Source organism: Somniosus microcephalus, unplaced genomic scaffold (genome assembly GCF_052327205.1).
Source record: "Somniosus microcephalus isolate GS21.2 unplaced genomic scaffold, FLI_Smic_1.0 unresolved_chr7, whole genome shotgun sequence".
Classification (NCBI taxonomy): Eukaryota; Metazoa; Chordata; class Chondrichthyes; order Squaliformes; family Somniosidae; genus Somniosus; species Somniosus microcephalus.
Genome location: NW_028225185.1, coordinates 3,327,039 through 3,453,421, shown reverse-complemented (window position 1 = coordinate 3,453,421; position 126,383 = coordinate 3,327,039). Strand labels below are relative to the sequence as shown.

Here is a 126,383-nt window from a genome sequence, read left to right as displayed (position 1 = left end):
GGAGGATACAGAGATAGGGACAGGGGTGTAGGGGCTGGAGGAGGTTACAGAGATAGGGAGGGGCTGGAGGGGGTTTCAGAGATGGGGAGGGGTGTAGCGCTGGCGGAGGTTACAGAGATGGGGAGGGGTGTAGGGCTGGAGGGGGTTACAGAGATATGTAGGGGCTGGAGGGGGTTACAGAGATGGGGAGAGGTGTCGGGGCTGGAGGAGGTTACAGAGATAGGGGTGTAGGGGCTGGAGGGGGTTACAGAGATGGGGAGGGGTGTAGGGGCTGGAGGAGGTTACAGAGATAGGGAGGGGTGTAGGGGCTGGAGGAGGTTACAGAGATGGGGAGGGGTGTAGGGCTGGAGGAGGTTACAGAGATAGGGAGGGGTGTAGGGGCTGGAGGAGGTTACAGAGATAGGTAGGGGTGCAGGGGCTGGAGGTGGTTACAGTGATGGGGAGGGGTGTAGAGCTGGAGGAGGTTACACAGATGGGGAGGGGTGTAGGGGCTGGAGGGGGTTACAGAGATGGGGAGGGTTGTAGGGCTGGAGGGGGTTACAGAGATAGGGAGGGGTGTAGGGCTGGAGGATGTTGCAGAGATAGGGAGGGGTGTAGGGCCTGGAGGGGGTTACAGAGATAGGGAGGGGTGTAGGGGCTGGAGGAGGTTACAGAGATAGGGAGGGGTGTAGGGCTGGAGGAGGTTACAGAGATAGGAAGGGGTATAGGGCTGGAGGGGGTTACAGAGATAGGGAGGGGTGTAGGAGCTGGAGGAGGTTACAGAGATAGGGAGGGGTGTAGGGGCTGGAGGGGGTTGCAGAGATAGGGAGGGGTGTAGGGGCTGGAGGAGGTTACAGAGATAGGGAGGGGTGTAGGGGCTGGAGGAGGTTACAGAGATAGGGAGGATTGTAGGGGCTGGAGGAGGTTACAGAGATAGGGGGTGTTGTAGGGGCTGGAGGAGGTTACAGAGATAGGGAGGGATGTAGGGGCTGTAGGAGGTTGCAGAGATAGGGAGGGGTGTAGGGGCTGGAGGAGATTACAGAGATAGGGAGGGGTGTAGGGCTGGAGGGGGTTACAGAGATAGGGAGGGGTGTAGGGGCTGGAGGAGGTTACAGAGATAGGGAGAGGTGTAGGGGCTGGAAGAGGTTACAGAGATAGGGAGGGGTTTTAGGGGCTGGAGGAGGTTACAGAGATGGGGAGGGTTGTAGGGGCTGGAGGAGGTTACAGAGATAGGGAGGGTTGTAGGGGCTGGAGGAGGTTACAGAGATAGGGAGGATTGTAGGGGCTGGAGGAGGTTACAGAGATAGGGGGGGTTGTAGGGGCTGGAGGAGGTTACAGAGATAGGGAGGGGATGTAGGGGCTGTAGGAGGTTGCAGAGATAGGGAGGGGTGTAGGGGCTGGAGGAGATTACAGAGATAGGGAGGGGTGTAGGGCTGGAGGGGGTTACAGAGATAGGGAGGGGTGTAGGGGCTGGAGGAGGTTACAGAGATAGGGAGGGTTGTAGGGGCTGGAGGAGGTTACAGAGATAGGGAGGATTGTAGGGGCTGGAGGAGGTTACAGAGATAGGGAGGGCTGTAGGGGCTGGAGGAGGTTATAGAGATAGGGAGGGTTGTAGGGGCTGGAGGAGGTGACAGAGATAGGGAGGGGTCAAGGGGCTGGAGGGGGATCCAGAGATAGGGAGGGTTGTAGGGGCTGGAGGAGGTTACAGAGATAGGGAGGGTTGTAGGGGCTGGAGGAGGTTACAGAGATAGGAAGGATTGTAGGGGCTGGAGGAGGTTACAGAGATGGGGAGAGGTGTAGGGGCTGGAGGAGGTTACAGAGATAGGGGTGTTGGGGCTGGAGGGGGTTACAGAAATGGGGAGGGGTGTAGGGGCTGGAGGAGGTTACAGAGATGGGGATGGGTGTAGGGGCTGGAGGAGGTTACAGAGATGGGGAGGGGTGTAGGGCTGGAGGAGGTTACAGAGATGGGGAGGGGTGTAGGGCTGGAGGAGGTTACAGAGATAGGGAGGGGTGTAGGCTGGAGGAGGTTACAGAGATGGGGAGCGGTGTAGGGCTGGAGGAGGTTACAGAGATAGGGAGGGGTGCAGGGGCTGGAGGAGGTTACAGAGATAGGGAGGGGTGTAGGGGCTGGAGGTGGTTACAGTGATGGGGAGGGGTGTAGGGGCTGGAGGGGGTTACAGAGATGGGGAGGGGTGTAGGGCTGGAGGGGGTTACAGAGATAGGGAGGGGTGTAGGGGCTGGAGGGGGTTACAGAGATAGGGAGGATTGTAAGGGCTGGAGGAGGTTACAGAGATAGGGGGGTTGTAGGGGCTGGAGGAGGTTACAGAGATGGGGGGGTTGTCGGGGCTGGAGGAGGTTACAGAGATAGGGAGGGATGTAGGGGCTGTAGGAGGTTGCAGAGATAGGGAGGGGTGTAGGGACTGGAGGAGATTACAGAGATAGGGAGGGGTGTAGGGCTGGAGGGGGTTACAGAGATAGGGAGGGGTGTAGGGGCTGGAGGAGGTTACAGAGATAGGGAGGGTTGTAGGGGCTGGAGGAGGTTACAGAGATAGGGAGGATTGTAGGGGCTGGAGGAGGTTACAGAGATAGGGAGGGCTGTAGGGGCTGGAGGAGGTTATAGAGATAGGGAGGGTTGTAGGGGCTGGAGGAGGTTACAGAGATAGGGAGGGGTCAAGGGGCTGGAGGGGGTTACAGAGATAGGGAGGGTTGTAGGGGCTGGAGGAGGTTACAGAGATAGGGAGGGTTGTAGGGGCTGGAGGAGGTTACAGAGATAGGAAGGATTGTAGGGGCTGGAGGAGGTTACAGAGATGGGGAGAGGTGTAGGGGCTGGAGGAGGTTACAGAGATAGGGGTGTTGGGGCTGGAGGGGGTTACAGAGATGGGGAGGGGTGTAGGGGCTGGAGGGGGTTACAGAAATGGGGAGGGGTGTAGGGGCTGGAGGAGGTTACAGAGATGGGGATGGGTGTAGGGGCTGGAGGAGGTTACAGAGATGGGGAGGGGTGTAGGGCTGGAGGAGGTTACAGAGATGGGGAGGGTGTAGGGCTGGAGGAGGTTACAGAGATAGGGAGGGGTGTAGGCTGGAGGAGGTTACAGAGATGGGGAGGGGTGTAGGGCTGGAGGAGGTTACAGAGATAGGGAGGGGTGCAGGGGCTGGAGGAGGTTACAGAGATAGGGAGGGGTGTAGGGGCTGGAGGTGGTTACAGTGATGGGGAGGGGTGTAGGGGCTGGAGGGGGTTACAGAGATGGGGAGGGGTGTAGGGCTGGAGGGGGTTACAGAGATAGGGAGGTGTGTAGGGGCTGGAGGGGGTTACAGAGATAGGGAGGGGTTGTGGGGCTGGAGGGAGTTACAGAGATAGGCAGGGGTGTAGGGGCTGGAGGGGGTTACAGAGATAGGGAGGGGTGTAGGGCTGGAGGAGGTTACAGAGATAGGGAGGGGTGTAGGGCTGGAGGAGGTTACAGAGATAGGGAGGGGTGTAGGGGCTGGAGGAGGTTACAGAGATGGGGAGGGGTGTAGGGGCTGGAGAGGGTTACAGAGATAGGGAGGGGTGTGGGGCTGGAGGAGGTTACAGAGATAGGGAGGGGTGTAGGGGCTGGAGGAGGTTACAGAGATAGGGAGGGGGTGTAGGGCTGGAGGGGGTTACAGAGATAGGGAGGTGTGTAGGGGCTGGAGGGGGTTACAGAGATAGGGAGGGGTTGTGGGGCTGGAGGGAGTTACAGAGATAGGCAGGGGTGTAGGGGCTGGAGGGGGTTACAGAGATAGGGAGGGGTGTAGGGCTGGAGGAGGTTACAGAGATAGGGAGGGGTGTAGGGCTGGAGGAGGTTACAGAGATAGGGAGGGGTGTAGGGGCTGGAGGAGGTTACAGAGATGGGGAGGGGTGTAGGGGCTGGAGAGGGTTACAGAGATAGGGAGGGGTGTGGGGCTGGAGGAGGTTACAGAGATAGGGAGGGGTGTAGGGGCTGGAGGAGGTTACAGAGATAGGGAGGGGGTGTAGGGCTGGAGGGGGTTACAGAGATGGGGAGGGGTGTAGGGGGCTGGAGGGGGTTACAGAGATAGGGAGGGGTGTAGGGCTGGAGGAGATTACAGAGATGGGGAGGTGTGTAGGGCTGGAGGAGGTTACAGAGATAGGGAGGTGTGTAGGGCTGGAGGAGGTTACAGAGATAGGGAGGGGTGCAGGGCTGGAGGGGGTTACAGAGATAGGGAGGGGTGTAGGGCTGGAGGAGGTTACAGAGATAGGGAGGGGTGTAGGGGCTGGAGGAGGTTACAGATATGGGGAGGGGTGTAGGGGCTGGAGGGAGTTACAGAGATAGGGAGGGGTTGTGGGGCTGGACGGGGTTACAGAGATAGGGAGGGGTGTAGGGGCTGGAGGAGGTTACAGAGATGGGGAGGGGTGTAGGGGCTCGAGGAGGTTACAGAGATAGGGAGGGTTGTAGGGGCTGGAGGAGGTTACAGAGATAGGGAGGATTGTAGGGGCTGGAGGAGGTTACAGAGATAGGGAGGGTTGTAGGGGCTGGAGGAGGTTACAGAGATAGGGAGGGGTGTAGGGGGTTTCAGAGATGAGGAGGGGTGTAGCGCTGGTGGAGGTTACAGTGATGGGGAGGGGTGTAGGGCTGGAGGGGGTTGCAGAGATAGGGAGGGGTGTAGGGCTGGAGGATGTTACAGAGATAGGGAGGGGTGTAGGGGCTGGAGGGGGTTACAGAGATGGGGAGGGGTGTAGGGCTGGAGGAGTTTACAGAGATAGGGAGGGGCTGGAGAGGGTTACAGAGATAGGGAGGGGTGTAGGGCTAGAGGAGGTTACAGAGATAGGGAGAGGTGTAGGGGCTGGAGGAGGTTACAGAGATAGGGAGGGGTGTAGGGGCTGGAGGAGGTTACAGAGATGGGGAGGGGTGTAGGGGCTGGAGGGGGTTACAGAGATAGGGAGGGGTGTAGGGCTGGAGGAGGTTACAGAGATAGGGAGGGGTGTAGGAGCTGGAGGAGGTTACAGAGATAGGGGTGTAGGGGCTGGAGGGGGTTACAGAGATAGGGAGGGGTGTAGGGGCTGGAGGAGGATTCAGAGATAGGGACAGGGGTGTAGGGCTGGAGGAGGTTACAGAGATAGGGAGGGGTGTAGGTGCTGGAGGGGGTTACAGAGATGGGGAGAGGTGTCGGGGCTGGAGGAGGTTACAGAGATAGGGGTGTCGGGGCTGGAGGGGGTTACAGAGATGGGGAGGGGTGTAGGGGCTGGAGGGGGTTACAGAAATGGGGAGGGGTGTAGGGGCTGGAGGAGGTTACAGAGATGGGGATGGGTGTAGGGGCTGGAGGAGGTTACAGAGATGGGGAGGGGTGTAGGGCTGGAGGAGGTTACAGAGATGGGGAGGGGTGTAGGGCTGGAGGAGGTTACAGAGATAGGGAGGGGTGTCGGGGCTGGAGGAGGTTACAGAGATGGGGAGGGGTGTAGGGGCTGGAGGGGGTTACAGAGATAGGGACGGGTGTAGGGGCTGGAGGGGGTTACAGAGATAGGGAGGGGTGTAGGGGCTGGAGGGGGTTACAGAGATAGGGAGGGGTTGTGGGGCTGGAGGGGGTTACAGAGATAGGGAGGGGTGTAGGGGCTGGAGGGGGTTACAGAGATAGGGAGGGGTGTAGGGCTGGAGGGGGTTACAGAGATAGTGAGGGGTGTAGGGCTGGAGGGGGTTACAGAGATAGGGAGGGGTGTAGGGGCTGGAGGAGGTTACAGAGATGGGGAGGGGTGTAGGGGCTGGAGGGGGTTACAGAGATGGGGAGGGGTGTAGGGCTGGAGGGGGTTACAGAGATAGGGAGGGGTGTCGGGGCTGGAGCGGGTTACAGAGATAGGGAGGGGTTGTGGGGCTGGAGGGGGTTACAGAGATAGGGAGGGGTGTAGGGGCTGGAGGGGGTTACAGAGATAGGGAGGGGTGTAGGGCTGGAGGAGGTTGCAGAGATAGGGAGGGGTGTAGGGCTGGAGGAGGTTACAGAGATAGGGAGGGGTGTAGGGGCTGGAGGAGGTTACAGAGATGGGGAGGGGTGTAGGGGCTGGAGGAGGTTACAGAGATAGGGAGGGATGTAGGGGCTGGAGGGGGTTACAGAGATAGGGAGGGGTGTAGGGCTGGAGGGGGTTACAGAGATGGGGAGGGGTGTAGGGGCTGGAGGAGGTTACAGAGATAGGGAGGGTTGTAGGGCTGGAGGAGGTTACAGAGATAGGGAGGGGTGTAGGAGCTGGAGGAGGTTACAGAGATAGGGAGGGGTGTAGGGGCTGGAGGGGGTTACAGAGATAGGGAGGGGTGTAGGGGCTGGAGGAGGTTACAGAGATAGGGACGGGTGTAGGGCTGGAGGAGGTTACAGAGATAGGGAGGGGTGCAGGGGCTGGAGGAGGTTACAGAGATCGGGAGGGTTAGGACACGGGGCAGTGAGCACGGGGCGATGGGTGAATGGGACTTGTTGCGAGTTTGGACACGGGGCAGTGAGCACGGGGTGATGGATGAACGGGACTGGGTGTGAGGACACGGGGCAGTGAGCACAGGGGGTGATGGGTGAATGGGACTCGGTGCGAGTTAGGACGCAGGGCAGTGAGCACAAGGGGTGATGGGTGAACGGGACTGGGTGTGAGTTAGGACACGGGGCAGTGAGCACAGGGGGTGATGGGTGAACGGGACTGGGTGTGAGTTAGATCACGGGGCAGTGAGCACAGCGGGTGATGGGTGAACGGGACTGCGTGTGAGTTAGGACACGGGGCAGTGAGCACAGGGGGTGATGGGTGAACGGGACTGGTTGTGAGGACACGGGGCAGTGAGCACGGGGTGATGGGTGAACGGGACTGGGTGTGAGTTAGGACACGGGGCAGTGATCACAGGGGGTGATGGGTGAACGGGACTGGGTGTGAGTTAGGACACGGGGCAGTGAGCACGGGGCGATGGGTGAACTGGACTGGGTGTGAGTTAGGACACGGGGCAGTGAGCACAGGGGGTGATGGGTGAACGGGACTGGGTGTGAGTTAGGACACGGGGCAGTGAGCACGGGGGTGATGGGTGAACGGGACTTGGTGCGAGTTAGGACACGGGGCAGTGAGCACAGGGGGTGATGGGTGAACGGGACTGGTTGTGAGGACACGGGGCAGTGAGCACAGGGGGTGATGGGTGAATGGGACTCGGTGCGAGTTAGGACACGGGGCAGTGAGCACGGGGTGATGGGTGAACGGGACTCGGTGCGAGTTCGGACACGGGGCAGTGAGCACGGGGTGATCGGTGAACGGGACTGGGTGTGAGTTAGGACACGGGGCAGTGAGCACAGGGGGTGATGGGTGAATGGGACTCGGTGCGAGTTAGGACATGGGGAGGGGGTGCAGCAGGAGCTTGAGATGAGCTGGAGTTTGCGGAGGGGGGCATGAGCGAGAGAGGCCGTCTTTACCCGGTCTGGGGCTGATGTGTGACACATGGTTGAACATTAATTGCCCTGTGACGTGACCGAGCCAGCCAACCCCCTGGGGACAGGCAGTCAGCGCCGGCCTTGCCTTCGATGCCCACATCCCCCCGGGAATGAATAGAAATGCATCCAGTTAATGCTTGGTGTCCGCAGAGAGAGAAGGTATCGGGTTCCACACAAGCTTTAAACTGCCTTTCTCTCTCTGAGTTTGCTGAGCTGCCTCTCCCCAGTATGCCGATTCCCAGCACTCGCAGTTGCTCTCTCTCATTTTTCTGTGTCGATAGATGGCAAGGTGGTTTTTTGACAGAACGGCTTCAATAACACAGGCCCTGCCTGCCAAGAGCCAATGGCATAGCAGGCTGGGCCGTGCGTCAGCTGATGCCTCGAGGGGCGGGGTGTTGGGAGAGACAGAGGGAGGGAGGGCTCGGCATTATCCAGGGCAAGGAGGCTTCGGTCATTGAGAGAGAAAGAGACGAGCGGACCAGATGCTGCAGGGAGGTGCAGGGTGGGTGGGGGAGCGAAGGGAGCTCTCGATCTCTGTGTACACCCCCATATCACAGCTGGCAAAGTGCAGCAACCGAGAGAAGGACAGACACCGGCCGGTAAGCACCGTTATCTCACCACCAGCCCCCCGATAAGCACCATTTCCCGCCCCCTAACCATCCCCCACCTCCTCCGGCACCTGAGAGATCCCAGTGCCACAGCCTCATTACAGCCAACAGATGCCCGACTGCAATCAAACGTAATTAAAAGACTGCGGGGCCGGTTCAGGAGGTGGGGTCGGGCTCAGGGTGTGTCTCTCTCGGGGAGCGACGTCATCCTGTTGTACGGATGCACAGCGCTCTCTCGGTGTTGTAGACACACCGTGCGCTGGCGGTTCGATGCAGAGGGCACGTAACCTCAGACATCAGGTCAGAGAGAACCAAACCCTCCGATACTCGTTGGCGGGGCGGGGCTGTGCAGGGAACTCGCACTGGGGTGGGTCCCGGGGGGGAGGCGATGCTCGCTTGGGGGGGTTTCTTGCTGGGGGAGAGGGGGGCGACACTCGCTGGGGGAGTTTTCTCGCTGGGGGAGAGGGGGCGACACTCGCTGGGGGGGTTTCTCGCTGGGGGAGAGGGGCGACACTCGCTGGGGGGGGGGGTTCTCGCTGGGGGAGAGGGCGACACTCGCTGGGGGGGTTTCTCGCTGGGGGAGAGGGGGCAACACTCGCTGCGGGGGGGGGGCGACACTCGCCGGGGGGATTTCTCGCTGGGGGAGAGGGGGCAACACTCGCTGGTTGTCGGCAGGATTATTTCCGACACTTCTGCGGAGGGGCTCGCGTTCAGGCTCAGCCGCGCCCCCTGCTGCGTACACGGAGCCGCTCGCTCGCGGAGAATGGCCCGCTTGGAAACAGGGCCCGCGCCATCGGAGTGGGGGGTGGGTGGGAGGTAACGTTGCAGCAGTGGGATAGAGCTGTTGAACTGATCCCTGCTTCTCTCTCTCTTGTCCCCACACTGCAGTGTCTTCAGTAAACAGAGGAGAGGGAAAGCTCTGTGGCCTGGCACGGTGCCAGGGAGATTGATCAGCGTCTGCGCACTGAGAGAGGCCTCCCGCTCGCACCCCGGCCGACTACACACCCCAGCAGCAGGTGGACGGGGCGGGGGAGCTGGTGGCGGAGGGACGACGGCGAGCTGACAGCGAGACACGAGCATCCGACCCCAAGACGACAGCGTCCCTTCGCAAGGCTTCCTCCGCCTCCCCGCCCCGCCACCAGCCCAGGGAGCGAGCGTGGATGGGGCAAGAGGTCCCCCGGGGCGAGACGCCATGATCTCCAGCAGCATGTACCCCTGCGTCATACAGGAATTCAACCAGCTGGAGGACGCCTGCCGCTCCGGCCGGGTGTTTGCGGTCAAGGAATGCGCCCTCAACAACCTCAACGCCCTCCGCCTGCGGGGCTCCTCCCTCGGGCGCTACGCAGGCGGCCTCCTCGCGGCCCCTGCCCCCGACGGCCGCGCCCAGCTTTCCCGGGGCGCCGCGACAGTGGGTACCTGGGAGCCGACGGTGACTGGCGGGGGAGGACCGGGCTCCGCCTGCCCCGACTGCCTGGTCAAGGTCGCTGACCGCTCGCCCGAAGTGGACGCCAACTGCAACAACCCCGAGGAGCACTGCCATTCGTGCCGGCACTCGGCCGTGCCCAGCGGGCGGGACAGTCGGGAGGCCCCTCCAGACACCCGCTCGCTCTCACCAACCTCCTCCCCCTCCCCTTCCCCCTCCTCGTCCGCGCTCAGCAGCTGCTCGGACCTTGGCTCCGACGCCAGTCCCAATGCTGTTAGCCGGGACAGGTTGGCTGTCTCCGACCCTGCCGGCGAACCCCAGACGTCGGACATCAGCAGCTGCCATTCGCCCAGCTCCAGCCCCTCGCCCGAGCCGGCCAAGGACGGATCAAGCGGCCCGCACTCGCTGTCCGGCAGCCCCGGCTCCGGTCGGAGGCCGGCGGGCGCGGTGGAACCAGGACCGGCGCCTGGACCCCGTTCGGACGTCAACCAGAACCTCAGTCCCGCCCCCCAGGTCAGGTGTCGGGGTTCGACCGGACCACGTGACCCCGGATCGAGCGGCAAAACCCCCGCCGCCGCGTCCAACCGCCCTCCCAACACCGACAGGCCCGTGGCTTCACCGTGCGAGGGATTCGTCGGCAAGCCGCCTCTTCTCCAGTCCCAGCCGCTAAGCCCGCCCTCGGGTCAGCTCGGTCCGGCACAGTCCGGCGAGGCGGTCAGCGAGGGTCCCGGGCGGGCGCGGGTCTCGCTCTCCCCATTCGACGAGGCTACCGGGCCGTCCCCGAGAGCGCCGGGCGCGCCAATCATGGCGTTCGAGGAGGCTCCCCTCCGCCAGGCTGCCAAAGCTCCGCCCCGGAACATCACCTCCTTCCACCAGCTGGCGCAGAAGAGAAGGCAGAGCGCGGCCGCCAAAGTCAAAGAGGACAAGAGCAACTGGCTGATGGCCTTCTCCCCTGACACCGAGCTGCCACCGCGTCCGAGCGCCTCGGCCCAGGAGCGGGCGGGCGCTGCCCCTGAATCCCCGGGCACGGGGGCCACCCGGAACCGGCAGAGGGAGGTGACCACCTTCAGGGAGCTGCGCTACCGGAGCCACGTGGGCAGGTGGGGCCCGCCGCACCGCACCCAGCCCAGGTCGGAGGCTGGAGGTCAGGGGCCGAGGCCAGCTGGGGTCAAGGAGGAGGAGGAGGTGGTGGACGGAGGGCGGTCAGCAGACCCAGGAGCCAGACGCGGGGAACCGTCGGTGGAAGCGATCGGAGGGCGGAGAGTCGCGGACCAGCCCCGGGGCTCGGGGGCCACGCAACACGCAGGAGACCACCCGTCGGCGGAGGGCCGCGGAGAAAGCCGAACGGAGGAGTCCGCCGGCGCGGACGGAGGGAGCGGCCGAGCGCGCGGCACGGCTGACGGGCGAGACAAGTCCATCAAGGAAGGTAAGAGAGCGCGCGGAATCTTCCCACTCCTGCCGTCCCCGTTCCCAGGGAATGGGTGGGAAACACGACCAGCAACACACAGCACCTCACCATAGCGAGTTACGCTTGAGAGGCAGGGACTGTTCATCCCAACGCTGCTTGTGGGAGGGTTGTGTGTGGCTACATAACACTGCGGTAGCACAGTGGTGATGTCACTGGGCTAGTACTCCAGAGGCCTGGACTAATGATCCAGGGACATGAGTTTAAATCCCACCATGGTAGCTAGGGAATTTAAATTCAGTTAATTAATTAAAAGCTAGAATTGGTAATTGTGACTGGTGTAAGAAAACTTGGTTTTGAGTATAAAACAAGGCTTTAATCAATGTTTCACAACCATGAGTTTCTAGTTACATCACTAGTTCCCGGTTACAAAAACGTCCTGGGCAAGCTGGGCCCACGCCCGAGTATTTATACTTTCCCTGGACAGCGCCACCAGCTGGCCGCCCAGTGTTATCTCATGAGTCATTTCTACATGAATGACCGTGACCATAAAAATACAGGATTGTCGTAAAAACCCATCAGGAAATCTACTGTCCTTACCCGGTCTGGCCGATATGTGACTCCAGACCCACAGCGATGTGGTTGACTCTTAACTGCCCTCTGAAATGGCCCAGCGAGAGACTCAGTATCAAACCGCCAGTAAAACCTTCACCGCACAGACTACAGCGGTTCAAGAAGGCGGTTCACCACCACCTTCTTAAGGGCAATTAGGGATGGGCAATAAATGCTGGCTTTGCCAGCAACGCCCACATCCCGTGAATTAATTTTTTTTTTTTAATGTCTGTTTGAGGAATGAATATTGGCCCAGGGCACCCGTGCGATCTTTAGCATCCACCAGAACCAGGCAGCCGGGACATCTGAAAGATGGAACCTCCGACAGTGCGGCGCTCCCGCAGTACCGCCCCTCCGACAGTGCGGCGCTCCCGCAGTACCGCCCCTCCGACAGTGCGGCGCTCCCGCAGTACCGCCCCTCCGACAGTGCGGTGCTCCCTCAGTACCGCCCCTCCGACAGTGCGGTGCTCCCTCAGTACTGCCCCTCCGACAGTGCGGCGCTCCCTCAGTACCGCCCCTCCGACAGTGCGGCGCTCCCTCAGTACCGCCCCTCCGACAGTGCGGCACTCCCTCAGTACCGCCGCTCCGACAGTATAGCGCTCTCTCAGTACCGCCCCTCCGACAGTGCGGTGCTCCCTCAGTACCGCCCCTCCGACAGTGCGGTGCTCCCTCAGTACTGCCCCTCCGACAGTGCGGCGCTCCCTCAGTACTGCCCCTCCGACAGCGCGGCACTCCCTCAGTACTGCCCCTCCGACAGTGCGGCGCTCCCTCAGTACCGCCCCTCCGACAGTGCGGCGCTCCCTCAGTACCGCCCCTCCGACAGTGCGGCACTCCCTCAGTACCGCCGCTCCGACAGTATAGCGCTCTCTCAGTACCGCCCCTCCGACAGTGCGGTGCTCCCTCAGTACCGCCCCTCCGACAGTGCGGCGCTCCCTCAGTACCGCCCCTCCGACAGTGCGGCGCTCCCTCAGTACTGCCCCTCCGACAGTGCGGCGCTCCCTCAGTACTGCCCCTCCGACAGTGCGGCGCCCCCTCAGTACCGCCCCTCCGACAGTGCGGTGCTCCCTCAGTACTGCCCCTCCGACAGTGCGGCGCTCCCTCAGTACTGCCCCTCCGACAGCGCGGCACTCCCTCAGTACTGCCCCTCCGACAGTGCGGCGCTCCCTCAGTACCGCCCCTCCGACAGTGCGGCGCTCCCTCAGTACCGCCCCTCCGACAGTGCGGCACTCCCTCAGTACCGCCGCTCCGACAGTATAGCGCTCTCTCAGTACCGCCCCTCCAACAGTGCGGTGCTCCCTCAGTACCGCCCCTCCGACAGTGCGGCGCTCCCTCAGTACCACCCCTCCGACAGTGCGGCGCTCCCTCAGTACTGCCCCTCCGACAGTGCGGCGCTCCCTCAGTACCGCCCCTCCGACAGTGCGGCGCTCCCTCAGTACCGCCCCTCCGACAGTGCGGCACTCCCTCAGTACCGCCGCTCCGACAGTATAGCGCTCTCTCAGTACCGCCCCTCCGACAGTGCGGCGCTCCCTCAGTACTGCCCCTCCGACAGTGCGGCGCTCCCTCAGTACTGCCCCTCCGACAGTGCGGCGCCCCCTCAGTACCGCCCCTCCGACAGTGCGGTGCTCCCTCAGTACTGCCCCTCCGACAGTGCGGCGCTCCCTCAGTACTGCCCCTCCGACAGCGCGGCACTCCCTCAGTACCGCCCCTCCGACAGTGCGGCGCTCCCTCAGTACCGCCCCTCCGACAGTGCGGCGCTCCCTCAGTACCGCCCCTCCGACAGTGCGGCACTCCCTCAGTACCGCCGCTCCGACAGTATAGCGCTCTCTCAGTACCGCCCCTCCGACAGTGCGGTGCTCCCTCAGTACCGCCCCTCCGACAGTGCGGCGCTCCCTCAGTACCGCCCCTCCGACAGTGCGGCGCTCCCTCAGTACTGCCCCTCCGACAGTGCGGCGCTCCCTCAGTACTGCCCCTCCGACAGTGCGGCGCCCCCTCAGTACCGCCCCTCCGACAGTGCGGCGCTCCCTCAGTACTGCCCCTCCGACAGTGCGGCGCTCCCTCAGTACTGCCCCTCCGACAGTGCGGTGCTCCCTCAGTACCGCCCCTCCGACAGTGCGGCGCTCCCTCAGTACTGCCCCTCCGACAGTGCGGTGCTCCCTCAGTACCGCCCCTCCGACAGTGCGGCGCTCCCTCAGTACCGCCCCTCCGACAGTGCGGCGCTCCCTCAGTACCGCCCCTCCGACAGTGCGGCGCTCCCTCAGTACCGCCCCTCCGACAGTGCGGCACTCCCTCAGTACCGCCCCTCCGACAGTGCGGCGCTCCCTCAGTACCGCCCCTCCGACAGTGCGGCGCTCCCTCAGTACCGCCCCTCCGACAGTGCGGCGCCCCCTCAGTACCGCCCCTCCGACAGTGCGGCGCTCCCTCAGTACCGCCCCTCCGACAGTGCGGCGCTCCCTCAGTACCGCCCCTCCGACAGTGCGGCGCTCCCTCAGTACCGCCCCTCCGACAGTGCGGCGCTCCCTCAGTACCGCCCCTCCGACAGTGCGGCGCTCCCTCAGTACCGCCCCTCCGACAGTGCGGCGCTCCCTCAGTACCGCCCCTCCGACAGTGCGGCGCTCCCTCAGTACCGCCCCTCCGACAGTGCGGCGCCCCCTCAGTACCGCCCCTCCGACAGTGCGGCGCTCCCTCAGTACCGCCCCTCCGACAGTGCGGCGCTCCCTCAGTACCGCCCCTCCGACAGTGCGGCGCCCCCTCAGTACTGGCAGTGGGAGTGTCGGCCTGGATTAAATTTGTGCTCAAGTCTCTGGAGTGGGACTCGAACCCACGACCTTCTGACTCCGAGGGGAGCGTGCCAGCCACTGAGCTAGGATGGTGCATTTTAAATGACAGTAATCATTGGGAGAGATGTTAAACGAGCTGGCGACTCACTATGAACCGTTTTACACTAGATCTACCGCACTGCCTATAACATTCTCTCCCTATAACAACAACAACTTGTATTTCTATAGCGCCTTTAATGTAGTAAAACATCCCAAGGCAATTCACAGGAGCATTAATCAGACAAAAATATACTCCGAGCCACAAAAGGAGATATTCGGACAGGTGACCTAAAGCTGGGTCAAAGAGGTCAGTTTTATGGAGCGTCTTAAAGGAGGAGAGAGAGGCGGGGAGGTTTAGGGAGGGAATTCCAGAGCTCGGGGCCCCAGGCGGCTGAAGGCCCGGCCGCCAGTGGGGACCTGCAGAGATGGGGTGGGAGTGGGTGAGCAGAGAAATGAATCGGGTGGTCGAAATAATTCTGACCTCTAACAATGGGCGCGCCCCATTCCTTGTCGCCATGGCAGGCCTGTTTGTGTAGTAAGAGCTGCTGTGATTGGTCCCCCTGTGCGTTGGCACGGGGGGGGGGGGGGCGGATTCTGTCGCCGTGACTCCATCTCAGTTTGCAGGGATGATCTCGCAGTGAGTTGGGGTCCCCCCCTGGTTTATCGGTTGTTCACAGGTTCGCCTCTGCCAACTGAAATTCACGGTCTGGTCACTGCTTCCGTTCAAAATCTGCCTTGCATCTGACCCGGTGAGTTGCTGGAGACGGGGGTGGGGTGGGGGGTTAGCTGCGGGTGCGGAGAGTGCCCTGCTTGGCTCGGCCACTCTGTGGTCCTGAGGCAAAAAAGGGATCAGGAAGATCCCAGGCTCCGTCCCTGCTCAGGGCGCCTGCTCAACTGAGCGGCCTGCGGATGGCGCTGTCCAGGGAGAGTATAAATACTCGGGCACGGGCCCAGCTTGCACAGGACATTCTTAACAGGAACTAGTGAAGGACACAACTCGACCTCCATGCTGTAAAACAGTTGATTAAAGCTTTGTTTAACGCTTAGACCAAGTGCCTAGTAGTTTTCTTCAACCCGCAGCTTAGAAAGAGGCCGTCGCGGCCTTGTACCTGTGTGCTGGCTCCGCGCCTGAGCAAGCGAACCCTAATCCCAGTTCCCCGCCCTATCCCAATATCCCATAACGTTCTTCTTCAAGTGGTCCCTAAAGCTCTGTGGTAATGGATCCCATCTCCGAGTAATCTTCTCCTGGCCCTCCCCACCGCCCCCCCGCAACCTTAACTGCTTCCGTCACGAGCCCTGAGGTTCTGCCCCCCCCCCTCGTTCACTAACCAGACACGGAAAGGGTTAAATTCCGAGGACAGACTGGGCTCGTGTTTCCCTCGAGTACAGAAGATTAAGGGGTGATCTGGTGTGTGAGTTCCTTCACTCAGAGGGTGGTGAATCTTTTGAATTCTCTACCCCAGAGGGCTGTGGAGGCTCAGTCATTGGGTATATTCCAAACAGAAGTCGATAGATTTCTGACTAGTAAAGGCATCAAGGGATATGGCGATAGGGCCGGTGAATGGAGTTGAGGTTGATGATCAGCCATGATCTTATTGATTGGCGGAGCAGGCTCGAATGGCCGACTCCTGCTCCTAATTCTAATGTTCCTTCGGTAAGGAGACCAGAACTGTACACAATACTCCAGGTGTGGTCTCACCAGGGTCCTATATAATTGCAATTTTGGTCTCCTTACCTAAGGAAGGATATACTTGCCATAGAGGGAGTGCAACGAAGGTTCACGAGGTTGATTCCCGGGATGGCGGGACTGTCGTATGAGAAGAGATTGAGTAAACTAGGCCTGTATTCTCTTGAATTCAGAAGAATGAGAGGGGGATCTCATTGAAGCATACAAAATTATTAGAGGGCTTGCTAGGGTGGATACTGGGAGAATGTTTCCCTTGGCTGGGGAGTCTAGAACCAGGGGCCACAGCCTCAGGATAAAGGGTCGGCCATTCAGGACAGAGAGGAGGAGGAATTTCTTCACTCAGAGGGCGGTGAATCTTTGGAATTCTCTACCCAGAGGGCTGTGGAGGCTCAGTCATTGGGTATATTCAAAACAGAAGTCGATAGATTTCTGACTAGTAAAGGCATCAAGGGATATGGCGATAGGGCCGGTGAATGGAGTTGAGGTCGATGATCAGCCATGATCTCATTGAATGGCGGAGCAGGCTCGAGGGGCCGAATGGCCGACTCCTGCTCCTAATTCTTATGTTCTAATGTTGTTATCTGATCGAGGTGTTTAAGATGATTAAAGGGTAGATCGAGAGAGAGAAACTATTTCCTCTGGTGGGGGGAGTCCAGAACAAGGGGGGCGTCACCTTAAAATTAGAGCCAGGCCGTTCAGGGGGTAATAAAAACAGAAAATGCCGGAGATACTCAGCAGGTCAGGGCAGCATCTGTGAAGAGAGAAACAGAGTTAACGTTTCAGGTCGATGACCTTTCGTCAGAACTGGAAAAAAAGCAGGAAATGGGACAGATTTTTAAGCAAGTGTTGGGGCTGGGAAAAGGGGGAGGGGATGAAAGAACGAAAGGGAAGGTCTGTGATAGGATAGAAAGCAGGAGAGATTAAGAGACACTGCGACATTCAAGGCAAAAGGAAAGGTTCAGGGATGATGTCAGGAAGCACTTCTTCACACAAAGGGTGGTGGAAATCTGGAACTCGCTCCCTCAAAAAGCTGTCGAGGCCGGGGGTCAATTGAAAATGTCAAAACTGAGATCGATAGATTTTTGGCTGGGCCAAGGGGATTGAGGGTTACAGAACCAAGGCGGGCGGATGGCGCTAAGATACAGGATCAGCCCCGATCTAATTAAATGGAACAGGCCCGAGGGGCTGAACGGCCTTCTCCTGTTCCTGTGTTCTCGTTGGCTGTGAAGCACTTTGGTCGCCTTATCTGAGGAAGGATGTTCTTGCCATGGAGGGAGTGCAGCGAAGATTCACCAGGCTGATACCTGGGATGGCAGGAATGACGTATGAGGAGAGATTGGGTCGATTGGGCTTGTACTCGCTGGAGTTTAGAAGAATGAGAGGGGATCTCATTGAAACTTATAAAATTCTAACAGGACTAGACAGACTAGATGCAGGAAGGATGTTCCCGATGGCCGGGGAGTCCAGAACCAGGGGTCACAGTCTAAGGATAAGGGGTAAGCCATTTAGGACAGAGATGAGGAGGAATTTCTTCACCCAGAGAGTGGTGAACCTGTGGAATTCTCCACCACAGAAGGCAGTTGAGGCCAATTCATTAAATATATTCAAGAAGGAGTTGGATGTATTTCTTAAGGCTAAAGGGATCAAGGGATATGGGGAGAAAGCAGGGACAGGGTACTGAATTTGGATGATCAGCCATGATCTCATTGAATGGCGGAGCAGGCTCGAGGGGCCGAATGGCCTACTCCTGCTCCTATCTTCTATGGGACTGGAGAAATGCGAGTTCTTTTCTGATGGACGATTAAGCAGTGGAAGGGTTAATAGCAGAGTGCAGTTATAGAGAGACTGTGTGTGTGTGTCGTAAGAGCAATGAGCTTTACTTTCACTTTGGACCTGCCTTGAGGCTGGGGCCGACCCAGCTTGTTGCTGCTGAACCTGGACATGCAGCGAGAGGGGATAAGAGAGTGCTGAGCCGCTGGTGCCGGCGAGGGGGCGGTGGGCTCGGACAGTGGGGTCCGTGGGTCATTCTCCTGAAAACAGCTGGGCCCCCCCCCCACCCCCGGGGCGAGAGACTGAGGCCTGTGCTCTCCTTACATCTCCTGTGGCTCCGCGCCTCGAGGTAAGCAGGCGAGCTACAGCCGCAGACCAGCCCGGGGGGCAGAGGGTTGCAGAGATTTACCAACACGGCCCCGGTTGGCGGGGGGGGGGGGGGGAGCGAGGTGCTTCAGTGCCGCGGAGAGGCCGGAGGCGCTGGGGTTGTTCTCCTTCGAGCAGAGAAGGTTTGGGGCGGAGGGGGGGGAGATTTGACAGAGGCGTTCAAAATCGGGAAGGGGGTTTAGTAAATAAGGGGAAACTGTTTCCCTATCTCCGTAACCTTCTCCAGCCCCACAACCCTCCCCGATCTCTGCGCTCCTCCAATTCAGGCCTCTTGCACACCCCCGATTGCCTTCAGCCGCCTGGGCCCCAAGCTCTGGAATTCCCTCCCTAAACCTCTCCGCCTCTCTCTCCTCCTTTAAGACGCTCCTTAAAACCGACCTCTCTGACCCAGCTTTTGGTTACCTGTCCTAATATCTCCTCGTGAGGCTCGGTGTCGAATTTTGTCTGATTTACGCTCCCCGTGCAGCGCTTCGGGAGGTTAAAGGCGCCGGATAATCGCGGGGTTGCTGTTGCCGATACTGTACCAAGTATTAAAATGCCGCTCCTGCAGGCTTGAAATTCAAACGCGGCAAACCTGTTTCGCCAGTGAGAGATACAAGCACATACGGCGAGGTGGGCTGCAGTTTGGAGAACCACCCCCCCCTGCCCCCTACCCTGTCGTGCCTTCTTTGGGGGGGTCGGAGTTGAGGGGTGGGGGGTTGGCAGGGGAAGTGGACCCCGAGTGTTCGTGCACACGTCCCAGCGACTGGTCACTGAGCGGCTTTAGTGTGGGAGCACATCCGCCAAAGTGGCGACGGCCCCATGGAAACAGCGAGTGCCCGTTGCAAATCAGGGGAAAAAGTTAACTAGAATTAGCCAATGATTGAAAGGCAGCCGCAGGTGACGGACTGCAGAAAGTGACGGGGGGGGGGGGGGGTTTCAGTGTAATTACTCATTACATAGAAACATAGAAGATAGGAGCAGGAGTAGGCCATTCAGCCCCTCGAGCCTGCTCCGCCATTCAATGAGATCATGGCTGATCATCCAAACTCAGTACCCTGTCCCTGCCTTCTCCCCATATCCCTTGATCCCTTTAGCCTTAAGAAATACATCCAACTCCTTCTTGAATATATTTAATGAATTGGCCTCAACTGCCTTCTGTGGTGGAGAATTCCACAGGTTCACCACTCTCTGGGTGATGACGGGGGGGAGGAGCGGGAGTCAGCGGAGGGGGTGAGGATCCTGGAATCGCGCGGGGGCCTCCGCTCGTCGGGACACTCTTGGAGTGAGGGGCTCGAACCCTGGAGCTTGGACTCGGGAAGCGGGAATGCTCTCACCCCGAGTAATCAGGTTAAATACAGGTAGGAACCGGGCGTTACCTTGCAGGGTGAGAATCGGCTCCAGCTGCCTGACCGTGAGCTGCCAAATATAGCAGTCAGATATTTATATCACATAGCAAGAGGCCGCAGCAGTCAAACCCAGGGCACCCAGCCTCATTAAAGAGGCCTCTTTAAAGCACATGGGATTGGGGGCAAGGTACTGACTTGGATAGAGAACTGGTTGGCAGACAGGAAGCAAAGAGTTGGAATAAACGGGTCTTTTTCCGAGTGGCAGTCAGTGACTAGTGGGGTACCGCAGGGATCGGTCCTAGGACCCCAGCTATTCACAATATATATTAATGATCTAGACGAGGGAACTAGATGTAATATCTCCAAGTTTGCAGATGACACAAAGCTGGGTGGGCGTGTGTGCTGTGAGGAGGATGCCGAGAAACTCCAGTATGATTTGGACAGGTTGGGTGATTGGGCAGATGCAGTGTAATGTGGATAAATGCGAGGTTATCCACTTTGGTGGCAAAAACAGGAAGGCAGATTATTATCTGAATGGCAATAGATTGGGAGAAGGGGAAGTGCAACGAGACCTGGGTGTCCTTGTGCACCAGTCGCTGAAGGTAAGCATGCAGGTGCAGCAGGCGGTTAAGAAGGCAAATGGTATGTTGGCCTTCGTAGCGAGAGGGTTTGAGTACAGGAACAAGGATGTCTTACTGCAGTTGTACAGGGCCTTGGTGAGACCACACCTTGAGTATTGTGTGCAGTTTTGGTCGCCTTATCTGAGGAAGGATGTTCTTGCCATGGAGGGAGTGCAGCGAAGATTCACCAGGCTGATACCTGGGATGGCAGGAATGACGTATGAGGAGAGATTGGGTGGATTGGGCTTGTACTCGCTGGAGTTTAGAAGAATGAGAGGGGATCTCATTGAAACTTATAAAATTCTGACAGGACTGGACAGACTGGATGCAGGAAGGATGTTCCCGATGGCGGGGGAATCCAGAACCAGGGGTCACAGTCTAAGGATAAGGGGTAAGCCATTTAGGACAGAGATGAGGAGGAATTTCTTCACCCAGAGAGTGGTGAACCTGTGGAATTCTCTACCACACAAGGCAGTTGAGGCCAATTCATTAAATATATTCAAGAAAGAGTTGGATATATTTCTTAAGGCTAAAGGGATCAAGGGATATGGGGAGAAGGCAGGGACAGGGTACTGAATTTGGATGATCAGCCATGATCTCATTGAATGGCGGAGCAGGCTCGAGGGGCCGAATGGCCTCCTCCTGCTCCTATCTTCTATGTTTCTATGTTAAAACCGACCTCTTCGACCCAGCTTTTGGGCACCTGTCCTAATATCCTGATGTGGCTCGGTGTCAAATATTGTTTGATAATCGCTCCTGTGAAGCGCCGCGGGACGTTTTACTACATTAAAGGCGCTGTATAAAATACAAGTTGCCCCTCCTCTTCAAAACTGAAGCACACATCAATCCCTCCCTCACGTTCACGAGACACTGTGCGATATAGTCACGGCCGGACGAGCTCAACATCGTTCGAGCACTAGCTGCAGGTTCACCAAATGATGCGCGGAGCTCAATTTTGTTACAGTTTAGTTTTCATTTAGTATTTCTATATTAAAAATGAACCATTCTTAGTGTACGGTATCAGAAGATACGACAGTGAGGTTGAACGGGGGATTTTGGGCGAAGGGAGATATATAGGGGATAATACAGTGTGGGGGCTGTGGAGGTGAATAAAATGGAATTTTCTCAATGCATCGTTCGCTGCTCTTGCGCGGGTCGGTTAGAGGGGGCTAGCGAGAAGGATCAGCCAGGGTTCCTGCTCCTGATCACTGTCCAGTGACCCCTGGGTTAGAGAGAGGGGAAATCAGCCAGGGTTCCTGCTCCTGATCACTGTCCAGTGACCCCTGGGTTAGAGAGAGAGGCAATCAGCCAGGGTTCCTGCTCCTGATCACAGTCTAGTGACCCCTGGGTTAGAGAGAGGGGGAAATCAGCCAGGGTTCCTGCTCCTGATCACTGTCTGGTGACCCCTGGGTTAGAGAGAGGGGAAATCAGCCAGGGTTCCTGCTCCTGATCACTGCCCAGTGACCCCTGGGTTAGAGAGAGGGGAAATCAGCCAGGGTTCCTGCTCCTGATCACTGCCCAGTGACCCCTGGGTCAGAAAGAGGGGAAATCAGCCAGGGTTCCTGCTCCTGCTCACTGTCCACTGACCCCTGGGTTAGAGAGAGGGGAAATCAGCCATGGTTCCTGCTCCTGATCACTGTCCAGTGATCCCTGGGTTAGAGCGAGGGGAAATCAGCCAGGGTACCTGCTCCTGATCACTGCCCAGTGACCCCTGGGTTAGAGAGAGGGGAAATCAGCCAGGGTTCCTGCTCCTGATCACTGTCCAGTGACCCCTGGGTTAGAGCGAGGGGCAATCAGCCAGGGTTCCTGCTCCTGATCACTGCCCAGTGACCCCTGGGTTAGAGAGAGGGGAAATCAGCCAGGGTTCCTGCTCCTGATCACTGTCCAGTGACCCCTGGGTTAGAGAGAGGGGAAATCAGCCAGGGTTCCTGCTCCTGATCACTGTCCAGTGACCCCTGGGTTAGAGAGAGGGGAAATCAGCCAGGGTTCCTGCTCCTGATCACTGTCCAGTGACCCCTGGGTTAGAGAGAGGGGAAATCAGCCAGGGTTCCTGCTCCTGATCACTGTCCAGTGACCCCTGGGTTAGAGAGAGGGGAAATCAGCCAGGGTTCCTGCTCCTGATCACTGTCCAGTGACCCCTGGGTTAGAGAGAGGGGAAATCAGCCGGGGTTCCTGCTCCTGATCACTGCCCAGTGACCCCTGGGTTAGAGAGAGGGGGAAATCAGCCGGGGTTCCTGCTCCTGATCACTGTCCAGTGACCCCTGGGTTAGAGAGAGGGGAAATCAGCCAGGGTTCCTGCTCCTGATCACTGTCCAGTGACCCCTGGGTTAGAGCGAGGGGAAATCAGCTAGGGTTCCTGCTCCTGACCACTGCCCAGTGACCCCTGGGTTAGAGAGGGGGGAAATCAGCCAGGGTTCCTGCTCCTGATCACTGTCCAGTGACCCCTGGGTTAGAGAGAGGGGAAATCAGCCAGGATTCCTGCTCCTGATCACTGCCCAGTGACCCCTGGGTTAGAGAGAGGGGAAATCAGCCAGGGTTCCTGCTCCTGATCACTGCCCAGTGACCCCTGGGTTAGAGAGAGGGCGAAATCAGCCGGGGTTCCTGCTCCTGATCACTGTCCAGTGACCCCTGGGTTAGAGAGAGGGGAAATCAGCCAGGGTTCCTGCTCCTGATCACTGCCCAGTGACCCCTGGGTTAGAGAGAGGGGAAATCAGCCAGGGTTCCTGCTCCTGATCACTGCCCAGTGACCCCTGGGTTAGAGAGAGGGGAAATCAGCCAGGGTTCCTGCTCCTGATCACTGCCCAGTGACCCCTGGGTTAGAGAGAGGGGAAATCAGCCAGGGTTCCTGCTCCTGATCACTGCCCAGTGACCCCTGGGTTAGAGCGAGGGGAAATCAGCCAGGGTTCCTGCTCCTGATCACTGCCCAGTGACCCCTGGGTTAGAGAGAGGGGAAATCAGCCAGGGTTCCTGCTCCTGATCACTGTCCAGTGACCCCTGGGTTAGAGAGAGGGGAAATCAGCCAGGGTTCCTGCTCCTGATCACTGTCCAGTGACCCCTGGGTTAGAGAGAGGGGAAATCAGCCAGGGTTCCTGCTCCTGATCACTGCCCAGTGACCCCTGGGTTAGAGAGAGGGGAAATCAGCCAGGGTTCCTGCTCCTGATCGCTGTCCAGTGACCCCTGGGTTAGAGAGAGGGGAAATCAGACAGGGTTCCTGCTCCTGATCACTGCCCAGTGACCCCTGGGTTAGAGAGAGAGGAAATCAGCCAGGGTTCCTGCTCCTGATCACTGTCCAGTGACCCCTGGGTTAGAGAGAGAGGAAATCAGACAGGGTTCCTGCTCCTGATCACTGTCCAGTGACCCCTGGGTTAGAGAGAGAGGAAATCAGCCAGGGTTCCTGCTCCTGATCGCTGTCCAGTGACCCCTGAACCCCGGCGTGGGTCAGTGTCTCCAGGGTTCAGGGGGCGTTGCTGAGATATCACTTATTCTTGTTCATTCTTTTCATTATTTATAAATGTTTCATTTTGTCTGGAGTGTGACTAATTCATGTTTTTCTTTTTTCTCCATTACCCTGTCTTTACCTTCCTTCCCCGCATGCATTTTTCCATCTGTCTTTTGTGTTTTGTAAACTCCCCTGCCCCTCTCCTCCACCTCTCTCCCCTTCTCCCACCTTTCCCTTTCCCTCCCATCCCTCTCCCTCTCCTCTCTCCCTCTCCCACTCTCCCTCTCCCACTCTCCCTCCCATCTCTCTCGCTATCCTTCTGCCCTCTCTCTCTCTCTCTCTGTCTCGCTCTCACTCGCTCTGTCTCTCTCTCTCTCTCTCCCCCTCTCTCTCTGTCTCTGTCTCTCTCACTCTGACTCTCTCTCTCTCTCTCTCTCTGTCTCTCTCTCTCTCTCTGTCTCTCTCTCTCTCTCTGTCTCTCTCTCCCTCTCCCTCTCCTACATTCGCTCTCTCACACATGCCTCTCAAGCATTCGCGTCTCTCTTCCCCAAACACCAGAGACCCCAGACCCTGCAGCTCCAGCCCTTCCTCTGTCTCTCCGCCGACTTGTGCCCCCCGCGCTCCAGCCTCTCGCGCCCTGCTGGTCACTCGCCGGTCAGTGCTGGGGCCAGCACCGGCCCAGGCCCCGCGTGCCCTCTGACCTCGGCCCCCCTGACTCAACCCTCCCCCCAGGAGCAGCAGACCCGCGGCCTGCGCCCCGCGGCCAGGTCAGAGGTCGGCCCCGCCCCCCGCCAGCGCCGCCCGCGGCTGGACAGCGCCCCCTGCCCCGCCGCCGTGCGCCCTTCCCCCGTCGGGGCCTACTCCCCGCCTCAGCGAGGGAGCCTGTCCCTGCTGGACACTCCGGACCGCTCCTCCCTCTGGTCCCCTCTCTTCCCCCGGAGCCGGACCTTCCCGGTCGCGGAATTCCCTTCCCGCCGCGTGCCGCGCCCGCCCTCTCCCCTCCCCCGCCATGGCGCACGCTCCCGTTCCTGCGGAACCCGCTTCCCCCTCGGGCTCTGCTTCGGGATCGTTTCCCCAAATCCTGATCCTCCATCCTGCCTAGAGGTCGGCTCCCGACAGAACGAGCGTTGGAACTGCCAAGGATCAGAGGTCAAAGGTGAAGGGTTTTCCATTTGGAACGTTGGCAGTAAGTCACCTTCATTCTTTCAGTAACGCTGTCATCGCACAGACACTCGCACACTCACACTCACACACACTCGCACGCTCACACACACGCTCACACACACGCTCACACACACGCTCACACACACTCGCACACACACACTCAGACACTCGTACACACACACACGCTCACACACACTCGCACACACACACTCAGACACTCGTACACACACACACGCTCACACACACAAACGCTCACACACACACAAACGCTCACACACACACAAACGCTCACACACTCACAGACACTCGCACACACACACACTCACACTCGCACGCTCTCACACACACACACGCACACACACACACGCTCACACACACACACTCACAGACACTCGCACACTCACACACACACACACTCAGACACTCGCACGCTCTCACACGCACACACACACGCTCACACACACGCTCACACACACACACTCACAGACTCACTCGCACACACACTCAGACACTCGCACACACACGCTCACACACACACACAAACGCTCACACACTCACAGACACTCGCACGCTCTCACACACGCTCACACACACGCACACACACACACTCACAGACACTCGCACACTCACACACACTCGCACACAGACACTCAGACACTCGCACACACACACGCTCACACACACACAAACGCTCACACACACAGACACTCGCACACTCGCACGCTCTCACACACGCTCACACACGCTCACACACACGCACACGCTCACACACACGCTCACACACACACACTCACAGACACTCGCACACTCACACTCACACACACTCAGACACTCGCACACACACGCTCACACACACACAAACGCTCACACACTCAGACACTCGCACACGCTCACACACACACACTCACAGACTCACACACACACACTCGCACACTCGCACACACACACTCAGACACTCGCACACACACACGCTCACACACACACAAACGCTCACACACTCACAGACACTCGCACACTCAGACACTCGCACACTCGCACGCTCTCACACACGCTCACACACACGCACACACACACACACTCACAGACACTCGCACACTCACACACACTCGCACACAGACACTCAGACACTCGCACACACACACGCTCACACACACACAAACGCTCACACACACAGACACTCGCACACTCGCACGCTCTCACACGCTCACACACACGCACACACACACACACGCTCACACACACGCTCACACACACGCTCACACACACGCTCACACACACACGCTCACACACACGCTCACACACACACACTCACACACACACACACACACTCACACACTCAGACACTCACACACTCACACACTCAGACACTCGCACACACACACGCTCACACACACACAAACGCTCACACACTCAGACACTCGCACGCTCTCACATGCACACACACACACGCTCACAGACACTCACACACTCGCACACTCGCACACACACACTCAGACACTCGCACACACACACGCTCACACACACACAAACGCTCACACACTCACAGACACTCGCACACGCTCACACACGCACACACACACTCACAGACACTCGCACACTCACACACACACTCGCACACAGACACTCAGACACTCGCACACGCTCACACACACACACGCTCACACACACAGACACTCGCACGCTCTCACACACGCTCACACACACGCACACACACACGCTCACACTCTCACACACTCACACTCACACACACACACACACACGCTCACACACACACACACGCTCACACACTCACAGACACTCGCACGCTCTCACACGCACACACACACACACACACGCTCACACACACACACTCACAGACACTCACACACTCGCACACACACACTCAGACACACACACAAACGCTCACACACTCACAGACACTCGCACGCTCTCACACACGCTCACACACACGCTCACACACGCTCACACTCACACACTCGCACACACACACACACTCACAGACACTCGCACGCTCTCACACGCTCACACACACGCTCACACACACACACTCACAGACACTCGCACACTCACACACTCGCACACAGACACTCAGACACTCGCACACAGACACTCGCACACACACACGCTCACACACACACAAACGCTCACACACTCACAGACACTCGCACGCTCTCACACGCACACACACACACACACACACGCTCACACACACACACTCACAGACACTCACACACTCGCACACACACACTCAGACACACACACAAACGCTCACACACTCACAGACACTCGCACGCTCTCACACACGCTCACACACACGCTCACACACGCTCACACTCACACACACTCACACACACACACACACTCACACACACTCGCACGCTCTCACACGCTCACACACACGCTCACACACACACACTCACAGACACTCGCACACTCACACACTCGCACACAGACACTCAGACACTCGCACACAGACACTCGCACACACACACGCTCACACACACACAAACGCTCACACACTCACAGACACTCGCACGCTCTCACACACGCTCACACACACGCACACACACGCTCACACACACACACTCACAGACACTCGCACACTCACACACTCACTCACACACACACACACGCACACACACACGCTCACACACACACAAACGCTCGCACGCTCTCACACGCTCACACACACGCACACACACACACTCACAGACACTCACACACTCAGACACTCGCACGCACACACGCTCACACACACAAACGCTCACACACACACGCTCACACACACACACTCAGACACTCGCACACTCACAGACACTCGCACACTCGCACACACACACGCTCACACACACACAAACGCTCACACACTCAGACACTCGCACGCTCTCACACGCACACACACACACACGCTCACACACACACACTCACACACTCGCACACACACACTCAGACACTCGCACACACACACGCTCACACACACACAAACGCTCACACACTCACAGACACTCGCACGCTCTCACACACACGCACACACACACGCTCACACACGCTCACTCACACACACTCACAGACACTCGCACACTCGCACACACACACGCTCACACACACACAAACGCTCACACACTCACAGACACTCGCACGCTCTCACACACGCTCTCACACACGCTCACACACACGCACACACACGCTCACACACGCTCACACACACACACTCACAGACACTCGCACACTCACACTCGCACACTGACACACACACACACACGCTCACACACACACAAACGCTCGCACGCTCTCACACACGCACACGCACACACTCTCACGCACACACTCTCACGCACACTCTCACGCACACACTCACTCACGCACACACTCACTCACGCACACACTCACTCACGCACACACTCACTCACGCACACACTCACGCACACACTCACTCACGCACACACTCACTCACTCACACACGCTCACATGCACACACTCTCACATGCTCACACTCTCACACGCTCACTCTCACACACTCACTCTCTCTCACACACACTCACAGCCCGCACAGGGGTGGGGGGGTACAGCCCGCACGGGGTGTGGGGGGGTTACAGCCGGCACAGGGGGTACAGCCCACACGGGGGTACAGCCGGCACAGGGAGGGTACAACCCGCACAGGGGGGGTACAGCCCACACGGGGGTACAGCCCACACGGGGGTACAGCTCTGCGACTGATAGATTTTTGTTGGCTGAGGGTATCAAGGGTTACAGAACCAGAGCGGGTAAATGGAATTGATAAGCCCTGATCTAGTTGCATGGCAGAACAGGCTGGAGGGGCCGAATGGCCTCCTGTTCCTGTGTTATTCGTATACAGCACCAGGAATAAGATATTAGCAAAGCAGCGACCATAGTGGGGGGGAGAGGGGGGCCGCAGTTTGAAAAGTCCGTGACCCCAGAGTTTGAATGCGGTGGGCTAACAGTAACGGTGCGGGGACCAGTCCCAGCGTCTGCTCGTGTGACCCCCACAGACGCTCCTCCGCGTGCTCGACGGTCTCTGTGTTCACCTTAGCTGGGGCCCCTCGCCCCTCGCTCTCTGATTGCCCGGGGGGGGAATGGTGTTCTATTGGGAGGGAGATGGTCGCTGATCCCCGTTTATCACGCGCGCTCCGCGCTTTTCTTTTTGCTTTGTATTGCAGTCGGCCGCAGCCGCTCCTTGCCCGGAGGATCCCGCGCGGAATGGTGTGGAATGGCCGGCGCAACCACGACTCCCTCCCTTCGCACACCCTTCCCGGGGGGCAGCGGCCCCTCGCCGAGTCCGCAGCACAAGAGAGGTACTGGGGGGGGCGGTGGAGGGGGAGCGGGCGGGCAGGCGGTGTGGGGGAGGGGGAGCGGGCGGGCGGAGCGGGCGGGCGGTGTGGGGGCGTGTCACGTTCTCCCCCGAGTCCCGGACACTGGGAGGAGCCCGAGGGTTCGATCTGTCTCCCGGAGGTTTCTGCCGAGGGTCACTGGGCGGTGACATCCCTTTAATCCCTCGGCTTTGGTCAGAAGGCCAGTGCCCCCGGCTGCGATGTGCCCCCGGCTGCGATATTCTCGGCTGTGTTATTCCCGACTCTGTTATTGCTGACAATGATTCCGGTCTGTGTTATTCCCGACTATTATTCCAGGCTGTGTTATTCCTGACTATTATTCCGGGCTGTGTTATTCCTGACTATTATTCCTGACTGTGTTATTCCCAACTATTATTCCTGACTGTGTTATTCCCAACTATTATTCCGGGCTGTGTTATTCCCGACTGACATGAATCAGTCATTCATGTGGAAATGACTTATGAAATAATACTGAGCGGCCTGCGGGTGGCGCTGTCCAGGGAGAGTATAAATACTCGGGCACGGGCCCAGCTTGCGCAGGACGTTCTTTAACAGGAACTAGTGAAGGACACAACTAGACCTCCATGTTGTAAAACAGTTGATTAAAGCTTTGTTTAACGCTTAGACCGAGTGCCTAGTAGTTTTCTTACGTCACCAACTATTATTCCCGACTATGTTATTCCTGACTATTATTCCGGGCTGTGTTATTCCTGACTATTATTCTGGGCTGTGTTATTCCCGACTCTGTTATCCCTGACTATTATTCCGGGCTGCGTTATTCCTGACTATTATTCCGGGCTGTGTTATTCCTGACTATTATTCCGGGCTGTGTTATTCTGGGATGTGTTATTCTGGGCTGTGTTATTCCTGACTATTATTCCGGGCTGTGTTATTCCTGACTATTATTCTGGGCTGTGTTATTCCCGACTCTGTTATTCCTGACTATTATTCCGGGCTGCGTTATTCCTGACTATTATTCCGGGCTATGTTATTCTGGGCTGTGTTATTCCGGGCTGTGTTATTCCTGACTATTATTCCAGGCTGTGTTATTCCCGACTATTATTCCGGGCTGTGTTATTCCAGACTATTATTCTGGGTTGTGTTATTCCTGACTATTATTCCGGCCTGCGTTATTCTGGGCTGTGTTATTCCCGACTATTATTCCGGGCTGTGTTATTCCTGACTATTATTCCAGGCTGTGCTATTCCCGACTGTGTTATTCCTGACTATTATTCCAGGCTGTGTTATTCCCGACTATTATTCCAGGCTGTGTTATTCCCGACTGTGTTATTCCTGACTATTATTCCAGGCTGTGTTATTCCCGACTGTGTTATTCCTGACTATTATTCCAGGCTGTGTTATTCCCGACTGTGTTATTCCTGACTATTATTCCAGGCTGTGTTATTCCCGGCTGTGTTATTCCTGACTATTATTCTGGGCTGTGTTATTCCCGACTATTATTCCTGACTGTGTTATTCCCGACTATTGTTCCGGGCTGTGTTATTCCCGACTGTGTTATTCCTGACTATTATTCCGGGCTGTGTTATTCCGGGCTGTGTTATTCCTGACTATTATTCCAGGCTGTGTTATTCCCGACTGTGTTATTCCCGACTATTATTCCAGGCTGTGTTATTCCCGACTATTATTCCGGGCTGTGTTATTCCCGACTATTATTCCAGGCTGAGTTATTCCCGGCTGTGTTATTCCTGACTATTATTCCGGGCTGTGTTATTCCCGACTATTATTCCGGGCTGTGTTATTCCCGACTATTATTCCTGACTGTGTTATTCCCGACTATTATTCCGGGCTGTGTTATTCTGGGCTGTGTTATTCCCGACTATTATTCCCGACTGTGTTATTCCCGACTATTATTCCAGGCTGTGTTATTCCCGACTGTGTTATTCCCGACTATTATTCCGGGCTGTGTTATTCCCGACTGTGTTATTCCTGACTATTATTCCGGCTGTGTTATTCCGGGCTGTGTTATTCCTGACTATTATTCCAGGCTGTGTTATTCCCGACTGTGTTATTCCCGACTATTATTCCAGGCTGTGTTATTCCCGACTATTATTCCCGACTGTGTTATTCCCGACTATTATTCCAGGCTGTGTTATTCCCGACTGTGTTATTCCCGACTATTATTCCGGGCTGTGTTATTCCCGACTGTGTTATTCCTGACTATTATTCCGGCTGTGTTATTCCGGGCTGTGTTATTCCTGACTATTATTCCAGGCTGTGTTATTCCCGACTGTGTTATTCCCGACTATTATTCCAGGCTGTGTTATTCCCGACTATTATTCCAGGCTGTGTTATTCCCGACTGTGTTATTCCCGACTATTATTCCAGGCTGAGTTATTCCCGGCTGTGTTATTCCTGACTATTATTCCGGGCTGTGTTATTCCCGACTATTATTCCTGACTGTGTTATTCCCGACTATTGTTCCGGGCTGTGTTATTCCCGACTATTATTCCGGGCTGTGTTATTCCCGACTGTGTTATTCCTGACTATTATTCCAGGCTGCGTTATTCCCGACTGTGTTATTCCCGACTATTATTCCGGGCTGTGTTATTCCCGACTGTGTTATTCCTGACTATTATTCCGGGCTGTGTTATTCTGGGCTGTGTTATTCCCGACTATTATTCCAGGCTGTGTTATTCCCGACTGTGTTATTCCCGACTATTATTCCGGGCTGTGTTATTCCCGACTGTGTTATTCCTGACTATTATTCCGGGCTGTGTTATTCCCGACTGTGTTATTCCCGACTATTATTCCGGGCTGTGTTATTCTGGGCTGTGTTATTCCCGACTATTATTCCCGACTGTGTTATTCCCGACTATTATTCCAGGCTGTGTTATTCCCGACTGTGTTATTCCCGACTATTATTCCGGGCTGTGTTATTCCCGACTGTGTTATTCCTGACTATTATTCCGGCTGTGTTATTCCGGGCTGTGTTATTCCTGACTATTATTCCAGGCTGTGTTATTCCTGACTGTGTTATTCCTGACTATTATTCCGGCTGTGTTATTCCGGGCTGTGTTATTCCTGACTATTATTCCAGGCTGTGTTATTCCCGACTGTGTTATTCCCGACTATTATTCCAGGCTGTGTTATTCCCGACTGTGTTATTCCCGACTATTATTCCAGGCTGTGTTATTCCCGACTGTGTTATTCCCGACTATTATTCCCGGCTGTGTTATTCCTGACTATTATTCCGGGCTGTGTTATTCCCGACTATTATTCCTGACTGTGTTATTCCCGACTATTGTTCCGGGCTGTGTTATTCCCGACTATTATTCCGGGCTGTGTTATTCCCGACTGTGTTATTCCTGACTATTATTCCAGGCTGCGTTATTCCCGACTGTTATTCCCGACTATTATTCCGGGCTGTGTTATTCCCGACTGTGTTATTCCTGACTATTATTCCGGGCTGTGTTATTCCCGACTATTATTCCTGACTGTGTTATTCCCGACTATTGTTCCCGGCTGTGTTATTCCCGACTATGTTATTCCTGACCGTGTTATTCCCGACTGTGTTATTCCCGACTATTATTCCAGGCTGTGTTATTCCCGACTATTATTCCGGGCTGTGTTATTCCCGACTATTATTCCAGGCTGTGTTATTCCCGGCTGTGTTATTCCTGACTATTATTCCGGGCTGTGTTATTCCTGACTATTATTCTGGCCTGTGTTATTCCCGACTATTATTCCAGGCTGTGTTTTTCCCGACTGTGTTATTCCCAACTATTATTCCGGGCTCTGTTATTCCCGACTGTGTTATTCCTGACTATTATCCAAGGCTGTGTTATTCCCGACTATTATTCCGGGCTGTGTTATTCCCGACTATTATTCCGGGCTGTGTTATTCCCAACTATTATTCCAGGCTGTGTTATTCCTGACTATTATTCCGGGCTGTGTTATTCCTGACTATTATTCCAGGCTGTGTTATTCCCGACTGTGTTATTCCTGACTATTATTCCAGGCTGTGTTATTCCCGACTATTATTCCGGGCTGTGTTATTCCCGACTATTATTCCAGGCTATGTTATTCCTGACTATTATTCTGGGCTGTGTTATTCCTGACTATTATTCCAGGCTGTGTTATTCCCGACTCTGTTATTCCTGACTATTATTCCAGGCTGTGTTATTCCCGACTATTACTCCGGGCTCTGTTATTCCCGACTATTATTCCAGGCTGTGTTATTCCCGACTATTACTCCGGGCTCTGTTATTCCCGACTATTATTCCAGGCTGTGTTATTCCGGGCTGTTTTATTCCTGACTATTATTCCAGGCTGCATTATTCCCGACTATGTTATTCCTGACTAGTATTCCAGGCCGTGTTATTCCTGACAATTATTCCGGGCTGTGTTATTCCTGACTATTATTCCGGGCTGTGTTATTCCTGACTATTATTCCGGGCTGTGTTATTCCCGACTGTGTTATTCCCGACTATTATTCCGGGCTGTGTTATTCCCGACAGTGTTTCAAAAAGGAAGGAAAGAGAAAACAGGGAACTACAGACCAGTTGGCCTAACATCAGTAGGCGGGAAAATGCTAGAGTCTATCATAAAGGATGTGATAACAGGACACTTAGAAAATATCAACAGGATTAGACAAAGTCAACATGGATTTATGAAAGGGAAATCGTGTTTGACAAGCCTACTGGAGTTTTTTGAGGATGTAACTGGTAGATTAGATAAGGGAGAACCAGTAGATGTGGTGTATTTGGATTTTCAGAAGGCCTTTGATAAAATCCCACATAAGAGGTTAGTGTGCAAAATTAAAGCACATGGGATTGGGGATAATATACTGGCATGGATTGAAAATTGGTAAACAGACAGGAAACAGAGTAGGAATAAATAGGTCTTTTTCAGGGTGGCAGGCGGTGACTAGTGGGGTACCGCAGGGATCAGTGCTTGGGCCCCAGCTATTCACAATATATATCAATGATTTGGATGAGGGATCCTAATGTAATATTTCCAAGTTTGCTGATGACACGAAACTAGGTGGGATTGTGAGTTGTGAGGAGGATGCAAAGAGGCTTCGAGGTGATTTAGACAAGTTGAGTGAGTGGGCAAATACATGGCAGATGCAGTATAACGTGGATAACTGTGAAGTTATCCACTTCGGTAGGAAAAACAGAAAGGCAGAGTATAATTTAAATGGTGATAGATTGGGAAATGCTGATGTACAAAGGGACCTGGGTGTCCTTGTACACCAGTCACTGAAAGCAAACATGCAGGTGCAGCAAGCAGTTAGGAAGGCAAATGGTATGTTGGCCTTCATTGCAAGAGGATTTGAGTACAGGAGCAAGGATGTCTTACTACAGTTATACAGGGCCTTGGTGAGACCACACCTGGAGTACTGTGTGCAGTTTTGGTCTCCTTACCTAAGAAAGGATATACTTGCCATAGAGGGAGTGCAGCGAAGGTTCACCAGACTGATTCCTGGGATGGCAGGACTGTCGTATGAGGAGAGATTGGGTCGACTAGTCCTGTATTCACTAGAGTTTAGAAGAATGAGAGGGGATCTCGTTGAAACGTATAAAATTCTGACAGGGCTAGACAGACTGGATGCAGGGAGGATGTTTCCCCTGGCTGGGGGGGGTCTAGAACGAGGGGTCACAGTCTCAGGGTACGGGGTAGGACATTTAGGACTGAGATGAGGAGAAATTTCTTCACTCAGAGGCTGGTGAACCTGTGGAATTCTCTACCACAGAAGGCTGTGGAGGCCAAGTCACTGAATATATTGAAGAAGGAGATCGATAGATTTCTAGACACAAAAGGCATCAAGGGGTATGGGGAGAGAGCGGGAATATGGTATTGAGAGAGAGGATCAGCCATGATCATATTGAATGGCGGAGCAGGCTCGAAGGGGCCGAATGGCCGACTCCTGCTCCTAGTTTTCTATGTGTCATTCCTGACTTATTCCGGGCTGTGTTATTCCCGACAATTATTCCGAGCTGTGTTATTCCTGACTATTATTCCGGTCTGCGATATTCCCTGTGTTTATTATAACATTTTTCTGTCTAGGTCTCCTGTGGGCCGTGAATGTGTCTGTGGATAAAATCGTCTCCCATTTCAGTGTTGCCCGGAACATTGTACAGAAGGTACGAGCTAAAATCCCCGTTACTTGTTTGAGCAGAGCATGGGCAAGAGACACACTGTGTGATCTGTGTTGTTCAAACCCTGGACTACCTGCTGTGTACCATCAGTATACCCCGAGAGACGGTACTGAGGGAGCGCCGCACTGTCGGAGGGGCAGTACTGAGGGAGCGCCGCACTGTTGGAGGGGCAGTACTGAGGGAGCGCCGCACTGTTGGAGGGGCAGTACTGAGGGAGCGCCGCACTGTCGGAGGGGCAGTACTGAGGGAGCGCCGCACTGTCGGAGGGGCAGTACTGAGGGAGCGCCGCACTGTCGGAGGGGCAGTACTGAGGGAGCGCCGCAATGTCGGAGGGGCGGTACTAAGGGAGCGCCGCACTGTCGGAGGGGCAGTACTGAGTGAGTGCTGCATTGTCGGAGGGGCAGTACTGAGGGAGCACCGCACTGTCGGAGGGGCAGTACTGCGGGAGCGCCGCACTGTTGGAGGGGCGGTACTGAGGGTGCGCCGCATTGTCGGAAGGGCAGTACTGAGGGAGCGCCGCAATGTCGGAGGGGCAGTACTAAGGGAGCGCCGCACTGTCGGAGGGGCAGTACTGAGGGAGCACCGCACTGTCGGAGGGGCGGTACTGAGTGAGTGCTGCATTGTCGGAGGGGCAGTACTGAGGGAGCGCCGCACTGTCAGAGGTGCCGTCTTTCGGATGAGACGTTAAACCGAGGCCCCGTCTGCCCTCTCAGGTGGATGTAAAAGATCCCACGGCCACTATTGGAAGAAGAGCAGGGGGGAGTTCTCCCCGGTGTCCTGGGGCCAATATTTATCCCTCAACCAACATCACTAAAAACAGATGATCTGGTCATTTATCACGTTGCTGTCTATGGGAGCTTGCTGTGCGCAATTTGGCTGCCGCGTTTCCTACATTACAACAGTGACCACACTTCAAAAAGTACTTCATTGGCTGTAAAGCACTTTGGGACGTCCTGAGGTGGTGAAAGGTGCCAGAGAAAGGCGAGTCTTTCTTTATTTCCTTGCTGTGGATAAAATGGCGGGCACCGTCACCCTGGTAACAGTACTCACCGCGCCTCAATATAATCCAGGCTGCGTGGAGCGAGCTGATCTACGAGCAAATGTCTGCCTTTACCTCAATACCTGCGGCGTTCTCTCTCTGTGCAGGCACAGCTCGGAGACAGCAGGACCAACCCGTCGGTGGGCCAGCTGGTGCTGGGAGATCTCTGCCCAGCTCTCAACGCTGTGCTCAGGGATGGACTGAAGCCGTACCAGCAGGACCTGATTGTCGGGCGGAGGCCCAGCTCGCCATGGTCAGTGGTGGAGGCCTCGGTGAAAGCAGGTAAAGGACTCGGTCAGTGTGGAGCTGGTGAGGCCCCGAATAGGTTCCCCTCCTCTCCTGAAGGCACTGACTCTCACTGGGGTACGGGTCCCCTCCTCTCCTGAAGGTGCTGACTCTCACTGGGGTACGGGTCCCCTCCTCTCCTGAAGGTGCTGACTCTCACTGGGGTACGGGTCCCCTCCTCTCCTGAAGGTGCTGACTCTCACTGGGGTACGGGTCCCCTCCTCTCCTGAAGGTGCTGACTCTCACTGGGGTACGAGTCCCCTCCTCTCCTGAAGGTGCCGACTCTCTCTGGGGTATGGGCCCCCTCCTCTCCTGAAGGTGCTGACTCTCACTGGGGTACGGGTCCCCTCCTCTCCTGAAGGTGCTGACTCTCACTGGGGTACGGGTCCCCATCTCTCCTGAAGGTGCTGACTCTCTCTGGGGTACGGGTCCCCTCCTCTCCTGAAGGTGCTGACTCTCACTGGGGTACGGGTCCCCTCCTCTCCTGAAGGTGCTGACTCTCACTGGGGTACGGGTCCCCTCCTCTCCTGAAGGTGCTGACTCTCACTGGGGTACGGGTCCCCTCCTCTCCTGAAGGTGCTGACTCTCACTGGGGTACGGGTCCCCTCCTCTCCTGAAGGTGCTGACTCTCTCTGGGGTACGGGTCCCCTCCTCTCCTGAAGGTGCTGACTCTCACTGGGGTACGGGTCCCCTCCTCTCCTGAAGGTGCTGACTCTCACTGGGGTACGGGTCCCCTCCTCTCCTGAAGGTGCTGACTCTCACTGGGGTACGGGTCCCCTCCTCTCCTGAAGGTGCTGACTCTCTCTGGGGTACGGGTCCCCTCCTCTCCTGAAGGTGCTGACTCTCACTGGGGTACGGGTCCCCATCTCTCCTGAAGGTGCTGACTCTCACTGGGGTACGGGTCCCCCCCTCTCCTGAAGGTGCTGACTCTCACTGGGGTACGGGTCCCTTCCTCTCCTGAAGGTGCTGACTCTCACTGGGGTACGGGTCCCTTCCTCTCCTGAAGGTGCTGACTCTCACTGGGGTACAGGTCCCCTCCTCTCCTGAAGGTGCCGACTCTCACTGGGGTACGGGTCCCCTCCTCTCCTGAAGGTGCTGACTCTCACTGGGGTACAGGTCTCCTCCTATCCTGAAGGTGCTGACTCTCACTGGGGTACGGGTCTCCTCTCCTGAAGGTGCTGACTCTCACTGGGGTACAGGTCCCCTCCTCTCCTGAAGGTGCTGACTCTCACTGGGGTACGGGTCCCCTCCTCTCCTGAAGGTGCTGACTCTCACTGGGGTACGGGTCCCCTCCTCTCCTGAAGGTGCTGACTCTCACTGGGGTACGGGTCCCCTCCTCTCCTGAAGGTGCTGACTCTCACTGGGGTACGGGTCCCCTCCTCTCCTGAAGGTGCTGACTCTCACTGGGGTACGGGTCCCCTCCTCTCCTGAAGGTGCTGACTCTCAATGGGGTACGGGTCCCCTCCTCTCCTGAAGGTGCTGACTCTCACTGGGGTACGGGTCCCCTCCTCTCCTGAAGGTGCTGACTCTCAATGGGGTACGGGTCCCCTCCTCTCCTGAAGGTGCTGACTCTCACTGGGGTACGGGTCCCCTCCTCTCCTGAAGGTGCTGACTCTCACTGGGGTACGGGTCCCCTCCTCTCCTGAAGGTGCTGACTCTCAATGGGGTACGGATCCCCCTCCTCTCCTGAAGGTGCTGACTCTCACTGGGGTACGGGTCCCCCTCCTCTCCTGAAGGTGCTGACTCTCACTGGGGTATGGGTCCCCTCCTCTCCTGAAGGTGCTGACTCTCACTGGGGTACGGGTCCCCCTCCTCTCCTGAAGGTGCCGACTCTCACTGGGGTACGGGTCCCCTCCTCTCCTGAAGGTGCGGACTCTCACTGGGGTACTCCCCCGCCCCGCCAATAGGCTGTTAGTTTGGGATTGACGGGAGCAGAATTCTCGCGGTTCTATCTGATTTGTGTCTCTCGTTCTGATTCTGCCTCTCCTGCCCGCAGGCCCCTCTCTCAGGCCCCTGTACAGCCTGTACTCCCAGCTCGACCAGCTCTCCCAGCTCAGCAACTCCCAGAAGAAGTTCAACGCGTTTATCTTCGGCCTGTTAAAGTAAGTGAGGAGCGGCCCCCGCGACAGGGCTCTGCTTATCGTGGGTGAGATTTTCTCCCTTCCATCCCTCGCTCTCACCCGATGGCTGCCCGCGTCACACGGGCTCTCACCTCTCCTCTCTCTTCCTTTCAGCCACAAGCTCCTGGATTTCTGGATCTCCGGCCTACACGGCAGCCCAGGTGAGCTTCAGCCCCGAATATACGGGAATGATGGTCCATCGTGGCCCGGCCCACCCTCGCGATCAGACATCTGGAATAGTCACTTCCTCCTCCCCCCCCCCCCGCCCCCCAACCCTCGCCGCACAGCCAGGGAGAGGCAATAAACCCAGGGCCAAGAAGGGGGAAAATTCCCCTCCCACCTGGTCAGGCGATCGGAACCAGTGCAGGAGATCACACGGACCAGCGTTATCTGTAAAGCCACTGACCGTCGAGATCTTGCCATCTCTGCCCCAGTCAGGAAGCACTCCAGCTCCCTACTTTCTGGGGGATAGACTTTGGGGAGGACTGTCCTGTCCGGGCCTGGCGCAGCCCCACGACAGAGTCTCATCGCCTCGCCTCTGAGTCAGAAGGTCGTGGGTTCAAGTCCCACTCCAGAGAAATGAGCACAAAAATCCAGGCTGACATACTCAGTGCAGTATTGAGGGAGCGCGGTACTGAGGGAGCGCCGCACTGTCGGAGGGGCGGTACTGAGGGAGCGCCGCACTGTCGGAGGAGCGGTACTGAGGGAGCGCCGCACTGTCGGAGGGGCGGTACTGAGGGAGCGCCGCACTGTCGGAGGGGCGGTACTGAGGGAGCGCCGCACTGTCGGAGGGGCGGTACTGAGGGAGCGCCGCACTGTCAGAGGGGCTGTACTGAGGGAGCGCCGCACTGTCGGAGGGGGCTGTACTGAGGGAGCGCCGCACTGTCAGAGGGGCGGTACTGAGGGAGCGCCGCACTGTCGGAGGAGCAGTACTGAGGGAGCGCGGCACTGTCGGAGGGGCGGTACTGAGGGAGCGCCGCACTGTCGGAGGGGCAGTACTGAGGGAGCGCCGCACTGTCGGAGGGGCAGTACTGAGGGAGCGCCGCACTGTCGGAGGGGCAGTACTGAGGGAGCGCCGCACTGTCGGAGGGGCGGTACTGAGGGAGCGCCGCACTGTCGGAGGGGCAGTACTGAGGGAGCGCCGCACTGTCGGAGGGGCAGGACTGAGGGAGCGCCGCACTGTCAGAGGGGCAGTACTGAGGGAGCGCCGCACTGTCAGAGGGGCAGTACTGAGGGAGCGCCGCACTGTCGGAGGGGCAGTACTGAGGGAGCGCTGCACTGTCGGAGGGGCCGTCTTTCAGATGAGTCGTTAAACCGAGGCCCCGTCTGCCCTCTCAGGTTGGAAGAAGAGCAGGGGGGAGTTCTCCCCGGTGTCCTGGGGCCAATATTTATCCCTCAACCAACATCACTAAAAACAGATGATCTGGTCATTCGCACATTGCTGCTTGTGGGAGCTTGCTGTGCGCAAATTGGCTGCCCAGTTTCCCACATTACAACAGTGACCACACTTCAAAAAGTACTTCATTGGCTGTAAAGCGCTTTGGGACGTCCTGAAGTGGCGAAAGGCGCTGGAGAAATGGGAGTCTTTTGTTTATTTTTTTAATCGTGGCACAAAGTTGGGGTCTGGAATTGCGGGTGAGGAGTGCGGTGGTCTGTAAGCTACCTCAAGGGTTTTTCCCATTAATGTTCCCTCTTTTTCTCTCTTTCAGAGGTCCTGAGAACGCACTACGCTCCGACTGCCTTCCTCTCGCTGTCCCACGGATCCTGCCACGCGCTATTTGAGGAGCTCCTGCTGCTGCTGCAGCCCCTCTCCGTCCTCGCCTTCCAGCTCGACCCCCTCTTCGAGTACCACCACCAGTTCCTGGCGGAGCAGGGGGCCGGGGGCAGCCAGCCCCAGCTGCGGGGACTCGGCCAGCAGGAGCCCAGCGGGACACAGCGGGGCCGCCCCAGAGCGGGGAAAGAGGAGCCGGGGGGCAAGGCTGGGTCCGATCCCGCGGAGGAGGAGGAGGCAAGCCCTCGGGGCCGGGTGCTACAGACTGGCGAGACGGTGGAGGGCGCGAGCGTGGCGAGGCGGCCCGGTGTGCCGGTGCATCCGGCGGGGGAGGAGAGCCCGGGCTACACTCTGCAGCAGACCTTCAACCAGGTGGTGCGGTGGGGCGACAGGCTCGCGCAGACCCTGGCGGAGCTGAAGAAGCCCCCAGCCCAGCCCCACCAGGAGCAGCGGAGTGCCGCCAGCCCGCCCGAGCCGGGGGCGAAGAGAAAGCTGAGCTGGTGGGAACACCTGGGCCAAAGCTCGCAGATCTACCTCTCGCCCGCCCAGGACGGCTCGGTTTTTGCCAAGTGGATGAAACCCAAGGCGGCGGCCTGGAAAGCTCACTCCCTCTTCGAACTGAGTGAGCGGGAGTCCGCGGCGGCCGCGAGAGGACTGGTGGCGCGGGATTGCGATGGGCAGCTCGGTAACTCCGGGCCCGCGCCGCGGAGCAGTGACAGCGGAGGTTCCGGTGTGGCTCAGAAGGACGGCGCCGATACCGCCAAGGAGGGGCAGCAGGATCCCGCGCGGCGCGGCGGAGGCACACCCGAGGAGCCGGGAGAGGCCAGTCCTCCCGCGACCGCCCGCGGGCCGGCATCATGTCAGAGTGACCTGGATCGCAAGGCCCCGTTCCGAGCGGCGGACAGGCTGTGGCTGGGGAGACTGTTTGGTGCCAAGGTTCCCGGCACTTACTCACCCGGAGACCCACCGCCCCAGGAGGCCAGGGCCCCGCGAGGCCGGTAATGAGGCGGCTCGCTACTCACGCTCCCGGTCTGCTCACACTCGCCGTCTGCTCACGCTCGCGGTCTGCTCACGCTCGTGGTCTGCTCACGCTCACCGTCTGCTCACACTCGTGGTCTGCTCACGCTCACCGTCTGCCCACACTCGCCGTCTGCTCACGCTCGCCGTCTTCTCACACTCACCGTCTGCTCACGCTCGCGGTCTGCTCACACTCGCCGTCTGCTCACACTCGCCGTCGCCGTCTGCTCACACTCGCCGTCGCCGTCTGCTCACACTCGCCGTCTGCTCACACTCGCCGTCTGCTCACACTCGCCGTCTGCTCACACTCGCCGTCTGCTCACACTCACCGTCTGCTCACACTCACCGTCTGCTCACACTCGTGGTCTGCTCACGCTCACCGTCTGCTCAAACTCACCGTCTGCTCACACTCGCAGTCTTCTCACACTCACCGTCTGCTCACACTCGCCGTCTGCTCAAACTCACCGTCTGCTCACGCTCGCAGTCTTCTCACATTCACCGTCTGCTCACACTCGCAGTCTCCTCACACTCGCAGTCTCCTCACACTCGCAGTCTCCTCACACTCGCAGTCTCCTCACACTCGCAGTCTCCTCACACTCGCGGTCTCCTCACACTCGCGGTCTCCTCACACTCGCGGTCTCCTCACTCCTCACACTCGCGGTCCCCTCACTCCTCACACTCGCGGTCTCCTCACTCGCGGCCTCCTCACTCCTCACACTCGCGGTCCCCTCACTCCTCACACTCGCGGTCTCCTCACACTCGCGGTCTCCTCACACTCGCGGCCTGCTCACGCTCGCGGTCCCCTCACTCCTCACACTCGCGGTCTCCTCACACTCGCGGTCCCCTCACACTCGCGGTCCCCTCACTCCTCACACTCGCGGTCCCCTCACACTCGCGGTCCCCTCTCTCCTCACACTCGCAGTCTCCTCACACTCGCGGTCTCCTCACTCCTCACACTTGCGGTCTCCTCACTGCTCACACTCGCGGTCTCCTCACTGCTCACACTCGCGGTCTCCTCACTGCTCACACTCGCGGTCTCCTCACTGCTCACACTCGCGGTCTCCTCACTGCTCACACTCGCGGTCTCCTCACTGCTCACACTCGCGGTCTCCTCACACTCGCGGTCTCCTCACACTCGCGGTCTCCTCACTCCTCACACTCGCGGTCTCCTCACTCCTCACACTCGCGGTCTCCTCACACTCGCGGTCTCCTCACACTCGCAGTCTCCTCACACTCGCAGTCTCCTCACACTCGCAGTCTCCTCACACTCGCAGTCTCCTCACACTCGCAGTCTCCTCACACTCGCGGTCTCCTCACACTCGCGGTCTCCTCACACTCGCGGTCTCCTCACACTCGCGGTCTCCTCACTCCTCACACTCGCGGTCCCCTCACTCCTCACACTCGCGGTCTCCTCACTCGCGGCCTCCTCACTCCTCACACTCGCGGTCCCCTCACTCCTCACACTCGCGGTCTCCTCACACTCGCGGTCTCCTCACACTCGCGGTCTCCTCACACTCGCGGTCTCCTCACTCCTCACACTCGCGGTCTCCTCATTCCTCACACTCGCAGTCTCCTCACACTTGCGGTCTCCTCACACTCGCGGTCTCCTCACTCCTCGCCGTCTCCTCACACTCGCCGTCTCCTCACACTCGCCGTCTCCCCCCTCCTCACGCTCGCCGTCTCCCCCCTCCTCACGCTCGCCGTCTCCTCGCCCCTCGCGCTCGCCGTCTCCTCGCGCTCGCCGTCTCCTCCCCCCTCGCGCTCGCCGTCTCCTCGCTCTCCAAACACTGGGCCACCCTTGGTGTTGATTTGAAATGTGTTGTACCCCAGGGTCCAGAGGGAGTGAAGGCTGATTGCCCCCCCTGCCTCTTCGCTCCCCTCCCCCAGGTGACCGGCCCTTTGCTTGTGTTTTGTAGGTTGCCGTCGGACTGGCTGCAAGTGAGCATCAACCCCTTCGAGCAGCTGCTGAAGGTTCCGCCCGCGGGGAGAGCCCGGACTCCGCAGCCCCTGGAGATCAATCCCCCGGCACAGGAACCCTCCAAACCAGCGAGGTACAGCCCGCTCTCCCTTACTCTTACCCTAACCCCACAGAAGACAACGCCAACTTTCACTGGGCTCGCAGTGTCCCGGGTTGGCTCACCGAGTCACCAGTCTCGATCTCCGAGTCTTCTTCTTAGGCAGTCCCTCGGAACCGAGGATGACTTGCCTCCACACTAAAAATGAGTTCTCAGGTGACTGATGAGTCCAATGCAGGACCTACAGTCTCTGTCACAGGTGGGGCAGACGGTGGTTGAAGGGGCGGGTGGGGTGGGGTGCTTGGGTTGACGTGCGCTCCTTGCGCTTGGTTTCCGCTTGCTCCCGGCGAAGAGACTCGAGATGTTCGGCGCCTTCCCGGATGCTTCTCCTCCACTTTGTGCGGTCTTGGGCCAGGGATTCCCAGGTGTCGGTGGGGATGTTACAATTTTTCAAGGAGGTTTTGAGGGTGTCCTTGATGCGTTTCCTCTGCCCACCTGGGGCTCTCTTGCCGTGTCGGAGCTCCGAGTAGAGCGCTTGTTTTGGGAGTCTCGTATCGGGCCTGCGGACGATGTGACCCGTCCATCGGAGCTGATCGAGCGTGGTCAGAGCTTCGATGCTGGGGATGTTGGCCTGAGCGAGAACACTGACGTTGGTGCGCCTATCCTGCCAATGGATTTGCAGGATCTTGCGGAGGCAGCGTTGGTGGTACCTCTCCAGTGCTTTGAGGTGCCTGCTGTACATGGTCCATGTCTCTGAGGCATACAGCAGGGCGGGTATCACTGCTGCTCTGTAGACCATGAGCTTAGTGCCGGGTTTGAGCAGCAAGCAGTAAGTGTCATAGTGACGGGAGGAGGCCCTTCGGCCCCTCATAGCCTGTCCCGCCCTTCTATTAGATCACGGCTGATCTGTGTCTTAACTCCATCCACCCGCCTTGGTTCCATTTCCCTGAACACCCTTACATAGAATCACACAGCACAGGAGGAGGCCATTCGGCCCACCGTGCCTGTGCTGGCTCTTTGAACGAGCTCTCCAATTAGTCCCACTCCCCCCGGCTCTTTCCCCACAGCCCTGTGAATTTTTCCCCTTCATGTATTTATCCAATTATCTTTTGAAAGTTTCTATTGAATCTGCTCCCACCGCCCTTTCAGGCAGCGCGTTCCAGATCACAACAACTCGCTGCGTAAAAACATTCTCCTCATCTCGCCCTCTGGTTCTTTTGCCGATTATCTTCAATCCGTGTCCTCTGGTTACCGACCCTCCTGCCACTGGAAACACTTTCTCCTTATTTACTCCATCAAAGCCCTTCAATCATCTTAAACCCCTCGATTAGATCATCCCTCAATCTTCTAAACTCGAGGGAACACAAGCCCAGTCTGTGCGACCTGTCCTCGTGATTTAACCCCTTGTTAGCCCCGGCAGAAAGTCAACTGCAGTCGGCATCGCAGTCCGTCCTGACCGTGCAGCTTCCAGCTGGCGCCACTGGAGGGCGACCAAGGGCAGAGCCGGATATCCATTCCCGAACCCCCTGGGGCACTGAGGGAAACTGCAGTCCCCTGTTGTGGGAGGAGATTAAAAAGAAAGACTCCCATTTCTCCAGCGCCTTTCACAACCACCGGACGTCCCAAAGCGCTTTACAGCCAATGAAGTACTTTTTGAAGTGTGGTCACTGTTGTAATGTAGGAAACGTGGCAGACAATTTGCGCACAGCAAGCTCCCACAAACAGCAATGTGATAATGACCGGATCAGATTTTGGTTGAGGGATAAATATTGGCCCCAGGACACTGAGGAGAACGTCCCCCCTGCTCTTCTTCCATCCGGAGAGGGTGGACGGGACGGCTCCTCCGACAATGCGGCACTCCCTCAGTACCGCCCCTCCGACAGTGCGGCGCTCCCTCAGTACCGCCCCTCCGACACTCCCTCAGTACCGCCCCTCCGACAGTGCGGCGCTCGCTCAGTACCGCCCCTCCGACAGTGTGGCGCTTCCTCAGTACTGTTCTTTCTAAGCGGGGCGGGTGTGGGGACAGGGTGGTGAGGGGTTTGTGATTTCTGACCTGTCTCTCTCTCCCCCCCCTCTCCAGGATGGTGCGGACATTGTGCGATCACACGGCCACCGAGGAAGACCATCTGAGCTTCAGGAGGGGAGAGACCTTGGAAATCCTGGCCTGTGTGGACGAGGACTGGATCCGCTGTAGCCACGGCGATGCCTCGGGGCTCGTGCCCATCGGATACACCTCGCTGATTTAGACAAACCGCACGCATGAGTCGCCGTGGCAACCCTGCCGCAGCCGCCCCACCCTCCCCCGTCACCGTGTGTCCCGCTGCTTCCACTTACACCGATGTGCAATACCCCCCGCGTCACGGGACGGAACTCGGGCAAGGGCTGCGCAGCATCGCCACACATTAAACACACCGTTAAACCTCACCCAGCAGGTCAGTCCGGTCCTTGTTTAACTAACTGTGACAGAGCACCAACTTATCCCACAGAGGGAGAAATACAGCACACACAGCGGGTAAAAGGGAGCGATTCACTCCCGTCTGGTACTGTACGGCCCGTATGTGTGTCTTAGTGTCAGTTCCTGCACTCCTACAGGACACAGCGGCTAAAAAGGAACAATTCACTCCCGTCTGGAACTGAGCCCATGTGTGTGTCTCAGTGTCAGCTCCTGTACAGCCCGTCTGTCTCAGTGTCAGCTCCTGTACGGCCCGTGTGTGTCTCAGTGTCAGCTCCTGTACGGCCCGTGTGTGTCTCAGTGTCAGCTCCTGTACGGCCCGTGTGTGTGTCTCAGTGTCGGCTCCTGTACGGCCAGTGTGTGTGTCTCAGTGTCGGCTCCTGTACATGTATAGCACACAGCAGGTAAAAGGGAATGCTCTCTCTATAACAGTAACCTCATGTATATACACAACATGAACTCCATAAAAGGAATGATTGACTGTTATTGGTTCTCTATATCGGGGCGTCCTCCCACCAGTACCAGGAGAGCGAGGCGGGTTGTGTTCTTGCGGAGATACAGGCCTTTGCAGCTCACCCCGCCTGTGTAAATATTATCGAATCACCTGGTATGAAGAGTGCGACGGGCGAGTCAGCTTCTACACAACCTGTGCTGAATGTTACTGCCTCATCATGCGAGCTCTCACCCTCACAACAGCCACATTCGCAGCAGGGGCCTGTGTGGAGCAGCAGGCAGGGAGTCGATGGGCTGACTGGCTGCAGACAGCAAACAATAAACCTTGAGCTCTATCTTTGTCTATAATTGTTTACACCCCTCCTCCTCCTCTTCTTCTCCCAAAGGCGCCGATTGTCCCAGGGGTACGGGTCCCCGCGGGCGGTGACTCTCCCCGGGGTACGGGTCCCCCGCGGGTACCGACTTCCCGGGGTACGGGTCCCCGCGGGCGGTGACTCTCCCCGGGGTACGGGTCCCCGCGGGCACAGACTCTCCCCGGGGTACGGGTCCGCACGGGCACAGACTCTCCCCGGGGTACGGGTCCCCGCGGGCACAGACTCTCCCCGGGGTACGGGTCCCCGCGGGCACAGACTCTCCCCGGGGTACGGGTCCCCACGGGCACAGACTCTCCCCGGGGTGCGGGTCCCCACGGGCACAGACTCTCCCCGGGGTACAGGTCCCCGCGGGCTCCAACCTTCCCCGGGGTACGGGTCCCCGCGGGCACCGACCCTCCCCAGGGTACGGGTCCCCACGGGCACAGACTCTCCCCGGGGTACGGGTCCCCGCGGGCACAGACTCTCCCCGGGGTACGGGTCCCCGCGGGCGTGGGCTCCAACCTTCCCCGGGGTGCGGGCTCAGACTCTCCCCGGGGTACAGGTCCTGGCGGGCACCGACTCTCCCCGGGGTACGGGTCCCCACGGGCGGTGACTCTCCCCGGGGTACGGGTCCCCGCGGGCACAGACTCTCCCCGGGGTACGGGTCCCCGCGAGCGGTGACTCTCCCAGGGGTACGGGTCCCCGCGGGCACAGACTCTCCCCGGGGTACGGGTCCCCGCGGGCGGTGACTCTCCCCGAGGTACCGGGCTCCGACCTTCCCCGGTGTACGGGTCCCTGCGGGCGGTGACTCTCCCCTGGGGCGGCAACTCTCCCCGGGGTACGGGTCCCCACGGGCACAGACTCTCCCCGGGGTACGGGTCCCCGCGGGCACAGACTCTCCCCGGGGTACGGGTCCCCGCGGGCACAGACTCTCCCCGGGGTACGGGTCCCCGCGGGCGTGGGCTCCAACCTTCCCCGGGGTGCGGGCTCAGACTCTCCCCGGGGTACAGGTCCTGGCGGGCACCGACTCTCCCCGGGGTACGGGTCCCCGCGGGCGGTGACTCTCCCCGGGGTACGGGTCCCCGCGGGCACAGACTCTCCCCGGGGTACGGGTCCCCGCGAGCGGTGACTCTCCCAGGGGTACGGGTCCCCGCGGGCACAGACTCTCCCCGGGGTACGGGTCCCCGCGGGCGGTGACTCTCCCCGAGGTACCGGGCTCCGACCTTCCCCGGGGTGCGGGCACCGACGCTCCCCGGTGTACGGGTCCCTGCGGGCGGTGACTCTCCCCTGGGGCGGCAACTCTCCCCGGGGTACGGGGTCCCCTGGGGCAGCAACTCTAACTGGGGCAGGGGTCCCCACAGGCACCGCCTCTCCCTCTCTTTCTGTAACTAACCCTTGCCCATTCTCCCTTTCTCGATGTATAATGGCTTCCAGCCCACATTGTGTCCTTGCTCCTCGCCGTCCATTGCTGTTAATAAACTGCTCTGTTAACCTGTCAGGTTGTGTTCTTTCTGCTTGCTCATGTCCAGGGTTTGGCGCTCACTTCATTGCACGAGTGTGTCTGTACCGGCCTCCCGCGCAATGTGGGGCCGAGACTCATCGTAACCACCACCCCCCCAGGCGCTGCCTCAGTACTGCCCCTCCGACAGTGCGGCGCTCCCTCAGTACTGCCCCTCCGACAGTGCGGTGCTCGCTCAGTACCGCCGCTCCCTCAGTGCGGCGCTCCCTCAGTGCCGCCCCTCCGACAGTGCGGCGCTCCCTCAGTGCCGCCCCTCCGACAGTGCGGCGCTCCCTCAGTACTGCCCCTCCGACAGTGCGGCGCTCCCTCACTTGTACCGGGAGTGTCGGCCTAGATTTTGTGCTCAAGTCTCTGGAGTGGGGCTCGAACGCACAAACTTCTGACTGAGGCCAGGGTGCTACACCCAGGGAGCCACGGCCGACACTCAGATGCAAGAACAAGTCAATGGACAGATCAGAAACAGTGATGGAGCAGCAGAACCGAGGCAGGCAGACTGGACGACCGGACATCGAAAACATGAACCGGATGAAGATATCCTGCAAAAATCCGCAATGCTAACAAAAGGTTTTTAAAAGTTATTTATTCTCATCAAACACTCCCAGGACAGGTACAGCACGGGTTAGATACAGAGTAAAGCTCCCTCTACACTGTCCCCATCAAACACTCCCAGGGCAGGTACAGCACGGGTTAGATACAGAGTAAAGCTCCCTCTACACTGTCCCGTCAAACACCCCCAGGGCAGGTACAGCACGGGTTAGATACAGAGTAAAGCTCCCTCTACACCGTCCCACCCTCAGTGTAACCTTTCCCACACCTGGCGCGCTGTGGTTTCCACGGGTGAGCACAGTGAGGAGAGATCAGGAGGTAGCGCGGTCCGGCTCCCCCTGCCTGTTGACCAGGAGCCCGAGCCTGGATCCCGTGTGCCTCGGCAAGTCACCGCGCTATTTCACACAACACTCACTTTCCTGCCATGAATCCCAGCAAATCGAGGACAGCGAGTCGTAACAGTTGGCCTTCAATCGATATAAAGAATTGCACCAGTTCGTGTCCCACACCCAGGGCAGTTTGCAGACCAGATTTCACCGTGAGAGTGGATCCAAAAATTGACCGGTGATGGGCCCCCACCTTCACCCGCCCACCCACCCCTCAATCTTCCCTCCCGCCATTTAAATTCCTCGCACTTCATACAGTTGACCCCATTTCAGGAGGGAGGATGGGTCACAGGTCAGACTTTGGGGGTCTTGCCCCGGAGAGGGGCCACACTCGAGACAGGACACACACCCCTCCCCGGGCAATCCTCGGCGAATCTACTTCTGCCTCTTGTAGACCTTCTGGGCAAAGGTGGTGAAGACTTCGCGCGGCAGGTTGGCGCAGTGTTGGTTGATGAGCCCCATCAGCTGCTGGTAACTCTGCTCCTCGTAGCGCTGGTACACTCCGCGCAGGTCCAGCTCGTCGTACAGGCCCTTGACCTTCGCCACCTTCTCCCGCTCACTCCTCCCGTAGTTCTCCTTCAAAGCACAGCAAGAAGTGATGCACAGTTAGGAACAGGAATACCCGTTTGCAGAGAGCCTCGTGGAACAGAAGGAGGCCATTCGGCCCATCGTGCCTGTGCTGGCTCTTTGAACGAGCTCTCCAATTAGTCCCACCCCCCCCCGGCTCTTTCCCCACAGCCCTGTGAATTTCTCCCCTTCAAGTATTTCTCCAATTCCCTTTTGAAAGTTACTATTGAATCTGCTTCCACCGCCCTTTCAGGCAGCGCATTCCAGATCACAACAACTCGCTGCGTAAAAACAATTCTCCTCATCTCCCCGGTGGTTCTTTTACCAATTATCTTAAATCTGTGTCCTCTGGTTACCGACCCTCCTGCCACTGGAAACACTTTCTCCTGATTTACTCCATCAAAACCTTCATGATTTTGAACACCTCTATTAAATCTCCCCTTAACCTTCTCTGCTCTAAGGAGAACAATCCCAGCTTCTCCAGTCTCTCCACATCACTGAAGTCCCTCATCCCGGAACCATTCTGGTCAATCTCCCCTTAACCTTCTCTGCTCTAAGGAGAACAATCCCAGTCTCTCCACATCACTGAAGTCCCTCAGCCCCTGGTACCATTCTGGTCAATCTCCCCTTAACCTTCTCTGTTCTAAGGAGAACAATCCCAGCTTCTCCAGTCTCTCCACATCACTGACGTCCCTCAGCCCCTGGTACCATTCTGGTCAATCTCCTCGGCACCCTCTCCAAGGCCTTGACATCCTTCCTAAAGTGCGGTGCCCAGAATGGGCATCTTCAAATGACACAAGTGTCTCTCGGACAGATTGGCTGCACCTGGGATCAGCCTCAATCCCAGCTCTCTGCAGTGAGACTGTCCGGTTTGATACCTTTGTCCTGGCAACTAGCTCCACCTCCTCAGCCCCGCAGCTTACTCCTTGCTCGGTTCCAGTTTGTGTCCCCTGGATTAGCTTCTTGAAAACTTCACGCAGTTCACTTTGGAGTCACTTTTCTAGAGAAACTTCCTTAACCACTCAACATTGAAGATAGGAACAGGAGTAGGCCATTCGGCCCCTCGAGTCTGCTCCGCCATTCAATGCGATCATGGCTGATCATCCAAATTCAGTACCCTGTCCCTGCCTTCTCCCCATATCCCTTGATCCCTTTAGCCTTAAGAAATATATCCAACTTCTTGAATATATTTAATGAATTGGCTTCTACTGCCTTCTGTGGTAGAGAATTCCACAGGTTCACCACTCTCTGTGGTGAAGAAATTCCTCCTCATCTCTGTCCTAAATGGCTTACCCCTTATCCTTAGACTGTGGCCCCTGGTTCTGGACTCCCCCGCCATCGGAAACATCCTTCCTGCATCTGGTCTGTCCAGTCCTGTTATAAAGTTTCGATGCGATCCCCTCTCATTCTTCTAAACTCCAGCGAGTACAAGCCCAATCGACCCAATCTCTCCTCATACATCATTCCTGCCATCCCAGGTATCAGCCTGGTAAATCTTCGCTGCACTCCCGCCGTGGCAAGAACTTCCTTCCTTAGATAAGGCGACCAAAACTGCACACAATACAGCAACTTGTATTTATACCGCGCCTTTAACACAGTAAAACGTCCCCGGGCGCTTCACAGAAGCGATTATCAAACAGAATCTGACATCCAGCCACGGTATTCGGACAGGTGACCAAAAGCTTGGTCAAGGAGGTCGGTTTTAAGGAGCGTCTTAAAAGGAGGAGAGAGCGGCGGAGAGGTTAAGGGAGGGAATTCCAGAGCTCGGGGCCCAGGCAGCTGAAGGCACAGCCGCCAATGGTGGAGCGATGGAAATCAGGGGATGCACAAGAGGCCAGAATTGGAGGAGCGCAGAGATCTCGGAGGGTTGTGGGGCTGGAGGGGGTTACAGAGATAGGGAGGGGTGTAGGGGCTGGAGGGGGTTACGGAGATAGGGAGGTGTGTAGGGCTGGAGGAGGTTACAGAAATGGGGAGGGGTGTAAGGCTGGAGGAGGTTACAGAGATAGGGAGGGGTGTAGGGCTGGAGGAGGTTACAGAGATAGGGAGGGGTGTAGGGCTGGAGGGGGTTACAGAGATGGGGAGGGGTGTCGGGGCTGGAGGAGGTTACAGAGATGGGGAGGGGTGTAGGGGCTGGAGGAGGTTACAGAGATAGGGAGGGGTGTAGGGGCTGGAGGGGGTTAGAGAGATAGGGAGGGGCTGGAGGAGGTTACAGAGATGGGGAGGGGTGTAGGGGCTGGAGGAGGTTACAGAGATCTGGAGGGGGTTACAGTGATAGGGAGGGGTGTAGGGCTGGAGGAGGTTACAGTGATAGGGAGAGGGACGAGGAGGCCATGGAGGGATTTGAAAACGAGGATGAGAATTTTTTTAATCGAGGCGTTGCACAGAGGGTGATGGGTGAACGGGACTGGGTGTGAGTTAGGACACGGGGCAGTGAGCACAGGGGGTGATGGGTGAACAGGACTGGGTGTGAGTTAGGGCACAGGGGGTGATGGGTGAACGGGACTGGGTGCAAGTTAGGACACGGGGCAGTGAGCACAGGGGGTGATGGGTGAACGGGACTGGGTGTGAGTTAGGACACGGGGGCAGTGAGCACAGGGGGTGATGGGTGAACGGGACTGGGTGTGAGTTAGGACACGGGGCAGTGAGCACAGGGGGCGATGGGTGAACGGGACTGGGTGTGAGTTAGGACACGGGGCAGTGAGCACAGGGGGTGATGGCTGAACGGGACTGGGTGTGAGTTAGGACACGGGGCAGTGAGCACGGGGTGATGGGTGAACGGGACTGGGTGTGAGTTAGGACACGGGGCAGTGAGCACAGGGGGTGATGGGTGAATGGGACTGGGTGTGAGTTAGGACACGGGCAGTGAGCACGGGGTGATGGGTGAACGGGACTGGGTGTGAGTTAGGACACGGGGCAGTGAGCACAGGAGGTGATGGGTGAACGGGACTGGGTGCGAGTTAGGACACGGGGCAGTGAGCACAGGGGGTGATGGGTGAACGGGACTGGGTGCGAGTTAGGACACGGGGCAGTGAGCACAGGGTGATGGGTGAACGGGACTGGGTGTGAGTTGGGACACGGGGCAGTGAGCACAGGGGGTGATGGGTGAACGGGACTGGGTGTGAGTTAGGACACGGGGCAGTGAGCACAGGGGGTGATGGGTGAACGGGACTGGGTGCGAGTTAGGACACGGGGCAGTGAGCACAGGGGGTGATGGGTGAACGGGACTGGGTGTGAGTTAGGACACGGGGCAGGGAGCACAGGGGTCGATGGGTGAACGGGACTGGGTGTGAGTTAGGACACGGGGCAGGTAGCACAGAGGGTGATGGGTGAACGGGACTGGGTGTGAGTTAGGACACGGGGCAGTGAGCACAGGGGGTGATGGGTGAACGGGACTGGGTGCGAGTTAGGACACGGGGCAGTGAGCACAGGGTGATGGGTGAACGGGACTCGGTGTGAGCTAGGACACGGGGCAGTGAGCACAGGGGGTGATGGGTGAACGGGACTGGCTGTGAGTTAGGACACGGGGCAGTGAGCACAGAGGGTGATGGGTGAACGGGACTGGGTGTGAGTTAGGACACGGGGCAGTGAGCACAGGGGGTGATGGGTGAACGGGACTGGGTGTGAGTTAGGACACGGGGCAGTGAGCACAGGGGGTGATGGGTGAACGGGACTGGGTGCGAGTTAGGACACGGGGCAGTGAGCACAGCGGGTGATGGGTGAACGGGACTGGGTGCGAGTTAGGACACGGGGCAGTGAACACGGGGGTGATGGGTGAACGGGACTGGGTGCGAGTTAGGACACGGGGCAGTGAGCACAGGGGGTGATGGGTGAACGGGACTGGGTGCGAGTTAGGACACGGGGCAGTGAGCACAGGGGGTGATGGGTGAACGGGACTGGGTGCGAGTTAGGACACGGGGCAGTGAGCACAGGGGGTGATGGGTGAACGGGACTGGGTGCGAGTTAGGACACGGGGGTAAGCAGGGTTTACGGAAGGTGGAACGAGGGAGGCCGGCCAGGAGAACGTTGGAATTAACTTCACAAAACCAACCCCCGTCTCTCCTGTAAACCTCAGTCACAGCGGGCGCAGTGACAGACGCACAGGTTAGGGAAGTGATCCCTCTCCGCCATCGCTCACCCAATCCGGCTCCAGCTGCCCAGGGGCTGACCGAGCCGGGGCGGGTCCCTTACCTCCAGAACTTGCCTCTGCTTGGGGCTGACCATGTTGAGCGCCTGCACCACTAGCCAGCTACACTTGTTATCCTCGATGTCGGTGCCAATCTTTCCAGTTACCTCGGGGTCCCCGTAGCAGTCCAGGTAGTCATCCTACGGCACAGAAGCGGCATCTCAAAACCCATCGGCAGATAAAGGGGGGACCCGGCCTCTCACGGCAGCGAGCAGCTCTTAACCCGCCCCATCGTAGGGAGCCACTCAGTCACATCGATAGCGCCACAGCAGCGCCGCAAGACCACCTTCGCCACACGGGACTGCAGCGGTTCAAGCTGGCGGCTGCAAGTTTCACGGAACAATTTTTGGCCCCAGCGCAAGGGCATGAAACAGTTAAACTTCGAGGCACAGAAAAGCTGCCAGTCATCAAAGTCTGCACTTCTTGGCGAACACGTCGATACTGGACAACGAAAGCTTTGACTCAATGACATTGAACTGTGAGGCCTTGAATCACGACTGGTTTTGATGGGAAAAAATTTACATCTGGACAATGCTCGGAGTTTAACTGAAACAATGGGGGGGGTCACGATCGACTGCATGACATGAATGGAAGCACACTAGTCCTGAGCAGACAATCAGCCAACCGCCCATCAACAGTAATAGAAATCACATTGAATATGCATTACAGAGAGCGGGAGAGGAGATAAGGAGTTATCTTCGATCTCACAACTCTGTGATTGAATTATAGGTTGACGAGGTGTGAATGTCGGACAGTTCAGCAAACCGACAACCGAAACTGGTTTGGGGGGGGGGGGGGGGGGGGGGGCCCAGCGTGGGACCAGGTGACTAATAGAACTACAAGAAGGAGCGACATCGACTTGTGGACACTGCTGCAATCAGCTGAAGGAGGACGGGGGCGGGGGGGGGGGACCGGTCAGCTCCAGATCCAAGGCCTGCGATCAACATCGGTAACAACCGGCCGCACGGGCGATTGTACGTTTCAGCCAAATCGCTACAGGGTTTTGGTCTGTGGTCTGTTGGTTTTAATAAACTAACAGTTTTGGGTCGAGCCTAAACCTTTGTGTCGTGTGTTTTTTGTCCCTGTAAATCCAGAGTCCAAGAATCCTGGTACAGCACAAGGGAAGTGAACACCTTACATGGCTAACCACCACCTTCTCGAGGGCAATTAGGGGGATGGGCAATCAATGCCGGTCTTGCCAGCGATGCCCACATCCCGAGAATGAATCTAAACAAAAAGTACGAGTTGGGGGGGTAATAAAAACATTTTAAAATTCAAAGTTAAAGATCCGTGGGAAAGGTCAGCTCGCCCCCTCATAGTTCAGGGGGCGGGGGGTCAGAACCGGGGAATGGCGTGACGCCGAATAATGGGTAGCAGGGCACACGGGTCGGAGAGCAACCTGGGCGCGTGGGATCCTGGTTTTCGGGGGTGTTCCCGGATCGACCCCCCCACCACTTACCTGGATCTGGAAGAATTCCCCCATTTCCAGGAGGATGATCTTCGCGTTGCTGTGCTCAGCTTCCCCGTCGATGGCGGCCTGCGGGGAAAATAATTCGGGAGGGGGTGAAAATTAACCGGTCCCGCTTAGTGGAGTTCACTCCCACTCCCACTTTCTGGTTCATGTATAAACGGTATCCGAATGTCAGGATCGTCAGCCGATCGCACGGGTAAGAATTCATTTTTATATTAAAGCTTTAAAGCCGTCGAACACTCAGAGGAGGGAAATGACGTATGCGGAGAGGTTGGGTCGATTGGGCTTATACTCGCTGGAGTTTAGAAGAATGAGAGGGGATCTCATTGAAACTTATAAAATTCTAACAGGACTAGACAGACTAGATGCAGGAAGGATGTTCCCGATGGTCGGGGAGTCCAGAACCAGGGGTCACAGTCTAAGGATAAGGGGTAAGCCATTTAGGACAGAGATGAGGAGGAATTTCTTCACCCAGAGAGTGGTGAACCTGCGGAATTCTCTACCACAGAAGGCAGTTGAGGCCAATTCATTAAATATATTCAAGAAGGAGTTGGATATATTTCTTAAGGCTAAAGGGATCAAGGGATATGGGGAGAAAGCAGGGACAGGGTACTGAATTTGGATGATCAACCATGATCTCATTGAATGGCGGAGCAGGCTCGAGGGGCCGAATGGCCTACTCCTGCTCCTATCTTCTATGTTTCTATGACCCAAAGTGCAGCTGGGATTAGACAGTGAAGTACTGATTTGAGAACACACTAAATAGGAGCAGGAGTCGGCCATTCGGCCCCTCGAGCCTGCTCCGCCATTCAATGCGATCACGGCTGATCATCGACCTCAACTCCACTTTCCCGCCCGATCCCCATATCCCTCGATTCCCCGAGAGTCCAAAGATCTATCGATCTCAGCCTTGAATATACTCAACGACTGAGCCTCCACAGCCCTCTGGGGCAGAGAATTCCACAGATTCACCGCCCTCGGAGTGAAGAAATTCCTCCTCATCTCAGTCCTCAATGGCCGACCCCTTATCCTGAGACTGTGACCCCTGGTTCGAGACTCTCCAGCCAGGGGGAAACAATGAGATCACCTCTCCTCCTAAATTCTAGGGAATATTGGCCCAATCTCTCAATGTGATTCGGAATCACAGCTCTGGGTTTAACACTGGATTTTTCTAATAGATTTTTGGGGGAATTAGTTATGACCCCATCAAAGTGGTGAATGGCAGCCTGGGGGACGAGGGATAGGGAGATGTAGACTCCAGCCCAGGGGAGGGGCGTGCCTGGCCTTTGCCCACCGTCTGGTACTCACCATGTACATTGCCGCAGCGACGGGCAGGTAGAAGCTGTAAAACGCAGTCTTGTATTTCACGATAGCCTTGTACCTGAAACAGAGACAAGCAGGAGTGATCCATTCATCTCCGCGTCACTCCGCACTGACTGCTCGACCTTACAAACTCCCTCATCCAGCAACCCCATCCTAGATGTGTCAGCTGTGGCTCAGGGGGTAGCACCCTCGCCTCTGAGTCAGACGGTTGTGGGTTCAAGTCCCACTCCAGAGACTTGAGCACAAAAATCCAGGCCGACACTCCCAGTGTAGTACGGAGGGAGTGCCGCACTGTCGGAGGGGCGGTACTGAGGGAGCGCCGCACTGTCGGAGGGGCGGCACTGAGGGAGCGCCGCACTGTCGGAGGGGCGGCACTGAGGGAGCGCCGCACTGTCGGAGGGGCGGCACTGAGGGAGCGCCGCACTGTCGGAGGGGCGGCACTGAGGGAGCGCCGCACTGTCGGAGGGGCGGCACTGAGGGAGCGCCGCACTGTCGGAGGGGCGGCACTGAGGGAGCGCCGCACTGTCGGAGGGGCGGCACTGAGGGAGCGCCGCACTGTCGGAGGGGCGGCACTGAGGGAGCGCCGCACTGTCGGAGGGGCGGCACTGAGGGAGCGCCGCACTGTCGGAGGGGCGGTACTGAGGGAGCGCCGCACTGTCGGAGGGGCGGTACTGAGGGAGCGCCGCACTGTCGGAGGGGCGGTACTGAGGGAGCGCCGCACTGTCGGAGGGGCGGTACTGAGGGAGCGCCGCACTGTCGGAGGGGCGGTACTGAGGGAGCGCCGCACTGTCGGAGGGGCGGTACTGAGGGAGCGCCGCACTGTCGGAGGGGCAGTACTGAGGGAATGCCGCACTGTCGGAGGGGCGGTACTGAGGGAGTGCCGCACTGTCGGAGGGGCGGTACTGAGGGAGCGCCGCACTGTCGGAGGGGCAGTACTGAGGGAATGCCGCACTGTCGGAGGGGCGGTACTGAGGGAGTGCCGCACTGTCGGAGGGGCGGTACCGAGGGCGCGCCGCACTGTCGGAGGGGCGGTACTGAGGGAGCGCCGCACTGTCGGAGGGTCAGTGCTGAGGGAGCGCCGCACTGTCGGAGGGTCAGTGCTGAGGGAGCGCCGCACTGTCGGAGGTGCCGTCTTTCGGATGAGACGTTAAACTGAGGCCCCGTCTGCCCTCTGAGGTGGATGTAAAAGATCCCACGGCCACTATTTTGAAGAAGAGCAGGGGGGAGTTCTCCCCGGTGTCCTGCCAATATTTATCCCTCAATCAACATAACAAAAAACAGATGATCTGGTCATTGGGGGGGGGGGCAGGGGGTCACACAGGGTCGTGAAATCCCGGGTTGTGTCTCCAGCCTGTGCTAGTGCCAGTCAGCGCCCCCGGGCAAAGGAGAGAGACAGAGAAATAACCGCTCGGGATCGAGGTGACGGTAGCGGTGGAACAGGAGCCCGCCTCCCCAGGTACAGGCAGTCCCCGTGGGAGGGGAGCCCGTGATATCCCTCACCTCTGCTCTGTGAATCGATCCAGGTCGATCTTACTGGGCTGGGCGGTCATCAGGTCCAGAGACTGGCCGAGCTCCGTCTGGTAGGAGGTCTGGGATTGGGAAAACAGCAAAGGTTAGTCCAGACCGGGCCCCCCTCGGTCACACCCTGCCCGCGCTCTCCCACCCTCCCTCAATCACTCTCTCCCCCTCCCACTCCCCCCTGTCAACTCGCGCTGAGATACAGGCCCTTCGATCTCCCACTCGAGGGTCAAGAGCGAGTGTCGGCCGGGGAGAAACGTGAACCGAACTGACCCCGTCCTTGACACATACACACTTTCCAACGGGAGTCAGCGGACAGAGACATAGAAACAGGAGTAGGCCATTCGGCCCCTCGAGCCTGCTCCGCCATTCAATGAGATCATGGCTGATCATCCAAATTCAGTACCCTGTCCCTGCCTTCTCCCCATATCCCTTGATCCCTTTAGCCTAATGAAATATATCTAACTCCTTCTTGAATATATTTAATGAATTGGCCTCCACCGCCCTCTGTGGTAGAGAATTCCACAGGTTCACCACTCTCTGGGTGAAGAAATTCCTCCTCATCTCTGTCCTAAATGGCTTACCCCTTATCATTAGACTGTGACCCCTAGTTCTGGACTCCCCAACCATCGGGAACATCCTTCCTGCATCTAGTCTGTCCAGTCCTGTTAGAATTTTCTAAGTTTCAATGAGATCCCCTCTCATTCTTCTAAACTCCAGCGAGTACAAGCCCAATCGACCTAATCTCTCCTCATACGTCATTCCTGCCATCCCAGGTATCAGCCTGGTGAATCTTCACTGCACTCCCTCCATGGCAAGAACATCCTTCCTCAGATAAGGCGACCAAAACTGCACACAATACTCAAGGTGTGGTCTCACCAAGGCCCTGTACAACTGCAGCAAGACATCCTTGTTCCTGTACTCGAATCCTCTCGCTATGAAGGCCAACATACCATTTGCCGTCTTAACCGCCCACACACTGTTCCTCCTCCCGGGGCCAGCTCGTCCCCCAACCCCCGGCCCCTGCCAGGGCGGAGGTGGGTCAACGGCACAGGCCCAGGGCGGATTCAGCAGCTTGGGGTTCTTTTATTGTTAAATAAAAACACGTGGGCGGCACGAGCGGAGCCTCGCCAGTGTCTCATTCAAATCTCAGACCGAGTTATTCAGGGGTCCCGGGCTCGTGGGCCGAAACAATCACGGCTCCGCACCGAGGGTCAGCGAGGAGGCTGCCGTCCTAGTGGGGTACCGCAGGGATCAGTGCTTGGGCCCCAGCTATTCACAATATATATCAATGATTTGGATGAGGGAACCAAATGTAATATTTCCAAGTTTGCTGACGACACGAAACTAGGTGGGATTGTGAGTTGTGAGGAGGATGCAAAGAGGCTTCAAGGCGATTTAGACAAGTTGAGTGAGTGGGCAAATACATGGCAGATGCAGTATAACGTGGATAAATGTGAAGTTATCCACTTCGGTAGGAAAAACAGAAAGGTAGAATATTATTTAAATGGTGATAGATTGGGAAATGTTGATGTACAAAGGGACCTGGGTGTCCTTGTACACCAGTCACTGAAAGCAAACATGCAGGTGCAGCAAGCAGTTAGGAAGGCAAATGGTATGTTGGCCTTCATTGCAAGAGGATTTGAGTACAGGAGCAAGGATGTCTTACTCCAGTTATACAGGGCCTTGGTGAGACCACACCTGGAGTACTGTGTGCAGTTTTGGTCTCCTTACCTAAGAAAGGATATACTTGCCATAGAGGGAGTGCAGCGAAGGTTCACCAGACTGATTCCTGGGATGGCAGGACTGTCGTATGAGGAGAGATTGGGTCGACTAGGCCTGTATTCACTAGAGTTTAGAAGAATGAGAGGGGATCTCATTGAAACGTATAAAATTCTGACAGGGCTGGACAGACTGGATGCAGGGAGGATGTTTCCCCTGGCTGGGGGGGGTCTAGAACGAGGGGTCACAGTCTCAGGATACAGGGTAGGACATTTAGGACTGAGCCGAGGAGAAATGTCTTCACTCAGAGGGTGGTGAACCTGTGGAATTCTCTACCACAGAAGGCTGTGGAGGCCAAGTCACTGAATATATTGAAGAAGGAGATCGATAGATTTCTAGACACAAAAGGCATCAAGGGGTATGGGGAGAGAGCGGGAATATGGTATTGAGATAGAGGATCAGCCGTGATCATATTGAATGGCAGAGCAGGCTCGAGGGGCCGAATCCTGCTCCTATTTTTCTATGTTTCTATTGGACGATGTCGCGCACGCCCCTGACCCCAGACCCCTGACCCCCTGACCTGCAGGAACAGCTCCAGCAGATGGAGGTAGTACGGTTGTCCCCTCGTGTACTTGCGCAGGAGCTGGTAAACTGTGGCCTCCAGGAGATAGGAGTCGTTGATGGCGTCCAATCCCACGCCTTCCTGGGAGAGAGAGAGAGAGAGAGGGTGTTAGACCCCGGTCCCTACACACCAACCCCTCGCACGGTTCCACACGACCCCCATCCCAGGAGGCACCCCTCGTTGATCCCTCGCAGACACAGACCCGCGTCCCGTCACCGTGCGGGGGAATCGCAGGCACAGACCCGCGTCCCGTCACCGTGCGGGGGAATAGCAGACCTGCGTCCCGTCACCGTGCGGGGGAATCGCAGGCACAGACCCGCGTCCCGTCACCATGCGGGGGAATAGCAGACACAGACCCGCATCCCGTCACCGTGCGGGGGAATCGCAGGCACAGACCCGCGTCCCGTCACCGTGCGGGGGAAATCGCAGGCACAGACCCGCGTCCCGTCACCGTGCGGGGGAATCGCAGGCACAGACCCGCGTCCCGTCACCGTGCGGGGGAATCGCAGGCACAGACCCGCGTCCCGTCACCGTGCGGGGGAATCGCAGGCACAGACCCGCGTCCCGTCACCGTGCGGGGGAATCGCAGACACAGACCCACGTCCCGTCACCGTGCGGGGGAATCGCAGGCACAGACCCGCGTCCCGTCACCGTGCGGGGGAATCGCAGGCACAGACCCACGTCCCGTCACCGTGCGGGGGAATCGCAGGCACAGACCCGCGTCCCGTCACCGTGCGGGGGAATCGCAGACACAGACCCGCGTCCCGTCACCGTGCGGGGGAATCGCAGGCACAGACCCGCGTCCCGTCACCGTGCGGGGGAATCGCAGGCACAGACCCGCGTCCCGTCACCGTGCGGGGGAATCGCAGACACAGACCCGCGTCCCGTCACCGTGCGGGGGAATCGCAGGCACAGACCCGCGTCCCGTCACCGTGCGGGAGAATCGCAGGCACAGACCCGCGTCCCATCACCGTGCGGGAGAATCGCAGGCACAGACCCGCGTCCCGTCACCGTGCGGGGGAATCGCAGGCACAGACCCGCGTCCCGTCACCGTGCGGGGGAGTCGCAGGCACAGACTCGCGTCCCGTCACCGTGCGGGGGAATCGCAGACACAGACCCACGTCCCGTCACCGTGCGGGGGAATCGCAGGCACAGACCCGCGTCCCGTCACCGTGCGGGGGAATCGCAGGCACAGACCCACGTCCCGTCACCGTGCGGGGGAATCGCAGGCACAGACCCGCGTCCCGTCACCGTGCGGGGGAATCGCAGACACAGACCCGCGTCCCGTCACCGTGCGGGGGAATCGCAGGCACAGACCCGCGTCCCGTCACCGTGCGGGGGAATCGCAGGCACAGACCCGCGTCCCGTCACCGTGCGGGGGAATCGCAGACACAGACCCGCGTCCCGTCACCGTGCGGGGGAATCGCAGGCACAGACCCGCGTCCCGTCACCGTGCGGGAGAATCGCAGGCACAGACCCGCGTCCCGTCACCGTGCGGGGGAATCGCAGGCACAGACCCGCGTCCTGTCACCGTGCGGGGGAATCGCAGGCACAGACCCGCGTCCCATCACCGTGCGGGGGAATCGCAGGCACAGACCCGCGTCCCGTCACCGTGCGGGGGAAATCGCAGACACAGACCCACGTCCCGTCACCGTGCGGGGGAATCGCAGGCACAGACCCGCGTCCCGTCACCGTGCGGGAGAATCGCAGGCACAGACCCGCGTCCCGTCACCGTGCGGGGGAAATCGCAGACACAGACCCACGTCCCGTCACCGTGCGGGGGAATCGCAGGCACAGACCCGCGTCCCGTCACCGTGCGGGGGAATCGCAGACACAGACCCGCGTCCCGTCACCGTGCGGGAGAATCGCAGGCACAGACCTGCGTCCCGTCACCGTGCGGGGGAATCGCAGGCACAGACCCGCGTCCCGTCACCGTGCGGGGGAATCGCAGGCACAGACCCGCGTCCCGTCACCGTGCGGGGGAGTCGCAGGCACAGACTCGCGTCCCGTCACCGTGCGGGGGAATCGCAGGCACAGACCCGCGTCCCGTCACCGTGCGGGGGAATCGCAGGCACAGACCCACGTCCCGTCACCGTGCGGGGGAATCGCAGGCACAGACCCGCGTCCCGTCACCGTGCGGGGGAATCGCAGACACAGACCCGCGTCCCGTCACCGTGCGGGGGAATCGCAGGCACAGACCCGCGTCCCGTCACCGTGCGGGGGAATCGCAGGCACAGACCCGCGTCCCGTCACCGTGCGGGGGAATCGCAGACACAGACCCGCGTCCCGTCACCGTGCGGGGGAATCGCAGGCACAGACCCGCGTCCCGTCACCGTGCGGGAGAATCGCAGGCACAGACCCGCGTCCCGTCACCGTGCGGGGGAATCGCAGGCACAGACCCGCGTCCTGTCACCGTGCGGGGGAATCGCAGGCACAGACCCGCGTCCCATCACCGTGCGGGGGAATCGCAGGCACAGACCCGCGTCCCGTCACCGTGCGGGGGAAATCGCAGACACAGACCCACGTCCCGTCACCGTGCGGGGGAATCGCAGGCACAGACCCGCGTCCCGTCACCGTGCGGGAGAATCGCAGGCACAGACCCGCGTCCCGTCACCGTGCGGGGGAAATCGCAGACACAGACCCACGTCCCGTCACCGTGCGGGGGGAATCGCAGGCACAGACCCGCGTCCCGTCACCGTGCGGGGGAATCGCAGACACAGACCCGCGTCCCGTCACCGTGCGGGAGAATCGCAGGCACAGACCTGCGTCCCGTCACCGTGCGGGGGAATCGCAGACACAGACCCGCGTCCCGTCACCGTGCGGGAGAATCGCAGGCACAGACCTGCGTTCCATCACTCCAGAGAGCAGCATTAATCAGAGCGAATGTCGAACAATTCATTGGTTGGGATTCTGGCCTTGGATCAAACGTTAACGAGCGTCCGCGCTGGCGAGAGAGCCGGGAGATTGAGCGACAGAATCCCTACCCTCCGATACCAACACACTTGGCCCCTTCGGGTGAGCGACTGGTCCATGATGTCATCCGCGACCAGGAAGAACGATTGAAACTAAAACCAAACGGGAAACAGACAGAGATCAGCTGTTGGGGAACGAATCGCAATGGAGCTGCGAGTAAATGAGCGGTCAGAGTCTGTCAGCGCACGGACTGAGCGCAGTCTCAAAATCACAGCAACCAATCAACTGTGCCTGCCGTAATATAAAAAGACTCCCATTTCTCCAGCGCCTTTCACCACCTCAGGACGTCCCGCAGCACTTTACAGCCAATGAAGTACTTTTTGAAGTGGTCACTGTTGTAATGTGGGAAACGCGGCAGCGAAATTGCGCACAGCAAGGTCCCACAAACAGCAATGTGATAATGACCAGATCATCTGTTTTATGTGTTGGTTGAGGGTAAATATTGACCCCAGGACACCGGGGAGAACTCCCCCCTGCTCTTCTTCCAATAGTGCACATGGATCTTTTACATCCACCTGAGAGGGCAGACGGGGCCTCGGTTTAACGCCTCACCAAAAGACACACCCTCCGACAGTGCGGCGCTCCCTCAGTACCGCCCCTCCGACAGTGCGGCGCTCCCTCAGTACCGCCCCTCCGACAGTGCGGCGCTCCCTCAGTACCGCCCCTCCGACAGTGCGGCGCTCCCTCAGTACCGCCCCTCCGACAGTGCGGCGCTCCCTCAGTACCGCCCCTCCGACAGTGCGGCGCTCCCTCAGTACCGCCCCTCCGACAGTGCGGCGCTCCCTCAGTACCGCCCCTCCGACAGTGCGGCGCTCCCTCAGTACCGCCCCTCCGACAGTGCGGCGCTCCCTCGGTACCGCCCCTCCGACAGTGCGGCGCTCCCTCAGTACCGCCCCTCCGACAGTGCGGCGCTCCCTCGGTACCGCCCCTCCGACAGTGCGGCGCTCCCTCGGTACCGCCCCTCCGACAGTGCGGCGCTCCCTCGGTACCGCCCCTCCGACAGTGCGGCGCTCCCTCAGTACCGCCCCTCCGACAGTGCGGCGCTCCCTCGGTACCGCCCCTCCGACAGTGCGGCGCTCCCTCGGTACCGCCCCTCCGACAGTGCGGCGCTCCCTCGGTACCGCCCCTCCGACAGTGCGGCGCTCCCTCGGTACCGCCCCTCCGACAGTGCGGCGCTCCCTCGGTACCGCCCCTCCGACAGTGCGGCGCTCCCTCAGTACCGCCCCTCCGACAGTGCGGCGCTCCCTCAGTACCGCCCCTCCGACAGTGCGGCGCTCCCTCGGTACCGCCCCTCCGACAGTGCGGCGCTCCCTCAGTACCGCCCCTCCGACAGTGCGGCGCTCCCTCGGTACCGCCCCTCCGACAGTGCGGCGCTCCCTCGGTACCGCCCCTCCGACAGTGCGGCGCTCCCTCAGTACCGCCCCTCCGACAGTGCGGCGCTCCCTCAGTACCGCCCCTCCGACAGTGCGGCGCTCCCTCAGTACCGCCCCTCCGACAGTGCGGCGCTCCCTCAGTACCGCCCCTCCGACACTGCGGCGCTCCCTCAGTACCGCCCCTCCGACAGTGCGGCGCTCCCTCAGTACCGCCCCTCCGACAGTGCGGCGCTCCCTCAGTACCGCCCCTCCGACAGTGCGGCGCTCCCTCAGTACCGCCCCTCCGACAGTGCGGCGCTCCCTCAGTACCGCCCCTCCGACAGTGCGGCGCTCCCTCAGTACCGCCCCTCCGACAGTGCGGCGCTCCCTCAGTACCGCCCCTCCGACAGTGCGGCGCTCCCTCAGTACCAAGGTGCTTCACAGGAGCGTTACCAAACAAGATTTGGCACCGAGCCACAGAGGGAGATATTAGGACAGGTGACCAAAAGCTGGGTCAAGGAGGTCAGTTTTAAGGAGAGTCTTCAAGGAGGAGAGTGAGGCGGAGAGGTTTAGGGAGGGAATTCCAGAGCTCGGGGCCCAGGCGGCTGATGGCACGGCCGCCAATGGTGGAGCGATGGAAATCGGGGGATGCGCAAGAGGCCAGAATTGGAGGAGCTCAGAGATCTCGGAGGGTTGTAGGGCTGGAGGGGGTTACAGAGATAGGGAGGGTTGTAGGGCTGGAGGAGGTTACAGAGATAGGGAGGGGTGTCGGGGCTGGAGGAGGTTACAGAGATAGGGAGGGGTGTAGGGGCTGGAGGAGGTTACAGAGATAGGGAGGGCTGTAGGGGCTGGAGGAGGTTACAGAGATAGGGAGGGGTGTAGGGGCTGGAGGAGGTTACAGAGATAGGGAGGGGTGTAGGGCTGGAGGAGGTTACAGAGATAGGGAGGGGTGTAGGGCTGGAGGAGGTTACAGAGATAGGGAGGGGTGTAGGGGCTGGAGGAGGTTACAGAGATAGGGAGGGGTGTAGGGGCTGGAGGAGGTTACAGAGATAGGGAGGGGTGTAGGGGCTGGAGGAGGTTACAGAGATAGGGAGGGGTGTAGGGCTGGAGGAGGTTACAGAGATAGGGAGGGGTGTAGGGCTGGAGGGGGTTACAGAGATGGGGAAGAGGTGTAGGGGCTGGAGGAGGTTACAGAGATAGGGAGGGGTGTAGGGGCTGGAGGAGGTTACAGAGATAGGGAGGGGTGTAGGGGCTGGAGGAGGTTACAGAGATAGGGAGGGGTGTAGGGGCTGGAGGAGGTTACAGAGATAGGGAGGGGTGTAGGGGCTGGAGGAGGGTTACAGAGATAGGGAGGGGTGTAGGGCTGGAGGAGGTTACAGAGATAGGGAGGGGTGTAGGGCTGGAGGAGGTTACAGAGATAGGGAGGATTGTAGGGGCTGGAGGAGGTTAGAGAGATAGGGAGGGGTGTAGGGGCTGGAGGAGGTTACAGAGATAGGGAGGGGTGTAGCGGATGGAGGGTGTTACAGAGATGGGGAGGGGTGTCGGGGCTGGAGGAGGTTACAGAGATGGGGAGGGGTGTAGGGGCTGGAGGAGGTTAGAGAGATGGGGAGGGGTGTAGGGGCTGGAGGAGGTTACAGAGATAGGGAGGGGTGTAGGAGGTTACAGAGATATCCAATACCAGGCCCAGGGGAACGTGTTGATCTGTGGGGACCTCAATTCAAGAACGGGCGAAGAACCAGACTTCACCAATAATCAGGGAAACAATTACGTTTTCGGGAATAACCACTTTGACATCCCTTCCCTTCCATACAGGCATAACCGCGACAAGCAGTCAAATACCAACGGAAAACAGCTACTACAGCTCTGTCGAAACCTGGGTCTGTACATTGTCAATGGTAGGTTCATAGGAGACCTCCTAGGAAGATCGACCTATTGCTCACCTCTTGGCTGCAGCACAGTAGACTATATGATTACAGACTTAGACCCATCCTCTTTCAGAGCATTCACAGTCAAACCACAAACAACACTGTCAGATCACAGTCAAATTACTATGTTCCTCAAAAAGACAGAAACAAACAACATAGAAACACAACCCAGTAAACTGTACAACACCAAAAAATCGTACAGATGGGCCAAAAACGACACGGAAAAATACCAGAAAACAATTAGCAATGCATCAACTCAAGCTCTCTTAGACACCTTTCTGGATAACATATACACTCACAATAAAGAAGGCGTAAACCGGGCAGTTAGTAAACTAAACAATATTTTTGATAATTTGGCAACAAATGCAAACTTGAAAGCTCGCAAGAACAAACCCAAAACAAAAAACTATGAAAAATGGTTTGACCCAGATTGCCATAACATGAGGAAAAAACTTAGAAAAATATCAAACCAAAAACACAGACATCCAGAAAACGAGGAACTACGCCTTACTTATTGTCAGACACTAACACAATACAGAAACACACTCAGAACCAAAAAAGAGCAATATATTAAGAATACACTCAGCTCCATGGAGGAATCCATTGATTCCAATTGTTTCTGGGAAAACTTGAAAACACTACACAAAAAACAACACGACGATTTGGCCATTCAAAATGGGGACACATGGGTAAACCACTTTGAAAAATTATACCAGAAAAACACACTAAGACCAGAGCAACACCAAATATGCAAAAAACTGGAAAAGCTAGAAATGGCCATAAAAGATAACCAAAACCCGCTGGACGCCATAATAACAGAAAAAGAACTTCTTGAAAAACTCAAGGACCTGCGACCAAGAAAAGCCTGCGGGACAGACGGCATACTAAACGAGATGATTAAACACACAGACAACAAAATGAAACTGGCTATCCTAAAACTCTTCAACTTGGTTCTGAGTGTCGGTTATTTCCCTGATATCTGGAACAAAGGACTCATAACGCCCATATACAAAAGTGGGGACAAAATCGACCCAAACAACTATCGAGGCATCTGTGTAAACAGTAACCTGGGGAAGGTATTCTGTAGCATCATAAACAAAAGACTTATAAACTTCCTTGAGGAGCACAATGTCTTGAGTAAAAGCCAAATTGGATTCCTGCCAAACTATAGAACATCCGATCATATCTTCACCCTACAGACCCTAATTGACAAACACGTTCACCATAACAAAAGCAAAATCTACGCATGCTTTGTAGATTTCCAGAAGGCTTTCGACTCCATCTGGCATGACGGTTTATTCCTGAAACTTATCGAAAGCGGGGTAGGAGGGAAAACATATGATGTAATTAAATCAATGTATACAAACAACAAATGTGCAGTTAAAATTGGAGACAAACAAACAAAATACTTCCCACAGGGGCGGGGGGTGACGCAGGGCTCGCCAATCTCACCGACACTCTTTAATATTTACATAAATGGATTGGCAAAACTACTTGAACAATCTACAGCACCCGGCCTCACCCTATATGAATCCAAGGTTAAATTCCTCCTCTATGCAGACGACCTGGTTCTGCTGTCACCAACTAAAGAGGGGCTACAGCAGAACCTGGACCTGCTGGAGTTGTACTGCCAGACTTGGGCCCTGACAATAAATCCCCAAAAAACCAAAGTCCTTGTGTTCCAGCAAAGATCCAAACATCAGGGACCCAAAATAAATTTCACAGTAGGAACAACCAAAATTGAACAAACCACTAACTACACATACTTGGGCTTAAAAATCAGTTCTACGGGAAACTTCAAACTGGCTGTGAATGAACTGAAAGAGAAAGCAAGAAGGGCTTTCTATGCCATCAAAAAATCAATCCAAATAGAAATCCCAATTAGCATTTGGCTCAAAATTTTCAAATCAGTAATTGAACCAATTGCACTCTATGGCAGTGAGGTATGGGGACCGCTAACTCAACAAGAATTTGCAAAATGGGACAAACACCCAATTGAGATCCTACATGCAGAATTCTGTAAAAGTATCCTCCGGACTCAAAGGAAAACAGTAAACAATGCATGCAGGGCGGAACTAGGCCAATATCCATTAATAATCACTATCCAAAAAAGAGCCACCAAATTTTGGAATCACCTACAAATGAGCAACCCCCAATGCTATCACTACGACGCCCTGAAATGCCAAGAGCTGACCATAAAGAAGAATACCCTCAGTCAACTAGTCCTGGGACTCAGTGAAGTAACTGATGCGCTATCAATTACTCATAAAAGACTGAGAGTTAGAAGAGTAACTAAAGGCTTTTATTAACAACAGAATGGAGGTCTGCCTCGAGTGGTCGACCGGTCCAGGATACAAGGGCTGGGGAGCAGTCACCTTTATACTAGGACCTGTGGGAGGAGTCAGCCGAGGCATGTCCAGGCATGTACACAGTGGAATACAAACAGGACAAACAGGAATACAAACAGTGGTTTACCACAGTAACTACTAACGATAACCAGCCCCAGGACAGTGACAGGGCAACACAAAGAATTCGACCCAACACAATCGTCGCTAAGCAAAAGGAAAAATATCTGACATATTGGGCAGAAACAACAAAAACCCAAAGCAAACTCAATTGCTACTTGGCCCTAAACAGACAATACAACATAGCTGATTACCTGACCATGGTAAAGGATAACAAACTGAGAAGAACCTTGACAAGGTACAGACTTAGCGAACATAGCCTAGCGATCGAAAAAGGCAGACACAGGCAGACCAGGCTGCCAAGAGAAGACAGGATATGCTCTCACTGCAGTCAGGGAGTAGTGGAGACAGAGATGCACTTCCTCACAGCCTGCGGAAAATATCAGGGCATCAGGGAGAATTTCTACCAAAAATTCTCACAAATATGCCCTGATTTCAGAAATCTGAGTGACAACCAAAAACTCCCATTCCTACTGGGAGAGGAGAGAAGCTGTGTAACACTGGCGGCACACTATGTTACAGCTTGCCATGAACAGAGGGACAACCAGTAAACTAAGAAAAGAATATATATAAACAATGCGAATGTATATTTATACACTCAGGGATATACCTGTTTATACACTGTATGAATAGAACTGCGTTTATGTGCTAAACCATAAATGTATTTTGATGCTTTGGCAACATAAGATGTAACTTATCATGCCAATAAAGCGATTTGAATTGTGAATTGTGATAGGGAGGGGTGTGGGGCTGGAGGGGGTTACAGAGATAGGGAGGGGTGTAGGGGCTGGAGGAGGTTACAGAGATAGGGAGGGGTGTAGCGGATGGAGGGGGTTACAGAGATAGGGAGGGGTGTAGGGCTGGAGGAGGTTACAGAGATAGGGAGGGGTGTAGCGGATGGAGGGGGTTACAGAGATAGGGAGGGGTGTAGGGCTGGAGGAGGTTAGAGAGATAGGGAGGGGATTGGGAATCCTGTGAAATGAAGCAATATAATGGACAGACTCACCAGCTCTACGCACCAGCCGATGATTAGCGCCATCTTGAAGTTCTCCTCCGTCTGCTGCTTGGGGCTCACCAGCTCCCGGAACGAGGCGATCACCGACAGACCCCGGTTCCTCTTCCCACCCGGAGTGTTGTATTCAATCACCTGGGGCGGGGGGGCAGGGAGGGCAGTCAGTGCAGCAACAACCGGCGGCTAAAACAGGACTCGTCAAGAGCGGAGCCCATCCCCATAAACCAGCGACATTGTTGCAGTCGACACATCCCAACAAAGCAGCGGCCTCGGTTACAGTCCAGAGAGTGAATCCCCCAGACTGTCGTTTCCCCCAGACGGTTCCAACCCCCCTCCCCCAGACGGCCCAACCCCCTCCCCCAGACGGTCGCCCCCTCCCCCCCAGACGGCCTACCCGCCCCCCCCTCCCCCAGACGGCCCCCCCCCCCACTTCCAGACGGTCGTCTCCCCTCTGGGCAGCCCCCTACCTCTCGCAGACGTTTGATGGCGTCCCCGATCTCTGGGTGGTGCAGGTCCTCCTGGGTCAGGTCCTCCACGACCTGCGCGAAGATCTGGTCGAACTCCCTCACGTCGGCCTTGACCGCAGGCTTCTTCTCCAAACTCATGGTCCAGGTGCCTGCAGAGGGTGGGGGTCAGGGGTCGGGGGAGTCAGAGCCCAGAACCAGCGTCAGTCCCTCGGGGAACGGGGATCTCAACACCACCCGCACCGACAGGTCCTCACACTGCAAACCAAAGACATCCCATAACCAGGGAGGGAAGGGAAGCTCTGGATGACCCACCAGGAACGAGAACGCCAGCAGTGACTGGGATTGAGTCCCTGATCTGGGGGTCGAATGTGCCTCGCTCCGGTTACTAACTGACCCACTTACCCCCAGCCCATCCAATTTGGATCTTTAATCCAACCAACCAGAGAGAAAGAAGGACTGGCATTTATACAGTGCGGCGCTCCCTCAGTACTGCCCCTCCGACAGTGCGGCGCTCCCTCAGCACCGCCCCTCCAACAGCGCGGCACTCCCTCAGTACTGCCCCTCCAACAGTGCGGCGCTCCCTCAGTACTGCCCCTCCAACAGCGCGGCGCTCCCTCAGTACTGCCCCTCCAACAGCACGGCGCTCCCTCAGTACTGCCCCTCCAACAGCGCGGCACTCCCTCAGTACTGCCCCTCCAACAGCGCGGCACTCCCTCAGTACTGCCCCTCCAACAGCGCGGCGCTCCCTCAGTACTGCCCCTCCAACAGCGCGGCGCTCCCTCAGTACCGCCCCTCCGACAGTGCGGCTCACCCTCAGTACTGCCCCTCCGACAGTGCGGTGCTCCCTCAGTACCGCCCCTCCGACAGTGCGGTGCTCCCTCAGTACCGCCCCTCCGACAGTGCGGCGCTCCCTCAGTACTGCCCCTCCGACAGTGCGGTGCTCCCTCAGTACTGCCCCTCCAACAGCGCGGCGCTCCCTCAGTACTGCCCCTCCGACAGTGCGGTGCTCCCTCAGTACCGCCCCTCCGACAGTGTGGCGCTCCCTCAGTACCGCCCCTCCGACAGTGCGGTGCTCCCTCAGTACCGCCCCTCCGACAGTGCGGCACTCCCTCAGTACTGCCCCTCCGACAGTGCGGCGCTCCCTCAGTACCGCCCCTCCGACAGTGCGGCGCTCCCTCAGTACCGCCCCTCCGACAGTGCGGCACTCCCTCAGTACTGCCCCTCCGACAGTGCGGCGCTCCCTCAGTACCACCCCTCCGACAGTGCGGCGCTCCCTCAGTACTGCACTGGAAGTGTCGGCCTGGATTTTATGCTCAAGTCTCTGGAGTGGGACTCGAACCCACAACCTTTGGACTTGGAGGCGAGAAAAAGGAGCCCCACCCTGTTAAATGTTTCCCCGATAGGTATAACCTCAAAGTCTCAAAAGACTAGACTTGGGACTCTGCATCTACAACAGCGACTACACTTCAAAAGTACTTCATTGGCTGTAAAGCGCTGTGGGAGGTCCTGAGGGTGGTGAAAGGCGCTGGAGAAACGCGAGTCTCTCTCTTCGCAATGCCGGGGGCGCAACCGAACCTCGCCCGCTCGCCACCTGCCGACGCACCATCAACCCAGGATTGGCCGACAGCCTGAGACAGCTTACCGTGACTCCCGGCGAGCGCCCGCGGCACGGCAGGGCTGGAGCGGCGCTGGCGGCGGGCTAACAACGCGGCACGGTGGCGGAAGAGCTGGCGGTACATGGCATCACGGGACTGGCGCTACAACAACAACAAGAACCTGCATTGAAATAGCGCCATCAGCACAAAATAAAAGACCGCGCATCTCTCCGGCGCCGTTCACGACCACCGGACGTCCCGAAGCCCTTCACAGCCAATGAAGTACTTTTTTTTGAAGTGTGGTCACTGTTGTAATGTGGGAAACGCGGCAGCCAATTGGCGCACAGCAAGCTCCCACAAACAGCAACGTGATAAATGAGCCGGATCATCTGTTTTTAGTGATGTGGCGAGGGATAAATATGCCCTGGTCCCCTCACGCCACACCCTGGTCCCCTCACGCCACACCCTGGTCCCCTCACGCCACACCCTGGTCCCCTCACGCCACACCCTGGTCCCCTCACGCCACACCCTGGTCCCCTCACGCCACACCCTGGTCCCCTCACGCCACACCCTGGTCCCCTCACGCCACACCCTGGTCCCCTCACGCCACACCCTGGTCCCCTCACGCCACACCCTGGTCCCCTCACGCCACACCCTGGTCCCCTCACGCCACACCCTGGTCCCCTCACGCCACACCCTGGTCCCCTCACGCCACACCCTGGTCCCCTCACGCCACACCCTGGGGTCTCAGGTTAAACACTCACCCCAGGGATCCATGTACAACCTGTATTGATATAGCGCCTTTAACGCAGTAAAACGTCCCGAGGCGCTGCACAGGAGTACTTTAAGACAAAAAGATTTGACACCGAGCCTCATAAGGAGATATTAGGACAGGTGACCAAAAGCTGGGTCAGAGGGAGGTTTTAAGGAGGGTCTTAAAGGAGGAGAGAGAGGCGGAGAGGTTTAGGGAGGGAATTCCAGAGCTCGGGGCCCAGGCGGCTGAAGGCACGGCCGCCAATGGTGGAGCGATGGAAATCGGGGGATGTGTGAGAGGCCGAAATTGGAGGAGCGCAGAGATCTCGGAGGGTTGTAGGGCTGGAGGGGGTTACAGAGATAGGGAGGGTTGTAGGGCTGGAGGGGGTTACAGAGATAGGGAGGGTTGCAGGGCTGGAGGAGGTTACAGAGATAGGGAGGGGTGTGGGGCTGGAGGAGGTTAGAGATAGGGAGGGGTGTAGGGGCTGGAGGAGGTTAGAGAGATAGGGAGGGGTGTAGGGGCTGGAGGGGGTTACAGAGATGGGGAGAGGTGTAGGGCTGGAGGGGGTTACAGAGATAGGGAGGGGTGTAGGGCCGGAGGAGGTTACAGAGATAGGGAGGGGTGTAGGGGCTGGAGGGGGGTTACAGAGATGGGGAGAGGTGTAGGGGCTGGAGGAGGTTACAGAGATAGAGAGGGGTGTAGGGCCGGAGGAGGTTACAGAGATAGGGAGGGGTGTAGGGGCTGGAGGGGGTTTCGGAGATGGGGAGGGGTGTAGGGGCTGGAGGGGGTTTCGGAGATGGGGAGGGGTGTAGGGGCTGGAGGGGGTTTCGGAGATGGGGAGGGGTGTAGGGGCTGGAGGGGGTTACAGAGATAGGGAGGGGTGTAGGGGCTGGAGGGGGTTACAGAGATAGGGAGGGGTGTAGGGCCGGAGGAGGTTACAGAGATAGGGAGGGGTGTAGGGGCTGGAGGGGGGTTACAGAGATAGGGAGGGGTGTAGGGGCTGGAGGAGGTTACAGAGATAGGGAGGGGTGTAGGGCTGGAGGAGATTACAGAGATAGGGAGAGGTGTAGGGCTGGAGGGGGTTACAGGGATAGGGAGAGGTGTAGGGCTGGAGGGGGTTACAGGGATAGGGAGGGGTGTAGGGCTGGAGGAGGTTAGAGATAGGGAGGGGTGTAGGGGCTGGAGGAGGTTACAGAGATAGGGAGGGGTGTAGGGCTGGAGGAGATTACAGAGATAGGGAGAGGTGTAGGGGCTGGAGGAGGTTACAGAGATGGGGAGGGGTGTAGGGCTGGAGGAGGTTACAGAGATAGGGAGGGGTGTAGGGGCTGGAGGAGGTTACAGAGATAGGGAGGGGTGTAGGGCTGGAGGAAGTTACAGAGATAGGGAGGGGTGTAGGGCTGGAGGAAGTTACAGAGATAGGGAGGGGTGTAGGGCTGGAGGAGGTTACAGAGATAGGGAGGGGTGTAGGGGCTGGAGGAGGTTACAGAGATGGGGAGGGGTGTCGGGGCTGGAGGAGGTTACAGAGATGGGGAGGGGTGTAGGGCTGGAGGAGGTTACAGAGATAGGGAGGGGTGTAGGGGCTGGAGGGGGTTTCGGAGATGGGGAGGGGTGTAGGGGCTGGAGGGGGTTACAGAGATAGGGAGGGGTGTAGGGGGTTACAGAGATAGGGAGGGGTGTAGGGGCTGGAGGGGGTTACAGAGATAGGGAGGGGTGTAGGGCCGGAGGAGGTTACAGAGATAGGGAGGGGTGCAGGGGCTGGAGGGGGGTTACAGAGATAGGGAGGGGTGTAGGGGCTGGAGGAGGTTACAGAGATAGGGAGGGGTGTAGGGCTGGAGGAGATTACAGAGATAGGGAGAGGTGTAGGGGCTGGAGGAGGTTACAGAGATGGGGAGGGGTGTAGGGCTGGAGGAGGTTACAGAGATAGGGAGGGGTGTAGGGGCTGGAGGAGGTTACAGAGATGGGGAGGGGTGTAGGGGCTGGAGGAGGTTACAGAGATGGGGAGGGGTGTAGGGCTGGAGGTGGCTACAGAGATAGGGAGGCGTGTAGGGCTGGAGGAAGTTACAGAGATAGGGAGGGGTGTAGGGCTGGAGGAAGTTACAGAGATAGGGAGGGGTGTAGGGCTGGAGGAGGTTACAGAGATAGGGAGGGGTGTAGGGGCTGGAGGAGGTTACAGAGATGGGGAGGGGTGTCGGGGCTGGAGGAGGTTACAGAGATGGGGAGGGGTGTAGGGCTGGAGGAGGTTACAGAGATAGGGAGGGGTGTAGGGGCTGGAGGAGGTTACAGAGATAGGGAGGGGTGTAGGGGCTGGAGGAGGTTACAGAGATAGGGAGGGGTGCAGGGGCTGGAGGAGTTTACAGAGATAGGGAGGGGTGTAGGGCTGGAGGAGGTTACAGAGATAGGGAGGGGTGTAGGGCTGGAGGAAGTTACAGAGATAGGGAGGGGTGTAGGGGCTGGAGGGGCTTACAGAGATAGGGAGGGGTGTAGGGGCTGGAGGGGGTTACAGAGATCGGGAGGGGTGTAGGGCTGGAGGAGGTTACAGAGATAGGGAGGGGTGGAGGGGGCTGGAGGTGGTTACAGAGATAGGGAGGGGTGTAGGGGCTGGAGGTGGTTACAGAGATAGGGAGGGGTGTAGGGGCTGGAGGATGTTACAGAGATAGGGAGGGGTGTAGGGGCTGGAGGAGGTTACAGAGATAGGGAGGAGTGTAGGGGCTGGAGGGGGTTACAGAGATGGGGAGGGGGGGAGGGGGCTGGAGGGGGTTACAGAGATGGGGAGGGGGGGAGGGGGCTGGAGGGGGTTACAGAGATGGGGAGGGGGGGAGGGGGCTGGAGGGGGTTACAGAGATGGGGAGGGGGGGAGGGGGCTGGAGGGGGTTACAGAGATGGGGAGGGGGGGAGGGGGCTGGAGGAGGTTACAGAGATGGGGAGGGGGCTGGAGGAGGTTACAGAGATGGGGAGGGGTGTAGGGCTGGAGGAGGTTACAGAGATAGGGAGGGGTGTAGGGGCTGGAGGAGGTTACATAGATAGGGAGGGGTGTAGGGGGCTGGAGGTGGTTACAGAGATAGGGAGGGGTGCAGGGCTGGAGGTGGTTACAGAGACAGGGAGGGGTGTAGGGCTGGAGGAGGTTACAGAGATAGGGAGGGGTGTAGGGGCTGGAGGAGGTTACAGAGATAGGGAGGGGTGTCGGGCTGGAGGGGGTTACAGAGATAGGGAGGGGTGTAGGGGCTGGAGGGGGTTACAGAGATAGGGAGGGGTGTAGGGGCTGGAGGAGGTTACAGAGATAGGGAGGGGTGTAGGGGCTGGAGGAGATTACAGAGATAGGGAGGGGTGTAGGGCTGGAGGTGGTTACAGTGATAGGGAGGGGTGTAGGGGCTGGAGGAGGTTACAGTGATAGGGAGGGGTGTAGGGGCTGGAGGAGGTTACAGAGATAGGGAGGGGTGTCGGGCTGGAGGTGGTTACAGTGATAGGGAGGGGTGTAGGGCTGGAGGTTACAGAGATAGGGAGGGGTGTAGGGGCTGGAGGAGGTTACAGAGATGGGGAGGGGTGTAGGGGCTGGAGGGGGTTACAGAGATGGGGAGGGGTGTAGGGGCTGGAGGGGGTTACAGAGATAGGGAGGGGTGTAGGGCTGGAGGAAGTTACAGAGATAGGGAGGGGTGTAGGGGCTGGAGGGGGTTACAGAGATAGGGAGGGGTGTAGGGCTGGAGGAGGTTACAGAGATAGAGAGGGGTGTAGGGGCTGGAGGAGGTTACAGAGATAGGGAGGGGTGTAGGGGCTGGAGGAGGTTACAGAGATAGGGAGGGGTGTAGGGCTGGAGGAGGTTACAGAGATAGGGAGGGGTGTAGGGCTGGAGGAGGTTACAGAGATAGGGAGGGGTGTACGGCTGGAGGGGGTTACAGAGATAGGGAGGGGTGTAGGGCTGGAGGATGTTACAGAGATAGGGAGGGGTGTAGGGCTGGAGGAGGTTACAGAGATAGGAAGGGGTGTAGGGCTGGAGGAGGTTACAGAGATAGGGAGGGGTGTAGGGGCTGGAGGGGGTTACAGAGATAGGGAGGAGTGTAGGGGGCTGGAGGGGGTTACAGAGATAGGGAGGGGTGTAGGGCTGGAGGGGGTTACACAGATAGGGAGCGGTGTAGGGCTGGAGGAGGTTACAGAGATAGGGAGGGGTGTAGGGGCTGGAGGAGGTTACAGAGATAGGGAGGGGTGTAGGGCTGGAGGAGGTTACAGAGATAGGAAGGGGTGTAGGGCTGGAGGAGGTTACAGAGATAGGGAGGGGTGTAGGGGCTGGAGGAGGTTACAGAGATAGGGAGGGGTGTAGGGCTGGAGGAGGTTACAGAGATAGGGAGGGGTGTAGGGGCTGGAGGAGGTTACAGAGATAGGGAGGGGTGTAGGGCTGGAGGAGGTTACAGAGATAGGGAGGGGTGTAGGGTTGGAGGAGGTTACAGAGATAGGGAGGGGTGTAGGGCTGGAGGAGGTTACAGAGATAGGGAGGGGTGTAGGGCTGGAGGAGGTTACAGAGATAGGGAGGGGTGTAGGGCTGGAGAGGGTTACAGAGATGGGGAGGGGTGTAGGGCTGGAGGAGGTTACAGAGATAGGGAGGGGTGTAGGGGCTGGAGGGGGCTACAGAGATAGGGAGGGGTGTCGGGGCTGGAGGGGGTTACAGAGATAGGGAGGGGTGTCGGGGCTGGAGGGGGTTACAGAGATAGGGAGGGGTGTAGGGCTGGAGGAGGTTACAGAGATAGGGAGGGGTGTAGGGCTGGAGGAGGTTACAGAGATAGGGAGGGGTGTAGGGGCTGGAGGAGGTTACAGAGATAGGGAGGGGTGTAGGGCTGGAGGAGATTACAGAGATAGGGAGGGGTGTAGGTGCTGGAGGAAGTTACAGAGATAGGGAGGGGTGTAGGGGCTGGAGGAAGTTACAGAGATGGGGAGGGGTGTAGGGCTGGAGGAGGTTACAGAGATAGGGAGGGGTGTAGGGCTGGAGGGGGTTACAGAGATAGGGAGGGGTGTAGGGGCTGGAGGGGGTTACAGAGATAGGGAGGGGTGTAGGGGCTGGAGGGGGTTACAGAGATAGGGAGGGGTGTAGGGGCTGGAGGGGGTTACAGAGATAGGGAGGGGTGTAGGGGCTGGAGGGGGTTACAGAGATAGGGAGGGGTGTAGGGGCTGGAGGGGGTTACAGAGATAGGGAGGGGTGTAGGGGCTGGAGGGGTGTAGGGGCTGGAGGGGGTTACAGAGATAGGGAGGGGTGTAGGGGCTGGAGGAGGTTACAGAGATAGGGAGGGGTGTAGGGGCTGGAGGAGGTTACAGAGATAGGGAGGGGTGTAGGGCTGGAGGAGGTTACAGAGATAGGGAGGGGTGTAGGGCTGGAGGAGGTTACAGAGATAGGGAGGGGTGTAGGGCTGGAGGAGATTACAGAGATAGGGAGGGGTGTAGGGCTGGAGGTGGTTACAGTGATAGGGAGGGGTGTAGGGGCTGGAGGAGGTTACAGAGATAGGGAGGGGTGTTGGGCTGGAGGAGGTTACAGAGATAGGGAGGGGTGTACGGCTGGAGGGGGTTACAGAGATAGGGAGGGGTGTAGGGCTGGAGGGGTTACAGAGATAGGGAGGGGTGTAGGGCTGGAGGAGGTTACAGAGATAGGGAGGGGTGTTGGGCTGGAGGATGTTACAGAGATAGGGAGGGGTGTAGGGCTGGAGGAGGTTACAGAGATAGGAAGGGGTGTAGGGCTGGAGGAGGTTACAGAGATAGGGAGGGGTGTAGGGGCTGGAGGGGGTTACAGAGATAGGGAGGAGTGTAGGGGGCTGGAGGGGGTTACAGAGATAGGGAGGGGTGTAGGGCTGGAGGGGGTTACACAGATAGGGAGCGGTGTAGGGCTGGAGGAGGTTACAGAGATAGGGAGGGGTGTAGGGGCTGGAGGAGGTTACAGAGATAGGGAGGGGTGTAGGGCTGGAGGAGGTTACAGAGATAGGAAGGGGTGTAGGGCTGGAGGAGGTTACAGAGATAGGGAGGGGTGTAGGGGCTGGAGGAGGTTACAGAGATAGGGAGGGGTGTAGGGGCTGGAGGAGGTTACAGAGATAGGGAGGGGTGTAGGGCTGGAGGAGGTTACAGAGATAGGGAGGGGTGTAGGGGCTGGAGGAGGTTACAGAGATAGGGAGGGGTGTAGGGCTGGAGGAGGTTACCGAGATAGGGAGGGGTGTAGGGCTGGAGGAGGTTACAGAGATAGGGAGGGGTGTAGGGGCTGGAGGGGGTTACAGAGATAGGGAGGGGTGTAGGGCTGGAGGAGGTTACAGAGATAGGGAGGGGTGTAGGGCTGGAGGAGGTTACAGAGATAGGGAGGGGTGTAGGGGCTGGAGGGGGTTACAGAGATAGGGAGGGGTGTAGGGGCTGGAGGGGGTTACAGAGATAGGGAGGGGTGTAGGGCTGGAGGGGGTTACAGAGATGGGGAGGGGTGTAGGGGCTGGAGGAAGTTACAGAGATGGGGAGGGGTGTAGGGGCTGGAGGAAGTTACAGAGATGGGGAGGGGTGTAGGGGCTGGAGGAAGTTACAGAGATGGGGAGGGGTGTAGGGGCTGGAGGAAGTTACAGAGATGGGGAGGGGTGTAGGGGCTGGAGGAGGTTACAGAGATAGGGAGGGGTGTAGGGCTGGAGGAGGTTACAGAGATGGGGAGGGGTGTAGGGCTGGAGGAGGTTACAGAGATGGGGAGGGGTGTAGGGCTGGAGGAAGTTACAGAGATAGGGAGGGTTGTGGGGGCTGGAGGAAGTTACAGAGATGGGGAGGGGTGTCGGGGCTGGAGGAGGTTACAGAGATGGGGAGGGGTGTAGGGCTGGAGGAGGTTACAGAGATAGGGAGGGGTGTAGGGGCTGGAGGGGGTTACAGAGATAGGGAGGGGTGTAGGGGGCTGGAGGGGGTTACAGAGATAGGGAGGGGTGTAGGGCTGGAGGAGGTTACAGAGATAGGGAGGGGTGTAGGGGCTGGAGGGGGTTACAGAGATAGGGAGGGGTGTAGGGCTGGAGGAGGTTACAGAGATAGGGAGGGGTGTAGGGGCTGGAGGGGGTTACAGAGATAGGGAGGGGTGTAGGGCTGGAGGAGGTTACAGAGATGGGGAGGGGTGTAGGGCTGGAGGAGGTTACAGAGATAGGGAGGGGTGTAGGGCTGGAGGAGGTTACAGAGATAGGGAGGGGTGTAGGGGCTGGAGGGGGTTACAGAGATAGGGAGGGGTGTAGGGGCTGGAGGGGGTTACAGAGATAGGGAGGGGTGTAGGGGCTGGAGGGGGTTACAGAGATAGGGAGGGGTGTAGGGGCTGGAGGGGGTTACAGAGATAGGGAGGGGTGTAGGGGCTGGAGGGGGTTACAGAGATAGGGAGGGGTGTAGGGGCTGGAGGGGGTTACAGAGATAGGGAGGGGTGTAGGGGCTGGAGGGGGTTACAGAGATAGGGAGGGGTGTAGGGCTGGAGGAGGTTCAAAGATAGGGAGGGGTGTCGGGGCTGGAGAGGGTTACAGAGATAGGGAGGGGTGTAGGGGCTGGAGGAGGTTACAGAGATAGGGAAGGGGGTCGAGGAGGCCATGGAGTAGTGAACCTTCGTTGTACCACCTCCAAGGCAAGTCTCTCCTTCCTCAGATGAGACCACTAGAACTGTGCCCAGTACTCCAGGTGTGGTCTCACCAAGGCCCTGTACAATTGCAGCAAGACTTCCTTACTCTTATACTCCAACCCCCTTGAAATAAAGGCCAACATGCCATTTGCCTTCCTTATTGCTTGCTGCACCAAATCAGTCTGTTCCCACCGTAAATCACAGCTCGGTCCAAACATTCAGCCAGCGTGTTAGGACAGTGCTAAGAGGCTTCCATTCCTGAAAGCAGTGACTGACGCTGGGGCAGAGGAGGGGGGGTGGTTTTGGGGCCTCCAAAGGCGCCAGCTGCCTGCAGTGTGGCTTCAAACAATCAGCAGCTGCCTATTCGACTGTGGGAACATCACAGCCACCCTGCACACACATGGGAGCAGGATCCCCCCGCGCCCCGCCCTGGCTGATTCCTCCCCTTTCCCAGCCCAGGACACCCAGCCCCAAATGTGTAGCAATGGATTATAATCATTATTAATTGCCAACTAAGAGATGCAGAAAAAATAAATAAATAAAATGACCCACCTTGACTGGGATGCTGAGCCTCTGGGCTGGAGGGGGTGGTTGCTGCACAGAGGAAGGAATGAGCTTGTTGCTACAGTCTGGGTGCTCCCACTCTTTGGGTGCTGGGTGCCCTCACTCGCTGGGTGCTCTCACTCTCTGGGTGCCCTCACTCGCTGGGTGCTCTCACTCTCTGGGTGCTGGGTGCCCTCACTCGCTGGGTGCTCTCACTCTCTGGGTGCCTTCACTCTCTGGGTGCTCCCTCTCGCTGGGTGCTGGGTGCCCTCTCTCTCTGGGTGCTCCCTCTCGCTGGGTGCTGGGTGCCCTCACTCTCTGGGTGCTCCCTCTCGCTGGGTGCTGGGTGCTCCCTCTCGCTGGGTGCTCCCTCTCGCTGGGTGCCCCCTCTCGCTGGGTGCCCTCACTCTCTGGGTGCTCCCTCTCGCTGGGTGCTGGGTGCTCCCTCTCGCTGGGTGCTCCCTCTCGCTGGGTGCCCTCACTCTCTGGGTGCTCCCTCTCGCTGGGTGCTGGGTGCTCCCTCTCGCTGGGTGCTGGGTGCTCCCTCTCTCTGGGTGCTCCCTCTCGCTGGGTGCTCCCTCTCGCTGGGTGCCCTCACTCTCTGGGTGCTCCCTCTCGCTGGGTGCTGGGTGCCCTCACTCTCTGGGTGCTCCCTCTCGCTGGGTGCTGGGTGCCCTCACTCTCTGGGTGCTCCCTCTCGCTGGGTGCCCTCACTCGCTGGGTGCTCCCTCTCGCTGGGTGCCCTCACTCTCTGGGTGCTCCCTCTCGCTGGGTGCCCTCACTCTCTGGGTGCTCCCTCTCGCTGGGTGCTGGGTGCTCTCACTCGCTGGGTGCTCCCTCTCGCTGGGTGCTGGGTGCTCTCACTCTGTGGGTGCCCTCACGTGCTGGGTGCTCTCACTCTGTGGGTGCTCCCTCTCGCTGGGTGCTGCCCTGCTCCAACACTCAAATTCCTGTCACTGTAACAAAGGGAGGGCCACTTGTAACAAAATTTCGCGCATGCCGGGAGTTGTAGTTCCAGTTTGGCTGGCGGCGCAGGCGCGCTGCGGGCGGCTGGACTACAACTCCCAGAGTGCACGGCTGCGGGGGGCGGAGCCGCTTCCACTGCTGCGGGCTCTTATTGGTCGGGCGCATCGCACGAGCATGGTGCTCCCACGGCAGTGGCCAATGGCAGCCCGGGACGGTTCGAAAGGGGGCGTGGCTGGCAATGTGACGTCACATGAGGCGGAGGGGCGGGGCCTCCGGAGCGGCCAGCGGCTGTCAGCCCCCGGGTCCTAGTGCCCGGCCGACAGTGTATCCGCTCTTAGAGTGCGTCTGGGCCAGGGTATTCAACCACAGGAGGCACCACAGTCAATTCAATTCAAATCGCTTTATTGGCATGACAAGTTACATCTTATGTTGCCAAAGCCACAGTCCAGACCAATCACTCCCTCACCAGACATCCTCACAACTCCCAGCAGATCAGGAGCAGGAGCCCTGGCTGATGGAAGGCCGATAAATCCCCAGGGCCTGATAATCTACATCCCAGGGTACTTAAGGAAGTGGCCCCAGAGATAGTCGAAGCTTTGCTGGTCATCTTCCAGAACTCGATAGACTCTGGAACAGTACCCATGGATTGGAGGGTAGCTAATGTTACCCCACTATTCAAAAAAGAGAGAAAACGGGGAATTGATAGCCTGACATCGGTAGTGGGGAAAATGCTAGAGTCCATTATAAAAGATGTAATAGCAGAGCACTTGGAAAACAGTGACAGGATTGGACAAAGTCAACATGGATTTACAAAAAGGTAAATCGTGCTTGACTAATCTACTGGTATTTTTTGAGGATGTATCTGGTAGAATAGATAAGGGCGAACCAGTGGATGTGGTGTATTTGGACTTTCAGAAGGCTTTCGATTAGGTCCCGCATAAGAGATTAGCGTGTAAAGTTAAGGCACATGGGATTGGGGGCAAGGTATTGACTTGGATAGAGAACTGGTTGGCAGACAGAAAGCAAAGAGTTGGAATAAACGGGTCTTTTTCCGAGTGGCAGGCAGTGACTAGTGGGGTACCGCAGGGATCGGTCCTCAGACCCCAGCTATTCACAATATATATGAATGATCTAGACGAGGGAACTAGATGTAATATCTCCAAGTTTGCAGAAGACACTAAGCTGGGTGGGCGTGTGTGCTGTGAGGAGGATGCCGAGAAACTCTAGTACAGTTTGGACAGGTTGGGTGATTGGGCAGATGCAGTATAATGTGGATAAATGCGAGGTTATCCACTTTGGTGGCAAAAACAGGAAGGCAGATTATTATCTGAATGGCAATAGATTGGGAGAAGGGGAAGTGCAACAATACCTGGGTGTCCTTGTGCACCAGTCGCTGAAGGTAAGCATGCAGGTGCAGCAGGCGCTTAAGAAGGCAAATGGTATGTTGGCCTTCGTAGCAAGAGGGTTTGAGTACAGGAACAAGGATGTCTTGCTGCAGTTGTACAGGGCCTTGGTGAGACTACACCTTGAGTATTGTGTGCAGTTTTGGTCGCCTTATCTGAGGAAGGATGTTCTTGCCATGGAAGGAGTGCAGCAAAGATTCACCAGACTGATATCTGTAATGGCAGGAATGACGTATGAGGAGAGATTGGGTCGATTGGGCTTATATTCGCTAGAGTTTAGAAGAATGAGAGGGGATCTCATTGAAACTTATAATATTCTTCCAGGACTAGACAGACTAGATGCAGGAAGGATGTTCCCGATGGCGGGGGAGTCCAGAACCAGGGGTCACAGTCTAAGGATAAGGGGTAAGCCATTTAGGACTGAGATGAGGAGGAATTTCTTCACCCAGAGAGTGGTGAACCTGTGGAATTCTCTGCCACAGAAGGCAGTGGAGGCCAGTTCATTAAATATATTCAAGAAGGAGTTGGATATATTTCTTAAGGTTAAAGGGATCAAGGGATATGGGGAGAAAGCAGGGACAGGGTACTGAATTTGGATGATCAGCCATGACCTCATTAAATGGCGGAACAGGCTCGAGGGGCCGAATGGCCTACTCCTGCTCCTATCTTCTATGTTTCTATGTTTCTTCCCTGCAGGGAGCACCTGAACAGGGGCCTTAAAGGGACAGTCCACATAAAACACAGCTCCACCTTGACAGCTGAACATCAGAACCGAGCAATGCCACGGGAGAGCAGCCAAACACCAGTCTAAAATTCAGCAATGGCACGGCAGCCAAGTCTGCAGGAGCGGCTCCCAGTGTGGGGACTGTGATCAGATATTGATCAGACACTGAGGGAGCGGCTCCCAGTGGGGGGACTGTGATCAGATATTGATCAAACACTGAGGGAGCGTCTCCCAATGTGGGGACAATGATCAGTTATTGATCAGACACTGAGGGAGCGTCTCCCAATGTGGGGACAGTGATCAGTTATTGATCAGACATTGAGGGAGCGTCTCCCAATGTGGGGCCAGTGATCGGATATTGATCAGACACTGAGGGAGCGTCTCCCAATGTGGGGACAGTGATCAGTTATTGATCAGACACTGAGGGAGCGTCTCCCAATGTGGGGACAGTGATCAGTTATTGATCAGACGCTGAGGGAGCGTCTCCCAATGTGGGGACAGTGATCAGTTATTGATCAGACACTGAGGGAGCGTCTCCCAATGTGGGGACAGTGATCAGTTATTGATCAGACGCTGAGGGAGCGTCTCCCAATGTGGGGACAGTGATCAGATATTGATCAGACACTGAGGGAATGTCTCCCAATGTGGGGACAGTGATCAGATATTGATCAGACACTGAGGGAGCATCTCCCAATGTGGGGACAGTGATCAGATATTGATCAGACACTGAGGGAACGGCTCCCAATGTGGGGACAGTGATCAGATATTGATCAGACACTGAGGGAATGTCTCCCAATGTGGGGACAGTGATCAGTTATTGATCAGACGCTGAGGGAGCGTCTCCCAATGTGGGGACAGTGATCAGATATTGATCAGACACTGAGGGAATGTCTCCCAATGTGGGGACAGTGATCAGATATTGATCAGACACTGAGGGAGCGTCTCCCAATGTGGGGACAGTGATCAGATATTGATCAGACACTGAGGGAACGGCTCCCAATGTGGGGACAGTGATCAGATATTGATCAGACACAGCACACACGCCCACCCAGCTTTGTGTTGTCTGCAAACTTGGAGATATTACATCTAGTTCCCTTGTCTAGATCATTAATATATATTGTGAATAGCTGGGGTCCAAGGACCGATCCCTGCGGTACCCCACTAGTCACTGGCTGCCACTCGGAAAAAGACCCATTTATTCCAACTCTTGGAAGGGGGTGTAAACAGGTAAATCCAGGGAGCCCCAGACTCGAGCGGCCAGTCAGAGGGTAATTGTAGCAGCTGGTAAGTTTCTGGCTCCAGGTCAGGGAATCCTGGTATGAAATAAGACTGGCTCTCTCCCTCTTTTTATTTAATGCGGGGTTTTAATTTGCATCATTGACAGCGGGCGGGGGGTGGGGTACGGGGTCTGGGGTGCGGTGCGCTGCGGGGGGGGGGGTGAGGAACAAGGGGGCCGTGGTTCCGGAGGGAATGGATAGTTCCCATGGACGCCCCCCCCCCTCCCCCGGACTCCAGCGAGAGTCGGCACCTTCAGCGAAAGAAAGGGGAGGGGAGGGAAGGGAAGGGGAGGGGAGGGGAGGGAAGGGGAGGGGAGGTGATTGGAGGGGAGGAGAGGGGAGGGGAGGCGATGGGAGGAGAGGGGGAGGGGAGGTGATAGGAGGGGAGGGGAGGGAAGGGGAGGGGAGGTGATTGGAGGGGAGGAGAGGGGAGGCGATGGGAGGGGAGAGGAGGAGAGGGAAGGGGAGGGGAGGCGATGGGAGGGGAGGGGAGGGGAGGGGAGGCGATGGGAGGGGAGGGGAGGAGAGGGGAGGGAAGGGGAGGGGAGGCGATGGGAGGGGAGGGAAGGGGAGGCGATGGGAGGGGAGGGGGAAGATGACCATAAGAATTAGGAGCAGGAGTCGGCCATTCGGCCCCTCGAGCCTGCTCCGCCATTAAATAAGATCACGGCTGATCTTCGACCTCAACTCCACTTCCCCGCCCGATCCCCGTATCCCTCGATTCCCCGAGAGTCCAAAAATCTATCGATCTCAGCCTTGAATATACTCAACGACTGAGCCTCCACAGCCCTCTGGGGCAGAGAATTCCAAAGATTCACCGCCCTCTGAGTGAAGAAATTCCTCCTCATCTCAGTCCTCAATGGCCGACCCCTTATCCTGAGACTGTGACCCCTGGTTCTAGACTCTCCAGCCAGGGGGAAACAGCCTCTCAGCATCTACCCTGTCAATCCCCCTCAGAATCTTGTATGTTTCAATGAGATCACCTCGCATTCTTCTAAACTCCAGAGAGTATCGGCCCAATCTACACAATCTCTCCTCATAGGACAGCCCTCTCATCGCAGGAATCAATCTGGTGAACCTTCGTTGCACCGCCTCCAAGGCAACTATATCCTTCCTTAGATAAGGAGACCAAAACTGTGCCCAGAAACTGGTGATTGTTCCTCGATCTCTGCCAGTCGCACAACAAAAGCCGCGGGCTGTTGACTTAGTGTGAGGAGAGCGTGGGTGGTCCGAGGTAATGAGTTAAATATTACCCAGGGATTGAGTGCTTTATAAAGGCCAAGGGCTCATCGCACTGACCGTTCAAAGCTCACCCACTGTTCCTGGCGGAGCTGCGGACTTGCTGTAGCAGCACACGGTTAAACCTCAAGGCCCGGTGACAGACACTGAACCTCGCTCACAATGACAGGTTCGTATCCCGCTGTCTCCTCACTGTCTCCCCGCTGTCTCCTCACTGTCTCCTCACTGTCTCCTCACTGTCTCCCCGCTGTCTCCTCACTGTCTCCTCACTGTCTCCCCGCTGTCTCCTCACTGTCTCCCCGCTGTCTCCTCACTGTCTCCCCGCTGTCTCCTCACTGTCTCCCCGCTGTCTCCTCACCGTCTCCCCGCTGTCTGCTCACTGTCTCCCCGCTGTCTCCTCACTGTCTCCCCGCTGTCTGCTCACTGTCTCCTCGCTGTCTCCCCGCTGTCTCCTCACTGTCTCCCCGCTGTCTCCTCACTGTCTCCCCGCTGTCTCCTCACTGTCTCCCCGCTGTCTCCTCACTGTCTCCCCGCTGTCTCCTCACCGTCTCCCCGCTGTCTCCTCACCGTCTCCCCGCTGTCTGCTCACTGTCTCCCCGCTGTCTCCTCACTGTCTCCCCGCTGTCTGCTCACTGTCTCCTCGCTGTCTCCCCGCTGTCTCCTCACTGTCTCCCCGCTGTCTCCTCACTGTCTCCCCGCTGTCTCCTCACTGTCTCCCCGCTGTCTCCCCGCTGTCTGCTCCCTGTCTCCCCGCTGTCTCCTCACTGTCTCCCCGCTGTCTCCTCACTGTCTCCCCGCTGTCTCCTCACTGTCTCCCCGCTGTCTCCTCACTGTCTCCCCGCTGTCTCCTCACTGTCTCCCCGCTGTCTCCTCACTGTCTCCCCGCTGTCTGCTCACTGTCTCCCCGCTGTCTCCCCGCTGTCTCAACGCTGTCTCCCCACTGTCTCCCCGCTGTCTCCTCACTGTCTCCTCACTGTCTCCCCACTGTCTCCCCGCCGCCTCCCCGCTGTCTCCTCGCTCTCTCCCCGCTGTCTCCCCGCTGTCTCCTCACTGTCTCCCCGCTGTCTGCTCACTGTCTCCCCGCTGTCTCAACGCTGTCTCCTCACTGTCTCCCCGCTGTCTCCTCACTGTCTCCCCGCTGTCTCCTCACTGTCTCCCCGCTGTCTCCTCACTGTCTCCCCGCTGTCTGCTCACTGTCTCCCCGCTGTCTCCCCGCTGTCTCAACGCTGTCTCCCCGCTGTCTCCTCACTGTCTCCTCACTGTCTCCCCGCTGTCTCCTCACTGTCTCCCTGCTGTCTCCTCACTGTCTCCCCGCTGTCTGCTCACTGTCTCCCCGCTGTCTCCCCGCTGTCTCAACGCTGTCTCCTCACTGTCTCCCCGCTGTCTCCTCACCGTCTCCCCGCTGTCTCCTCACCGTCTCCCCGCTGTCTCCTCACTGTCTCCCCGCTGTCTCCCCGCTGTCTCCTCACTGTCTCCTCACTGTCTCCCCACTGTCTCCTCACTGTCTCCCCGCTGTCTCCTCACTGTCTCCTCACTGTCTCCTCACTGTCTCCCCGCTGTCTCCTCACTGTCTCCCCGCTGTCTCCCCGCTGTCTCCTCACTGTCTCCTCACTGTCTCCCCACTGTCTCCTCACTGTCTCCTCACTGTCTCCCCGCTGTCTCCTCACTGTCTCCTCACTGTCTCCTCACTGTCTCCTCACTGTCTCCCCGCTGTCTCCCCGCTGTCTCCTCGCTGTCTCCTCACTGTCTCCCCACTGTCTCCTCACTGTCTCCTCACTGTCTCCCCGCTGTCTCCTCACTCTCTGCCCGCTGTCTCCTCACCGTCTCCCCGCTGTCTCCTCGCTGTCTCCCCGCTGTCTCCTCGCTGTCTCCCCGCTGTCTCCCTGCTGTCTCCCCGCTGTCTCCCCGCTGTCTCCCCGCTGTCTCCCCGCTGTCTCCTCGCTGTCTCCTCGCTGTCTCCTCGCTGTCTCCCCGCTGTCTCCCCGCTGTCTCCTCGCTGTCTCCTCGCTGTCTCCTCGCTGTCTCCCCGCTGTCTCCTCGCTGTCTCCTCGCTGTCTCCCCGCTGTCTCCTCGCTGTCTCCTCGCTGTCTCCCCGCTGTCTCCTCACTGTCTCCTCGCTGTCTCCTCGCTGTCTCCCCGCTGTCTCCTCACTGTCTCCTCGCTGTCTCCCCGCTGTCTCCTCGCTGTCTCCCCGCTGTCTCCCCGCTGTCTCAACGCTGTCTCCCCGCTGTCTCCCCGCTGTCTCCTCACTGTCTCCCCGCTGTCTCCTCACTGTCTCCCTGCTGTCTCCTCACTGTCTCCCCGCTGTCTGCTCACTGTCTCCCCGCTGTCTCCCCGCTGTCTCAACGCTGTCTCCTCACTGTCTCCCCGCTGTCTCCTCACCGTCTCCCCGCTGTCTCCTCACCGTCTCCCCGCTGTCTCCTCACTGTCTCCCCGCTGTCTCCCCGCTGTCTCCTCACTGTCTCCTCACTGTCTCCCCACTGTCTCCTCACTGTCTCCCCGCTGTCTCCTCACTGTCTCCTCACTGTCTCCTCACTGTCTCCCCGCTGTCTCCTCACTGTCTCCCCGCTGTCTCCCCGCTGTCTCCTCACTGTCTCCTCACTGTCTCCCCACTGTCTCCTCACTGTCTCCTCACTGTCTCCCCGCTGTCTCCTCACTGTCTCCTCACTGTCTCCTCACTGTCTCCTCACTGTCTCCTCACAGTCTCCCCGCTGTCTCCCCGCTGTCTCCTCACTGTCTCCTCACTGTCTCCCCACTGTCTCCTCACTGTCTCCTCACTGTCTCCCCGCTGTCTCCTCACTCTCTGCCCGCTGTCTCCTCACCGTCTCCCCGCTGTCTCCTCGCTGTCTCCCCGCTGTCTCCTCGCTGTCTCCCCGCTGTCTCCCTGCTGTCTCCCCGCTGTCTCCCCGCTGTCTCCTCGCTGTCTCCCCGCTGTCTCCCTGCTGTCTCCCCGCTGTCTCCCCGCTGTCTCCCCGCTGTCTCCTCACTGTCTCCTCACTGTCTCCCCACTGTCTCCTCACTGTCTCCTCACTGTCTCCCCGCTGTCTCCTCACTGTCTCCTCACTGTCTCCTCACTGTCTCCTCACTGTCTCCTCACAGTCTCCCCGCTGTCTCCCCGCTGTCTCCTCACTGTCTCCTCACTGTCTCCCCACTGTCTCCTCACTGTCTCCTCACTGTCTCCCCGCTGTCTCCTCACTCTCTGCCCGCTGTCTCCTCACCGTCTCCCCGCTGTCTCCTCGCTGTCTCCCCGCTGTCTCCTCGCTGTCTCCCCGCTGTCTCCCTGCTGTCTCCCCGCTGTCTCCCCGCTGTCTCCCCGCTGTCTCCCCGCTGTCTCCCCGCTGTCTCCTCGCTGTCTCCTCGCTGTCTCCTCGCTGTCTCCCCGCTGTCTCCCCGCTGTCTCCTCGCTGTCTCCTCGCTGTCTCCTCGCTGTCTCCCCACTGTCTCCTCGCTGTCTCCCCGCTGTCTCCTCGCTGTCTCCTCGCTGTCTCCCCGCTGTCTCCTCACTGTCTCCTCGCTGTCTCCTCGCTGTCTCCCCGCTGTCTCCTCGCTGTCTCCTCGCTGTCTCCCCGCTGTCTCCTCGCTGTCTCCCCGCTGTCTCCCCGCTGTCTCCCTGCTGTCTCCCCGCTGTCTCCCCGCTGTCTCCTCGCTGTCTCCTCGCTGTCTCCCTGCTGTCTCCTCACTGTCTCCTCGCTGTCTCCCCGCTGTCTCCTCACTGTCTCCTCACTGTCTCCCCACTGTCTCCTCACTGTCTCCTCACTGTCTCCCCGCTGTCTCCTCACTGTCTCCTCACTGTCTCCTCACTGTCTCCTCACTGTCTCCCCGCTGTCTCCTCACTGTCTCCTCACTGTCTCCCCGCTGTCTCCTCGCTCTCTGCCCGCTGTCTCCTCACCGTCTCCCCGCTGTCTCCTCGCTGTCTCCCCGCTGTCTCCTCGCTGTCTCCCCGCTGTCTCCCCGCTGTCTCCTCGCTGTCTCCCCGCTGTCTCCCCGCTGTCTCCCCGCTGTCTCCCCGCTGTCTCCCCGCTGTCTCCTCGCTGTCTCCTCGCTGTCTCCCCGCTGTCTCCTCGCTGTCTCCTCGCTGTCTCCTCGCTGTCTCCTCGCTGTCTCCCCGCCGTCTCCCCGCCGTCTCCCCGCCGTCTCCTCGCCGCCTCCTCGCCGTCTCCTCGCCGTCTCCCCGCCGTCTCCTCACCGTCTCCTCACCGTCTCCCTGCTGTCTCCTCGCTGTCTCCTCGCTGTCTCCCCGCTGTCTCCCCGCTGTCTCCTCGCTGTCTCCCCGCCGTCTCCCCGCCGTCTCCCCGCCGTCTCCCCGCCATCTCCCCACCGCATCCTCACCGTTTCCTCGCCGTCTCCTCTTTCCTTTTGGTGATGCGTCGTGACCAGAAGATTGGCCTTTATTCTCCCCCCCTCCCCTCCCCCTCCCTTCCCCCTCCCCCTCCCCACACCTCCCCTCCCCCTCCCCCTCCCCCCCCTCCCCTCCACCTCCCCTACCCCTCCCCTCCCCCCCTCCCCTCCCCCTCCCTTCCCACTCCCCCCTCCCCTCCCCTCCCCCTCCCCCTCCCCTCCCCCTCCCCCTCCCCTCCCCTCCCCCAGTTTTCTTACAAGCCACAGAGTTTAAGCCTAGGTTTGGTGTCAGCTAGTCCCTGCTCCTGGATTAGCAGTGTTGTCCCTCTGCCCCTTGGCGCTGACCTGCGCTCCGGCCTCCTCCTCTCCCCAGGGTTCCTCCTCTCCTCGAGGTCACTCGTGTGTTCCGATCACTGTTGCAGAAACCAGGCGGCGTTTCAGCGAGGAGGCAATGAGCACCAGGGAGCAGCTGTTCCACGGGATGGGCAGCGTCTTCATCCAGAGGCAGCAGCTGAATGCGGCGCTGGCGGACACCTTCCTGGAGCACCTGTGCCTCCTGGACATCGACTCGGAACCCACCAGCGCCCGCAACACCAGCATCATCTGCACCATAGGTAGGCACCAGGCTCCGACCGCGGGCACCGGGCTCCGACCGCGGATACCAGGCACTGACCGTGGATACCGGGCTCCGACCGCGGATGCCGGGCTCCGACCGCGGGCACCGGGCTCCGACCGCGGATATCGGGCTCCGACCGCGGATACCGGGCACTGACCGCGGATACCAGGCACTGACCGCAGATACCGGGCTCTGACCGCATGTACCGGGCTTCGACCGTGGGCACTGGGCTCCGACTGCGGGCACCGGGCTCCGACCGCGGGCACCGGGCTCCGACCGCGGATACCAGGCTCCGACCGCGGGCACCGGGCTCCGACCGCGGATACCGGGCTCCGACCGTGGGCACCGGGCTCCGACCGTGGATACCGGGCTCTGACCGCGGGCACCGGGTGCCGACCGCGGGTACTGCGCAATACAAGAGACGCCCAACTCTGACAGGGTCCTGCTACTGCGACTGAGAATGGGAGTGTAATGACTGTCACTGGGACTGTAATGACCGTCGCTGAGATTGTAATGACCATCACTGGGAGTGTAATGACCGTCGCTGGGATTGTAATGACCATCGCTGGGATTGTAATGACCATCACTGGGAGTGTAATGACCATCACTGGGATTGTAATGACTGTCACTGGGATTGTAATGACTGTCACTGGGATTGTAATGACCGTCACTGGGACTGTAATGACCATCGCTGGGACTGTAATGACCATCACTGGGAGTGTAATGGCCATCGCTGGGATTGTAATGACCATCGCTGGGATTGTAATGACCATCACTAGGAGTGTAATGACCGTCACTGGGATTGTAATGACCGTCATTGGGACTGTAATGACCATCGCTGGGACTGTAATGACCGTCACTGGAACTGTAATGACCATCTCTGGGAGTGTAATCGCCATCACTGGGATTGTAATGACCATCTCTGGGAGTGTAATCGCCATCACTGGGATTGTAATGACCATCACTGGGATTGCAATGACCGTCACTGGGATTGTAATGACCATCGCTGGGGTTGTAATGACCGTCACTGGGTGTGTAATGACCGTCACTGGGATTGTAATGACCATCACTGGGAATGTAATGACCATTGCTGGGACTGTAATGACCATCACTGGGACTGTAATGACCATCACTGGGAGTGTAATGACCATCACTGGGTGATGCGCTATCAATTACTCAAAAGACTGAGGTTAAGCGAGTAACTAACAGGCTTTTATTAACAAGAGAATGAAGGTGTGCCTCGAGTGGTCGACCAGTCCAGAATACAGAGGGACTGTGGAGCAGTCGCCTTTATACCTGGACTCGTGGGAGGAGTCAGCCGAGGCATGTACAGACATGTACACAGTGGAATACAAACACACCCACAGGCAGGTATAACAGTGGTTTACCACATTCACCCCTTGTTTAAAAATGAGTCCGGCGGGGTGAAGTGTATTAAAAGTTTGTGTATTGGAGTCTCTCCGGAGGTCTTGTCTGCCGCTGTGATCAACGTGGCGATGGCAGGGGTAGTGAAGCTTCCGGCATCGAGTCCCGCGTAGGCTGGGGCACTGGTGTGTAGTCCTCGTGGGTGTCGAGCGGGTCGCGGGGCCCAAGCGTGCCGTCTGCTGGGGTTGGATATTGGATCGCGGGGGGGGGGGTGGTAGTGGGTAGTGGGTTACTGGGGCCCCCGAGGGTGCGAGGTCTCGTATGGAGACTGTGTCCTCCCGCCCGTCCGGGTACGCAATGTAAGCATACTGGGGGTTGGCGTGGAGGAGGTCGACCCTCTCGACCAGGGAGTCCGTTTTATGGGTCCTCACGTGTCTTCTCAGTAGGACCGGCCCTGGGGACGTCAGCCATGGCAGTAGCGATGTCCCCGATGTGGATTTCCTTGGGAAGACAAACATTTTCTCATGAGGGGTGGCGTTAGTGGCAGTGCAGAGCAGTGACCGAATAGAGTGGAACGCATCGGGGAGCACATCCTGCCAGCGGGAGGTCGGAAGGCCCGTAGACTTTAAGGCTAGCAGGGCGGCCTTCCAAACTGTCGCATTCTCTCTTTCCACCTGTCCGTTCCCCCAGGGATTGTAACTGGTGGTCCTGCTTGTGGCAACACCCCTAGCGAGCAGGTACTGACGGAGTTCGTCGCTCATAAACGATGAGCCCTGGTCGCTATGGATATAGCTGGGGAAACCGAACAGGGTGAAGAGGTCGTTCAGACAGTTAATGACCGTGGCACTGGTCATGTCCGGGCAGGGGATGGCGAACGGGAAACGGGAGTACTCATCAATAATGTTGAGGAAGTACACATTGCGGTCGGAGGAGGGGAGAGGCCCTTTAAAATCAACGCTCAGGCGCTCGAAGGGGCGAGTGGCTTTTATCAGGTGAGCCCTGTCTGGTCTATAAAAGTGCGGTTTGCACTCAGCGCAGACTTGGCAGTTCCTGGTCATGGTCCTGACCTCCTCAATAGAGTAAGGCAGGTTGCGGGCCTTGATGAAGTGGAAGAACCTGGTGACCCCCGGGTGGCAGAGGTCATTGTGGAGGGCCCGCAGTCGATCGATCTGCGCGCTGGCACAGGTGCCACGCGATAGAGCATCCGGGGGTTCATTGAGCTTCCCGGGCCGGTACAAGATCTCGTAATTGTAGGTGGAAAGTTCGATTCTCCACCTCAAGATCTTGTCGTTTTTGATTTTGCCCCTCTGCTTGTTGTTAAACATAAAAGCAACTGAACGTTGGTCAGTGAGCAGGGTAAATCGTTTTCCGGCCAGGTAGTGCCTCCAATGACGCACAGCCTCCACAATAGCCTGGGCCTCCTTCTCAACAGCGGAGTGTCTGGTCTCCGGGCCCTGGAGGGTTCGTGAAAAGAAGGCCACGGGTCTCCCCGCCTGATTAAGGGTAGCGGCCAGGGCAAAGTCGGACGCGTCGCTTTCCACCTGGAAGGGGATGGATTCGTCCACTGCGTGCATGGTGGCTTTGGCAATGTCTTCCTTGATACGGTGGAAGGCTAAGCGGGCCTCTGCCGTCAAGGGAAAAGAGGTGGACTTGATCAGCGGACGGGCCTTGTCCGCATAGTAGGGGACCCACTGGGCGTAATAGGAGAAAAACCCTAGGCACCTCTTCAGGGCCTTGAGGCAGTGGGGCAGTGGGAGTTCCATAAGGGGACGCATCCGGTCGGGGTCGGGGCCGATGACTCCGTGTTCCACAACACAGCCAAGGATGGCGAGGCGGTTTGTGCGGAATATGCACTTCTCCTTGTTATATGTCAGGTTCAGGAGTTGGGCGGTGCAGAGGAATTTTTCGAGGTTTGCGTCATGGTCCTGCAAGTCATGGCCGCAGATGGTCACATTGTCCAGATATGGGAAAGTGGCCTGCAACGCATTTTGATCGACCATCCGGTCCATCTCCCTTTGGAAGACGGAGACCCCGTTGGTGACGCCAAAGGGAACCCTAAGGAAGTGGTAGAGGCGGCCGTTTGCCTCAAAGGCAGTATACTGGCGGTCCTCAGGGCGGATAGGGAGCTGGTGGTACGCTGATTTCAGGTCAATGGTCGAGAAGACGCGGTACTGCACGATCTGGTTGACCATATCAGCTATGCAGGGGAGTGGGTAGGCGTCCAGCAGGGTGTAGCGATTTATTGTCTGGCTGTAGTCAATGACCAGGCGCTGCTTCTCGCCGGTCTTAACGACCACAACCTGGGCTCGCCAGGGGCTGGTGCTGCCCTCAATAATCCCCTCCTTCAGGAGCCGCTCCACTTCGGTTTTAATGAAAACCCTGTCCCCGGCACTGTATCGCCTGCTCTTTGTGGCGATGGGCTTACAGTCGGGGGTGAGGTTAGCAAACAGTGGGGGGGGGGGGGTGACTCTGAGTGTGGAGAGGTTGCACCTGGTGCGCGGCGGGCAATTTGGAAGCTGCTGGCTGCGGACTGTGAGTGGGGGGAGGGGTCCACCGTACGCCATCGTAACACTTTTAAGATGGCACTGAAAATCTAACCCCAGTAGAACGGCAGCGCAGAGGTGGGGCAGGACCAGAAGTTTAAAATTATCGTACACAGTCCCGTCTACTAAGAGTGTCACCACGCAGTAGCCGCCAATGTCCGCCGACTGGGACTCGGAGGCCATAGAAATCCGCTGGTGCGCAGGCAGGACTGGGAGAGAGCAATGCCGCACCGTGTCGGGGTGGATGAAGCTCTCCGTGCTCCCAGAGTCAAAAAGGCAGGTTGTTTCGTGACCATTTACCTTAATGTCCATTGTGGACCGGGCCAGTTGGTGCGGTCTCGCTTGGTCCAGCGTAACGGGGGCCAGCGTAGGGGTCGGTGTGTCGCTGCGGGTATCAGATGAGGCGGTGTTGGGGGCCTGCTGCGTCCCGGCTGGCGTCCAAGATGGCGGCGTCCATGATCCCCATGTGGCTGGAGGCTTCCAAAATGGCTGCTGTTCCGGTGGTTCGCACATGGCTGGGGAGGCCCAAGATGGCGGCCCGCACGGCCCACACGCGGCGCTGCTGGGGTTCGGGGTGGCTTTGGCCCTGCAGGCGCTGGCGTAGTGTCCCTTCTTCCCGCAGCCCGAGCAGATCGCATTTTTCGCCGGGCAGCGCGCTCTGGGGTGTTTGGCCTGGCCACAGAAGTAGCATTTCTGGCCTTGGGACACTGCTGCGGTAGTTGGGCCGTTGCTGGGATGTGGCTGGGGTGGCATGGCGCTGTGAGACGGTCCTACCGTGTCCCAGGCTGTCGTTCCCCGCGGCGTCCACGGTGCAGAGGAGTAGGCATCCATGCCCCGGTAGGCTGCGTCCAATGATAGTGCGAGTTCAGAGGCCTTGTTGAGGTCGAGGTCACTCTGCTCCAACAGTCGCTGTCGGGTGTAATTGGACCTGTGGCCCGCTACAAAAGCGTCCCGGATAAGTTCCTCTGTGTACACGGCGGCCTTTACATCCTTACAACCACAGGCCCGGCCAAGCACAGACAGTGCCTGAAGGTATTCCTCGGTCGATTCCCCAGGTTGTTGTTTACGACTCCCCAGGAGGTGCCTGGCGTACACCTCGTTCACTGGGCGCGTGTACTGGTCCTTGAGGAGCTTGAGAGCAGCCGTGTACGAGGTCGCATCCTGGATGACCGAGTACGCTCGGTGGTTCACTTTGGAGGTGAGGACATCCAGTTTGTCCTCATCCGATTTGACCGTTGCAGCGGAGGCGATCAGGAATCTTTCAAAGCACTTAAGCCAGTGAGCAAACTTGGCGGATGCGTCCGCCTCCCGATGGTCTAAGTCCAGGCATGCTGGTGTGAGGATCTTCTCCATTATAAAAAATCTTGTTAATAAAATTGATGCGCTATCAATTACTCAAAAGACAGAGGTTAAGCGAGTAACTAACAGGCTTTTATTAACAAGAGAATGAAGGTGTGCCTCGAGTGGTCGACCAGTCCAGAATACAGAGGGACTGTGGAGCAGTCACCTTTATATCTGGACTCGTGGGAGGAGTCAGCCGAGGCATGTACAGACATGTACACAGTGGAATACAAACACACCCACAGGCAGGTATAACAGTGGTTTACCACACTGGGATTGTAATGACCGTCACTGGGAGTGTAATGGCCGTCACTGGGATTGTAATGACCGTCACTGGGCTCCGACCGTGGGCACCGGGCTCCGACCGTGGGCACCGGGCTCCGACCGTGGATACCGGGCTCCGACCGCGGGCACCGGGTGCCGACCGCGGGTACTGCGCAATACAAGAGACGCCCAACTCTGACAGGGTCCTGCTACTGCGACTGAGAGTGGGAGTGTAATGACTGTCACTGGGACTGTAATGACCGTCGCTGAGATTGTAATGACCGTCACTGGGGGTGTAATGACCGTCACTGGGATTGTAATGACCATCGCTGGGATTGTAATGACCATCACTGGGAGTGTAATGACCATCACTGGGAGTGTAATGACTGTCACTGGGATTGTAATGACCATCACTGGGAATGTAATGACCATTGCTGGGACTGTAATGACCATCGCTGGGAGTGTAATGACCGTCACTGGGATTGTAATGACCGTCACTGGGAGTGTAATGGCCATCACTGGGATTGTAATGACCGTCACTGGGAGTGTAATGGCCATCACTGGGATTGTAATGACCGTCACTGGGACTGTAATGGCCATCACTGGGATTCTAATGACCATCACTGGAACTGTAATGACCGACCCCTCTCCCCGATTACAGGCCCGGCCTCTCGATCAGTGGAGACCCTGAAGGAGATGATAAAAGCCGGAATGAACATCGCTCGTCTCAACTGCTCCCACGGGACTCACGAGGTGAGAGGGCTCAGCCAGCGTAGCGTGCCGCCCCGGAGACCAGCGAGTGCGTTTCCATGATCGTCCACTCCAGGCCGTCTCCCTGACGCCTGGGGGGTCCCACCGGTGCTCACTGCCCCCCCTTCAATTTGTGTGAGCCCGGTTAGTGAGTGTCGGCTATCCGACAATGGGGGGCATCGCAGCTGAGCGCAATCCTGTCCTCACCAATCTCAAGGGGTGACTGGAATGCGATCAGGAGCGGGACCCTCTCCCTCTCCATACCCCAAGGGTGCTGAGTCCGATTGCAGCCCAGGCTGTGATCAGATGTTAAATCCAAGGGTGGCCTGGTGTCTGTGTGTGTCTCAGCCCCACACCCAGCAGTGCATTCACCCACCGAGGCACAGGGGCGACCCCTGAGGGCTCAGGGTCGTGTAACACAGGCTGGGAGCTACTTTTTTAAGTACTGCAATTTCTTCTAATTTATCACTGTTGCTGTCTCCCCACCCCCGCCTCCCTCTCGGAGGGCGCTGACTCTCGCTGGGGTACACAGGCCAAGCCCCTGAACGCCACCTTCACCCGCACCCAGAGGGCTGTGGAGGCTCAGTCGTTGAGTATATTCAAGGCTGAGATCGATAGATTTTTGAATATTAAGGGAATCGAGGGATACGGGGATAGTGCGGGAAAGTGAAGATGAGGTAGAAGATCAGCCATGATCTTATTGAGTGGCGGAGCAGGATCGAGGGGCCGAATGGCCGACTCCTAAGTCTTATGTTCTTATGTACCCCAACCCTCACCCGCACCCCACCCTCACCCGTACCCCACCCTCACCTGTACCCCACCCTCAACCGTACCCCACCCTCGCCCGTACCCCACCCTCACCCGTACCCCACCCTCACCCGTACCCCACCCTCACACGTACCCAACCCTCACCCGTACCCCACTCTCACCCATACCCCACCCTCACCCGTACCCCACCCTCACCCATACCCCACCCTCACCCGTACCCCACCCTCACCCGTACCCCACCCTCACCCGTACCCCACTCTCACCCGTACCCCACCCTCACCCGTACCCCACCCTCACCCGTACCCCACCTTCACCCGTACCCCACCCTCACCCGTACCCCACCCTCACCCGTACCCCACCCTCACCCGTACCCCACCCTCACCCGTACCCCACTCTCACACGTACCCCACCCTCACACGTACCCCACCCTCACCCGTACCCCACCTTCACCCGTACCCCACCCTCACCCGTACCCCACCTTCACCCGTACCCCACCTTCACCCGTACCCCACCCTCACCCGTACCCCACCCTCACCCGTACCCCAACTTCACCCGTACCCCACCCTCACCCGTACCCCACCTTCACCCGTACCCCACCCTCACCCGTACCCCACCCTCACCCGTACCCCACCCTCACCCGTACCCCACCCTCACCGTACCCCACTCTCACCCGTACCCCACCTTCACCCGTACCCCACCTTCACCCGTACCCCACTTTCACCCGTACCCCACCCTCACCCGTACCCCACCTTCAACCGTACCCCACCCTCACCCGTACCCCACCCTCACCCGTACCTCACCCTCACCCGTACCCCACCCTCACACGTACCCCACCTTCACCTGAACCCCACCTTCACCCGTACCCCACCCTCACCCGTACCCCACCTTCACCCGTACCCCACCTTCACCCGTACCCCACCTTCACCCGTACCCCACCTTCACCCGTACCCCACCCTCACCCGTACCCCACCTTCACCCGTACCCCACCCTCACCCGTACCCCACCCTCACCCGTACCCCACCCTCACCCGTACCCCACTGTCACCTCTGCCGGGGTGGGTGGGGGGTGATCTCCGGGTCCGACATTTCCTGTATCTGTTACTCTCACCCCCCCACCTACCCCCACCGCCCTCCTCCGCTGCGGTTTGACTCTCTCCCCCTGTCTTCACCAGTACCATGCCGGCTCCATCAAGAACATTCGGCAGGCTGCCAACAGCCTCTCCTCCAACCCGCTCTACCAGAAAAGCGTGGCCATAGCGCTCGACACAAAGGGGCCCGAAATCCGCACCGGGCTGGTCAAAGGGGTGAGTGACCTCGGGGAGCATGGCAGAGGGTTAAAGGTCACCCAATCGAGAGGTTCGGGTTCGGGGGGGGTTTATATATAGAATAACGGATACCCGGGAGTGAGTTACAGGCTGGAATCTAATCGAGGGGTTTGGGGGGGGGCGGTTTATATATAGAATAACAGATACCCGGGAGTGAGTTACAGGCTGGAATCTAATCGAGGGGTTCGGGGGGTTTATATATAGAATAACAGATACCCGGGAGTGAGTTACAGTCTGGAATCTAATCGAGGGGTTCGGGGGGGTTTATATATAGGATAACAGATACCCGGGAGTGAGTTACAGGCTGGAATCTAATCGAGGGGTTCGGGGGGTTTATATAGAATAACAGATACCCGGGAGTGAGTTACAGGCTGGAATCTAATCGAGGGGTTCGGGGGGGTTTATATATAGAATAACAGATACCCGGGAGTGAGTTACAGGCTGGAATCTAATCGAGGGGTTTGGTGGGGTTATATATAGAATAACAGATGCCCGGGAGTGAGTTACAGGCTGGAATCTAATCGAGGGGTTCGGGGGGTTTATATATAGAATAACAGATACCCGGAAGTGAGTTACAGGCTGGAATCTAATCGAGGGGTTCGGGGGTTTATATATAGAATAACAGATACCCGGGAGTGAGTTACAGGCTGGAATCTAATCGAGGGGTTCGGGGGGGTTTATATATAGAATAACAGATACCCGGGAGTGAGTTACAGGCTGGAATCTAATCGAGGGGTTCGGGGGGTTTATATATAGAATAACAGATACCCGGGAGTGAGTTACAGGCTGGAATCTAATCGAGGGGTTCGGGGGGGTTTATATATAGAATAACAGATACCCGGGAGTGAGTTACAGGCTGGAATCTAATCGAGGGGTTCAGGGGGTTTATATATAGAATAACAGATACCTGGGAGTGAGTTACAGGCTGGAATCTAATCGAGGGGTTCGGGGGGTTTATATATAGAATAACAGATACCCGGGAGTGAGTTACAGGCTGGAATCTAATCGAGGGGTTCGGGGGGATTTATATATAGAATAACAGATACCCGGGAGTGAGTTACTGGCTGGAATCTAATCGAGGGGTTCGGGGGATTTATATATAGACTAACAGATACCCGGGAGTGAGTTACAGGCTGGAATCTAATCGAGGGGTTCAGGTGGTTTATATATAGAATAACAGATACCCGGGAGTGAGTTACAGGCTGGAATCTAATCGAGGGGTTCGGAGGGTTTATATATAGAATAACAGATACCCGGGAGTGAGTTACAGACTGGAATCTAATCGAGGGGTTCGGGAGGTTTATATATAGAATAACAGATACCCGGGAGTGAGTTACAGGCTGGAATCTAATCGAGGGGTTTGGGGGGTTTATATATAGAATAACAGATACCCGGGAGTGAGTTACAGACTGGAATCTAATCGAGGGGTTCGGGGGGTTTATATATAGAATAACAGATACCCGGGAGTGAGTTACAGACTGGAATCTAATCGAGGGGTTCGGGGGGTTTATATATAGAATAACAGATACCCGGGAGTGAGTTACAGGCTGGAATCTAATCGAGGGGTTCGGGGGGGTTTATATATAGAATAACAGATACCCGGGAGTGAGTTACAGGCTGGAATCTAATCGAGGGGTTCAGGGGGTTTATATATAGAATAACAGATACCCAGGAGTGAGTTACAGGCTGGAATCTAATCGAGGGGTTCGGGGGGGTTTATATATAGAATAACAGATACCCGGGAGTGAGTTACAGGCTGGAATCTAATCGAGGGGTTCAGGGGGTTTATATACAGAATAACAGATACCCGGGAGTGAGTTACAGGCTGGAATCTAATCGAGGCGTTCAGGGGGTTTATATATAGAATAACAGATACCCGGGAGTGAGTTACAGGCTGGAATCTAATCGAGGGGTTCGGGGGGTTTATATATAGACTAACAGATACCCGGGAGTGAGTTACAGGCTGGAATCTAATCGAGGGGTTCGGGGGGTTTATATATAGACTAACTGCCCCGAACCCCTGTTCATAGTGTTCTGCTCACTCCGAGTTTGTTTGACTGACTGGTTTCGGGTTTCGGGAGTGTGTAAATCTACAGGTGGGTGTTATGGTGCACTTGCCAAAAGACTTTGTATTTTAGGTGGGGGGAGGAAATGAGGAGGGGGGGGTGTGTGGGTGAGCTGACCGTGTGACCCAGAATAACAACAGAAAATGCTGGAAAAACTCAGCAGGCCAGGCAACATCCGTGGAGAGAGAAACAGAGTTAACGTTTCGGGTTGAAACCCTTCGTCAGGACTGAGAGAAAAGGCAGGAAATGAAACAAAAGGCAGTTTGGGGGCTGGTAAATGGGGGAGGGGATGAAAGAGGAGACATTAAGAGATATTCAAGGTGAGACGAGATGGTAATAGGACAGGTAAAGATACAGACAATGACCCAGAACCCTCGTGCTTGCCCTTGCAGAGCGAGTCCGGGGAGGCGGAGCTGCTGAAGGGGTCAGAGGTTAAAGTGACCACCGACGATCGCTTCAAGGCGCAGTGCGGCGAGGACCTGATCTGGGTGGATTACAGGAACCTGCCGCAAGTGGTCAGAGTGGGCGGGAAGATTTTCATCGACGACGGACTGGTCTCGCTCCTGATCAAAGAGATCGGTAGGTTTAAGAAGACAAGCGGTATGTTGGCCTTCGTAGCGAGAGGATTCGAGTACAGGAACAAGGATGTCTTGCTGCAGTTGTACAGGGCCTTGGTGAGACCACACCTTGAGTATTGTGTGCAGTTTTGGTCGCCTTATCTGAGGAAGGATGTTCTTGCCATGGAAGGAGTGCAGCGAAGATTCACCAGGCTGATACCTGGGATGGCAGGAATGACGTATGAGGAGAGATTGGGTCGATTGGCTTTGTACTCGCTGGAGTTTCGAAGAATGAGAGGGGATCTCATTGAAACTTATAAAATTCTAACAGGACTAGACAGACTAGATGCAGGAAGGATGTTCCCAATGGCGGGGGAGTCCAGAACCAGGGGTCACAGTCTAAGGATAAGGGGTCGGCCATTTAGGACAGAAATGAGGAGGAATTTCTTCACCCAGAGAGTGGTGAACCTGTGGAATTCTCTACCACAGAAGGCAGTAGAGGCCAATTCATTAAATATATTCAAGAAGGAGTTAGATATATTTCTTAAGGCTAAAGGGATCAAAGGATATGGGGAGAAGGCAGGGACAGGGTACTGAGTTTGGATGATCAGCCATGATCTCATTGAATGGCGGAGCAGGCTCGAGGGGCCGAATGGCCTACTCCTGCTCCTATCTTCTATGTTTCTATGTGCCCCGGACCCCGAGGTGCGTGCGCGGTGACGGGCACAGGCGGCCATGTTGGGCAGCGGGTCACTCGTCTGACTGTCCTCGGGCGCTGGGAGTCACGGTGGGGCGGAGGGGGGGGCGGTGGTGCGGCTGAATGATGTTTTCTCATCGTTTGTTTCCACCGCCTCATTGGGCGCCGGTTTTGGACACCACCGTCGCGATCCGCTGCTCGTTTGTTCCATGGGTCAGTGACCCCTGACCCCTGCCGTTTGAAGGGCGAGAGTGACCGTTACCCATCGTCCAAGATTTGATATTCCTTTCTGCCTCGTGTTTATCCAGCGTCCCCTTAAATACATCGATACTATTCACCTCAACCACTCCCTGTGGTAGCAAGTTCCACATTCTCACCACTCTCTGGGTGAAGAAGTTTCTCCTGAATTCCCGATTGGATTTATTAGTGACGATCTTCTATTGATGGCCCCTAGTTCTGGTCTCCCCCACAAGTGGAAACATTTTCTCTACGTCTACCCTATCGAACCCCTTTCATAATCTTGAAGACCTCGATCAGGTCACCCCTCAACTTTCTCCTGTCTAGAGAACAGAGCCCCAGCCTGTTCAATCTTTCCTGATAGTTTATAACCTCTCAGTTCTGGTATTATCCTTGTGAATCTTTATCACACCTTCTTCAGTGCCTCTATATCGTTTATATAATATGGAGACCAGAACTGTGCACAGTGCTCCAAGTGTGGTCTACCCAAGGTATATGGAGACCAGAACTGTGCACAGTCCTCAATTGTGGTCTAACCAAGGTATATGGAGACCAGAACTGTGCACAGTGCTCCAAATGTGGTCTAACCAAAGTATATGGAGACCAGAACTGTGCACAGTCCTCCAAGTGTGGTCTAACCAAGGTATACGGAGACCAGAACTGTGATCTAACCAAGGCATATGGAGACCAGGACTGTGCAGAGTGCTCCAGGTGTGGTCTAACCAAGGTATATGGAGACCAGAACTGCACACATTGCTTCAAGTGTGATCTAACCAAGGTATATGGAGACCAGAACTGTGCACAGTGCTCCAAGTGTGATCTAACCCAGGTATATGGAGACCAGAACTGTGCACAGTGCTCCAAGTGCGGTCTAACCAAGGTATATGGAGACCAGAACTGTGCACAGTGCTCCAAGTGTGGTCTAACTGAGGTATATGGAGACCAGAACTGTGCACAGTGCTCCAAGTGCGGTCTAACCAAGGTATATGGAGACCAGAACTGTGCACAATGCTCCAAGTGTGGTCTAACCAAGGTATATGGAGACCAGAACTGTGCACAGTGCTCCAAGTGTGGTCTAACCAAGGTATATGGAGACCAGAACTGTGCACAGTGCTCCAAGTGTGGTCTAACCGAGGTATATGGAGACCAGAACTGTGCACAATGCTCCAAGTGTGGTCTAACCGAGGTATATGGAGACCAGAACTGTGCACAGTGCTCCAAGTGTGGTCTAACCAAGGTATATGGAGACCAGAACTGTGCACAGTGCTCCAAGTGTGGTCTAACCGAGGTATATGGAGACCAGAACTGTGCACAGTGCTCCAAGTGTGGTCTAACCGAGGTATATGGAGACCAGAACTGTGCACAGTGCTCCAAGTGTGGTCTAACCAAGGTATATGGAGACCAGAACTGTGCACAATGCTCCAAGTGTGGTCTAACCGAGGTATATGGAGACCAGAACTGTGCACAGTGCTCCAAGTGTGGTCTAACCAAGGTATATGGAGACCAGAACTGTGCACAGTGCTCCAAGTGTGGTCTAACCAAGGTATATGGAGACCAGAACTGTGCGCAGTGCTCCAAGTGTGGTCTAACCAAGGTATATGGAGACCAGAACTGTGCACAATGCTCCAAGTGTGGTCTAACCGAGGTATATGGAGACCAGAACTGTGCACAGTGCTCCAAGTGTGGTCTAACCAAGGTATATGGAGACCAGAACTGTGCACAGTGCTCCAAGTGTGGTCTAACCAAGGTATATGGAGACCAGAACTGTGCGCAGTGCTCCAAGTGTGGTCTAACCAAGGTATATGGAGACCAGAACTGTGCACAGTGCTCCAAGTGCGGTCTAACCAAGGTATATGGGGACCAGAACTGTGCACAGTGCTCCAAGTGTGGTCTAACCACGGTATACGGAGACCAGAACTGTGCACAGTGCTCCAAGTGTGGTCTAACCACGGTATACGGAGACCAGAACTGTGCACTGTGCTCCAAGTGTGGTCTAACCAAGGTATATGGGGACCAGAACTGTGCACAGTGCTCCAAGTGTGGTCTAACCACGGTATACGGAGACCAGAACTGTGCACTGTGCTCCAAGTGCGGTCTAACCACGGTATATGGAGACCAGAACTGTGCACAGTGCTCCAAGTGTGGTCTAACCGAGGTATATGGAGACCAGAACTGTGCACAGTGCTCCAAGTGTGGTCTAACCAAGGTATATGGAGACCAGAACTGTGCACAGTGCTCCAAGTGTGGTCTAACCAAGGTATATGGAGACCAGGACTGTGCACAGTGTTCCAAGTGTGGTCTAACCAAGGTATATGGAGACCAGGACTGTGCACAGTGCTCCAAGTGTGGTCTAACCACGGTATATGGAGACCAGAACTGTGCACTGTGCTCCAAGTGCGGTCTAACCACGGTATATGGAGACCAGAACTGTGCACAGTGCTCCAAGTGTGGTCTAACCGAGGTATATGGAGACCAGAACTGTGCACAGTGCTCCAAGTGTGGTCTAACCAAGGTATATGGAGACCAGAACTGTGCACAGTGCTCCAAGTGTGGTCTAACCAAGGTATATGGAGACCAGGACTGTGCACAGTGTTCCAAGTGTGGTCTAACCAAGGTATATGGAGACCAGGACTGTGCACAGTGCTCCAAGTGTGGTCTAACCACGGTATATGGAGACCAGAACTGTGCACAGTGCTCCAAGTGTGGTCTAACCACGGTATATGGAGACCAGAACTGTGCACAGTGCTCCAAGTGTGGTCTAACCAAGGTATATGGAGACCAGAACTGTGCACAGTGCTCCAAGTGTGGTCTAACCAAGGTATATGGAGACCAGAACTGTGCACAGTGCTCCAAGTGTGGTCTAACCAAGGTATATGGAGACCAGGACTGTGCACAGTGCTCCAAGTGTGATCTAACCAAGGTATATGGAGACCAGAACTGTGCACAGTGCTCCAAGTGTGGTCTAACCAAGGTATATGGAGACCAGAACTGTGCACAGTGCTCCAAGTGTGGTCTAACCAAGGTATATGGAGACCAGGACTGTGCACAGTGCTCCAAGTGTGATCTAACCAAGGTATATGGAGACCAGAACTGTGCACAGTGCTCCAAGTGTGATCTAACCGAGGTGCGATACAAGTTTAACATAACTTCTTTACTTTTCAATTCTATCCCGCTAGAAATGTACCTCAGTGCTTTGTATTCTTTTTTATGGCCTTATTAACGTGCGTCGCTACTTTCAGTAATCTGTGAATCTGTATTTGTCTGGATTTTTATGCTCCAGTCTCTGGAGCGGGACTTGAACCCACAACCTTCTGACTCAGAGGCGAGGGTGCCGCCCACTGAGCCACAGCGGACAAATGATTGCTTCGAAATTGTGGGGCCGGGGTTGAGGTAAAGTTTAGATCGTTGGTCAGCTGGCCCAGGTTGGGCACAGTCACCCCGAGCGGCCGTGGCTCTGACCTCTCACCTCTGACCTCTGACCCGTGTGCCCAGGGCCCGATTACTGCCTGACGGAGGTGGAGAACGGCGGAAAGCTCTGCAGCAAGAAGGGGGTGAACCTGCCGGAGGCAGCCATCGACCTCCCAGCCGTGTCCGAGCAGGACGTGCAGGACCTGCGCTTCGGCCTGGAGTTCGGGGTCGACATGATCTTCGCCTCCTTCGTCCGCAAGGGGGACGACGTTCGGACGATCCGCCAAACCCTCGGGGAGAAGGGGAAGGACATCAAAATCATCAGCAAGATCGAGAATCATGAAGGAGTGCGGCGGTAAGTGGGCGGGGTCAGGGGTCAGCATGTGGGGTCAGGGGTCAGCGTGTGGGGTCAGGGTCAGCATGTGGGGTCAGGGGTCAGCGTGCAGGGTCAGGGTTCCGCATGTGGGGACGGGTCAGTGTGCAGGGTCAGGGGTCAGTGGGTGGGGTTAGTGCGCTGGGTCAGGGGTCAGTGCGCTGGGTCAGGGGTCAGTGTGCCGGGTCAGGGGTTAGTGGGCTGGGTCAGCGGTCAGTGAGCTGGGTCCGGGTTCAGCGTGCAGGGTCAGGGTTCAGTGTGTGGGGTCAGTGAGCTGGGTCAGGGGTTAGTGCGCTGGGTCAGGGGTCTGTGCGCTGGGTCAGGAGTCAGCGTGCAGGGTCAGGGTTCAGCGTGTGGGGTCAGTGAGCTGGGTCAGGGGTCAGTGAGCTGGGTCAGGGGTCAGTGAGCTGGGTCAGGGGTCAGTGCTGGGTCAGGGGTCAGCGTGTGTCAGTCTGGGCAGGACGGTTACGGTGGGACGGTCAGGGAGCTCCCGAATATCTGACCCACTCCTTGTGCTTTAGGTTCGATGAGATTCTGGAGGCCAGCGATGGGATCATGGTCGCCCGGGGAGATCTCGGCATCGAGATCCCAGCCGAGAAAGTCTTCCTGGCCCAGAAAATGATGATTGGACGATGCAACCAAGCTGGGAAGCCCGTCATTTGCGCTACGCAGGTTTGTTACCAGTTCACGAGTCCCTGTACTACCCGTCCTGTGTATCAGCACACGACCCCACACACACTGACTCACACTGGGGTACGGGTTCCACACACACTGACTCTCACTGGGGTACGGGTTCCACACACACTGACTCTCACTGGGGTACAGTTCCAGAGACACTGACTCTCACTGGGGTACGGGTTCCACACACACTGACTCTCACTGGGGTACAGGTTCCACACACACTGACTCTCACTGGGGTACAGTTCCACACACACTGACTCTCACTGGGGTACGGGTTCCACACACACTGACTCTCACTGGGGTACGGGTTCCACAGACACTGACTCTCACTTGGGTACGGGTTCCACACACACTGACTCTCACTGGGGTACGGGTTCCACACACACTGACTCTCACTGGGGTACGGGTTCCACACACACTGACTCTCACTGGGGTACGGGTTCCACAGACAGTGACTCTCACTGGGGTACGGGTTCCACAGACACTGACTCTCACTGGGGTACGGGTTCCACACACACTGACTCTCACTGGGGTACGGGTTCCACACACACTGACTCTCACTGGGGTACGGGTTCCACACACACTGACTCTCACTGGGGTACGGGTTCCACAGGCACTGACTCTCACTGGGGTACGGGTTCCACATACAGTGACTCCCACGTTCTTATGTGTGACAGTTTGTCTGGTGCCAGGTTCAGGTAATAATCGGTGAGGCATGAACAGGGAGTCAAGGACGTTTTAAATGGCGACTTGTTTTTAACGTGTCGAATTTATCTGACCAAAGACTTTCCTTCTGTAGATGCTGGAGAGTATGGTGAATAAACCGCGGCCGACTCGAGCAGAGAGCAGCGATGTTGCGAATGCAGTGCTGGACGGAGCGGACTGTATAATGCTGTCTGGGGAGACAGCGAAAGGAGACTACCCGTTGGAGTCTGTGCAGATGCAGCACGCAGTACGAAATTCAACCTTGTGGGGAAGTGGTTGTGTTCAGGGCACGTCTTCCCCCGGGCTGCCCACAGGGCGGTGCTGTGCAGCGGGGAATGACCGGGGCGGGGGGGTGCTGCAGTTCTTCCATCCTGCCACAAGGCGGCCACCTTTACTAACGGAGGAACTAGGAGCGGGAGTGGGCCATTCGGCCCCTCGAACCTGCTCCGCCATTCGGCCCCTCAAACCTGCTCCGCCATTCGGCCCCTCGAGCCTGCTCCGCCATTCGGCCCCTCAAACCTGCTCCGCCATTCGGCCCCTCGAGCCTGCTCCGCCATTCGGCCCCTCGAACCTGCTCCCCCATTCGGCCCCTCGAACCTGCTCCGCCATTCGGCCCCTCGAACCTGCTCCGCCATTCGGCCCCTCGAACCTGCCCCACCATTCAATAAGACCAGGGCTGATCATCGACCACAATTCCACTTTCCCGCCCGATCCCTCAATTTCCCGAGAGTCCAAATATCTATGGCTCTCACCCTCAGCATAGAATCATAGAAATTTACAGCACAGAAGGAGGCCATTCGGCCCATCGTGTCCGCGCCGGCCGACAAAGAGCGATCCCAGCCTAATCCCACTTTCCAGCTCTCGGTCCGTAGCCCTGTGGGTTTCGGCATTTCAAGTGCATATTCAAGTACTTTTTAAATGCGATGAGGGTTTCTGCCTCGACCACCCTTTCAGGCAGTGAGTTCCAGACCCCCACCACCCTCTGGGTGAAGAAAGTTCTCCTCAACTCCCCTCTAAACCTTCTACCAATTACTTTCAATCTCTGCCCCTGGTTATTGACCTCTTTCCTAAGGGAAATCGGTCCTTCCTCTCCACTCTATCGAGGCCCCTCATAATTTTATACACCTCAATTAAATCTCCCCTCAGCCTCCTCTGTTCCAAAGAAAAACAACCCCAGCCGATCCAATCATTCCTCATCGCTGAAATTCCCCAGCCTGGTCAACACCCTGGTAAATCTCCTCTGCAGCCCCCCGCTAGTGCGATCACACCCTTCCTGTAATGTGGTGATCCATGGGGAGTCCCATTCATCACCTCCCGCTCCACCCGCCCAGCGAAGGGTCCGCACCCTCAGGAGAGAAGGGCGGAAAGGGTTAACGCACGGGTGTGTGGGCTCCCGCTGTGAGTCTCACCGTTCCCTCTCTCTCTCTCTTGCTCTCTCCACAGATCGCGCGGGAAGCAGAGGCCGCGGTTTACCATCACCAGCTGTTTGAGGAGCTGCGAAGGTCGACACCGCTGACCCGCGACCCCACGGAGGTCACCGCGGTCGGGGCAGTGGAAGCTTCCTTCAAATCCTGTGCCGGGGCCATAATCGTGCTGACCAACACCGGCAGGTAACGGCCGTTAGAACCCCCAGGACCGTCTTGTTTCTGTTGGACCTCCAGGGGCCCGTCTGCACTGTTCCTGATTCCAGTTCTTGCTGCGGTCCCTCCTTCGACCTCTTCATTCTACTGGGGGCTCGAGCTCCGATAAAACTGCTGGCGAAACCCCGGCAGCAGCCACTCGTTTGCCAGTTAACTCTCTCTGGAGTAGTGGTAATGCCCAGTGTTTCCACGGGCTGGTGAAGCCGTCCCAGTCGAACAGCCCCCTGCTGGCATGGGGTGTGGAATGGATCCTGCAGCCTCCCTGACACAGATACATAATCCAGGCCGACACTCCCAGTGTCAGTACTGAGGGAGCGCTGCACTGTCGGAGGGGCGGTACTGAGGGAGCGCCGCACTGTCGGAGGGGCGGTACTGAGGGAGCGCCGCACTGTCGGAGGGGCGGTACTGAGGGAGCACCGCACTGTCGGAGGGGCGGTACTGAGGGAGCGCCGCACTGTCGTAGGGGCGGTACTGAGGGAGCGCCGCACTGTCGGAGGGGCGGTACTGAGGTAGCGCCACACTGTCGGAGGGGCGGTACTGAGGGAGTGCCGCACTGTCGGAGGGGCGGTACTGAGGGAGCACCGCACTGTCAGAGGGGCGGTACTGAGGGAGCGCCGCACTGTCAGAGGGGCGGTACTGAGGGAGCGCCGCACTGTCGGAGGGGCGGTACTGAGTGAGCGCCGCACTGTCGGAGGGGCAGTACTGAGGGAGCGCCGCACTGTCGGAGGGAAGCTACTGAGGGAGCGCCGCACTGTCGGAGGGGCGGTACTGAGGGAGCACCGCACTGTCGGAGGGGCGGTACTGAGGGAGTGTCGGAGGGGCGGTACTGAGGGAGCGCCGCACTGTCGGAGGGGCGGTACTGAGGGAACGCCGCACTGTCGGAGGGGCGGTACTGAGTGAGCGCCGCACTGTCGGAGGGGCGGTACTGAGGGAGCGCCGCACTGTCGGAGGGGCGGTACTGAGGGAGCGCCGCACTGTTGGAGGGGAAGGACTGAGGGAGCACTGCACTGTCGGAGGGGCGGTACTGAGGGAGCGCCGCACTGTCGAAGGGGCGGTACTGAGGGAGCGCCGCACTGTCGGAGGGGCAGTACTGAGGGAGCGCCGCACTGTCGGAGGGGCGGTACTGAGGGAGCGCCGCACTGTCGGAGGGGCGGTACTGAGGGAGCGCCGCACTGTCGGAGGGGCGGTACTGAGGGAGCGCCGCACTGTCAGAGGGACAGTACTGAGGGAGTGCTGCACTGTCGCAGGGGCAGTACTGAGGGAGCGCCGCACTGTCGGAGGGGCAGTACTGAGGGAGTGCTGCACTGTCGCAGGGGCAGTACTGAGGGAGCGCCGCACTGTCGGCGGGGCGGTACTGAGGGAGCGCCGCACTGTCGGAGGGACGGTACTGAGGGAGCGCCGCACTGTCGGAGGGGCGGTACTGAGGGAGCGCCGCACTGTTGGAGGGGCAGTACTGAGGGAGCGCCGCACTGTTGGAGGGGGAGGACTGAGGGAGCGCTGCACTGTCGGAGGGGCGGTACTGAGGGAGCGCCGCACTGTCGGAGGGGCAGTACTGAGGGAGCGCCGCACTGTCAGAGGGACAGTACTGAGGGAGTGCTGCACTGTCGCAGAGGCAGTACTGAGGGAGCGCCGCACTGTCGGAGGGGCAGTACTGAGGGAGTGCTGCACTGTCGCAGGGGCAGTACTGAGGGAGCGCCGCACTGTCGGCGGGGCGGTACTGAGGGAGCGCCGCACTGACGGAGGGGCGGTACTGAGGGAGCGCCGCACTGTCGGAGGGGCGGTACTGAGGGAGCGCCGCACTGTCGGAGGGGCAGTACTGAGGGAGCGCCGCACTGTCGGAGGGGCGGTACTGAGGGAGCGCCGCACTGTTGGAGGGGCAGTACTGAGGGAACGTCGCACTGTCGGAGGGGCGGTACTGAGGGAGCGCTGCACTGTCGGAGGGGCGGTACTGAGGGAGCGCCGCACTGTCAGAGGTGCCGTCTTTCGGATGAGGCGTTAAGCCGAGGCCCCGTCTACCCTCTCAGGTGGACGTAAAAGATCCCACGTCCACTGTGGGAAGGAGAGCAGGGGGGAGTTCTCCCTGGTGTCCTGGGGCCAATATTTATCCTTCAACCCACATCACTAAAACAGATGATCCGGTCATTATCCCATTGCTGTTTGTGGTGACTGTAAATAAGGTTTGCCTCGATTGAGTTTTCGTCACCTTGCTTTATTCCCCTTGTTTGAACAGGACGGCACAGCTCGTGTCCAAGTACCGGCCTCGAGCTCCCATCATCGCCGTCACTCGCAATGAGCGGGTCGCCCGACAGGCTCACCTGTACCGTGGGCTCTTCCCAGTCCTGTATCAGGCGAAGGTCCACGAGGTTTGGGCAGAGGATGTCGACCAGCGAGTCAACTTCGCAATGGAGATAGGTAAATGATCCCGCATCACACACCCAGTGTCACACTCACCCGTGGCATATCAAAGAATAACTAAAAGATTAATTAAGAAAGGGAAGATAGATTATGAAAGTAAACTAGCAAAAAATATAAAAACAGATAGCAAGAGTTTCTACAGTTATATAAAAAGAAAAAGGGTGGCTAAAGTGAATGTTGGTCCCTTAGAGGATGAGACCGGGAAATTAGTAGTGGGGAACATGGAGATGGCAAATACGCTGAACAAATATTTTGTATCAGTCTTTACAGTAGAGGACACTAAAAGTATCCCAACACTGAACAGGGGGCTATAGGGTGGGAGGAGCTAAACACAATTAAAATCACTAAGGAGATGGTACTCGGTAAGATAATGGGACTTAAGGCGGATAAATCCCCTGGACCTGATGGCCTACATCCTAGGGTCTTGAGAGAAGTAGCGGTAGGGATTGCGGAGGCATTGGTGGTAATTTTCCAAAACTCCCTGGATTCAGGAAAGGTCCCAGCAGATTGGAAAACTGCTGATGTAACACCCTTATTTAAAAAGGGAGGTAGACAAAAGGCTGGAAACTATAGACCAGTTAGCCTAACATCTGTGGTTGGTAAAATGTTGGAGTCCATTATTAAGGAAGCAGTAACAGGACATTTGGATAAGCATAATTTAATCGGACAGAGTCAGCATGGTTTTATGAAGGGGAAGTCATGTTTGACAAATTTGCTCAAATTCTTTGAGGATGTAACAAACAGGGTGGATAAAGGGGAACCAGTGGATGTGGTGTATTTGGACTTTCAAAAGGCATTTGACAAGGTGCCACATGTTGTGTATGTACCTTTAAGAGAATAACTGGTCTCAGACTGCAGTACCGGCAGTGACCACCCCTGTATAAAAGGCGCTAGAGAGCCTCTGTTGGTTAGTTTTCATTTATGCCTTTCACCAGTAAAGACTTGTTTGTTTCTCTCCTGCTTGTCCGTGTCTCAATCATTCACGGACTTAACACTGGCGACGAGTTAGAAACGGACTTACCTGCAACTCAGCAGCAGCTCCGACGACGTGTTGAAGGCCGGAGACAGAAGAAAGAAGAAAAGAAAAAAAAAAAAATAGGCCATTGAAACTCGAGAAACGGGCGTCGACCGTCAATCATCGATTTCAAAACTTGCAGGAGAGACTGTCCAGAGCCAGGCTGGGTTCCTCGGTCCGTGGTTTCCCAGCTAATCGGGCTGGTGGCAGGTAGTGCTCTGATCCTTCCTGGGCTGCAACGGGGCCGGGCAGCGAGTCGGGAAGCAAGGAGAGAGAGAGAGGGTGGAGAATACAGGGCGCGGCCGGTGTTTCGAAGCTGGGCAGCGTTCGGACCTCAGAAGAGGGAGGGAAGTGTCCCAGAGGGTCCGCTCCACGACGGGAAGATAATAAAAGAAAACGAATTAATATTTAATGCGCAGGAAACCGTGGAAAGCAGCGCTAACAACAGCGGGGAAGAAGGAAAAGCGCGGGAGGCGCCATTTTGTTAAATCGGAGAAGAAGGCAAAGCGCGGGAGGCGCCATTTTAGATTTGCAAGATGCCGAAGACTGGCTGTATCACTGCTTTTGATAATACATTAGAGGACTGGACCACGTATGTGGAAAGAGTTGAGGTATATTTCGAGGCAAATGAAATAGCGGAGGGGAAAAAGGCATCAATATTGCTAAACGTAATGGGCGCTAGAACGTACGGCCTATTGCGGGATCTGATTACTCCAGCCAAACCGAAGGCGAAGAGTTTTAACGAAATTGTTGCTGTTCTACAGGAGCACTTAAACCCTGCACCGCTGTTGATAGCAGAAAGATTTAAATTCCACAGGAGAACTCAGCACAAAGATGAGAGCAATGCTGAGTATCTTACGGAACTATGCAAGCTATCAAAGCACTGCCAGTTCGGAGCAGGACTGGCAGATACCCTGCGGGACAAACTTGTCTGTGGACTCCTGAGTGAAGGAACACAGAAGAAGTTACTCGTAGAAAAAGAGCTGACGCTAGATAAGGCTTTCAGCGTGGCAGTATCGTATGAAGCAACAGCCAGGGGAGCTGCAGAAATTCAACAAAAACCACAGGAATACGGCACCCACGAAATGACACGGGGATTTGCAAAATGTTATCGCTGCGGCAGAACTAACCATGACCAGAAGGACTGCTGGTCCAAAGACAAAATATGCAGACAATGCGGGAAGATTGGACACATTGCACGAGTTTGTAGGTCTGGGAAGAAGACCAGCGACTACAAAAAGGCTACTAAGGAACCGTACAAGAAAGTACAAAAGATGACGGACAGTAGTTCCGAAGACCAGATGAGCGATAGTGAATCCGAGAACAGGAGATTAAGCTGTCTCAAACTTCACAACGTAATCGCAAAAGAGGATCACCGAACCATTTGGGTCACCCTCACGATAGCAGGGTCCCAAGTTAAAATGGAATTGGATACAGGATCAGCGCTAACCGTCATGAATCGACGAGACTATGAGCGGCTATTTTCACACATACCCTTGAGAGAGACATCCATCGTCTTGACGACGTATACGGGGCAAAAAGTATACCCCAGAGGAAAAATAAGGGTGCCTGTCGAATACAACGGCAAGAAAATACGGAAATTGTATCTCTACATACTGCCAAATGTTGGACCACCGTTATTGGGACGGGAATGGATCAGGAAGATAAACTTAGATTGGCACTCCATTCATGCAATGACGGTGGACAGTAAAAAAGATGAAGACGTCACTCCTGGATGATTGTCAACAATCTTAGCTAACGCCAAAGAGGTATTTCAACAAGAACTGGGCACGCTTAAGGGCGTAACCGCCTCGTTAAAAATAGAAGAGAATGCAGTTCCCAAGTTTTTCAAAGCGAGACCGGTACCATATGCAATTCGCCCAGCCGTCGAGGCAGAGCTGGAGAATCTGGAGAAGGCAGGCGTGTTGTCTAAGGTCGACTGGAGCGAGTGGGCGACACCCATTGTTCCTGTCATGAAGAAAACGTTAAGCAATAAGTCCAGAGAGCCAAGGAAGATTCGCATCTGTGGGGATTTCAAGGTGACGGTGAACCCTGTCCTTCACACAGTACAATATCCTCTTCCAAGGATAGAAGACATCTTTGCCTCACTGTCTGGAGGGAAGCGTTTTACAAAAATTGACCTAGCACAAGCATATTTGCAGATGGAGGTTGAAGAGTCCTCTAGGAAGTATCTCACGATAAACACTCACAGAGGCCTTTACCAGTATCATCGATTGGTATTCGGAGTAGCATCGGCTCCGGCGATATGGCAAAGAGCGATGGAACAAGTCTTGCAAGGGATTCCGGGGACTCAGTGTTACTTGGACGACATCCTTGTAACAGGTGACGATGACAGTGAACACCTTAACAACCTAGAACAGGTGCTCACTAGACTATGGGAACATGGGCTGCGAGCCAACCGCCCCAAGTGCGAATTTTTTAAGAAACAGATATCGTATTGTGGCCACGTGATTGATGAAGAGGGGTTACATAAGTCCCCTGACAAAATTGAAGCGGTTGTTAAGGCCCCAGTGCCTGAAAATGTGTCGCAACTGAGGTCATTCCTCGGGTTGGTGAATTACTATCATAAGTTTTTGCCGAATTTGTCGACAATCCTGCACCCACTGAACGCCCTGCTACGAACGGGGGTAGCATGGAAATGGAGCGATGATTGTAAGCGTGCTTTTCAGAAGAGTAAGGACTTAATCACTTCGAAGGAAGTATTGGCTCACTACAACCCAGCACTGCCAATCAGGCTGGCGTGTGATGCGTCTCCCTACGGCATTGGGGCGGTACTGTCACATAAATTCCTTGATGGTTTGGAGAGGCCGATAGCTTTTGCGTCACGCTCGTTAACTTCTGCCGAGCGTAACTACGTCCAGATTGACAGAGAGGCCCTCAGCCTAGTGTGGGGGGTGAAGAAGTTCAATCACTATCTGCACGGTCAAAAATTTACTCTACTAACCGATCATCAACCTCTTGTCTCCATTTTCAACCCTCAGAAGGGCGTACCGATAATGACAGCACAACGGCTGCAGAGATGGTCCCTTTTCCTCGGGGCACACCAATATGACATCGAGTACAAAGGAACTAAACAGCATGGAAATGCTGATGGATTGTCACGTCTACCGTTGCCGACAGTGGAAGAAGAAGACCTTGCAGTGGATCCAATGGAGTTATTCCACTCGACCATAGTCGAATGTCTCCCTGTGACGAATGCAAACATAGAAAGGGAAACACGGAATGACCCGACACTATCACGGGTCTATGATTTAACGGTGAAGGGATGGCCAGCACATGGCGAACCACTGCTGCCAGCATTCTCGCCGAGAAGAGAACAGCTGTCAGTGTGCAGAGGAACCTTGATGTGTGGATCCAGAGTAGTAATTCCACCTAAGTTGACGGATAGAGTACTCAATGAGCTTCATGAGGGTCATCTGGGTGGGGTAAAAATGAAGAGCTTAGCCAGAGCGTTTGTGTGGTGGCCGGGAATCGATAGAGAAATCGAAGAGATGACCAAGAGCTGTGCAGGATGCCAGAAGGTCCAAAACGCCCCACCACAAGCCCTTCTACATCCATGGGAGTGGCCCTCATCTCCATGGCAAAGGGTGCACATTGATTTTGCTGGTCCCTTCATGGACTCGATGTTTTTAATTGCGGTGGATGCACATTCTAAGTGGCCAGAGGTAATAAAAATGTCCTCAACCACCACGGAAAAAACTATCGCAGTTTTACGAACCATATTCGCCAGGAATGGGCTGCCTGAACAGATTTGCTCTGACAATGGACCACAGTTTGTGTCTGAAGAGTTCCGGAGGTTCTTAAAGAACAATGGTGTTAAGCATTACACATCTGCCCCATATCATCCAGCCACTAATGGATTGGCCGAGAGGTTTGTCCAAACATTCAAGAAGGCTATCAAGGCAATGTGTAATGAAGATATACCCCTACAACACAAGGTGGACAACTTCTTGTTTGCCTACCGGAATGCGACACATGCGGTTACCAACCAAACTCCAGCCATGATGTTCTTCAATCGAAGACTACGATGCCGCTTGGATTTGGTTAAGCCAAACGTCCGAAGAGATGTGGAGAACAGGCAGTTTCAGAATATGAATGAAAGGCCGACCAGGAGTTTTAAGATAGGTCAACCAGTTTTGGCCCGGGACTACCGCACTGAGAAATGGCAGCCAGGAACGATTTGTACACGACAAGGACCTCTCATGTATACCGTGGACGTTGGGGAGAGCATTGTAAGACGCCATGCTGACCAGATTCTAGAGTCACTGGAAAACGTCAACTCCACACCACGATCTGATACACCTGGTAATGAAATCGACGTTCCAATTGCAGCTACCGCAGAACCGGTAATATTGGAAGCAGATGAACCAAACAACGACATTGATTCCGACTCAACATTGCCAGAAGAACCTGATACTCCAAAGAGGCGTTATCCAGACAGAATCAGGAAGCCTCCTCAAAGACTGAACTTATAATTGCTTAAACTTAACCAATGTATCTAGCAACAGTAATTGTGATTGTAATTCGTTATCATTAGTTGTTAAATGAATGTTATGTACTGTTTATCTAAAAGGGGAGGAATTGTTGTGTATGTACCTTTAAGAGAATAACTGGTCTCAGACTGCAGTACCGGCAGTGACCACCCCTGTATAAAAGGCGCTAGAGAGCCTCTGTTGGTTAGTTTCGTTTATGCCTTTCACCAGTAAAGATCTCTTTGTTTCTCTCCTGCTAGTCCGTGTCTCAATCATTCACGGACTTAACACCACACAAAAGATTACTGATCAAGATAAAAAATCACGGGATTGGGGGTAATATATTGGCATGGGTGGAGGATTGGCTATCTAACAGAAAACAAAGAGTTGGGATAAATGGTTCGTTCTCGGGCTGGCAATCAGTAACTAGTGGTGTTCCGCAGGGGTCAGTGCTGGGTCCCCAACTCTTTACAATCTATATTAACGATTTGGAGGAGGGGACCAAGTGTAACATATCCAAGTTTGCCGACGATACAAAGATGGGAGGGAAAGCAGTGAGTGAGGAGGACATAAAAAACCTGCAAAAGGACATAGACAGGCTAAGTGAGTGGGCAGAAATTTGTCAGATGGAATATAATGTTGGAAAGTGTGAGGTTATGCACTTTGGCAGAAAAAATCAAAGAGCAAGTTATTATCTAAATGGAAAGAAACTGCAAAGTGCTACAGTACAAAGGGATCTGGGGGTCCTGGTGCATGAAACACAGAAGGTTAGTATGCAGGTGCAGCAGGTGATCAGGAAGGCCAATGGAATCTTGGCTTTTATTGCAAGGGGGATGGAGTATAAAAGCAGGGAAGTTTTGCTTCAGTTATACAGGGTAATGGTGAGGCCACACCTGGAATACTGCGTACAGTTTTGGTTTCCATATTTAAGAAAAGATATACTTGCTCTCGAGGCGGTTCAGAGAAGGTTCACTCGGTTGATTCCGGAGATGAGGGGGTTGACGTATGAGGAAAGGTTGAGTAGGTTGGGCCTCTACTCATTGGAGTTCAGAAGAATGAGAGGCGATCTTATCGAAACATATAAGATTGTGAGGGGGCTTGATCGGGTGGATGCAGTGAGGATGTTTCCACTGATGGGTGAGACTAGAACTAGGGGGAATAAGGGGCTACCATTTCAAAACTGAGATGAGGAGAAACTTCTTCACTCAGGTTAGTAAATCTATGGAATTTGCTACCTCAGAGAGCTGTGGAAGCTGCGACATTAAATAAATTTAAAACGCAGATAGACAGTTTCCTAGCTGATAAGGGAATTAGGGATTACGGGGAGCGGGCAGGGAAGTGGATGTGAGTCCATGTTCGGATCAGCCATGATCCTATTGAATGGCGGAGCAGGCCCGAGGGGCCGTATGGCCTACTCCTGCTCCTACTTCTTATGTTCTTATGTTCTTATGTTCTTATTCTGAGTGTAGAGCGAGCTTTACTCTGTATCTAACCCCTGTGTAACACTGGCGGCACACTATGTTACAGCTTGCCATGAACAGAGGGACAACCAGTAAACTAAGAAAAGAATATATATAAAGAATGCGAATGTATATTTATACACTCAGGGATATACCTGTTTATACACTGTATGAATAGAACTGCGTTTATGTGCTAAACCATAAATGTATTTTGATGCTTTGGCAACATAAAATGTAACTTATCATGCCAATAAAGCGATTTGAATTGTGAATTGTGAATCTAACCCGTGCTGTACCTGCCTTGGGAGTGTTTGATGGGACAGTGTAGAGGGAGCTTTACTCTGTATCTAACCCGTGCTGTAGCTGCCCTGGGAGTGTTTGATGGGACAGTGTAGAGGGAGCTTTACTCTGTATCTAACCCCGTGGTGTACCTGCCCTGGGAGTGTTTGATGGGGACAGTGTAGAAGGAGCTTTACTCTGTATCTAACCCGTGCTGTACCTGCCCTGGGAGTGTTTGATGGGGACAGTGTAGAGGGAGCTTTACTCTGTATCTAACCCGTGCTGTACCTGCCCTGGGAGTGTTTGATGAGACAGTGTAGAGGGAGCTTTACTCTGTATCTAACCCGTGCTGTACCTGCCCTGGGAGTGTTTGATGGGACAGTGAAGAGGGAGCTTTACTCTGTATCTAACCCGTGCTGTACCTGCCCTGGGAGTGTTTGATGGGACAGTGTAGAGGGAGCTTTACTCTGTATCTAACCTGTGCTGTACCTGCTCTGGGAGTGTTTGATGGGACAGTGTAGAGGGAGCTTTACTCTGTATCTAACCCGTGCTGTACCTGCCCTGGGAGTGTGTGGCGGCTCCGGGAGTCCTGGATTTTTTGGTAAACTTTTCCATTTCTCTCTTCCAGCTAAAACCCGGGAGTTTGTTCAGCCTGGCGATTTGGTCATCGTGGTGACAGGCTGGCGATCCGGCTCGGGCGCCACCAACATCATGAGGGTGATGCCCGTACCCTGAGGGCAGCGGCTGACCTTCGACCTGTCGACCTCTGCGGTATTGTCCCGCAATCCCGCCGTCACCAGGAATAAAATCTCTCTTCCACCTGCTGCTGATGTTCGTTGTCCTTTTGTTGGAGGGTTTGAAATCCCGCCCCTCTCCCGTGGCGCGGTGCTGTGGGCGGGGCTGAGCCTTCAGGAGAGGAGGGGACCCGTACCCCAGTGAGAGTCAGCGCCTTCAGGAGAGGAGGGGACCCGTACCCCAGTGAGAATCAGCACCTTCAGGAGAGGAGGGGGCCCGTACCCCAGTGAGAGTCAGCGCCTTCAGGAGAGGAGGGGACCCGTACCCCAGTGAGAATCAGCACCTTCAGGAGAGGAGGGGACCCGTACCCCAGTGAGAGTCAGCGCCTTCAGGAGAGGAGGGGACCCGTACCCCAGTGAGAGTCAGCACCTTCAGGAGAGGAGGGGACCCGTACCCCAGTGAGAGTCAGCACCTTCAGGAGAGGAGGGGACCCGTACCCCAGTGAGAGTCAGCACCTTCAGGAGAGGAGGGGACCCGTAACCCAGTGAGAGTCAGCACCTTCAGGAGAGGAGGGGACCCATACCCCAGGGAAAGTCAGCACCTTCAGGAGAGGAGGGGACCCGTACCCCAGTGAGAGTCAGCACCTTCAGGAGAGGAGGGGACCCATACCCCAGTGAGAGTCAGCACCTTCAGGAGAGGAGGGGACCCGTACCCCAGTGAGAGTCAGCACCTTCAGGAGAGGAGGGGACGCGTACCCCAGTGAGAGTCAGCACCTTCAGGAGAGGAAGGGACCCGTACCCCAGTGAGGGTCAGCACCTTCAGGAGAGGAGGGGACCCGTACCCGAGTGAGAGTCAGCACCTTCAGGAGAGGAGGGGACCTGTACCCCAGTGAGAGTCAGCGCCTTCGGGAGAGTAGGGGACCCGTACCCCAGTGAGAGTCAGCACCTTCAGGAGAGGAGGGGACCCGTACCCCAGTGAGAGTCAGCACCTTCAGGAGAGGAGGGGACCCGTACCCCAGTGAGAGTCAGCACCTTCGGGAGAGGAGGGGACCCGTACCCCAGTGAGAGTCAGCACCTTCGGGAGAGGAGGGGACCCGTACCCCAGTGAGAGTCAGCGCCTTCAGGAGAGGAGGGGACCCGTACCCCAGTGAGAGTCAGCACCTTCAGGAGAGGAGGGGACCCGTACCCCAGTGAGAGTCAGCACCTTCAGGAGAGGAGGGGACCCGTACCTCAGTGAGCGTCAGCACCTTCAGGAGAGGAGGGGACCCGTACCCCAGTGAGAGTCAGCACCTTCAGGAGAGGAGGGGACCCGTACCCCAGTGAGAGTCAGCACCTTCAGCAGAGGAGGGGACCCGTACCCCAGTGAGAGTCAGCACCTTCAGGAGAGGAGGGGACCCGTAACCCAGTGAGAGTCAGCACCTTCAGGAGAGGAGGGGACCCGTACCCCAGTGAGAGTCAGCACCTTCAGGAGAGGAGGGGACCCGTACCCCAGTGAGAGTCAACACCTTCAGGAGAGGAGGGGACCCGTACCCCAGTGAGAGTCAGCGCCTTCAGGAGAGGAGGGGACCCGTACCCCAGTGAGAGTCAGCACCTTCAGGAGAGGAGGGGACCCGTACCCCAGTGAGAGGCAGCACCTTCAGGAGAGGAGGGGACCCGTACCCCACTGAGAGTCAGCACCTTCAGGAGAGGAGGGGACCCGTACCCCAGTGAGAGTCAGCACCTTCAGGAGAGGAGGGGACCCGTACCCCACTGAGAGTCAGCACCTTCAGGAGAGGAGGGGAACCGTACCCCAGTGAGAGTCAGCACCTTCAGGAGAGGAGGGGACCCGTACCCCAGTGAGAGTCAGCACCTTCAGGAGGGGAGGGCTCCCGTACCCCAGTGAGAGTCAGCACCTTCAGGAGAGGAGGAGACCCGTACCCCAGTGTGAGTCAGCACCTTCAGGAGAGGAGGGGACCCGTACCCCAGTGAGAGTCAGCACCTTCAGGAGAGGAGGGGACCCGTACCCGATTGAGAGTCAGCATCTTCAGGAGGGGAGGGGTCCCGTACCCCAGTGAGAGTCAGCACCTTCAGGAGAGGAGGGGACCCGTACCCCAGTGAGAGTCAGCACCTTCAGGAGAGGAGCGGACCCGTACCCCAGTGAGAGTCAGCACCTTCAGGAGGGGAGGGGTCCCGTACCCCAGTGAGAGTCAGCACCTTCAGGAGAGGAGGAGACCCGTACCCCAGTGTGAGTCAGCACCTTCAGGAGAGGAGGGGACCCGTACCCCAGTGAGAGTCAGCACCTTCAGGAGAGGAGGGGACCCGTACCCGATTGAGAGTCAGCACCTTCAGGAGGGGAGGGGTCCCGTACCCCAGTGAGAGTCAGCACCTTCAGGAGAGGAGGGGACCCGTACCCCAGCGAGAGTCAGTGCCTTCAGGAGAGGAGGGGACCCGTAGCCCAGTGAGAGTCAGCACCTTCAGGAGAGGAGGGTGACCTGTACCCCAGTGAGAGTCAGCACCCTCAGGAGAGGAGGAGACCCGTACCCCAGTGAGAGTCAGCACCTTCAGGAGAGGAGGGGACCCGTACCCCAGTGAGAGTCAGCACCTTCAGGAGAGGAGGGGACCCGTACCCCAGTGAGAGTCAGCACCTTTAGGAGAGGAGGGGGACCCGTACCCCAGTGAGAGTCAGCACCTTCAGGAGAGGAGGGGACCCGTACCCCAGTGAGAGTCAGCACCTTCAGGAGAGGAGGGGACCCGTACCCCAGTGAGAGTCAGCACCTTCAGGAGAGGAGGGGACCCGTACCCCAGTGAGAGTCAGCGCCTTCAGGAGAGGAGAGGACCTGTACCCCAGTGAGAGTCAGCACCTTCAGGAGAGGAGGGGACCCGTACCCCAGTGAGAGTCAGCACCTTCAGGAGAGATGGGGACCTGTACCCCAGTGAGAGTCAGCACCTTCAGGAGAGGAGGGGACCCATACCCCAGTGAGAGTCAGCACCTTCAGGAGAGGAGGGGACCCGTACCCCAGTGAGAGTCAGCACCTTCAGGAGAGGAGGGGACCCATACCCCAGTGAGAGTCAGCACCTTCAGGAGAGGAGGGGACCCGTACCCCAGTGAGAGTCAGCACCTTCAGGAGAGGAGGGGACCCGTACCCCAGTGAGAGTCAGCACCTTCAGGAGAGGAGGGGACCCGTACCCCAGTGAGAGTCAGCACCTTCAGGAGAGGAGGGGACCCGTACCCCAGTGAGAGTCAGCACCTTCAGGAGAGGAGAGGACCCGTACCCCAGTGAGAGTCAGCACCTTCAGGAGAGGAGGGGACCCGTACCCCAGTGAGAGTCAGCACCTTCAGGAGAGGAGGGGACCCGTACCCCAGTGAGAGTCAGCACCTTCAGGAGAGGACGGGACCCGTACCCCAGTGAGAGTCAGCACCTTCAGGAGAGGAGGGGACCCGTACCCCAGTGAGAGTCAGCACCTTCAGGAGAGGAGGGGACCCGTACCCCAGTGAGAGTCAGCACCTTCAGGAGAGGAGGGGACCCGTACCCCAGTGAGAGTCAGCACCTTCAGGAGAGGAGGGGACCCGTACCCCAGTGAGAGTCAGCACCTTCAGGAGAGGAGGGGGCCCGTACCCCAGTGAGAGTCAGCACCTTCAGGAGAGGAGGGGGACCCGTACCCCAGTGAGAGTCAGCACCTTCAGGAGAGGAGGGGACCCGTACCCCAGTGAGAGTCAGCACCTTCAGGAGAGGAGGGGACCCATACCCCAGCGAGAGTCAGTGCCTTCAGGAGAGGAAGGGACCCGTAGCCCAGTGAGAGTCAGCACCTTCAGGAGAGGAGGGGACCCGTACCCCAATGAGAGTCAGCGCCTTCAGGAGAGGAGGGGACCTGTACCCCAGTGAGAGTCAGCGCCTTCAGGAGAGGTGGGGACCCGTACCCCAGTGAGAGTCAGCACCTTCAGGAGAGGAGGGGACCCATACCCCAGTGAGAGTCAGCACCTTCAGGAGAGGAGGGGACCCGTACCCCAGTGAGAGTCAGCACCTTCAGGAGAGGAGGGGACCCGTACCCCAGTGAGAGTCAGCACCTGCAGGAGAGGAGGGGACCCGTACCCCAGTGAGAGTCAGCACCTTCAGGAGAGGAGGGGACCCGTACCCCACTGAGAGTCAGCACCTTCAGGAGAGGAGGGGACCCGTACGCCAGTGAGAGTCAGCACCTTCAGGAGAGGAGGGGACCCGTACCCCACTGAGAGTCAGCACCTTCAGGAGAGGAGGGGAACCGTACCCCAGTGAGAGTCAGCACCTTCAGGAGAGGAGGGGACCCGTACCCCAGTGAGAGTCAGCAGCTTCAGGAGGGGAGGGGTCCCGTACCCCAGTGAGAGTCAGCACCTTCAGGAGAGGAGGGGACCCGTACCCCAGTGAGAGTCAGCACCTTCAGGAGAGGAGTGGACCCGTACCCCAGTGAGAGTCAGCACCTTCAGGAGGGGAGGGGTCCTGTACCCCAGTGATAGTCAGCGCCTTCAGGAGAGGAGGGGACCCGTACCCCAGTGAGAGTCAGCGCCTTCAGGAGAGGAGGGGACCCGTACCCCAGTGAGACTCAGCGCCTTCAGGAGAGGAGGGGACCCGTACCCCAGTGAGACTCAGCGCCTTCAGGAGAGGAGGGGACCCGTACCCCAGTGAGAGTCAGCGCCTTCAGGAGAGGAGGGGACCCGTACCCCAGTGAGAGTCAGCGCCTTCAGGAGAGGAGGGGACCTGTACCCCAGTGAAAGTCAGCGCCTTCAGGAGAGGAGGGGACCCGTACCCCAGTGAGAGTCGGCACCTTCAGGAGAGGCGGGGTCCCGTACCCCAGTGAGAGTCAGCACCTTCAGGAGAGGCGGGGACCCGTACCCCAGACGATAAAACGAAACTGGCTATCCTAAAACTCTTCAACTTGGTTGTGAGTGTCGGTTACTTCCCTGATATCTGGAACAAAGGACTCATAACGCCCATATACAAAAGTGTGGACAAAGTCGACCCAAATAACTATCGAGGCATCTGTGTAAACAGTAACCTGGGGAAGGTATTCCGTAGCATCATAAACAAAAGACTTATAAACTTCCTTGAGGAGCATAATGTCTTGAATAAAAGCCAAATTGGATTCCTGCCAAACTATAGAACATCAGATCATATCTTCACCCTACAGACCCTAATTGACAAACACGTTCACCATAACAAAAGCAAAATCTACGCATGCTTTATAGATTTCCAGAAGGCTTTCGACTCCATCTGGCATGACGGTTTATTCCTGAAACTTATCGAAAGCGGGGTAGGGGGAAAAACATATGATGTAATTAAATCAATGTATACAAACAACAAATGTGCAGTTAAAATTGGAGACAAACAAACAAAATACTTCCCACAGGGGCGGGGGGTGACGCAGGGCTCGCCAATCTCACCGACACTCTTTAATATTTACATCAGTGAATTGGCAAAACTACTTGAACAATCTACAGCACCCGGCCTCACCCTATATGAATCCAAGGTTAAATTCCTCCTCTATGCAGACGACCTGGTTCTGCTGTCACCAACTAAGGAGGGTCTACAGCAGAACCTGGATCTG

General features: G+C 57.1%; 3 protein-coding genes across 12 annotated transcripts; 2 read left to right on the top strand and 1 right to left on the bottom strand.

Annotated features, from left to right (window-relative positions):
- The first annotated feature begins 7,892 nt into the window (after positions 1–7,892).
- Positions 7,893–48,123, top strand: rusc1 (RUN and SH3 domain containing 1). Of its 4 annotated transcripts, XM_085978470.1 has the most exons (11): positions 7,893–7,991; positions 8,889–10,849; positions 24,017–24,673; positions 28,830–28,964; positions 35,031–35,107; positions 36,269–36,443; positions 38,443–38,548; positions 38,681–38,727; positions 40,276–41,335; positions 43,271–43,405; positions 45,450–48,123. In XM_085978470.1, exons 2-11 carry the CDS (start codon positions 9,193–9,195, stop codon positions 45,613–45,615), a joined length of 4,215 nt encoding a protein of 1,404 aa, XP_085834596.1. In that variant the 5' UTR covers positions 7,893–7,991; positions 8,889–9,192; the 3' UTR covers positions 45,616–48,123. The 4 variants fall into 4 exon arrangements, with proteins under 4 accessions (XP_085834596.1, XP_085834597.1, XP_085834598.1 ...); XM_085978471.1 differs by lacking the exon at positions 28,830–28,964; XM_085978472.1 differs by lacking the exon at positions 24,017–24,673 and having other exon boundaries at positions 7,895–7,991.
- Positions 48,124–48,711: 588 nt separating this feature from the next.
- fdps (farnesyl diphosphate synthase (farnesyl pyrophosphate synthetase, dimethylallyltranstransferase, geranyltranstransferase)) lies at positions 48,712–82,038 on the bottom strand. 6 transcript variants are annotated; one of them, XM_085978475.1, is made up of 11 exons: positions 81,159–82,038; positions 72,321–72,435; positions 70,679–70,827; positions 70,206–70,346; positions 63,469–63,549; positions 60,443–60,565; positions 58,123–58,211; positions 56,608–56,680; positions 55,288–55,365; positions 53,834–53,968; positions 48,712–49,654 (listed from the first exon to the last, which is right to left on the bottom strand). In XM_085978475.1, the coding sequence occupies exons 2-11, from the start codon at positions 72,415–72,417 to the stop codon at positions 49,454–49,456; spliced, it is 1,167 nt and encodes a 388-aa protein (XP_085834601.1). In that variant the 5' UTR covers positions 72,418–72,435; positions 81,159–82,038; the 3' UTR covers positions 48,712–49,453. The 6 variants fall into 6 exon arrangements, with proteins under 6 accessions (XP_085834601.1, XP_085834603.1, XP_085834606.1 ...); XM_085978477.1 differs by lacking the exon at positions 81,159–82,038 and adding an exon at positions 73,038–73,575; XM_085978480.1 differs by lacking the exon at positions 72,321–72,435 and having other exon boundaries at positions 81,159–82,033.
- A 4,579-nt stretch (positions 82,039–86,617) lies between these two features.
- LOC147086397 (pyruvate kinase PKM-like) lies at positions 86,618–120,917 on the top strand. Of its 2 annotated transcripts, none has more exons than XM_085978460.1 (11): positions 86,618–86,753; positions 91,519–91,710; positions 97,887–97,978; positions 99,915–100,046; positions 102,526–102,712; positions 107,117–107,387; positions 107,927–108,077; positions 108,886–109,038; positions 110,235–110,401; positions 112,662–112,843; positions 120,722–120,917. In XM_085978460.1, exons 2-11 carry the CDS (start codon positions 91,548–91,550, stop codon positions 120,826–120,828), a joined length of 1,605 nt encoding a protein of 534 aa, XP_085834586.1. In that variant the 5' UTR covers positions 86,618–86,753; positions 91,519–91,547; the 3' UTR covers positions 120,829–120,917. The 2 variants fall into 2 exon arrangements, with proteins under 2 accessions (XP_085834586.1, XP_085834585.1); XM_085978459.1 differs by lacking the exon at positions 86,618–86,753 and adding an exon at positions 86,782–86,927.
- The last annotated feature ends 5,466 nt before the right edge of the window (positions 120,918–126,383 follow it).

Bases quoted from the DNA above. Each gene is read 5' to 3' on its own strand.
- rusc1 (XM_085978470.1), top strand. From the start codon at position 9,193: ATGATCTCCAGCAGCATGTACCCCTGCGTCATACAGGAATTCAACCAG. The intron at 10,850-24,016 runs GTAAGAGAGCGC...ATGCCTCTCAAG, and splicing joins AGACAAGTCCATCAAGGAAG to CATTCGCGTCTCTCTTCCCC. The intron at 38,549-38,680 runs GTAAGTGAGGAG...TCTTCCTTTCAG, and splicing joins TTTATCTTCGGCCTGTTAAA to CCACAAGCTCCTGGATTTCT.
- fdps (XM_085978474.1), bottom strand. From the start codon at position 73,149: ATGAGGCTCGGTGTCAAATCTTTTTGTCTTAAAGTACTCCTGTGCAGC. The intron at 70,828-73,037 runs GTGAGTGTTTAA...CACCCTCTGCAG, and splicing joins GTTGTACATGGATCCCTGGG to GCACCTGGACCATGAGTTTG. The intron at 58,212-60,442 runs GTCAGGGGGTCA...TCCCAATCCCAG, and splicing joins TGCTGGAGCTGTTCCTGCAG to ACCTCCTACCAGACGGAGCT.
- LOC147086397 (XM_085978459.1), top strand. The intron at 102,713-107,116 runs GTAGGTTTAAGA...CCGTGTGCCCAG, and splicing joins GCTCCTGATCAAAGAGATCG to GGCCCGATTACTGCCTGACG. The intron at 110,402-112,661 runs GTAACGGCCGTT...TTGTTTGAACAG, and splicing joins GTGCTGACCAACACCGGCAG to GACGGCACAGCTCGTGTCCA.